This window comes from Sciurus carolinensis, chromosome 5 (assembly GCF_902686445.1).
Source record: "Sciurus carolinensis chromosome 5, mSciCar1.2, whole genome shotgun sequence".
Lineage (NCBI taxonomy): Eukaryota > Metazoa > Chordata > Mammalia > Rodentia > Sciuridae > Sciurus > Sciurus carolinensis.
The window spans coordinates 139,080,262-139,224,440 of NC_062217.1; the positions used below are offsets into that span (position 1 = coordinate 139,080,262).

The window sequence follows — 144,179 nt, forward strand, 5'->3', positions numbered from 1 at the left end:
ACTATTTTGCATTATTACATTCAGTACAAAATTCTGCCTTGAACCCTCCAACTGGAAGCAATAGCTAGTTTTATTCATTTTCATAACTGAAGACTGTTGTGCAGAAATATAAATACTTGTGAAAATGAATAGATTCTTTGCACAATTGATTTTTATATTCAAGAAAATAATTCTCGACTAATAAAACCCTAAACTGTTTAAATAAGATATTTTATAATACTCCCTTTACTAATTTGAATCAAAATTTGATATATTATATGACTTACAGATATAATTTTAGAAGTATCCAATTCTCTAACTGTAAAATGGAACACAATTAAGTGTTGTTGCAATGACATGATTTTGTGAACTTGACAATAGTTCTTTTTTTTTAATGTTGATGGACCTTTATTTTATTCATTTATTTATATGCGGTGCTGAGGTTTGAACCTAATGCTTCACACATGCTAGGCAAACACTCTACCACTGAGCCACAACCCCAGTCATTGGCAATAGTTCTTATATATCTCTTCACAAAATTCAAAATATAATAATAGTCAAATACAATTTTTGTAAAACAAGTATACTGATGAGAAGAATGGAATTCATTTTCAGGGGACAACAATTTGCTTAATTGGTGTTCAAAGTTAGTATTCTATCATCAAATCAATTGGAAATATTTGTTTCTTAATGATACTCTGTAATGAAATTTTACATAGTTCATCTTTGAGAGAGCCTTTTCACAAATATAGGTACTACCACATACTGATATCAGTCCAAAAGCAGATGACTTTTATTGACATAAAATTCATATAACTATTTGAAAATGTGCAATTCAGTGGTTTTAAATATATTCACCAAATTGTCAGCCATCACCACCAGGTAATTCCAGAACATTGAACATTTTTATTATGATAAAGATAAACTCTATACCCATTAGGCAGTCACTCTCCATTTCCTACACCTCAACTCCTGGCCCTGGCAACCCCTAATCTACTTCCTGTCTCTGTGGGTTTGCCTGTTCTGGACATTTCGTATAAATGGAATGATGTAATATGTGGTCTTAAGTATCTGGTTTCTTTCATGTGACAAGATGTGTTCAAGGTTCGTCTGTGTTGAAGTATGTAGTAGTACTTTATTATTTCTATGCTTGAATAATCTTCCAGTATAAAGATACACCATATTTCATTTACTCATTCATCAGTTGACATCAAGCATATGATTTTAACTGAAAGCATTCATAACTTGGAAGGCATTTATAGAATTCTATTAGATTCTTCTCTCAGTATTTGAAATTTAACATGTCATTATATTGTCAACTAGTCACTCCCAATGTAAGGCTAGGTAGAAACTCCTCCATTACACAATTAAGTGAATTTTGAATTCTGGAAATTTTCTTTGCCCTTAGGTCAAGGTCCAAAAAACATTGCTGGAACTGTTGTTTCAGCTGAGAAAAAAATATTCTTTGCAAATTTGTGTGAAAATGGAAATCTCATTTCTTTAATAGCACTTTAATAGCACAGGGAAAATATATTAGCATTATTTGTGGTTCAAACAACTTAGTTGCTACTGAAATGTTTGACAAATATGTATTGTTTTGTCATGGGAGAAGAGATATCTCTGAAGGGTCCAAGGAGTTCCCTCACAGAAGACAAGCGGAATTCAATTCAGGACCAGCAGCGTTCTTGACACACCCAAGAGAAAAGAATTTCAGATCTTACCAGACAAAGGCATAGGCAGAGGTTTATTTAGGAAGTAGATGAACAGTCAAGGGAGAATGGAGGCTACTTCAAGAGTGAGAAGTCCCTGCTTGGGTTGTGGCTCCAATATTTATAGAGGACCAGTAGTTAGAGACCCTAGTGGAGGTAGAGTCAGGTGGAAACGCACGATCTTACACCAGTTTTCCCTGTGTTTGGGCATTTCCCTCATTTTATAAAGATGTGAGCCAAGAGCATGTCACTAAGTTACAATTCTTCCTGAATGCTCTCTGCATCTCAAGGGCTCATGACCATTTCCTCCAAGACTCTGTATATCTCTCTCTGCATCCTAAATCCCTATCTCATTTTACCTTGTAATTTTACGTTGCATGCATCATGCAACATTATCAAATCTACAACAAAACTTATATCTGAAGTCATTGAGTGTTTGAGGATAGTGGTTGAGTAGGATTCTTCTCATTCTTAAAATAAAAAATCAATCTTCCAACTAAATTTGAAACATCATAATAAAACTTTACCCCTCCTAAACCACTGAATTAATATATGGTAGGGAAAACCAGGATAGTCAACTTCTGTTTCTGACAAAAAAATCCATGGAACTGATAATGAATGAATTCATGGTTAGCATTATTTGTTATATGACATTAAAACTATTTTTCAACCATTTAAAAATGTAAGAATGATTCTTAGCCTGCAAGCCATAGAAAAACATGTGGCAGACTGGAACCCTTGGACCCTTGGACCACAGTTTGCTAATCTCCAATTAGGGTAAAGATAATACAAGATATTGGTAAAATTCTTGTATTCCAATATTTTTATTTTTATGTACTGCAATTAAAAACCTCCCTTTGCAATTTTCATTCACACTAATTGTAGTAATTAAAATACAAAATTAAGTAATCTGATCATAAAATTCAAAGGGTCAAATCTGAGTACTTTTTTGGACCTTAAGTCTTTTTTGTGTGTGGTTTATTTTATTTGCTTTTTCTGTATATTCTTTTTGTTGTTGTTCTCTTTAATTATACACAGCAGTAGAATGGATTTTTGTAACAGTGGACCACTCACCTTTTTTTAATTAATTTTTTTATTTTTACAGACTGCATTCTGATTCATTGTACACAAATGGGGTACAACTTTCATTTTCTATAGTTGAACACAATGTAGATTCACACCATTCATGTAATCATATATATACATAGGCTAATACTGTCTGTTTCATTCTACTATCTTTCTGTCTCCCAACCCCTCCCACCCCATTTTCCTCTATACCATTCAAAGTTCCTTCATTCTTCTCTTCCCCCTGCCACTCCTCCTCATTATTTATCGTCATCCACTTATCAGAGAAACCATTCAGTCTTTGGTTTTTTGGGCTTGGCCTATTTCACTTAGCATATTTTCCAACTTCATCCATTTACCAACAAATGCCATAATTTTATTCTTCTTTATGGCTAAGTAATATTCCATTGTGTATATATACCACAGTTTCTTTATCCATTCATCTGTTGAAGGACATCTAGGTTGGTTCCACAATCTAGCTATTGTGAATTGAGCTGCTATGAACATTGATGTGGTTGCATCACTGTAGTGTGCTGAGTTTAAGTCTTTTGGGTTTAAACTGAGGAGTGAGATAACTGGGTCAAATGGTGGTTCCATTCCAAGTTTTCTGAGGTATCTCCACACTGCTTTCCAGAGTGGCTGCACCAATTTGCAACTCCACCAGCAATGTATGACTGTGCCTTTTTCCCCACATCATGCCAACACTTATTATTGCTTATGTTTTTTATAATAGCCATTCTAATTGGAGTTAGAGTGGGTTTAATTTGCATTTCTCTAATTACTAGGGATGATGAGCACTTTTTCATATATTTGTTGATCAGCTGTATATCTTCTTCTGTGAAGTGTCTGTCCAGTTCCTTAGCCCATTTATTGACTGGGTTCTATGTATTTTTGGTGTAAAGTTTTTTAAGTTTTTATAAGCTTTGGAGATTAGTGTTCTGTCTGAAGTGTGTGTGGAAAAGATTTTTTCCTCCTCTTTAGGCTCTCTTTTCACATTATTGACCATAGTCTTTAACTCCACAATTTAGTGCTACAACATGAAGTTAGTCCATAATTTTCATTATGAACTAACTAATTTGATAATTAGTACATAATTTTCAAATGGTTTCATCTAGAAACCATTTGCACTGCAGAAAATGGGTTAGATTATTCCTAATCAGATGAGTTTCCCAAAGATACAATTTTACTATATATAAACAAATCAGTTTATATATTTCTTTGAAAAGGAGACTATATGGAGTATTTAAAGGGTTATATACCATCAACCAAAAGAATCAAATCCTTCATTCATTCTTCAGTGGTTTGCTGAGCTAAAGATTTTATCTTTGATGACATTTATAAGTAAATTTCTTTCAACCATATAGACTTTGCTCAGCATCCACTATAGATATTTGGAACATGAATTATGTGTGAGCTTGTGGTTAATGCCTTAGCTCTAATTTGTATGTTTTTAAAATTTAGAGTAGTTTTTGGTCAGTGGTATAATAAATTAGCTAAAATTTGTGTCTTAACAAAATCTGGACACAAAAATAATCTGGACACATTGTGCTTATGTTTCATAAGTCTGATGTGAACCCTGACTCCTGTAAAAATCTGATCTGTAGTCATGGTTACCAATTCTGACAAGTGTACTTTAGAATTCTCAAAACTGTTCTCCCTACACAAAAATAAGCTGCTTCCTAATGTCATGCCTTTTTGGAGCACAATTCCCAAAAGATTTTTACTCGTGTTAAAATTCTCAACAACACAAATCACTTTTAGGTATCTATTCACTTACCAACTGCAATGAAAAATGCCAGAAATAAATGAGCTTTTTCATGTAATTTTTCCAGCAAGTAGTAAGCCATATTACAATACGCTAAGCAATAGAACTTAAGCGATCACGTTTGTAAACGCTAGTTTCCATTTGGGACCTATTCTTTCTTTTACCTTCAATAAGCATTCTTTGTAAGCTTGTCTGCAGTGAAAAGCTTTTGTTTTCTGAGCAATATTTTTTTTTCATTTAATACACAACAGTATCACTGAGATGGTTAATTTTATTTGTCAACTTAACTCATCCATGGAGGCCCAGATATGTAGCTATTATTATTATTCTGGATGCAACTGTAAATGCATTTTGGGATGAGATTAGCGTTTTGATAAGTAGACTGAGTAAAGCAGGTTGACCTCCTTAAGGTCTATGGCCTTCATCCAATCAGTTGAAGATGAATACAATGAAAAGAGAATTCCCTCAATAAGAGAAAATTCCTCCTGCTTGACTGCCCTGGAACTGGAATATTAGCTATTCCCTGCCCATTAGACTCCAACTGAAATGTCAGCTCTTCCTGGGTCTTCAGCCTCCCTGCCTTGCCTGCACTAGAACTGCACCATCAGCAATCCTGGTTCTCAGGTCTTTGGGCTCAGACTGGAGCTTGCACCATCAGCTCTTTAGGTTGCCAGATTGCTGACTACAAATCTTGGGATTCGTCAGCCTCCATAATAACTTGAGCTAATTCCTTATAACACATACACTTGCACACACACATGCACACACACCCCCACACACACACTACTGGTTCTGTTTCTCTTGAGAATCCTAATATCATTACTTATTTTACTTGCATCAAAAAAAAACCACTCTGTTAAAATTCCAGTCCTTTTCTCTTCACCCACTAAGATTATCATCATATATCTTTCCCACATACCGCCATAGTTCTTCCTTTGATTTTCTCTTTTTAAGTTGTATTTTTTTAATCATGGGTATACTATGCATCTTAAAGAAGTAGGAATAACCTCTCTTTTCATAATCATAGCATGTTCTCATGCCAATTTTTTATAACATACAAGTCTTCATCTGTCATTTTCCAAGTTTTAACATTAACATAGGTATAAAAATACTTTGCTTTCAAAAAATACTTCACTTTCATCTTAATCACACTTGGGGAAAAAAAGCCTCTAACACTATAAACAGGGATAGACTACTCCAGCACATAAAGTGAGAAAATTATCACTGACATTATTATTAATGACACCAGGTCAGTAACAGAAGTTTCTGAGGGAAGGCAAGAATGTGAAGGAAGAATTACTCCTCGAGTGATGTGAGAGTCCCAGCAGAGTTCTAGGTTTAGGTCTCAGGGCAAGTCCTCTGATAGCTTTTTCAGGGTCTCTGGGAAAGGTTGGGAACATAGTTGACTTCACAGACTTCCCAGCTATGTGGTAATTAGATCAAATGTAATATCTGCCGGGAAGAAAAGAATCTTTTCTTCAGCCTCCCCAAGAGCTCCTATAAATGCCCCATCATTTGGGATAGAAGAGGACGATTTTGAGTTGTTGCACATCATGCCAGTGCAGCATATGCATAGTTCAGTGACTTCCTGGTTAAATCATTACATAATTTAATAATCCAGTAGTGCTGCAATTGTGCTGACATGGGTATGAAACTGAACAAGAAGTCTTGCTTTGTTTATTCAGTTAATGATTTTTGACTAAGCACCTCCTGCTTTGATGCACCCAAGACCTCAGCATCATGTAACTTCTCAACTCCATGCAGTAAAATTCAAGCATTACCTTTTCCAGGAAATCATCCTTTTCTCCATCCAAGTCTTCCAAACTTCCTCCTCAATCTGGGACAGAAAACCCTGCCTAGTGCTCCCAAAATGTCTGGCAAATCATGTTAAAATAGTGCTTTCATGCCTGGCTCCTCCTCAGCCTTAAGCCACAGGAGGACACCGAGCTAGTGGCTTCTTGGCCCACCCAGGAAGAATGAACCATATGAAAGGGAAAGAAGACTAAAGACTAACCAACATCTGTGGGTCAGTCCAATAAAGCAAAGTCTTCAGGGAAGATGGGAGGGGCTCAAAGTTTACTTTGGATACAAAAAGAAGAAAGAAAAAGGAAGGAAGGAAGGAAGGAAGGAAGGAAGGAAGGAAGGAAGGAAAGAAAGAAAGAAAGAAAGAAAGAAAGAAAGAAAGAAAGAAAGAAAGAAAGAAAGAAAGAAAGAAAGAAAGCCCACCTTCTTTCTATGCTTCCATGGAAGAGGAAACCACCTGATAGTCATCTTTTCTGAACCTAGGAATTCTTGATACAACAGAAATAACAATATATTTCTCATGGCCTGTTGTGAGAATACTTACAGTAATTATATGGTGCTGTTGCCTTGCAGTCTGAGGTTTACCAGGTTGTCTTCAAACTCCAGATTCCGCTGTTTCAGTCACATCTCCAGGATGATTTCTGACCCCTCTTCCTTGCTCACTTCCTCCTTCTCATCCTGTCTTTTTCCTCTTCCTGCTCTTGCAAGGAGCTCTTCCACCTCCTTCCTTTCCTTCCCTCTCCCTCCCTGCTCACCCTTTCCTCTCCTCTTCTCTCCCCTTTAGCCCTCCCTTATCTTCTTCCTTTGCTTCTCATCATTCCTCCTCCACAACTCTTCCTCTCTGCTAACTTTGCTCAGAAGTATACCAGGCAAGAACTGAACCAAACTCCCTCCAACCACCTTATTACCTAAACTTTACATTTTTTAGATGTTACAAGTGGATGCTGATTTTTTTAAAAATGGTACTCAACACCTAGATGCTTTGAAATTAGTAAGATATATACACACATGGTACTTTGCAGATTGGTTGACCCTTAGTATAGTGTGTAATGATTTTACTATTCACTTTATTTCTTGCTCTTTCTCTTCTTCATCTAAGTTCAAAGGAAAAAGAAAGCTAAAGGGTACAGTCCACAGCAATAGCACCACAACTTTCAAAGAAAGAAGGCAGCTTTAAGTCTAATGCTGACATCGAATAATTAAATTGTCATCTTAAACACTTTCAGTACACATTGGTCCTACTTATGATTTGCTTAGATTTTGTGATCATATGGGCAAATGCCCGTACACACCCACAAAAATTTACACTATATTTTCTGATAAAAATCAATGGGTGATCTTTTCCTCATCCTTCTCTCTCCCTACTCACTTTCTTTATCCTTCTCGCTTTCACACTCTTTCTTGCGCGTCCCTTTGTCATTCCCTTTCTTTTTCTCTCATTTGCTCTCTCACCCTGCAGGAAGACACTCTGTTGCTTAATAAACTCCCTTATGTGATTTCCCGTGTCCGGCGTGTTTTCCGTGGGATCCCTTACATTGGTGCCGCGACTCGGGATGGGATCTTCCACTGTCTCTTAAGCGAGTGGAACCCCATCTGAGCCCCAGTGCCCCCGGGACACAGCCCCACCTTCCATTCACCTGGATGCTCAGCTTTTTGCATGCAGCACCGGACTTCAGATTGGTAAGTTCCTTAAGACAGGTCCCCACTCTAGACCACTTAAACACACCTCTGTTGACCTGAGAAGTGACCGTGGAGTGTCCGGGGCTCTCAAGGCGGCTGAGGTGTGGGGGTACCCCCAGCCACAACTTTTATAGTTACGGCTGGCCCCTATAGTCGGTCTTATCTGCCGGGTGGATTCCTGATTTTATGGTGGAGATTCTCTCTCAGGGTTGAGGCTCATCTCGTACTCGCATTTGCAATTGAAAAGCCTGATATCAGGTCCTCAACTCTTCTCAGCTTTTGCCTGGCCCCACATTGATGTTTGTGTGATGACACCATCTATGTGCCGCCTTCTCATCTCCAGTCCACTACTCTGTGGCCTCAGGACACTGGGGCACAGACTCGGCTGTATCAGTCCCCACCATGGAATCTGGGTCCTCCAATCTGGCAGATTCAACCCTGGGAACCCTTTGCCTGACCCCCGACTTAAAACCATCAAAATCGTTTGTGTAATGGCACACAGCTTCCGTGAACGAGCGGGCAGATGGAAAGGAATTCCTTATCTTCAAGTCTCTTCTTTCTTGCGTCTTGGCTCTTCCTGCAGGCTCAAGCGCCTCCAGACCCTGCTTCTCCATCTTCCCCTGCTCCCCCATGTAATATAAGCAGCCCCATTCCCCACAAGTAGTGGGAGATAATTGTTTGACAATATTCTGCATCCAAATCTGAATTAATTACTAACCAGGAAAAGGGTTAAAATGCCCTAAGCATCAAGTTTCTGCTAGAACATTTTAGCCCCTTTCAGATCCAAATCTCAGCCAAGGCTTACATTAAAATGTAAATGGAGGAAACCAGAATACTCAGTGGGAGACCAGTCTCAAATCCAAGGCAAAAAAAGTGTCCATTTTAAATTTCTCCTGGGCTGCAACTCAGAATACTTTTTCTCGCCCTTTCACCTTTTCTCTCTTTCTCATTTTCTCATGCTATAATTAATGACCATTATCATTTTTCTTCTAGAACTTTTGTTTTTCTTAAATGCAATATTTTTGAGCTCACACTTTTGATCCTACATACCTAGGTTAATGATTTTTGATCAGTTCTTTTTATCCAACTCTAGAGTTATTTTTGAACATCTGTTACATTGCAATGGAGATAAATATTACAAGGCCTTTGCTTTGTGTTAAATATAAGCACGCATAAAATTAAAATTTTAAAAATGGATCCAAATATTTTTAATTCACGTGATTTAAAGAGGTTCAATTTAAATTGGGTAAACTAATAGAAGTAAAATGTCTTTAAAATTAACTCACAAGTCTCTAGGTAGTCACACTAATAAATTTGATGTTTATAAAATGTCTAACATCAATTTTTCTAGGACTTTTCTTCAACAGGAAAGAGACGGCAAATACTGTTGGTACACTTGTCTGATATCTTGTTTTTTTTACAGTAAGATGAGTGAATTAGAGTTGACATGTATGGGATTACTCAAATGTGTTTGTTAGAGACATCTAATTAATTTACAAAGTTATTCCATGGAGTAACATACTTAAAAACATTATTCTTTGCATATTAAATGTGTTCATATTTTCCAGGTATACAAGCCTTTAAAGCCGAAAATTTATCAAGCTGCTATTCTCCAAATTAAACTTGTCTGTAATGGTAATTTTAAACTCATCATTTAATGTTCTATATAGGACCTGTCATCAATAGGGTATATATAAAATTTGTTAAATGTATTTCTAAAAGTTATTGAGAGATTGATTTGTTTACAGGTTAAGCATGAAAGCATTTTACCACTTTGCCACACAAAAGGAAACTTAAAAGCTCTCTCAGCCTTTCTTTAATTCATGTTTTAGATATAATGTTAAATTGTGTTAATGTTCATATAGACTCAGGAGTCAATATATGTAAACTTCTTAAAATGACATTTAAGAAAGAGTGTAATGCGCAGTAGCAAAAATGGGACAACAGTGACTGAGATTGGGGTCTCTGATGACCTCATGGCTGTGGCATGCCTGGTGCCTGGGAGTGTTCCTGTGCAGGAGCACAAGATGCCTAACTGCTGTGGCAGTACCCTCCCGGGGAGGCTCTATACAGGAGTCCTATCAGCTCTGACATTGATCTCAGGCACACAGCTCTTGGGCAGAAAGGAATTCTTTTGCTAGATAACCAGTGTTTCATCAGCTTCCTTCTCTGGTTCCTGCCCACCTTACAGTAACTTTGAACAGTGGACTTCTTTGAGAGCTACACAGAGCTCCTAACATTGCACTTTGCAGCTCTGAAAAAAAGTTATGTTAATGTCCTAGTCTCTGTAACTTTCCTGAAAACAAAGAATAATGCTTACATACATATATAAAGATTGCTGACATAACTCTTTAGATCTGCATTTCCATCAGAGAACAGAGCTCCATCTGATCTCAACTTAATCTTCAAAATCTGTGTTTATAAACGTTTATTTTCTAATACTCCTTTGTCCCTCACTGAACTTGAGAATTTGGTCATGCTGGTCATGGCAAAAGAGGAAAAATTAGCTTCAGGATTAGAACATTTTACCTAAGATTTGTGAAAAGCCCCTCCTTACCTGAGATAAGGCTCTGCCTCACAACCCTGCTGCACGTTAGAATAGCTCCAAAGTAAACCAGACTTTAACTCATTTAAAGTTGTGTTCAAAAGTTTGATGTTTGTTGTAAAGATTACTGTGATCTCAAACAGGATATAACTCAGCCAAAATTCAAGATAGCTATTGCACAAACTGAATGTTTTACTGTTGGTGATTCCATTTTGTATCTTCCTTGTAAACTCTAACTGTTGCCTGATTAATATTTTGCAGAAGTACACCGTAAATTAACTTGAAATAGTAAGCCATCACCTATAGGACAGATAATGTAGACCCCAATTAGATAAAAGTGGGTAAATAACTAAAGTTATAGATATTGAAGTTAAAGCCCAGTACTCTTGCTTTATGACTGGCGAGACTGACTTGCTTGATGGTTAAGATCAAACTTAGAGATTGAGATTAAATACAGAGGTCAAGAAAAGTCCATATTTGGGTCTTTCCCTCAAAGTCAGCCTGAACCCAGGGAATAAGAGGACTTCTCTAAGGAGCTTTGCAATCCTAGGTGGGTCACACAAACTCCTGATCAAAGAGATTGATGAGGCCACTAGAGAATGAAAAGCCACTCAGTGCACCTGCTGCAGAGGAGAGTCATGGAAAAAGGGAGACACCCCTAATGCTTCCAAGGGAAGCCACCTCACTGAGGAGACCCTGCCTAACCAATGGCACTAATGGAGCTAAGAAGCTGCTCTTAAGTTCTCTATGAGTGACCCCTGTGGGAACTCAGCTGACTCTTTAACAGGAACAGGTCACTTTGACCAGCTTGATCTTGAACACCTAGCAAAACAGTTAAAACCAAAATATAGCCATTTTTGAGCATTTAAAAGAAATGATAGTTAAATGTAACTTAAGATGTACACTTGTGTTAGCCCACTAGAATAAAGACTAAAAGCTACAAAAGAGAGATTCTTAGGCAAATGTGCCTGATAACTATCAAGAGAAACTGCCAGAGTCAGAAGTTTTAGTCAGTTTAAGGCCTACAGACACAGGTAGGCTTAATCTATGTTTGCTAGTAACAGAAGTATAGAGATCTCTACTAAATGTTGTGTTTACATTCCAGATAACCTGGACAATGTTAAAGTTCCCAAATAAAAGCCTCATCCTCTCCAGCCTTTGCTAGGCCTTGTTATGGGAACAACTTCTCAGTTCTTCCACCCCCTGGTGAGGAATTATTGACTTCTGTCATCTTTATGATATTCATTGGCATGTCCCAGATTCTGCAACATTTATATTGTATCAATCTCATTTCAGTACTCATGTCTTTTTGTTCTTCTCTCATAGAAGCACCCATCCCCAGATGCCTTTACAATCTGCTCTTCCCCAACCAGACTTCTACCATGGACCCCTCAATTGACCCAATTTCTAAAAGGGAACTCCAAACTGCTTGCCCCATGCTGCCCGTTTCCAGCTTGAAGAAGCCAGATCAGTCATCACCCCCTTTCCCTATAGCAGTGAAGGAGTTCCTAAAATTAGAGGGGTGAATGAAGCCAGAATTGGGGACAGGCAGTTAATGTAGAAATAGGGGATCAGTCAAATTGAGGAAATGAAGTCCATGAAAACCATCTGCCTTTGGAAGTCTGGAAGGAAAATAGACTTTTTACATCTCACCTGCAAAACCAGCCCCAGTCACTTAGGCAGGAAGGGGAGGGAAGGCTTCAGAAAGAACTGGAGAACAAAAGATTTTCTTATATAAACAGAAACAGAGGAATGTAAAGTACAAAGCTGCTCCCCCCACCACCTTTCCAGTACAGTCATTTTCCCTGCCTCGCGACTACTGTCAGTCTGTGAACATCCTAGCTAGCTATTGGTTCATCAGTCAGCTTGCAAGTACCCTTCTCCGTTATTGGTCGTTATTGCTCTGTTAGCCCAACGCAATTCAACTGCTTCACAGTAGCTACCCCGCCATCTTTTCCTCATACTTCTCTCTCCCTACTCACTTTCTTTATCCTCCTTGCTTTCACACTCTTTCTTGCACACGCCCTTTCTCGTTCCCTTTCTTTTCCTCTCATTTTCTCTCTTACCCTGGAGGGGACACTCTGTTTGCTTAATAAACTCCCTTATGTGGAAAAAAAAAGGGGGGGGTTTGTTTTTTGACCTTGTTCTATTTGTGGAAGTAGTATTTTCCTCCGTTCTTACTTAGGAAATATCAAGTATTGGAAAAGAAAAAATACTACTTCTTTACTAAAGTCATTCAAGAGGAAAAAATGTTTCCACAGGAAACAGATTCCTCTTCAAACTCTCTTCTGAAATCAATAAGGAAATCAACTGAAACCAATAAGTAAAGGAGTACTACTTCAATGTGTGTTCCACAGGCGGAAGACTACTTGTGTACTGTTTGTGATCAGTAAACACAGAATGTGAAAATGTTTAGAAACGTTTACAGCTCTGATGCATCATCCCAATATACAAGTTGGCTGCTCTTATTTCAGCCGGGTAGGGGGCAGTTCAGATGATGTCACATTGAAGAGTCGCAAAAGGTTGGAACTGCTTACTGGTAATGAATAAAAGACCACAGGCTTGCAGGGTAGAGAGGAGACTGGCCCTCTGTTGCAGAGTCTGTGAAGCACTGACAGTAAACTACCGTAGTCGGCTAATTGATCTACCAATCTTCAAGAATTCATTTACACGAAATTCAGATAAGTGGAAGCATCAATTGTGTGGGATATACCTAGTACGTTTCTCAGATGGAAAACTGTAAAAACATTTGAGTTTTGTGACTGTCAATCTTGTCTGGCTAGGCCAATGTTGGCGCTAACCGCCCATCCCAGGGAGAGCCCTGCCATCTCGTGGTGGAAATTGGTAGCTGTAACAGAGAAGCGCGTGCCATTTCTGCCTGCAAAAATACCCTCTGCGCAATCCTCTTTTGAGGTCTTATGATTTGTCACACACACATACAGACCTTCCCATGAAGTCCATTTTAAACTTAAAATTCCGTTTTATAACTGTGGACTTTGGAGAAAGGAAAGAAAAACGGATTCTTTACTACTCTTTAAAAGGCGCTTCCGGTCCGTAATGTAACGGGTGCATTTCGAATGAGCCACTTTCTACATGGTAAGAGGGATGTTGTGAGATTTGAACCCCTCCAGAGAGAACCAAATATTCTCATTCACAAGACAAAGAAGGACTGAAGTGAGGCTCTTGATTTGAACACGCTAATTTTTGCTGGGGCTTGAAAGCAAAGCAAGTCCCTGCGCATCACTGAAGTAGTCAACCGAGAGTGGGGCGGGCGGCACCTGTGAACCACAACTCCCAGCATGCCCCGGGGAGGGCTGGCGGCTGCGCAGACGCGCGCGTGGGGGCTCGTGGGACTTCAGCATGGCGGTCTTTGCAGATTTGGACCTAAGAGCGGGTTCCGACCTGAAGGCTCTGCGCGGACTAGTGGAGACAGCCGCTCACCGTGAGTCTCCCTGGCCGCGCAAGCCACAGCGCCTACCCCTCGCTGCCCCCAAACCATCGGGCCTTGCTCGATAGTTCTGCCAGTCCTCGTTCAGGTCTCCTAGGGTCTCTGGGATGTCACCATCCTGATGCCAGCCCCATGTTGCCCTGATCCCAGGCACGGGAAACTCAGACTCTAGAGAACTTTTAAGTGGTCCTGCTCCTTTTTTCTGAATATTGAGGGAACAAGCCCAACAAGGACGAGGGATTTGCGTAGGGCCCCACAACTGATGTATGCAAATACCAGGGCTTGAGTCCGAGTGTACCTAAGTTACCTGAACCAGTACTTTTAGTTAGTCCTTTCTGACTTTCAGTACAAGGTCTAAGCAAGTGCTGGAAACTGGGGCACAGTGAGTGTGGAGATTCAGGGAATGGGAAGGACATAGGAGTGTAAGTTTGGAACAATTATACATAAGAGGGAAGGTAGGTTGGGCGCAGGACATACCTGACAGGAAGGAGTGGGCAACATGGCTTGAATGTCAGAATGTTATTCATGTTTGAATCAAAGGGCAGCTAAAGCCCAAGAGATGAGACTGTTTTAATTATTAGAGTTTGTCACGGATTTGGGCTCCCTTGGACTGTAAAGTATGGGCCTAGAGGAGACAAAGAATAAAGAGGTTGATGCAGTAACATCCGTTCCTAAGAGAACAGTCTCATCTTCTTGTGAGAGCTGATTATTGATATTTCTCAGAGGTAATGCTAGAAACAATCACACATCCTCCTGCGTACTGTAACTTTTCTTTAGATTGCTTATAATAATATAATGTAAATGCTATGTAAATAGTTGGTATATGTATTGGCTAGGACATTATTATAAGGGGGAAAAGTCTGTATGTAATACAGTCACAGTCCACCCCCCACCCCATTTTCTGACCATGGTTGAATCACAGATGAAGGACCACTGTATCCACAGAAAAAAGACCATCTCTTTCCATTGCAGCTACTAATTAACATTTCTTCTCTGTACTTTGCTCATCAGTAGAATGAAGAAGGTATACATGGTGACTGGGACCATTGAGCACTAATATTCTTTGGCAGTTTCTATAAAATGAATTTTCGTGGATGTAACTCCAAGTATTACCTTCTTAGTGAAGCTTTTCCTGATGCTGTCCACTTATTGAATATATGAGCTTCTTTAGAAATGGACCATGTGTTCTTCTATTACCTTATTATGCCCAATACTGTCAATCAGCAGGCAGTGAGACATGATGGCTACTCAGTAGTACTAGTGGAATAAGTAAACTGAATATCTTTTTAAAAATAGACACATAAAAGTTATGATTTCTTTAGAAAATTGCCGGTTTAAAATATGCTTGAAAGACATGTCAAGTGTATGCATTGTTAGTCTCTATGTCTTTTTTAATGTTTTATTGGTGCCTTGTAAGTTATAGTGGGGTTCATTTTGACATCATCATAAATGCATAAAACAATTTGCTCCATTTAAGTCCTCAGTAATTCCTCTTTTCCTTCCTTCTTCCCTCTTCCTGATATACTTCCTCTATTCTGTTGATTTTCCTTCTATTTATTTATTAGTGTTTTTTTTAGTTGGTGCATTATAGTTTTACATAAAGTGGAGTTTATTATGATATATTCATACATTCACATATAGTTTAGTCAACTGCAGTTCCTCCCTTTTCTAGTCCCTCTTCTCTCCCTTTGATCTCCTTCCTTCCTTGACTCTGATGTTCTCCCTTCTATCTTCTTGAGATCCCTTTTTTTAAATTCCTTATTTCTTTCTAGCTTCCTCTTTAAGTTTTTTTTTTTTTAAATGAAATGAAAGACTGGATGCAGTGGTGCACATCTGTAATCCCAGTGACTTTGGAGGCTAAGGCAGGAGGATCACTAGTTCAAAGCTAACGTCAGCAACTTAGACCTTGTCTCAAAATAAAAAGGACTGGGGGATGTGGCTCAGTGGTTAAGCACCCTAGGTTCATTTCCCAGTACTGCAAAAGAAAAAATAAAGAAATACAAAGTCATCTCAGCTTATGAGTCAAAGGCAAAAAAATGCTTTTTAACCAGTGGAAAGCCCCCAATTTTAGTTTATGCTGTGATATAAGAAACTAATGATAAGCTTCAGATATATGCTATATGAATTTTTAAAAATATACCAAAGACTGATTGGAGGTTTACTCCTAAGAGGCTCGATGAAGAGTACTTCTAGGAGAAAGTTTTGTGGGAAAACAGTCTTCTTGACATTTCTGAAAGACAAGGATATTGTTTAGTAGCCAAATGATATCCTAAATATCAAAACAAAAGAAGTTTAGCATAGACCTGGGAGTGGTAAAGAAAAATGGGAAGGAAGAATGTGGTTGATTTGAGTGGGTGAAAGGCAAAGACCAAAATACAGGCATATTTCTCTTTTCTGTTTTGTTTTCAAACGTCACCTTCTCCAGGGACTCTTTTCTGCTCCAATCCTGCAACCACATTTCATTCTACTGGGTCTTCCACAGAATCTTTCCTTAATGACAACAAAAAAAAGTTTATGTATGATAACTTGTTTAATTGCCTTAATTCTCTAATGAAACAAGCTCCTTGAGGATGAGGACTGTTTTATTTACCTTATGTGTTCAGTGCTCGGCTTAGGGCTTGTCAAGTAATGAAAGTTCGATAAATACTTGAAGGAGGAAGGAAAGAAGGACATTAGATAAACTGATATTAGGGAGGACCACAGTTCTATCATTGCCGTACCTTATCTTTGAATATTAATAACTTGTTATCCCATTGGTGTTTAGATGACTTAAAGATTAGAGGTATGATTTAGATGCATCTTTAGTGGACCAAATGTCTAGAGCAGTGCTAACTCTGGGAAAGAAGACAAATCAAGCTGCTGGCCTCAAAGAGTTCCCAATTTGCTGATGGTGGGCAGCTGCTCAAAAGGAGAAGTGGGTGGTGGTGAAAGGGAGTTATTACTCCATCTCTCCTAAGGAAAGGGAGGAAATAGGGTAAAAAGCAAAAAGAAATTAATGATAAGTAAAGGTAACAGTGAAAGGTGTTAACTTGGTGTGATGAAAATAGGGACATCAAAGAGAGTGTTGATTAGAAAGAGCACAGAGTTAAGAGGCTTTAGTGTCATGCCACCAAGAAATCAGAGTAAAGCCCTGACTATGTGACTGGCAGTGTTATTAAACTCTTTGCATGTATTTTCTCATTTAATTCTCATGATAGGCTTATTAAGCGAGTGCTGCTATTATCACTATTTGACAGATGAAGAACCTGAAATTTACCATTAAGTAACTTGTAAGAGGTAGTGCTTAGATTTGAAAGGAGACAAAGTTCCCATAATAGCTCTGCTAAACTGCCTTCTAGTCTTTTCTTTTCCTTCTCCCACACCCAACCCCGGGAATGAGATTCAAACCCGTGTGTATGACCAAGTCTTTACTTTGCATAAATGAAGAGCTGATAGATGTTTCAAGGCAATTTTTCATAAAAACGTATACAAGTTGAATATCCCTTATTGGAAATGCTTGGAACCAGAGTGTTTTCAATTTAGAAGAATTTTGGATTTTGAAATATTTGCATAAACTTTACCAATTGATATTCAAAAAGTTTCACATTTTGGATTAGGGAATGTTCGACCTATAGTCTCTTCTTTTTTGTCCTCAGCTCTCAACCCCCATACCCTCACTAAAGAGCATTGTGCTTTTAAATTGTGACCTTCTCTCCTAGTTCTGCCTCCAGTAATGGTTCAGCATGTATAAACCCATCACCTACAATACAGACCTGCTCAAGGCAGCAACCAACTCATTTGTGAACAAGTTGGATCCCAGCAATGTGTTTAAAAGCACTCCTAGTGTTGACATAGAACCAGAATGGGCCTGTATGTATAAGAAAGAAAATACTTAACAAGAATATTCTGTTTTTCTTTTCAGTTGGCTATTCAGTTGTTGCCATCAATCATGTTGTTGACTTTAAGGAAAAAAAACAGGTAAAATAAGATTTCTGAAGTTAGTAAGTTAATAAATTATTTGTGTTCACACTGGAAACATGGAAGCTACAAATTGCATTTTTCTTAAATGCACTGTCTTCATGCACTATTATTTTATGTTAACAATTGAGCTGATGTTTATTTGTACAAATGGTTGAGATTTCTGTGACGTATTTTAGCATGGTGTAAGGATTCATAAACTTGATTTGATGTTATTTAAGTAACTATCTGTTTAAAAGTACATTGCTATCAACTGAACTGTAATCATAATGTTTTATCTTTTATTGTCTTAAATTATTAAGCACACTAGTAAACATGTATATTTCTCTTTAAGCCAAAAACTGTATCTTATAGATTGATTACTTCTATCTAAAAATTAGTTTTTATCCCTTTTATTCACTGATATTCTTAATTGCTTCTCTGCTCTTTTGTTTCCATTTAAAAAAAACAGACTAGGTAGTCTTCCTGAATACAAGAAATCAGATTTCTTTCTTTAAAACAATATATGTGTGTGTTGAGAACCTCATGGCAGGTTTTCCATTTTGCCCTGTACTTTTTAACATGTGTAATCTAAGATGACTATTTGTCATTTGTTGTAGGAAATTGAAAAACCAGTAGTTATTTCTGAGCTCTTCCCAACTTTGCCAATTGTACAGGTAGGTTTTTTGTTGTTTAAGAAGTATAACATCACCAGGCATGCCTGTAATCCTAGTGACTCAGGATCCTGAGACAGGAGAATTGCAAGGTGAAGGTCAGCCTCAGCAACTTTGAGGCCCTCAGCATCTTAGTGAGACCCTGTCTCAAAATAAGAAATAAAAATGGACTGGGGATGTGACTTAGTGGTAAAATGCCCCTGGGTTCAACCCCTAGTAACAAAAAAAAAAAGAAAAGAAAAGAAAATTGAATATGACAAAGAAGTGTATCTATTCAAACATACCCAGTTAGGGATGCCATTCCCTAACCTGAACTGTGCCTTCCTTTACCTTTGCATCGAGGCTCAGCTCTTCATGAAACATTCTCTAACTATTGATTTGGTTCTTCTTTCTTTGTTGATATTCCTTCCTGAAGTTATAGAGTTTTAAAATTATCTCATTAAGTAGTTGGATATGCATACATCATATTTTTCTTTCTGAATTAAACTCAGAGAAAGAGAACTAGACTCTATTAATCTTGGCAATTCCTTACAGCTAGTCCCTTCTAATCAGTTCTTTCCACTGGTAAAGAGGAAAATCAGTTTTACTTTATGCTTTTTGATATTTTTATTTATAGGGAAAATCAAGACCAATTAAAATTTTGACTAGATTGACAATTATAGTTACAGATCCATCTCACTGTAATGTTTTGGTAAGTTAATTATTTTTCCTTTTCTTTTGGCCTTGTAAGCTGTATTGATTAACATTCAACATTGTTGCATTTCATCTCATCCCATTCTTAGATCTCCCCACCACATCCATGACACCTACCTGCTTTCCTTATTCTTAGAATTCACACATTATAACATGTTATATGTTACTCGTGGTAAATGTATAAAGATAACACAATTAAGAATTCCTTGTCAGCTGGTAGTCATTGAACTCATCATATGAACCAGACATAAAGTGGGTGCTAGGGATATTATTAGAGCAATATAGACATAGTCCTTGAATTTATAAAGCTTATAATTTAATTGGCAGACAAACACTGAACAAGTAATTATTACAGATGTGAGGAATGCTGTTTAAAGGGAAGTGGCAAATAAAGATTCTCTTGGAGTGTATAACCTGAGTAAGTTGATGTTAAAACTGGAGCCAGAAGAATCAGTGTTACGCAGGTGCCAAACAGGAAAGAGAGTTTCTGCAGACAGCATACAATGGCCATAAAGCAAAGAAAAACTGTGTTCTAGGAAGTGGAAAAAGATCAGTAGGACTGAGCCTTGTGAGCTGACTACCTGTTAGGGAGTTAGGCAGGTAGGCTTAGGTGAGGATTCCACAAGCAGCGGAAAGTCCTTGAAGCTTTTAACCAAGGCGAACAAGATTATGAGTTTTGCTTTACAGAAAATATATTACAGGAGGTGAAGAGGGGGATTTGGGAGGCACCAAGAAAGGAGGATTGAGACTCCCTGCTTTAAGTGTGATATGGTAAAAGGAACTACCCTAGAAGTAGGAAGAAATGAGGAAAGAAAATGGAAAGTGGGAACAAAAGGTGAGTAGCATCAATATACCAGAATAGTCAAGCAGGAGAAGGGCTTTTTAAAAAAAGTCAGTTGGATTTATTGATGAGAAAGTCATTGACTGCCTGAGCAAAATTATTTCCATGGATATGATGGAGATAGAAGAAAATGCAAATAGTATGTGCTATTGACTTTACTTAGGAATTTGACCCCATCAGAGAACAGAAAGCCTAGGGTAATTGGTGGAAGAAAACTTGCTTTATAAGGAGATTTTGTTAAATGGTAGAGATTTGAGTGATAAGAAATATCAAGTAGCAGGGAGAGAAAGTGAATCCCTGAGAAGGTAAGCTATTTTATCTTTAGCAAGAACTGACACTTCCATTGTAGAACAGGAATAATGAAGGACAGACTGACTCACTTTATAACACTTGACAAAAGAAGTTGTAAAAAGCCAAATTTTGGTATTGTATACAGCTATAAGGTAATATTCTGGTTCTCTAGGTCCAGATAGACAAAAATAGTGCTGACTTTTGATAGGTTGTGAAGGCTTTCATTTACTCTTGTTATCATGAACATAACCCTAGTGGCTCCTTTCTCTCTTCTATCCCAGGTAGGAGTGGGCAGGTGGAGGAAAGAATCCTGGATCCTAGCTCTTTCCAGAACCTGTAACCTGCCCTGTCTTAGCCCAGGTTTTCACATATAGACACATACATTATAGGTTTGAGACTTCTTTTTTAAAACAATAATGCTATCTTTTACTGATATATCCTCCTGTCCTAGGACTCTCAGGTATTTTCTTGTACATGTAGCATTTTAATTTGTATTTGTTTGACAGTATTCTCTTTGTATTATATACATTGCATAGTACACATGACACTTAGTCTTGTATTTTTTTTGTCTTGAAAAAAAAGGTGAATTCCATTGAAGATGGACTTATGTTATAGTGATTTTGTTTCCCCAGTGCCCAGCACATAGCAGGTGCTCAGTGAATGTCTGACAAGCTCTTCCACTAGTTTGTAAGATCAAATTAGTGGATACAATGTTGTATGTCAGACACAATATTTGGTATACATTTAAAGCAAAACAAGTGTGGGAAGGAGGAGGATAATTTAGTGGGTTGGGTGTTGGCATCTAAATTCTCATGTGCTTTTCTGCCAATACACAAAGCAAAACAGAAAAATCAATAGCACATTAGAAGTGTTACATGATTGAAATGTATGTGTCGCTAGATCACTGGGCAGAATTCCATGTGTGTATATTTTTTGGTACTGTATGATGACATTGTTCTTCTGTTACTAGAGGGCTACTTCTTCAAGAGTTCGGCTATATGATATTGTTGCAGTTTTTCCAAAGACAGAAAAACTATTCCATGTAAGTAACAGATATGTACTTATTCTATTTAACAAATTTGATATTATGCCTTTGCAGGTGACATGTTTTATCCCATCTGGAAACTGTTAGGATTTTTCATTTACACTTGAGCTCTAGAATTTCACAGGTATATATTTAAGGGCATGTGGGGTTTTTTTTTTGTTTGTTCTCTTGTTTTTATTCATCTAGACATTTGATGGACTCAGTTTGAAAAAGCCCGTCAAGCTTTTCCCTGTTTCTTTCTTTCTTTCTTTTTTTTTTTTTTTTTTTGTACCAGAGATTGAACCCAGGGGCACTCAACTCCTGAGCCATATCCCCAGCCCTTTGTATTTTTTTATTTTGAGACAGGATCTCACTAAGTTGCTTAGGGACTCTCTAAGTTGCTGAGGTTGACCTCAAACTTTAGATCCTCTTGCCTCAGCCTCCTGAGGCACTGGGATTACAGGCATGGGGCACCATGCCTGGCTCTCCTGTTTCTTTATTTCAGCTGCATTCATTCAAACCTTCTCGTAGATAAATGTTGGTCCATCACCCTATAGCTCAAAAATCACTTCAGCTTCTGCCCATCTTATTCAGCTGTTGCCTACAATGGAAGAAAAAGAGCATGAAAGTTACACCACCTCCCAACCCTGTTTTAGCTTCTACCTTTGCATGCTCTGAGGTACAGCCCATATACCAGTATGATTGTCAGCCTTTAATCTTCCAGAAATTCTTCAAAATCTACCATCTGCTATGATTTCCTTTACTCTTCTGAGAGCCTTTATGAATTGAATTCCTTTCGTACTTTAAAAATTGCCATTTTGGTGCCTTTGCAGGAGAGAAAAGAGCTTAATATGTATACTCATTTTGTCAACTTGAGATAGAATACCCTGGGCATTTTAAATGATTATAATAAAGAAAAAAAAATCAACTGTAATGCAGTTTTTCAGGAATATGCTTTAATGTATAAAATTAGGTATAACTATTTTTAGAAAGTTTTGAAAATTATCTTTATCTACGCTCAAAAAAGGATCCATCTGCCAGAAGTTTATCTGCCAAAGGATATTGTGAAAAAAAAAATACTGGTCTTAGATATTTTAATTTTACATCTGTTCTTTTTTAAGCAAAATCTGTTCTAAAATTGTAGACGGTTTGTGTATGTGTATGTGTGTCTAAGTTTATCTGGTAGATGGAGCTATTGACTACAGAGTCTGATGTGCAATAGATTTAGTTTTCAAGGATCACTGTAAATTCTTAATTATATAAATGGGAGAAACACCAAAACTTATCCATAGGTGCCTGTTCTCATTTTGGTAGCTTCTTTATAAAATGCAAACTTATAGCAATTCCCAATAATTTTGTATCAGTTAAAAGAATGAGTAGTTTTTAGTCATCAAAGACCCCCTGTGGAAATTTTAAACCAATCATGTTTCATTCTTACCAGTAGGTTTCCAGTTGAGTCTGGATATCTGATTTTTCAAGCTCCTTGGTAAAGTCTGATTCAGTGCAAAAATCACTGTATAAAGAGGACTGTGGGCTTTGCAAATTTGTTAAGCAGCTACAACTTAGTTTTGTTATTAAGTAGTAACTCAGCCATGGCATAGACTAAAAGTTGATGATATACCGTGTTTTTTGTTTTGTATATGATTTCTGACTTAATTTTGAAGTTCATATAACATATGTTTTCATAACCCTTTACTGGTGATTAGGGAAACAAAACAAGTAACATTTGGCTAGAATATATGTACTTATATAACCTTCCAAAGACTTTTATATATTTATTTCTTTAACAGCAATCTCAGGATAATTAGCCTGGGTATTTACTATTATCCCCATTTTATAGAGATGAAAACTGAGGTGTAGGCTAAATGATTTGCTGTAAAAACCCCAGCAAGTATGTCATAGAGGTAGGACTTGGATTTTAGAATATAATTACATATGGCAGTTTTAACTTATTCATTTATCTTATTACTTGTTTTTCTCAGACTCTTCAAATTTGAATTTGCTAAAAATATGCTTGATGGTGGTGGGTGGAACAGTCAGAAATATTTTGGAAATGGACAAAAACTACACATAATTCACGCAGTAATTGAAACTGACTGATATTCCAAAAGTTACATGAGAACAGTTTTTAAAATTAGAATAGTTTCATATAAATCTTACCCATTGTTCAGTTGAAGTTAGAATTCTTCCTATTTCCTATAGAAAATAATTTAAAAAGACATCTTTCTTCTCATCATAAAGTTTTTTTTTAAGTATTTCATGGTTTGGAATCAGGTCAAGTACAAGCAGTGTGTTGTTTAATAAGATTGCTTTCCATAAGTGATTTGTTTTGTTTGCAAGCTTATTATCCAGAATTCTAACATAACTTGTATAAAGTTCTAATTGATATTCTAAAAGTTAGGTCTCTAAGATGAGTCATAAAAATGTACAAACATACACACCAATTAGAACAAATAAAAAAATTAATTAAAAATGTACATACACAAGTGCTCATGTACATTAATAGTTTCTAGTATAAAAATCTATCCACTTTAAATAGCATAATTTCCATAGGAAATAGCATACTGTTTTCCACAGTATGGAAGATGTCTCATAAATAAGAAACATTGTGTCCCCTTAGCTTCTCCAGGGGATAAGGCAAAGATTAGAGATCACCATAGGGAATGAGTCCACTGACCAGGCCTCTTTGGGAGTCAGGGACAACTGCAGAATATTACAGGGAGGGAGAGTTGCATAGTAGCTTCAGAAGCTTCCAAGTCATTTATTCCCATTTAGAATTTAAAGTAACTGAGCAAGATGGAGGAGAATTCAGATGAGTCCAGTGGTCTCCAAACTGCTTTGATTAGGTACCCTATCAGTTTAAAAAATATTGAGCCTACTCTTCCAATATGTATTTGTTTCTTGTAAATTATTTTCATGTTTCATTATGCCAGTGTGCTTTGTAAAATAATATATACATATAAAACAAATTTTAGGAAAACGAATTAAAAAATAAATGGAAATAGAAGTACTGTTTTTCCCTGCTCCTGAAATCTATGCCTTCCCTTTGCAGAGCACTGTCATAGAGTAGCTTTCAAGGCAATTTTCTCAGGATGTGGTATTCTACCTTCAGATTTACCTGTGATGTTTGTTAAAATGCATATCGTTAGGCCCAATTTGTTGAAGGAATCATTGGAGATAGGGCCTGGTAATCTCCACTATCAGTAAAATTTCTCAGGGAGTTCTGTGACATCTAACGTTGAGAGCCATTGTTTATAATCATCTCTTTCCTTTGGTAAGCCTGACCTACCTTGTATACTATTAATCATAAAATTCCAAAGTGTATTAACTTGATATCCATGAAAGAAGTTTAGGGGCTAGAAGAGACTGAACCCCTATCCTCCTATTCCCTTTGTTTCATAAAGGCAAAGATGTATACATTTTTATGGAAACCTGCTTTCCTCTTCATAGAAGTCCTGGTGTGCATGCGTGCACATGCACACACACACACACACACACACACACACACACACATGTATTTCACAAATATAGACATACACATATATACGTATGTGTATGTATATATGGCTAACTAATATGAATTTGTATGTAACCTGCCATTTTTTAAGGAAAACTATTAGAGTATTCTTAATCCCAAAACTATATTGGATTTCATCTTTTTAAGGATTTAGAAAGCATTTCATTTTAGTTCGAATAGTAACACTTACTTTATGACTCTAAACATTTGGGTTAATAATAAACTAAATAACAGAGAGCTCAGTTTGGGGCATTTTAAATTCTTGGTGTCAAATATTATCTTTTCAGAAATATTTTTTACCTAATCCTTCTTCCCTTCATTCCCCCTTCTCTGTCTCCTCCTTTCCTTCCCATCTAATACCATGTTTTTTTCACCTTACAGTGTATATCTTGGAGATTGTTCCATAATATCAATTAGAGATGGACTTTGTTCCCTATAAGGAGTTGGTGTATTCCAGCATATAAAGAGATCATAAATTATTTAAGTAAAATTGAAGGATGTTTAATTGTGCCTAGTCTTGTGTGATTGATGTTGCAATGACTATCCTTGCATTGTTGTCCTTAGTCTTTGTGTAGAGCAACAAATATGTTTCTAGAGTCTCTGTGGAGTACATTCCTATAAGTGGAATTGCTAGTGTATGCATTTAAAATTTTGATAGATATCACTATAAAGTGCTTTTCAAGAACCTTGACTGATTTAAAACCCTGTGTCTGTTCATTCATTCTCACATCAGCAACATATTACTGAACTTTTTGATCTTTACCAGTCTGATAGTTAGAAAATGACAGAACTTGAATTTGTTTTAGTTATTATTCAGAGCTTTTCTTCATCTATTCCTAAATTTTCAATGACTCTTTTATGAGTTGGACAGCTGGAGCAGTAGGGATGGGGCAGATTCTTTATGAGCCAAGTGTTTCTGCCAAAACAACATTGCTTCCCAGGCTTACTAAGTTACCATCACTCTTAAAGCCTGGCAGTCTCTGATCATTACTTGCATCCTAAAGCCCTTGGGTGGGGTAGGAGTGACCACAGTGGGAAGTCTAATGAAGGACAAGATGTGCTGTCCCTGTCAAAGCTGAAGGTTAGTACCGATCCTACAGGGCATGACTACCCTCTTTGGACCCCTCTTCCATACTCCACCATTTCCCCTGGTGCTTGTGCCTGATGATCATTTGCCAGCATAACTACCTGGGCTGTTTAAATTGTTCATTAAGCCTGTACACACCAGCGCCATCAACAAGGATTATTTTTAATACGGTACAAGACAACAGTTCTTTCTATAAATCAAATAATGGCAAAAATCAAAGCCAGATAGGTGTCTTTGAGCAGTATATTCTGGCGTGCATTCTATCATAGTAATCTTTCCCTAGCTTTATTTTCCTTCCCTAGTTTTCTACTTAACCTGATTGCTTTATCTGTTTGCTTTTTTATTTGGTATTTGGTTTTTTGTAAGCACTTTGAAATCTCTTTTAGAAGTAAACGCAGACTTGTTCAACAATAACAAAAATTAGAACAAATGAAAGGGAAATTAAAAGTTAAAAAATACATTCATTGTTATTTGGTAACAGCTTTGCTTTTACCATTTATATAAACTGTTTCTATTATTATTTGAACAAAATGCCATCAGTAGTGCCATGTTAATGTTTCATTAGCCACTAAATAGACTGATCAGAGCCACAGGCCTGGGACAGTTCCTCATTAAATTAGTTTGTGGAACAAATGTGCCATTCATACATTCCTTTTGACTTACTGCTTCCTTGGATTTCAAAACAGTTTCTTCTGGAAGAACAATCTGAAGTAGTCTTCAGACAGTGAGCCTCAGTAAGCCATTCCTTTGTAGAAAACCATCTTGAGTTAGAGGGTCCCCAAGGCCCTGTCTTTTGAGGAAGGTTCTGTAGACATGTCCCTCTGCTCCAGCTGGGTCACAATTAAATCATTCAAACCAAGCCTGAGGCTTTGTAATGGGTCACATGTATTCCAACACAAACCACAATGACACACAGGAGGGAACTATACCTACCCCTGTTTCTTTTATAAGGTCTGACTATCTTATTCTTACTTATACAAATTTTCCATTTTGCCTTACCTGTTTTTTCTTCTTAATAGGTTGCTTGCACACATTTAGATGTGGATCTAGTCTGCATAACTGTAACAGAGAAACTACCATTTTACTTCAAAAGACCTCCTATTAATGTGGTAAGTGTTACCCTTTCCATTGTATGTTTGAGTCTGTAGAAACTTGCATTAGCATTTTGGAAAGAAGCAGAAGAAATCAGCATTCTTAGAAAAACAAAAGCTAGGTGAGAGGAGGCAGTTGTAGAGAAGATGATTTTATTTTTGTAAGCTGACTAGAGGGAGAAAGAAAGCTTAGAATAAAAAGTAGTTAATTATCAAGATGTTTTTGAAAAGCCTGAGAAATTAAAATTTATGAAAGATATTTTTAATAGGGTAAGTAATAATAATGGGTGCTTATTGCCTGAACATGGAATATTAAGAGGACAGAGTAATCAAGAAAGACAAGAAAATAAAATAATAATGATGATAATACACAGAGAGTCCTTGAGGTACTAGCAAACTCAGAAGGAGTGGTAAGGAGCAAGTCTTAGAATCACCTGGGCATGGACTATGCAAATTATAATTTGCATTGAAGCATACTAGCTCTCACAAGAGCCCAGAGTTGCTTTAATAATAACAGTGTGGCCACATGTTCAAGGAACTCTTTTAATCCTCCCTGTTGCTACAGAATTTTCTTTTTCACCCTTTTCTTGTTTTCCTATACCTTTCATCTTGCATCTGTCACACTGCTAGGTCTCAGTCCCCTCCCATTTCCATTCTAAAGGTGACATACTAGTAATTATTTTGACAGTTATGAGGTCAACAAAGATGTTAACTATTTGCTTTGGGAGCCAGAACCTAGGAATACTATTTTAGAACAATGGCTTCCAAAACTCAGTCTTGTTCTCAAAAACTACTATCCAAGAAAAAGGTTTGGCAAATATAATCCAAATTACATACCTAATCCTTTCAGAATTGGAATATTAATTTTTTTCAAAGTGAATAATTCCTTATTCTTTGGTCTCTGTAGAATCATAACTCCTTGGATTGGTTTTTATTTTTTAAAATTTTGTTAGCAGTACTAGGGATTGAAACCAGGGGTGTTTCACCCCTGAGCTACATCCCCAGACCTTTTTATTTATTTTGAACAGGTTCAAGTTGCCTAGGCGGGTCTCAGCCTCCCAAGTCACTTGGATAATAAGTGTGCCTCACTGCACCCTGTTTACTGCCTAGATTTTTTTTCCCTTTTCAACTAAGGAACTGACTTGATGCTGAGAATTAGGAAGAAATATGAGGAGAAAAAAATGAATCTGTTTGGCATGGAAATTTTTAACTCGACTTATCTTCTACCCCAAAATTTGTGCTGCTAAAATCGTACTTGAAATGTACCAAAACTACAGCTCTTTTTTGGTAAATAATGAAAGTACTGCTGAACACATAACAGTATTGGCTAAATGTGAATCATTGGTCTCCCCATGCCCGTACTAATACTTCTAAATAAATGAAGAAACTCCTGAGTTATCACATTTTGGAGTTGAAGGTCTGTGTACTCTTGGAGCTCACTTAGCTAATGTAAGGAAAGGAAAACTAACTAGTAAGAAGTCATTTAACTCTTCAGTCACAGGGTTAGGGCTGTTTTGATTGGTTGTCTGTGAAATAAGACCTCTGATGTGTGCCCCAAGTAACTATGATAAAAGCCACAAATTTATACAGTACCCAAGTTTAGGACAGTCTTGTTGGCCTTATGTATGTTTCCTCTCCAGAAGTAGCAATCTGTCTTTAGAAGTTTGCCTTAGCTTTTTACCAGGTAAATAATATCCCCAGTTAGGCATTGCGGCCACCTGCAAATTGTTATTAAACTACAACTTTTTCACCTTTTTCTTCACCTTAATGAACTAGGAAGGCCATCTTCTAGATGGCTCTGCCTGAATAAGCTCACACATGATACTGTTTGCTTGGTTGGGAGGAGATAGTGGCATGTGATGCTGAGGCCAAGTCCATGGAAAGGACAGCAATGCACAGCTCATAATTCCTCATGTCCTCTGACAATGGTAAGATTCCCAGTGACTATTTTGGTGAGGGCTTTTAGTTGGATTTCTTATGAACTTGCCTTAAATTTAAACCAGATTGCAAGCTTCTAGAGTATACCAGCTGTGCATAGGCCTTTTTTTAACTACTCCCAATATCTTGCCTTAAAGTCTTTCCTGAAATTTGTTCCTTGAATTGGTGCTTGTCTAACTTAATGTATCTGGGTACAGCTTGGGAATCTGGCCTGGTCATCAGTGTTGAGCAGGAAGTATGTGCAACGAGGGAAGTGGGGCACTGAGGTAGCACAAGGAGCAGTGTGGCACTTGATGCTAAGGCACCAAGATATCCCAGCCCCTCACCATTCCATCTGGAGGAAAGCTGCTGTTATGTGATGGGTATTTTTGGCATAATTCCCACATTTTTCAACTTAAGAATTCTGCAAGTAAAAAATTTGACAACTGGAAGGGATATGCAATATTTAACACAGTGTCTGCTTTAAAAAATCTTGTGTGAACATATTACATATGTTGTTTAATAAAAACTAGAGGATGGAGTGGAAAGAAAGGCTTGCACAAGATTATTTTTAGTTTCATCTAGTATAGAAGTAGACTGTGGTATGAAATGGTCAAGGAGCAGAAAAGTCTCTATTTATTCACTTATTTTTCATTTAAGAGAGAAAACTAAACACACAGATGTCCATTTTATTGTCCAGGGCAAACCATAGTTGTTGCGTAGGTGTGTGTTTATCATTTGCAACAATATGTCTAATATTGATATGGAACTGTTGAAGATATACTCATTGTGAAACCATAAAACATGTAGTGAGTATGGGTAACAGTTCAGTGTTAATTCTTGGTCCTTTCGTGTTCCCATGGCTTTGAGGATAAGTTTGTCTTTAGCCATGAGAAGTTGGTAGGTTAGCTTTATAAGGATCACTTTATTCAACACATAAGAAAACAACACAGATCTAAATTTGTGCCCTTTTCTTTAGTGGTAGTGAAAAGCAGGAGGGAGTATTAAGATAGGTAATTCATTAGTCTTACCTTCAGTCCAAAAACCATGTGAGATTTATCAGCTCAGAAAGTTGGGATTAGGGGCACCTAGGAGCTGGAGCACCCAGTGTTTATACCAAAATACTCCATTTTTACACTTGACAGCACTCACAGCACTAGACCCTTTTATCATCTTCACCATATGCATAGGCACCATAATATCAGTTATTCAAATTTCTCCCAAATCTACAAACCTCTTCTGGAATTTTGATTAACTTGTATAGGAGTCTCAGCTCTACTGTGTGATAGATGTATTTCTAAAAAATTGGATTCAGCTCCTTTTCACGGATTATCAATCGACTTCTTCAGCATTTTATAGCATAAGCACTTTCACACCTGCTGTGGCCCAGTAACTTTGGAGTGGGGTGGATGTTCATTATCTCCATATGCAGGTAATGGAACTGAGCCTCAGGTAGTTTGTGGCTCACAGTTAAATGTTTCTCTCAAAGGGTTGGCTAGGGATTTTTACAGTTTTGATTCCAAATCTGTCATTCCCTACTGGGAAATGCTATTTAAAGTTACTTTACAGCTTGAACTCTTTGTTAAACACAGAATAATTTCATATTTTAAAACATGATCTGTATGCATTTGTGTTTTGAGATTTTTGTAAGCACCACATATCTTTACTTTTGCTTTGTCTTTTTGTTTTTGTTTTTCATTGTTATTGCCATTCAACAATGACTTCAAATTATTTTTAGTTAATTGATGATTTTTTTTTTTTTCTCTTTTTTTGGTACCAGGGGTTGAACTCAGGCACTCGACCACTGAGCCACATCCCCAGCCCTGTTTTGTATTTTATTTAGAGACAGGGTCTCACTGAGTTGCTTCACACCTTGCTTTTGCTGAGGGTGGGTTTGAACTCATGATCCTCCTGCCTCAACCTCCTGAGCTGCTGGGATTACAGGTGTGTACCACCATGCCTGGCTTGATAAATTTTTTTGAAAAAGGAAAAAGAGTAACAATACAAAAAAATGGATTAAGAATATTAAAAAGACATTTCATAGGGAAGGAAATACAAATTGTCTTTTAAACATAAGAAAAGATGCCTAAGGGCTGGAGATGGGGCTCAGTGGCAAATGCTTGCTTGGCATGTAGGGTCCCTGGGTTTGATCCCCAGCACCACCAAAATAAAAAAGAAGAAAGGATACTTAAATTCACCATAATAAGACAAATTCATATTAAAATCACTTGTCTGGTTTGCCTGTACACTGTGTTGTAATGCTTTGAGAAAACAGGCATTCTCATACTTTGCTTGTAATCGTGTAAATTAGAACAGTTCCTGAGAGGGCTGGGTAATTTGGCAACAACTACACTTACCCTCTAACCTAGTATATTAGTTTCTTATATCTTCCATGACTGAGCACCACAAACTAAGTGGTTTAAAGGAACAGAAATTTAAGGGCTGGGATACAGCTTAATGATAGAGTACTTGCCTAGCATGCTCAAGTCCCTGGGTTTGATCCCCAGCAACACACACACACACACACACACACACACACACACACACAATGTCTAAAACATCAGAAATTTATTGTCTCACACTTCTGAAGAATAGAAGTCTAAAATCAAGGTATCACTGGGATTGGTTCCCCTTAAAACCTGTAGCCCACCTTTGCTTTTCTCTTCCTAGCTTCTGATGATTTTGCTAACAATCTGTGGAAGTCCTTGGCTGTTGACCACATTAAGCCTAATCTCTGCCTTTGGATTTATGGTGTGTTCTCCCTGTGTGTCTTCACATGGTCACCACCTTTTTTATATATATGAAAATCTTTATTTAGTCATTAGCACGTATTGATTATACAAATTAATGATTTTCATGTGACATTTCCATACATGCGTATGACATGGTTTGATTGAATTCAATTAAAAGACTTTTTTATTCAACTCCCTGTTTTCTTCTCTTCTTCCTCTACAGCTTTGCTAAGTTTTTATACTTGGAATTTTATTGCCATTTTCTCTTAATTCAAGTACTATACATCTGCCCTTTGTAGTATCTTTATGACTGCTATTTCTCATTAGTAAAGAAATTTGATCATCACCTATTCCAGAATCTTTGGTCAGACATGGGAACAAAAGCCAATCAGGAAGGCACTGTCATTCTTTATGAAGAGGCTATTATGAACAATCATTTGATGAGCTTACAGTGATTTACATTAAAATGGTCTTAGAAATAGGAACGCAGGTAATTAGTCTGAATTTTATCCATCTAAAGATTTTAAATAAGGTATTATGAAAAAAATGTGCACAACCTTCAATAGCACATTATCTTTTATTTTTCTTACTCGAGTATTCTTAGCATTTTTAAAGTGAACTTGATTAATGTACCAAGATCAATATCGTAAGTTTTTTTAAAAGGAATTAAGCTGATAATTATATCTTCTTTTTTTTCTCCTCTACATCAGAAGGAGTTTTTATTTGCTCTGATCACCACAAGGGTGAATGAGGAAAAGAAGCAGATTCCTTAGACAAATTAGAAGTTTTGGTAAAAGAAGTAGCAAAAGGAATGTTTTTATTTATCTGTGGATTTGAGTTAACTAAATTCACCCTTGTTCTGGTCATTATCATAACCTCTTTTCCATAAGCTACCATTTATTCACTCAAAATATATTACTTTTTGTGTAAAAAGCAATTGTGTATTACAAAGAGGTGTTGTATAAGTGTATAAACTAAGCAGGGAGAAGGAGGTTACATTTATCTATACCACCAGGAGTGTCATAACAAATGTTTTTAGAAATAATCAACACAAGCCAAAGATTTAGAGGTGGGGGAGATTTTTCAAATATAGGGGAGAGGGGAAAGTTGCAGTTTAGAAAATAGTATTTAAATTCCAACTAAATTAATACCAGATATGTAGGAAAATATAAAATTTGAGAGTCATAGGCCCAAGGAAAAGGGAAGTTTGAAGGATGGAAAGAAGGAAATCTGTGTTAAGGAATGGAAGGTAAAAGTGGCCCTCAGTGTACACCAGAGTTAAATCAAGGGGGACTGCCAGCTCTGAGGACAAGTTTCTTCATTCCCTGTAAACACTCAGGGGTAGACTTCAGCAGTCACACCTGGACCAGTTCCAGCTCGTCCTCTGGATAATAGAAACTCATTTGCCAGCCACAGACTTGGAGCATCTGGCCCAGATCATTCCTACCATCCTTCCTTGTTCATTCCAAAGAACACCACAACTGTGTGACTTTTGCAACTGGAAGTCTGATTATTACCTCCATACTAGAAATCCTTCAGACATTTCCTCTTGCTTTTGGGATTAATCTTTGTCACTCGCAATTAAGGCCTATGCAGTTGGTCCTTCCCATCCTCTTTAGCCTCAACTCTCACCACAGGATTCCCCCTCCTCTTTTCTTCTCCACTCTCAGGCCTTCTGTTTTGTTGTTTTTGTTTTACAGTGCTGGTGATTGAACACAAGTAACTGCTTTACCACCAAGCTACATCCTCAATCCCCTCCTTCCCTACAAGTCACCATACTCCAACCCTACTTTTCTTCTCTCAAAAAACATCGCTTCTGCTCTGATTTGCTTAATTTCTCCACACCCACTTTCAGATTTTTCCTTATGTATCACAGATGAAGTTTTATATATCTTTATGTATTCTATGGTCTCCCCCTCCAAACTATAAGCTCCTAGAAGGGAGCTATTGTACATAGTGGACTTAAAACATCTGTTGTGAATGGATGAGTCACTCATCTGGGAAGCTCAGTAGCATTGAGATATATTTTAATCTCATTTCCATCCCTTCCAGGCTTTCTTACCTGTGAATCCCTATGTATTAAGAATATACTAAATGAGAAAGAACTTTTTTTCTTTCTATGAAAAAAGGCACACTTGTATGGTAAGCTGGGTAAAATCCTCAAGGGCCTAGGCTTCTTCCATCTTTTTTGCTGGGATATGCCAGCAGTCTGAGAAATGAGCAGTCTCTGCCACAGTGTTTTATAAAGGTACCATAGGGTTAAATATATCCATAACATTCCCTTAGTACAGTGCCAGGCACAGACAGCACTCAATGAAGCATGACTATTATTCTCTCATTCCACTTAGTGTAATAAATGACTTATCTGAGAAGCTTTCCCATTCTGTGGGTGTCTTTGAAATCTTCATTTGTCTCTTTCTTCACTCTTGAGCCAAATTACTTGGTTTTTACTATGTTTGCACTTAATTTACCCTGAGCGTAGAGAAATACATCTTTGTTTTCCTTTCCATAGTCCACGCTCTTCTGCCACGCTACTGGGACAGCTTTCCTTAGTCACTTCATAATTCCTGTTTATATATAAAGTCAGCTTCCTCACAGCTTTAGTAAACTCTGTGAATCAAATTCAACTCAGATCTGTTTTCTTCTTGCAGGTGGTACCAATTTGGTGTGAATCTGCCTTTGTTTAAGGCTGTACCTTGATGTATAGGAGATGGGTGGTAGAGGTGGTGCAGGGACTTCAGTGAAAATTAAGACAGTGTGTGTTCATCCTAGACAGTTTCTTTTCTTTATTTCCTGTGAAGGCAATTGACCGAGGCCTGGGTTTTGAACTTGTCTATAGCCCAGCCATCAAAGACTCCACAATGAGAAGATACACAATTTCCAATGCCCTCAATTTGATGCAGATCTGCAAAGGAAAGGTATGGTTCCATAAATTTTTAGGATGTTTTTCACATCTGGCAGGTTATTATTAATACACTGAAATTATCAAATTGATTCCCTTTCCCTAAAGCAGAAAATTCTCAAGGCACAGGCATAAATTCTCCCATTTCAATGAGCTCTGCAAGTTTTAAGGGAAAGAAAAATATCAATGAGAACAATAACAAAAGGTCTTTATCAATTTGCACTTTACCATTATGAAAAGAGTAGTCTATATAACAGTTGTTTGTTATCAGCAAGTTGAATTAAGGTTATATAACCTTTTCAACTAGCTTTTTAAACTTAATTCATCTCTACTAAGATTTGTTTGGAAAGGCTTGTTCTGTATCTTTTTATAGGCTGCCTTTAGTTTGACATGAGGTCTTTCATTTTTCACTCTTAATTATTTACCTTATCATTAGAAGAAGTTGGTATTTGAGCCTTAAATATTAAAATGTGGTTATTGGTTGTTTATAAGACATTTTGATTATTTTTTTACACTTATCTAAGATTAATAGTGAACACTCTTTGTTTTGTAGAACATAATTATATCCAGTGCTGCAGAAAGGGTAAGTCTAGCATGAAGTACTTTGTTTTTGCTCTGAGAGTTATCAAACTTTGCTGAATTTCTATGGGAGAAATTAAAATAGTAATGTAATGAATTTCATGTTTTCAGTTTTAACTGTGCATTTGCTTATAGTAATTGCTGAAAGGTAAAATTTATCCCCATTTCCTGGGCTTCAAGTTTTGTTTATGTAGTTTTTCCTTTATACTGTTACAAATGCTTTCAAAGGTTCATTTATATTTTCATAAACCTAGGAAATCCATCAAAATTATAAGGATCTAAATTTAGGTAATTGACTTGTTTTGGGATAATTAGGCATACTGCTAATTCACTGCAAATAAAGTCATTGAAATGTTATTGAAAAACTTCTCATATCAATTTTTTGTTCATTTTATTTTAGCCTTTGGAAATAAGAGGGCCATATGATGTGGCAAACTTGTATCCTTTAGTTTTACATGAGAGCTTTCATTTTTAACTTTAATTATTTACTTTATTATGAAAATAAGTTAGTATTTTAGCTAGAAGTATTAAAATGTGATTGTTATTTGGATTATAGGACTCTTCAATTTTTTTTACATTAATCTAATATTAATATTGATCTCTTTCTGTTGAAATATTCTTTTATGAAATTTGAAGTGTTACTAGAGTTTAACATATTTTTCTCAACCTTTTACTGTAAGCTTACTAATTAATATCTTCAAAAATTTCCTCAGGTTGTAGAGAGCTTCATCCTTCTATATCATTTTTTATTTAGATTAATCATCAGATAGAAAATGGGAAAAGAGTTAAATCAGTCTCTTCTCAAATGCAGGTTCCAGTTGGGGTAAGAACTACTGTAGAATTCATTAGTCTCTCTCTCAATGTGACCAGGTGAGCTGGCATTTGGTATCATGTTTGTGGTAGTGTCCTGGTTGACTCTGAGTTTAGATCCTTAATGGCCCCACCAGAGGGTTGCTGTTTGGACTATCTGAAAGTGATGCCAAAGCTGCAGTGTCGACCAATTGCCGAGCAGTACTTCTCCATGGAGGTAAGTTTTTCCAATAAAAACTGAATGGTCCTATTAGAGGCAAGTCATTTTTATCAAACAGTTGAGCCATTATCTACTTTTACTATCCTATCTGCAGAGTTCCTTTGAAATTATCTTGTGTCAACCTAGTTTTTTTTTTTTAATTCCTTTTAATTAGTTATACTTGACAGTAGAATGCACTTTGATACATTATCTATTATGGAGTATAATTTCTCATTCTTCTGGTTATACATGATGTAGAATCCCACTGGTCATATAGTTATATATGTACACAGGGTAATAGTGTCTGATGCATTCTTCTATCCTTCCTATCCCCATACCCCCACCCCTCTCTTCAATTCCCTCTACCTCATCTAAAGTAACTCTATTCCTCCCTAGCCCCCTGCCCATTATGAATTCGCATCCACATATCAGAGAAAACATTCGGCTTTTGGTTTTTGGGAATTGGCTTGTTTCATTTGGTATGATACTCTCCAGCTCCATCCATTTACTGGCAAATGCCATAATTTCATTCTTCTTTAAGGCTGAATAATATTCTCAACCTGTTTTAACCATACCTATTACATCAGGCTGTCCTTTCTGTAATTTGTAGAATGAATATAGTGCACATTACAGAAATAAATATTGAATGCTCTTTCAAACTACACATGTGTACCGTAGCCCACATTGTGATAACTTCTAATCTTCTTTCCTCATCCCACCTCTCCAGAGAAATAGCTTTCCTTGATGAAAATTGCTGTTTTAGAGAACTGGTATGTTAGAAATATATGTTAAGCCATTTATTAGGAAAACAAATACAGTGAGTACATTTTTAAAAAACCACCTAACAAAACTTGGTTTGTAACTTTTATATTAACAACTTAGAATGTTTCTTTTTTTATTTTTGTTTTATACAGACTATTTTTTTAAATGTACATATTTATTTCTTCCCCTTAATTCCACTACGGAAACCCACTAAATTTCTTGTTCATCACACAATAAAAATTGAAATAGAAGTATGACAAAATTTTGGAAAATAAGTTTCATTAATATAATTTAAATTTTTGACCTGTGGTTTTGCTTCATTCTCTTTATAATTTTTAACACTAGTTGCTGTGGTTAAGAAGCAATTCAGGTAATGGCTTCCAAATGAACTTCAGAATAGGTTGTTGTTACATATAGACTTAAGTTATTGGTGATAGGAATAGCTAGGTTACTGAGGGCCTGTTTTGTTTGCTTGTGTGTATGTGTATCTTAATGATCTGATTTTCACTTGAGAGAACTGCTCATTTTATTGGCTTAGCTAGATTACAAGATTTTTCTTTTAGTTTTAACATTTTTATTTGGAGATTTTTGTGTCATATAGTCTATACCTGATTACATGAGCTGAAATTAATTGGAATCTTTATCAAAATATTATTGAAATTAGGGAAGAGTTGGTTCACATTTTGGTAGTACTTCCATCATTTTTGTATATTTTAAATGAGTGGATAATGGACTGGGAGTGGTAGTACAATAGTAAAATGCTTGCCTAGCATATACAAGGCCCTGGATTCGATCTCTAGTACTGGGCAGTGGGGTGGGGGTGGGGTGGGGAGAGGAAAAAAGACTTTGGATAACTGGTGTTCAAAATAGACTAAACAAGAAAGGGAACTGAAAGGGAAGGGAAACTAAGGGGAAATATGAAGTTACATTTCTGCACTTGACTTCAAAGGCTTAACTACTGAACATATGCTAAAGTCAGGCTTTTCTAGAATCTAAACTAAAAGACTCGCAGGCTTCAGGTGGCATTACCAGTGTGCATAGGACAGTCATAGTTTACATCTACTGTTTCTGTAAAATTATTAACATTTCTATTCATCATAAAATATTAAAAAATATAATTAGATGATAAATTAAAGTTACCTGGTTTTAGTTGACATCAGTATGAGATGGTAGTGTGACTAATTCAACTTGGATTACATTAGAAGAGAGAAATGATTGAGACAAAGGATTCAAAGTCTCATTATACTCTCACTGAAGAAATCTCAGGTGCCATCTGTATCATTCCGAGTGGAGGACGGCACTGCACTGGAGTACTCTCAGGAGATGGCTGATAGGCGCTTAAAGGGTCTAGAAACCTAATGATGAGGGAGTCGTTGAAAGCAATGCAGGAATGCTTACTTGGTGAACAATACTTTGGATATATTGTGGCTGGTTTTCAACATTGAAAGGCTTGCCGCTGGCAATCAGAACTAGACAGATTCTATGGGTTTCCAGAAAACACTGAATAGAAATTCTGAGGTGGTTGTGAGTAAAAAGGTTCAAGGGCACAGCCTTCCGCCTATGACATGTCCTCAGCCATTGGACTGAAATGGACAAGGTAGAAACAAGGCTTTAACTCCCTTGAACAAAATAGCATACTCTTCAATGATTTTTTTAGAGCTAGTTGTAGATTTTCCTTGGCAAGGGATTAAAGAAAATGTTCTATGTGAAAGCAAATTAAAACAAAAGCTCCACACAAATATAACTTCTTGTTACAAAGAAATTTTATTTTTAAAAGACACTAAAAGAGCTACTTTAACTGATAGCTATAAACTGAACTTATTGTTCTGTTGTTTGTTATGTCAGCTTAGTTAAGGAGAAAATATTAATGTAATAAAAATAAAAAACTTCTGAGACATAACTAAAATAATTTTAGTGAAACTAACATGTTACAAAGCGCTGGTTTTCACAATATATGTTTTTTTATTTATTCAACTATTTTTAGATTATTATCAATCATAATGATATAAAAATAAATGCAACATTTTTATTTCATTTGTCAATGAAATAGAAATCATTGACAGTTTTTTCTGAGGTTCTCTCATTATGTTAGCACTTTAGTGCCCTTGAATCAGTTTCATCTCTTTTATAAGTTAAAATGTTTTTCAAACAACTGGCAGTCCTGACAAATGTGAAGGCGATTCTTAACGCTTCTGAGCTGACTTTACTTTTATTACTTGAAATAAGAAATAATTCTTAACTAAATTTTTGTTCATCACTTCTTTTCATTTTACCTCCTTAATAGCCAATAGGTATCTTTCTTCTTCTCCATAATCCCTTTCCATTTCTTAAGAACAAAGTTTGAGTCTCTTTTCATGACCTTTTCTAAGCTACCCTTCCAGCTTCATTGAACCTTTTACATGCTTCTCCTTCACACCAGCCATCTTGTCTCCTATACATTCTTGCCCAGGTTCTTCTTACCTCTGTCTTCTTGCTTTCTTTTCCTCCCCTTGCCCCCACCTTTTTCCTTATTCCTAGTATTATCACTTTTTTAGAGAAGATAATTTATTGGTTCATCCACACAATTAATTCTTAATGTTTTTCCCCATTCCTATTGTATTTGCTCTTAATCTGTTCATTCCAGTGTATTGTAGGAAAAGCACTGTCCATTAGGCTTTTTTATGCCCTATGTATGACTTAGTACCTGACCCATTAGTAGGTTTTTAGCAGAAGTTGACTAAATTTAAGTTGAATTCTGCTGCTAACCTGATCTGAGCATCTAAAATAATCCCTGTTTTTCTTGCCCCTTGTCACCAACATATAAAGGATCAATAAATGTGTGTTTGGGTGGGTGTGGTGGTGCACACCTGTAATCCCAGTGGCTCAGGAGGCTGAGGCAGGAGAATCGAAAGTTCAAAGTCAACCTCAACAACTTAGCAAGGAGGGCCTAAGCAACTCAGCAAGACCCTGTCTCAAAATAAAATATTAAAAAGGGCCAGGGATGTGGGTCTGTGGTAAAGCACCCCTGGGTTCAATCCCTGGTACCAAAAACTAAGTAAATAAATAGATGCATGTTTGGTTTTGTTCATTTACTCAACAGGCATTTATTGGACACCTGTTATATAACGAGGGTATAGGTGGTACAATACAGAGATACATTCATCTTGTGAGAGAGAGAGATGGCATATGCTATTAAATGAGGTGAGCACACCCCCTGCTATGGGAGCAATATAGTTAACTGCTGTATTTGCTCTCATGATTTGTTCAGCTTTCTACCAGACACACAGCACTCACTATACCAGTGCCTGTAATTTGGGTTCTGGCTGCATGGGATGCTACAGACAGACCATGACCATTAAAGATAAAAATCCTGGACTGGGGTTGTGGCTCAGTGGTAGAGCACTTGCCTACAATGTCTGAGGCACTGGGTTTGATCCTCAGCACATTAAAAAAAAAAAAAAAAAAAGAAGAAGAAGAAGAAGAAGAGAGTAAATAAAGTTATAAAAAAAAAAAAAAGATAAAATCCTATTCTGAGGTTTTTACCCATGAGGTAATTCTTAGGAATGAATTAGATGTTGCTAATACATGATTTGTATATATTGGGGGAAAAGATAATGCCCATAAATGGCATCAGCAGTCATAGCAGTTGATTGCAGTTTTATCATTTGCTAGTACCATCAACCAAAGACACGTGGTGATACTTGTTAAACCACTTCCCTTTAAATTGCATCTTTCCTTCAAACACTGATTTCTCTGTTTTACAGAAACTAGAAAAACTGCTTTTGGAATTATTTCTACAGTGAAGAAACCTCGGCCATCAGAAGAGGGTGATGATTCTCTTCCAGCTTGCAAAAAAGCTAAATGTGAGGGCTGAAAAGAATGGACCAGTCTTTGTCAGCACTACTTTCTTCCTTTTTATAGGTCATCATCCACAACTAAAATAAAATTTTTGCATGATTTGCTGTTTTGATTTGAAGCTAGAAACAAATGGTCTATAATAATAATTTTATATTCAAGTCATTAAAATAACAAACAAAAGCTAGTGATGGCAAAAAAAAAAAAAAAAAAAAAAAAAACAGGCTACCAGCTTAATGAACTTAGGTATATTCTAAAAGAAAAACAGACTAGTTTGTTTATCCTCTGTGTAAGTGAAAAACAACAGAGACAAAAGTTTCAACTGGACATAGTGGTGCACGCCTGTAATCCCAGCAGTTTGAGAAGCTGAGGAGGAGGATCCCAAGTTCAAAGACAGTCTCAGCAACCTGTGAGGCCCTAAGCAACTTAGTGAGACCCTGTCTCAAAATGAAAAATAGGGTTTAATCTCTCCTACCACAACAAATGTTTCAAGAGATTCTAATATTTTTTTAAATTTTTATTATGAACAAATGGGATACATGTTGTTTCTGTTTGTACATGAAGTAAAGGCATACCATTTGTGTAATCATACATTTACAAAGGGAAATGGTGTTTGATTCATTCTGTTATTTTCTCCTCCCCCCACCCCTCCCACCCCTTTTTTCCCTCTATACAGTCCCTCCTTCCTCCATTCTTGCCCCCCTCCCACCCCCCATTATGTGTCATCATCTGCTTATCAGCGAGATCATTCGTCCTTTGGTTTTTTGAGATTGGCTTATCTCACTTAGCATGATATTCTCCAATTTCATCCATTTGCCTGCAAATGCCATAATTTTATTATTCTTTATGGCTGAGTAATATTCCATTGTATATATATATATATACCACAGTTTCTTTATCCATTCATCAATTGAAGGACATCTAGGTTGGTTCCACAATCTGACTATTGTGAATTGAGCAGCTATAAACATTGATGTGGCTGTATCTCTGTAGTATGCTGATTTTAAGTCCTTTGGGTATAGGCCAAGGAGTGGGATAACTGAGTCAAATGGTGGTTCCATTCCAAGCTTTCTGAGGAATCTCCACACTGCTTTCCAAAGTGGCTGCACTAATTTGCAACCCCACCAGCAATGTATGAGTGTACCTTTTTCCCCACATCCTCTCCAACACCTATTGTTGCTTGTATTCTTGACAATTGCCATTCTAATTGGGGTGAGATGGAATCTTAGGGTAGTTTTGATTTGCATTTCTCTTATTACTAGAGATGTTGAACATTTTTTCATATATCTATTGATTGCTTATAGACCTTCTGAGATGTGTCTGTTCATTTCCATAGCCCATTTGTTGATTGGATTATTTGTATTCTTGGTGTAGAGTTTTTTGAGTTCTTTATATATTCTGGAGATTATTGCTCTATCTGAAGTATGAGTGGCAAAGATTTTCTTCGACTCTATAGGTTCTCTCTTCACATTGCTGACAGTTTCCTTTGCTGAGAGAAAGCTTTTTAGTTTGAATCTATCACAGTTATTGATTCTTGCTTTTATTTCTTGTGCTATGGGAGTCCTGTTAGGGAAGTCTGATCCTAAGCCAACATGTTGAAGATTTGGACCTACTTTTTCTTCTATAAGATGAAGGGGTCTGTGGTCTGATTCCAAGGTCCTTGATCCATTTTGAGTTGAGTTTTGTGCCGGGTGAGAGATAAGGGTTTAGTTTCATTCTGCTGAGTATGAATTTCCAGTTTTTCCAGCACCATTTGCATATTTTGGCACCTTTGTCTAGTATGAGAAAATTGTATTTATTTGGGTTTGTGTCATGTCCTCTATTCTGTACCATTGATCTACCTGTCTATTTTGGTACCAATACCATGCCATTTTTGTTACTATTGCTTTGTAGTGTAGTTGAAGTACTAGTATTGCGATACTCCCTGCTTCACTCTTCCTGCTAAGGATTGCTTTAGCTATTCTGGGTTTCTTATTCTTCCAGATGAATTTCATGATTGCTTGCTCTATTTCTGTAAGGTACATCATTGGGATTTTAATTGGAATTGCATTGAATCTGTATAGCACTTTTGGTAGTATGGCCATTTTGACAATATTAATTCTGCCTATCCAAGAACATGGGAGATCTTTCCATCTTCTAAGGTCTTCCTCAATTTCTTTCTTCAGTGCTTTGTAGTTTTTATTGTAGAGCTCTTTTACCTCTTTGACTAGATTGATTCCTAAGTATTTTATTTTCTTTGAGGTTATTGCAAATGGAGTTGTTTTCTTCATTTCCCTTTCAGATGTTTCATCGCTTGTGTATAAAAATGCTTTAGATTTATGCGTGTTGATTTTATAGCCTGCTATTTTGCTGAATTCATTGATGAGGTCTAGAAGTTTTTTGGATCCTCTAAATATAGAATCATGTCATCAGCAAATAGTGACAACTTAAGTTCCTCTTTTCCTATTCGTATCCCTTTAATTTCTTTCGTCTGTCTAATTGCTCTGGCTAGTATTTCAAGAACGATGTTGAATAGAAGTGGTGAAAGAGGACATCCCTGTCTTGTTCCCGTTTTTAAAGGGATCTAATATTAATGTTTCTTGTTCATTTAGAAACTAATGCTAGCTGGATGCAGTGGTGCACACCTATAATCCCAGCAGCTGGGGAAGCTAAAACAGGATTTCAAGTTCAAACCCAACCTCAGCAATAACAAGGTGCTAAGCAACTCAGCGAGACCCTGTCTCAAAATAAAATACAAAATAGGTCTGGGGACGCAGCTCAGTGGTCAAGTGCCCCTGAGTTCAATTCCAGATACCCGCCCCCTCAAAAACAAAAAACAACAACAACAACAAAAAACTAATGCTTTTCTACTTGATATACATGGCTTATTATTTTAAAATCTTACAACTCAAAAAGTGATTATTTTGAAGACCATTACAACTTATATTCAGGGGGTGACTTTTAGTTGATCTATTCATGTATTCATTATCAAAGTTCTTTCTAAAAGGAATTGAAGGAGAGCAAGTGTGCCCATAAAATTACACTTGACCTCTTCTTTTACTGCTTCTTCTCTTTATGATATACATGAAATAGATTCCTTCCCTTTAATTGGAAACACCTGAAAACCTAATAAGTGATTTTCCTAACAGTTATATTTAAGACATCAAAGCATCTGACTCAAAACACTTTGGAAACAATTTTTTTTAACTAATAGGATCATAATGTTAAATAGAAATAAACTTTCTTTTAAATATCTGCATTTATGCTATATTGATATTGGAATAGAGCAGGAGGTCCAATTGAATTTAAAAAAAAAAAAACTTAGAAGAAAACACCATTTCAAGAGTCAAAGGTAATATTTAAAAGAGAAAGCTTTATACTAATCTCACAAATATAAATGCCTAAATAAAATATTAGTAGAAACCATTGAAACAACAATGTGACCCAGTCAGAGTTATTCCAGGAATGTAAGGACAGTTTAGTTCTGAATGTTAGGATATTTCAGTTCTTCCTAGTGCAGTATACTATATCACATTAATCAATCAAATGAGAGAACTATATCACATTAATGAATCAAATGAGAAAACTTAGAATCTTTAATAGATACCAAAAAGGCATTTGATAAAATGTAAAATCTGCTTATTTTATGAATAGCAATGAAACCTTTGGCAAAATGGAAGTAGGAGAATATTGCCCGAGTACACGTGTGTTTATACTACACACTCACATATTAAGCATGATGATTCTAAAATTAAGGCATCATCGACTGACACCCCTTGGTCAATTTGATGGACTAGTATACCCATTGCCTGTAACTGATGGTGCTGCTGCTGCTGCTGCATCCACATACTAGCTCTGCCCCTTCTCTGCCAGTGTGCTTCTACCTTTACGTGAATTCACCAAAAGTCAGCTGTTTATTTACAAGTCTGTTTATATCAATTGTGTTTTAATATTGTAAATTTATTTAAAAACTGTGAAAGTTGATTAACTATAAAGGTCAAAGAAAGAATCGTCATCTAAACTGATGCTTTGGAAAGGCTTGGGAAAGATGAATCATTTAAAAAGAACTGTCAGTTCTCTGCTCCTCCCCATTCAACAGGACAACTGCATCTTACACAGTGGCAGCCGCCACCTTGACATAATGATGAAGGTCATGGTAACTGAATACAACTATATTGGGTGCTGGGCACAAGGGCTAATTTTAACTCTAGCAAAGTGGATATTATTGCCATCAGTGACCCCTTCACTGACCTCTACTACATGGTCTACATGTTCCATGATTCCATCCATGGAAATTCAGTTGCTCTGTCAAGGCTGACAAGAAGTATGTCATCAATAGGAAACCCATCTCCACCTTCCAGAGGAGCTAACCTGCTAACATTAAATGGATTGATGCTGGTGTTAAATATGTAGTGGAATTTTCTGGTGTCTTTACCTCATAGAAGGCTGAAGCTCAATTGAAGAGTGGAGCCAAAAGGGCCATCATCTCTGCCCCTTCTAATATCCCTGTGATGAGCATAAAACCCAAGATGTAGGATCCCTCCTCAATATTTTTAGCAATGCCTCCTGCACTACCATCTGCTTAGCCTCCCTGGCCAAGGCTATCTATAACAATGTTAGCATCAGAGAGAGACTCATGACCATAGTTCATGCCATTGCTGTCACTCAGATCGTGAATGACCCCTCTGGGAAACTGGCATGATAGGCGTGGTCCTGCCAAGATTATAGACAAGGTCATCCCTGAGCTGAATGGGAAGCTCATTAGCATAACCTTCCATGTACCCACCTCCCAGCGTATCAGTTATGGATCTGACCTGCTGCCTGGAGAAACTTGCCAAATAAGACATCAATAAAGAAGTAAAGCAAACATCAGAGGGCCCCCTAAAGGCCATCTTAGGCTACACAAGATCACATTTTCTCCTGCAAATAACAGTGGCACCTGCTCTTTGAATGCTGGGGTTGGCCTTGCCCTCGATGACCACTTTTTCAAGCTCATTTCCTGTTATGACAATGAATTTGGCTACAGGAACAGAATGGTGGACCTCATGGTCCACATGACCTCCAAGGAATAAGAGCCCCGTGAACCAGTAGACTTTGCAAGAACACGTGGAAGAAAGAGGCCCTCAGTTGCTCCAAAGTCCCTGTCCCCGCAGTCTCTTGATAGAATCTCCCCTTCTTGACAGTATCCATTCCATACCTCCTGAAGAAGGGTAGGGGCTTAGGGAACCTTACCTTGTCAAGTTCTATAAATAAAGTATGGTGTACCCAGACACTCACCCCAAAATACAAAACCAAAAACTGCTATTATGTTAGATGTCTGCAGTACACCTAAAGATCTGAAGGTTATCTAGGAAGGATAGACTCGAATTACTAAAGTCTTAAGTTCTCTAAAGGAACTGAAACTGAAGGGCAACTTTGGATTTTTATCAGTGCATCTGTAGACTTTGACCTTTCTTTTAAAAATTGGTATGTGAGTGTACATTTATGTATTTTAAGTTCAGAATATTTAAAGGGGCATATGTTCAATTTTTTTGATGTCCCACTTTAATCTACTTTATGAATTAACTATACTAGTTCTAGTTGCACCAAATATACTACTGAGGATTTTCCTGTTAAAAAGGCAAAATCATTTGCAGATGTGACTCCTTGGAAAACTCAAGAGAAGCAAATGGAAAATGAATAGAAAAACAAGTGCTTCTTGGTGTATGGGCATTTGTATAATATGTTTCTGCAGTGGTGCCTACTTTCTATTTATAAATACATATTTGTCTCATTTTTCAAAATAAGAGGGCATGATCGATGGTCACCAGTGAGTAGCAGCAAGATTTCCTTCTAATAATTACTATTGTCAGAACATGAACCACTAATTTAGTTACTACAAAAATATCTTTACTGAAAGTTCAGCAAGGTGGTCAGTTATAAACTAAATACACAAAAGTCAACAGTTATAATTAATAACCTGTTATATTACAGGTTATATATACAATTGTAAAAGCTGATCATATTCACAAAGACAAATTATCAAGAAATGTGTTAGACCTCCCTAAAGAAAACTCTTAATATAAACAATTAGAGAATATAGATGTTTTAGTCAACTTTTTTGCGTGACCAAAAGCACATGATCAGTATAATTATAGAGGAGGAAAAGTTTATTTGAGGGCTCACAGTTTCAGAGGTCTCAGTCCATAGACAGCAGGCTTCATTCCTGGGGGCTTGGGGGAAGGCAGAACATCAAGGTGGAAGAGTATGGTGGAGGGAAGCAGCTCACATGATGATCAGGAAGCAGAAAGAGACTCTTCTGTCCAGATACAAAATATATACCCCCTAGGCTCGCCCCCAATGAACCACTTCCTCCAGCCACACCCCACCTGACTCCAGTTACCAGTTAATCCCATCAGGGATTAATTCACTGATTATGTTAAGGCTATAACCTAGGACTGGGGATATAGCTTAGTTAGTAGAGTGCTTACCTTGCAAGCACAAGGCCCTGGGTTCTAATCCCTCAGCCACACCCCCCAAAATAAATAACTAAATAAAAGGTTATAACCCAATCATTTTTTCTTCAAGCCTTGCACTGTCTCACACATGAGCCTTTGGGGCACCCTCACATTCAAATCATAACAATAGATCACAAAAAGAAGTTAGTGAAAACTGGAATAACATGGAGAGAGATTCTGTTTTTTAATGAGAAAAATTATAAATCATATTCTCAAGTCTATGAATTTAACAAAATCAAAATGCCACAGATGTTTTTATTTGTTTTTATGTTTCAGTTTGGGTCTTGGCATTCTGAAAGAATATGAACATAGCAAATTTTTTGGAGAAAAACCTAATGAGACTTATACTGATGAATAGTGTAGTCTACAATAAAACTCTAGTAATTGGTTTGTAAATTCAGAGAGGTCAGTGAAAGAGTAGGGAATCTAGGATCACACTCCAGTTACAAGAAGAAATGATGAATTGTTCAGTATGTGATATTGAAACAGTTGGGTATCTTTTTGTCCGAGCCAGCACAGCATAGTTAAATGCATAGAAAGACAAACTACATGCATTAAAATCTCAACTTGCTGGTATTTACTAGCTGTGACCTTGGGCGAAATTATGTAATATTTCTGTGCCTCACTTCATATCACTGCAAGGGTTAAGTAGATTAATATTTGCAGAAGGCTTGCTTAGACCAGGGCCTGTTATTTAGAATGTACCAACCACACATCAGCTGTAATTGCATTATTTAGGAAAAAAACTCAGTCATGTCCTTATCTTACACCCAGTACACATGCATAGAAAATCAAGTCAATTAAAGATTCAAATTTAAGCCGAATTTGTAAGATATTAGAGAAAAATAGAGGTAATTTTTTTTTCTAAAACCAATAACCATGTTGGAGCCAGGCGTGGCCGGCACATGCCTGTAATTCCAGTGGCTCTGGAGGCTGAGGCAGAAGGATCACGAGTTCAAAGCCAGCCTCAGCAACTTAGAAAGACCCTAATCAACTTAGCAAAACCAACCCTATCTTAAAATAAAAAATAAAAAAGGGTGGGGGATGTCACTCAGTGGTTAAGTACCCCTGAGTTCAGTCACTGGTACCAATCATATCATCAGCAGCAGCAGCAGTAGCATCATCAACTTGGGTTGGAATAAACTGAAATTTGATCATCAGAGTCAGAAAACAAAACATTTGATGGATTTGTCTCTATAAAAATACTCCATTAGAAAAATATAAACTAGGAAATTACATCTTGAGAGGTTTAGCATCTTTGGTTTTTAAGAAATTATTTTTTAAACCACCTATCTTGAAAATACTGTTAGAGTCTATCCAGATTCCCAGGGTGGCATACCTATCCTGTGGTTACTAATGACTTATCGTCATTCTTCACCAGACTGTTGTCCTGGGCTAACAGAAGTCACATTGCCCAGAGATGCCTGGGAAGTATTACCCACCTCTGAGGTTGGCACATGGCCAATGACCAGTGCAGGGCATTACAGCTCAGCCTCTGACCTCTGGGATGACATTTATACTTCTGAATACCCCAATGGATTAGGCTAAGGGTAGTTTTCTTTTAAAACCACATCTTTGCCCCTTCTGACCTATTTCCCTCATTCCTTTACAGAGCACTCAATAAATAAATCACTTGCACAAGATTCCTTATTTCAAGAGGATCCAACTTCATAGAAAACGGGCAAATAAAGTTGATTTAAAAAGTGTCCAATAAACATAAAGATGCTGAACTTTACTAGACATGAGGGTAGACCAACCCATCAAAAATATATCTTTGGGGCTGTAGTTGTGGCTCAATGGCAGAGCCCTTGCCTAGCACATGTGAGGCACGGGGTTTGATACTCAGCACCACATAAAAATAAATAAATAAAATAAAGATATAAAAATTTAAAATATATATATTTGTTTTGCTGGTCAATTTGAAAAGATATTAAAATAGATGTACAAAACAAATACTTTCAAAATTGGGGCAGAAAATAATATTGTAGAAGGGGGTATAATTTGATAGCAATCTTATAGATACTTCTGTATATTTGTTCCTTAGAAATAACTGGTTTGGTCTAAAGGGTACATAGATAAATAAAAATATTCATTGCAACAATGACTAAAATAATGGGAAAATGGAAACAACCCAAATGCCCAGTGACAGGGTTAAATGATCCATTATACATTGAAACAAAAGAATACCATCTATAAAGATGTCTAGAATAAACTGTCCACTTGAAAAAATTAGAAAACTAAGTGTGTTCTACCTATGAATAATGTGGACAAATAATCAAAGAATGTCATGAGATTAGGATTATGGGTGATATTATCTTTTTTCACAATTCATTTCTATACTGGTTTAATACTTAATAAATACTATTGCTTGTTCAAGAGGGGAGAGTTTTCCATTGGGGAAGGCGAGGAGGGTGAAAAGCGATATGATTGACATCACAACATGGAGGGGAAAAGTACAACTGGATCACCCCTGAGGGAACCAACAAAACCTTAGGGTTGGAGGACGGCTTCCTGGAGGAAATAGAACTAAACCAAAGGAGAAGGATGAGGAGAAGTTTTGCAATGTGGGCTGAGGTGGGGAGGATAGTATACCAGAGTTGCCCATAAAAATAGTTAAGTGCCTGGATTCTTTAAGGAATGAAAAATTCGAAAGAGCTGAAATTTAGAGTTTAGGAAACTAATGAGAGAGAAGAATAGAGTTAGCAGCAGTCAGATTCTAAGGATTTTATTATTCATGTTAAGGAGTTTTTATTTGATCCTGGGGAAAATGGAAAGCCACTGAAGGGTTTGAAAGGAGAATGACTTGATGAGATTTGCCTTTTAGAAAAATTCTTCTGGCTGCAACTTGAAAAACAGAGTAGTAAGTAAGCCTAAAGGTAAATACATAAGCCTGAAGTCCAGCAGTCCTGGGGGGTGTTTGAGTACTGCAGAGGAGAAGTAGTGGTGGTCTCAACTAGGAGAGAGGCACCCAGGACCGGAGGGTAGGAACAGATTGCAGAACTCCGAAGGCAGTGTACTTGGTAAGACTTGGTTGATTGAAAGGGAGCAGTGAAGAGAAAGGTTAAGAATAACTTAAGAGTATTCTCCATTGGCCCATGGGATGTGCCCTTTACAGAGAGGGAACATAAGGTAAAAGATTGTGAGATATAGCTCAGTTGGTAGAGTGCTTTGCCTTAGAAGCAAAGGCACTGGGTTCTAATCCCCAGCACTGCAAAAAAAAAAAAAAAAAAATCAAAAGATTGTGAGCAAAGAGCTAGCTCAGTAGCAAGACAAGGAGCTTATAAAAACTGACCTTGTGATAGAAACTTGAAATTTTCCCTCTACGTATTTACCACTTTCATTAACAGATAAACAAGAGTTGGTCTCAGTCTAATGGGATTATTCCATGTTGTCTCTCATGCCCTCTACCTCTTTATTAGTGCAAATATTTCTATGTGGCAACGGAGCTCGTTAACTTTCATTGAATTTTCACCTTTGACCCTCCCTGCTCTTCAGGGAGAGGGACTTGAAGAAGACACCATAAAAATTGGGTCTCATAGTAACACATCTAAGTTATGCTATGAGAGTTATCAGTAGTAGCAAGAGAAATGCCATCTGTGTTGTAAATGCTTTACTTGGAAGAAATTGAAGAACAAATTAAGTCTCTGACAAGCTGGCCAAGACCCTGTGGGGAAGGCACAGGGATGGCAAAAGGGAATTCAGAGGGAGAGGACAGAGAGCATGAAACTGCCATGAAATACTCAGTGCTTGTGGGAGGTGAATTCCACGGATTGGTAAGAGAGTAGATAGAAAAGTCACAAAAAATTATTTCAAACCATCCTGACAACTCTGTGTGTCCATGACTGAGTAACTGGAAGACTTTCTGGTTATGCTGTGCCTGCACACTCTTCCAAAATGTTAGAGGCTTATCTAAGAAGTTAATATACATGACCCTCCCTGGAATGGGCTTTGGTGGGTACAGTGCTCATGTTTCACATTAGCCTTCATTTATTTCCTCAAGTGCCAAACATTCCCATACCCTTGCCCTTTCCTATGCTCTTTTGCTGCCTGGAACTCTATGCTTGAATAACTCAGAGTCGCCCTAAAGGCCACCATCTCAAGGATTCTCTACAGCATCTTCCTCCCATCCCCACCAAATTGTATACTTGCACATCTTAGATACTTTATAACACTTCATTTTTCCCTTCATTGTACTTGCCATACATTGATACTATAAGTTATTTCTGCTTATTATTATTATTATTACTTGGGGTGGTGCTGAAGATTGAACCCAGGGGCAATTTACTACTGAGCTACATTCCCAGCCTCCTTTTTTATTATTGTTATTTTTTTAATTTTGAGACAGGGTCTTGCTAAGTTGCTAGGGCCTTGCTATGTGGCTGAGGCTAGACTTGAACTTGCAATCCTCCTGTCTCAGACTCCTGAGTGGCTGGGATTACAGACATGGGTCACTGCCGCTGGCTAATTATTTTTTTAATATTCATTTGTTCCAGAAGGATAGGGCAGAGACATTTTTTCTCATGGGAGTTCTCAGCACCGAGCCTAGCACTTAGCAACAATATAGCTCCCATTGGAGGTCAAAAAGTCATTGACCTGGTGTGCAGGGCCTTTGACCTTGCCAGCCCTGTCCACAGAAGTAATAGTTAAAGCCTTGATGAGGGGTTATGGGATTTAGAAATACTGTTGAACTTGCAGTACTCTTTCATCTCACCAGAGGTCTCTTTCTCCACACGGAGCAGAAAGAACTGCTTCCTTATGTTTACAGTTCTCAGCCTTGATGCTCAGTGTGATTGTGGCATTCCAAGGCCTCTGCATCATTTGGGAGTCTGTCAGAAATACAGAATCCCAAGCCCCACCTGAGACCAGCTGACTCCAAATCTGCATTTTAACAAGATCCCCGGGGTGAGCTGCACACACACTAAATACTGACAGTGCTGTCATATAGGATACATCTAATCTGAAAAACTTGGAAAACAGTGAAAAAAAAATCCAGCCTCCTAAGTGGCCTATGTCACATGGGACATTCCTATCATATTTATAGAAGAACTTAGAAGGAGGTTTAGAGTGAGTTTGCTTTTATTATGAATATAAAATATACCTACAACATAATATATATTTACACATTTACAGTTTTGCATTTCCTTTCATGCATCAGTTCTGAATGGCCCCATTGGCCGATCCTCCTACTGCCCTTCGCTTACACTCACGACGTTCTTTCACTTTGGTACACTGTGTGACTTGGTTTAAACAGCAATAACAACCACCAGGCCCAGGGGTGGAATGGCTGGCTTTACCATCTTTTGTACTGAATTGCTTTCATTCTTGTTTCCTTTCCTGTTACAGCATGCCTTCCATTGCTTCATCCAAACATCAGCATTAAAAATCCAGAAGAAAAGAGGGCTGCAATAATCACCCTTGTCCTCTAAAAATACCTTAAAACTTTCAATGTGAGTGAGGACACATCAGTAGGCACTTAGAGCATTGTACATTTACATGGTTTAAGAACCATCTATGGAAAGACTGATAGTGTTATGCACAAATTAAGTTTTGCCCAACAAATGATGCTCATGAAAGTCAGGATAACCATGTCATTGAAGTAAATAAATAAATTAGCAGGAATAAATAAAAACAGTGAGTTTCACTAAAATAAATTTAAATAGGCGTGATAACCCTGTGCTTCCTTGAAACTTCTTTAGATATGTCTTCATAACAAGTTGACAAACAGAAGCTGGATCTTATGGCTAGTTACTCTTCTTTTGGACTATGCCTTCAAAAAACCAGTGAACAGCTACTGAAGAAGAGTCTTGGTTCTCTTAGAATGTAGCTATGCGAGAGCTTTTGTAGGAGTTCTCCTTGAGGCTGTCAAAAATTGCTTTGGTTCCATTCTGCCAGTGTAGCACCAGATCCATCGGGGTCTTTCCAGCCTAGTCAAATGAGAGAAGGAAAGTTGACTTGCAGGTGGGAGGTGTCAAATCAGTTCACACTCTCTGTGTGTATGCTAATGAGGTACATGTTATCAAGGTGTTTTATGGTTTCCACTATGAGTGATTTGCATTTTATATTCAAACAGCCTTCACTGTTTCTAACAGGAATGCATTTGGTATTTTATATTAGCTTTTTTATTTTATTTTGTTCCTGTGGGATTATCCCAGGCATTAATATCCCAGGACCCTAGACACTGAGTGTCAAGAGCAACTCAAGTTATTTTAGAATTCAAAAAAAATGCCTGTGTATGTCTCCAGTATCCTGTGGAACGAATAGCTCCAGGAACTGGTACTATCCTTCTTGGTCCTATTGATTTGGAAAATAGTTTGGCTTTTTGTTTTTTGATTGTCTATTTTGTTTTGTTTTGTTTGATCCTGGGGATTGTAGAGTACTCCTGGCTTCCTTCCCAGGGTTTTTTACTTTTATTTTGAGACAGAGTCCTGCTACAATGCCAGATCCTCCTCAGCTTCCCCAGTCACTGGGATTACAGGTGTGCCTCACTACACCCAGCAAAAAGTAATTCTTAAATTGATATGAATTGGTGATAAATAAGCCACTGCAGCACCTTGGTTTAGCACTCAGGTGACTACTGCTGAAAGCAGATTTTACACAGCTTCTCAGGATTCCCACTAGGTCTTCCCAGGGAACTTACTCTTCTTGGAGTTGATGTCGATGACATGTGTGAGTAAATAATTTTTGATCAAAATTTGATCTCCCTTATACACGTCTCAAGATATTTACAAATATTAAAACCAAGTCACCTCTCAATGCTTGTCTTTAGCTATGAGAAGTCCTAAAACTTCATTCAGAGGTACTCTTAACTCAGAGATTGCAAACTGGCAGCTTTGAGATGCAAATCATTCTACAAACCTGTTCTGTTTTGCCCAAATGAGATTTGACTTTTTTTTTTTTTTAACTAAATTGGCAACAGTTGGACATCAAGAGATTTCTCAACTGGATTTTTTTTTTTGCAAAAATCAGAAGAGGTGGCAACATGGCACCTGTGATCCAGAGAGTAACAGTGGAACAGGTTGGGGAAAAGTCATACCAGGCCATGCGCACTGACCCCAGTAGCCACTCATCTAAGTCATTTATGTGATCTACCTGACCCTTTGGGTATTTGAGGTAGTGACTCTAACCTTCATTTTGTAATTTCCCCACCTCTGTTGTGTCTTTCTTAAGGAATACTCATCAATAAACATGACAACAGAGTTTTGGACAGTGATAGAGTATTATATATTGTTTCTAATCTCCTTAATAATAGTATCTAATGGCTTACTGGCCAATGATATTAATAGTTCCAGGATCCTTAAACTGAGGGCTAATTGATAAGTCAGAAACATGAACTCTATTTGTATATTTCAGATTATTCTTCCACAAATTCCTTATTCTCCTCTCTGTTAAAATTTATCTTCTGGTTTTCTCGCTACTGAGTCTCTCCATATCTGCATGCTATTTTATGTCTGCCAGTTGTATCTCACTGCCAAAAAAAAAAAAAACTTCGTATTTTCTGTAACTTTTTGGAGATTTCCTTGAATCTACTTTCTCTCTAGTCTTTTAAAAATTATTAAGATAAAACCAACCCTACTATCTAGCATGAGGGGAACCCCTACTGGCAACACTTTTCCATCCCAAATAGGCTCCATTTATCACCAAGCTTTGTTCCTGTCATCAAGTCAGACATCTTCTTCTTCTTCTTTTAAATGATAAAATATTTCTTTCAACCTCACAGTAACACAAATAAGGGGAGGAAATTATTTGCAAGTAGAAGATGACTCTTTTCCTTTATTGTAAAATAATTCTCCAAAATTTTCAAAATAATTTCTTAAATAATTTATACTCATTCCTACTGCTGATATTTTTAATGCTTATAGTAGACGCTGTTTGCCTGGGAATTTGGACCATAGGAAAAGTTGCTTACATTCCCTGCTTACAGATGAAGTTAATATGTACTTATAACAAGAATTTTCAAGGCCGGCCTTAATATAGGAAATTATTTTGAGATACGTGCAGATAAGCCAAAATAAAGAATGAATGGGAAGTTATCTGAAAAATATAGGCAAAAACATGGCTACCCCTGGAAGAAAGCAATAACATTTTGTGGTTATTTATAAGGAGGAGAGAAAGACTATTCTGAATCACCCTGATTGGATATTGATTACTTTTAGTTCATTGACTTTATTGACCCCTGTGGAATTTTAGGCCATTTTCAGGAACTAATGCAAGCTCTGCTTAGCCAGGTATGACCAAGGCAGATTGAATTTCTTTAACATAGGTGTTTGTGGAGGTGATTTATTTTGACCATTTCTTACTTTCAAGACCAAATTTCTAAAGAATTATTAGATACTGAAGTCATAGCAGTAGCTATGGCTCTTCCCATCTCTGACCACGTGACCTGAGTCTTTACCAAAATTGATAGCATCCTTATGGAAATGTGCAGGGACGTTTAAATAATCAGTGGATCCCCAAAATATAACTGTTGTGGAAGTATCTTCAAGTGTTCAGGAAATTCTGGGAATTAGAAAGCCTGCCAGCTCTACCCTTTGTTTCCAGTACTTACACAGTTCTTGATGTTGAGGTCTGCGCCATACATAATGAGGAGTCTGATCATCTTGTAACGATTCAGTCTCACGGCGTCATGCAGTGGGGTATCTCCCTCCTAGAAAAGCAGAGTAAATAGGTTAGGGATAGGTTTTAAGCCAGAAGTGCATCAGGCAAGGGCACGCGGGCCTGCCGGAGTGATTCTGATAATGAAACAAACTCAGCAGCCCTGCTTTGTCGGGCTACTCACCCTGTCTTTGGCATTGAGGTCCGCCTCACAGGCGATGAGATGCTCTGCACACTCATAGTGACCGGTCCTCACAGCCACGTGCAGTGCTGTGCTGAGCAGCTGGAAAATGGTAAAACATTGCTGATTCGTTCAAAGTGAAGACAGAGCCTACCCTAGACCCAAGGCAGGTGCAAGGGGAGACATGGCTAGCGTGTCCACACAGCCCACGTTTCCAGATGACCTCAATGGACAGGTGGGGTTGGGAAGAGGCAGGGAAGGAGGCAGACAGAAAGGAGGGAGACCAGGAGGGGAAATACCTTATCTCGAGCACTGATTTTTGCGCCTTTGTTCAACAGCAATTTTAAGACATCCAAGTTCCCCCCACGGCACGCCCAGTGGATGGCTGTGGATTCAAGCTGTAACAGAAGGTAAAAGGTCACAACATTGTAAAGGAGAATCTGGTCAGGGGGATTTGTACTAGGTTTCCAAGGTTCAGGGGAATGCAGGTTTGCTAGGGCATCCATGATAGTACTAGGTGGTCCTCAGGTCAATTCTAAATATTGTAGATGAAACTCTTGCCAAGTATTTTAATTTAACTGCCTGAGTATGTTCTCTGTTGTCATTTTCTACCAGGAGAGTCTCAGTACCTCAACTGCCTTCTCTTGTGATCACTGCACATTATACTTTTAGTAGATTTCCTGCTTGCTACTCTATTTCTCTCTGACCTTCCAAATCCTACACTCCTGAATTTTGGTATCTCCACATGCAAACCTTTTTTTTTCCGTTGTTATTGTTTCTTTCATTCTTTTTCAACTTGTTTAGTTTCTAGATTCAGTTTGGGCCAAGTCCTTTGGATATTTTGATATCCCTTTTCCACTTTTCTATAACATTAAATTGAGCTGCATTTAAATAAATGAAGCCTTTTCCTAGCCCAATCTTCAGTTCATAAAATATACTGTATACTGGTCTTTGTAGAAATCGCAGTGGTTGAATTATTGAGCTCTGAATAGCAGCTACTTTCCTTGGATGCAATTCATTTAGAATGCAGTCTAGTTCCAAATCTCATCGATAGCAATTGGCATCTATCACATAAAGTGTGCAGCTAGAAAATTCTTACACGTTGCTAGCAGCCCAGGGGCCAAGAACAGGCTGCTGTGCATAATGGAAGGACAGAGGTGTTGAAAGGCAAGTGTCAACTGTATTACTTCTCAGTAATGCTACTGACTTGATAATGACCCAGCTCTCTGATGAGGTTATTGAATTCTGTTCAACAGCTTTCACTTCCTTCTCTTCCCTGGAACACTCCCCCTCCTCAGCATGTATGGCAAATACTTTCCACATGACCTAGTCCTGTCTCCCAACTTTCTTTTGTATGGAGAAATGAGCTTTTGCCTGTTTTTCTCAGATCAATTTTCAATCCAATCAGCCTAGTTTTTCAGGATAGGTTTCCTTGAGCTTCATATAGTCTACTTATTTTGGCTCATTTCCAAGCAAAGAAATATATTTACCATATCACGGAATTCAATCTGGGCTCCAGCTTCCATTAACTTCTTCACAATTGCCAAATGTCCTTCCAAGCATGCTCTGTGAAGAGCTGTCCGTTTATACTGTCAGAGATTTTAAAAAGAGATAGCAATGTATATATATAAATGTGCATAATCCTTTCAAGACGTATGAAGCTGGGGACTCTGGTGACCTAATTGATAGAAACTTGAGTACTTTTTTATGAACAGAAAAGTCAAAGTTAACAATTACAGAATTAGAATAATTATCTCACAACTATGATTGGAGCTTCCTGCCACATACACTTCTAAGTGCTCAAAGGCTTACACTGAGGGATGTGGACTTAAAAACCTCAAAACTACCTACATTCCGACATTTCCCTTTCTTGTATTTTGCACTTTTCATGTTCATATAACATTTTGTTATGCAGATCAGACAGTTTTCTTCCATTCAAAATTGTTGTTAGCTTGAATGTCAAAAAGGATTTAGTTCTTTTTCTTGAAAGAATGGGAGACTCATTTTTAGCGTGATCCCCCATTTCAGTTCATGGGGGGAAGGATACAAAAGGATTAGTGATTTCTGGTAAATTGGTTTCATGTGAGTGAATTAATAGCCTATTAGAGCTGGAACAACTTTGGACATTATTTCACTGTAACAAACTAGGTTTACAGATTAAAGAAACTAAGCCTAAAGAATGTATTTGAGCTTGCTCAAAATAAATAACCAAGTAGGAATAGAGCTGGAACTTGAACTCCAGTTTCCAGATTACCTGTCTAGTATTGATGTGTTTGGGTCCAACCAAAGATGATGTTAATAATATACTTCTCCAAAAGTAACTTTTGGACCCTGCCTTGTTAAGTCTTTCCCAAGTATCTAAGAAATTAAAGACAAGCTGAAAAATCAGCCAGAATTATATGAATACAAAAAAAAAAAAAAAACAATCCACTGTATTAATCCAGAATTTTTGTGGGGGGAGGAACAACTGCACTCTCCTATTATGCTTCTGGCAGATGTCGCAACAGCTGGGGAAACTGTTTCAGGTGGAAAGACTTTGGCACCATAGTCTCAAGACTGCAGTAAAGCATAAGAAACACAAAATTAATGATCTGGATTTCACAGTGCTTTGTATAAACCTTACCTCATCACAGACATCTGGGTTGTTCTTGTCTGACAAGAATTTTTCTACTACTGGCAGTTTATTCTCCAGGGCAGCCTTCAGAAACCTAGGCACATCCACAGGTTCAGTCTAAAGCCAAAAAAATAAAAATAAAAATAAATAGCATGAGAATTACTGTGAGCTGTCCAACATTCAGTCAAACCCTCCACCAGTATTTGTTCCTCTCTATCACAACACTGGATGACTGGATGTTAATATTACAAAACCAAACAGTTCTTACAATGATTTCAGGTTCTGGTTCCTTCACAACTGGAACTTTAGTTTTCTTGTATTTTTTCCTTTTTTTCAGTTGAATGATTATTTCAAGGTCTTCTAAATTTTCCAGCTTTGATCTTTGTTCTAGTTTTTTCTTTTTGAGCTAAAAAAGAAATCCGGGTGTCAAAAACATGGTGAATTCTACTTGACATGCATTCTGGTGTAGTCTAAACAAAATCTGCAAGGTCTGACACAAGTATGTGAACAGTTTGAGCAAAAAAAAAAAATAATAAATAAATAAATCTTTGACTTTGATTTAGCAATTTCTTATTCAAGTATTTGGGGGTCTAATTTTCAGCTAATTGCCTTCATGTTTCTTCCTTTGCTTGTAGATCAGCCCTTGACTAATTGGAGACACCATCTAGTCTCTGATGATTTTGTAATTAGTGACATAAACAAGCTACGGATTGCTGTAGAATTTTATCATGCTCAAAAATTAAAGACTTTTTTTTTAGCCCAAAAGAATCTAATAATAAATATTAATTTCTGAAATAACAGTGCCATTCGCTTTCAGATGGCCTACTAGTCAGGGACTACAGAAAACTAGTACACATTTTATCTGTGTTAGTGAGTAGTAAAAATTTGCTTGGCAACACAGATTGTGTCAATACAGATAACAGATACATTCTAAAATGATCCATGGATCACAAACCATGTTATTGAGAAAAAGAGGTCTCCCTTTACATGAGATTAAGTAAATGGAATATTGCATTGGAAATTCAACAGACATGATTATCTCTCCAAGTCTATTTCTCAATCAAACATGGTCATAGCACATTAAGTCATTAATTCAGGATGCAGAGGTCATGGGCTTTTCTAAGAATTATTTTCCCAAGCCTATTCCATATATTTTGTCTCTTTAAGGACTAGAATTTGGTACAGAAAACTTCTTTGGAATGGTTTTCTTTTCTTTCTTCTCCCTTTCTTCCCTGGTACCTCCATCCCCCTCCCAGCCCCCAACCACCTTCCCCAGTAATAGATCCCATGGAAAGTTCTCACCTCTGCCTCTCGCTGTTTCTCGCTTATCCACTGTTGCTCCCCACGTTCACATGGTGAACTGGGAGTGTCTTTAGATCTTCTTGCTTTTCCAAAGTAACAGCAGCTTCATATTCTCCATCTCTGAAATCCTCAGGAAGGAATCCCCCTGCCTCCCCATTGCCATTCTTCTTTCCTGTGACCTGCAAAGGAAGATGGCATGGTCAGAAGCAGCAGTGCCCTTCATAGGGTCATTCTCCACAGAAGATGCTACAGGAGGCCCTTGGTCCTTCCTCCCTAGTAACAGTCAGCTCCATGTGGTGCATTCTCAGATAGCTACAGGTAACCCAGAATTACCTTCAGGTGCATGTCCTGCGCTTTCAGTTAAAGCAAGGCTCGGGGCAGGTTGAAATATTTAAATCTCCTTTGAGTCCACATAATCAGATTTCTTCTAAGTGATTCACAAACCCCTGTTTATTTAAAATTCCCTAGTTTTAGGTAATTTTGATAACTCTCAGCATTGACTTGGAAAATTTCCAGTCATACTTTCTTGCTGAAAAAAAAAAAAAAAATCAACTCCCCTAAGGGCATTTTGATAACTACCTATGATTCCACACTATAGTAATAAAACCAAAGGAGAAGATAATAAATAGGAAATATGTGGAGAATTCATTACTGGCAGCTCCATTATGTTCCAATTTCACTTGCTTCATCACATAAACCAACCCCTTTTTCCATACATGACATTTTCAGAGTTTCCCTTGCATTATGCCTGAAAGAAAAAGGCATTTCAACTTTCAAAGAAAAAACATGATGAGCCAGCATTCATTGTGTAAAAATAATGTGTTTTACATACCAGTTCCTCTACTTTCAGCATCATCATGTTGGTGGCAGTGATCTGTATGTCTCTCCTGTGGAATGAGCCCCTGGAGCTGGCCCTGCTGAGCCTCTCCACACCAGTCAGCTTAAATAGCTTGGGCAGGGTGAGATAATCTTCCAACCTGGGAACGCAAGTAACACCCCCGCCCCCACTAGTGGCCAACTCAGAGGCAGGTGAATTTTCATTCCAGACTCAATGTCTGGGAAGCCCGAGAGGGAGGGGATGACAAGCGCGCCCTGCTGAATATGTGAATCAGGAAGAAATGTGAGAGGGCCATTCCTTTGGCAATGACCACACTGCTCAGCAATGTGAGTCATCCTATTTATCGAGAAGCCAGGGGACAGCTGTCTGTTGGTATTGCACCACATCACTGCTCTTTTTCCTTCTTTGTCAGTTTTCATATGACTAACCTATCAAGAAAATGTGAATGCTCTGCGTATCACACTCCCAGTAATATCTTTCTGATAACCAGAATTATTGACACTTCACTTAGGGGAAGTGTTGCCTCAGGGCATCCTATTTCTGTGGGTAAACAGCCTGAGAGGAAAGGATCTGGGTCCTGATAGCACTTGTCTATATCTGTTTGGAATTCTCTGGAGTGATGTCTGGGGCTAAAATGGCCCCATGACATGCCACTTTACTTACCATTATTATAAGAAATTAAAAGCATTCAGTAATGCACTTTTATTTTATAGTGTCATTGCCATAATTAGCACATGACATGTACACTGTGTTCTAAAACAGCATACTAACTGGAGTAGTTTTCCTTCGAAATGGTTCAGAGTGGTCCAGAGATAGATTATATGAGACCAGTTATTAGCAATAGCATGACCTTGATTTGGTTATTGAGATAGAGTTCTCAAATGCTGTGGGAAAAAGAAACCTGTGGGAATTTGTTTTTAAAAAAAAGGAAAGAAAAAGAAAGAAAAGAAGAGAAGAGAAGAAGAAGAAAAAAGAAAATACAGATTTGGGCCAGGTGTGGTGGTGCACACTTGTAATCCCAGTGACTTCAAAGTTTGAGGCAGGAGGATTGCAAGTTTGAGGCTAGCCTCAGCAACTTAAGCAAGACAGTGAAATTCTGTCTCAAAATAAAAAAAAATAAATAAAAAGAACTAGGGATATAGTTCTGTGGTAAAGCAACCCTGGGTTCAATCCCCAATACAAAAAAAAAAAAAAAAGTATAAATACATTTGGGCAGGGTGAGATAATCTTCCAACACACAGATTTGGGGCTGGGTATGTGCCTCAGTGGTAGAGTACCTGCTTAACATTAGTTGAGAACCTAGGGTTTCATCCCCAGCACTGCCAAAAAAAAAAAAAAAAAAAAAAAAAATGCAGGCCCTTGACCCCACTCCAAGGAATCTGGGGTCAATTTACAGTGATTCCCAGGGATCTCTTTTACAAAGCACCAGATGATTCTGATATAAGATTTGAGACACATGGTCAGAAGGGTGATGAGCTTTGCTTTGAAGAGGGATAAAAACAAAACAAAACAAAACAAAAAAAAAAAAAACAACAACAACCCTCTGGTTCTGGTTTCTCATATCTGACATGTTAAATTATGAAAAAATTTTAGGTTATTATCTTCAAAGTCATTTAAATCTTACTTTTTTGAGTAAAAGAAGAGTGAGAGAAGGGAAGTATTGGTGGAGGAGGGAGTGTTGACTGGGATGTTAGGTTGACATCTCTCTCTCCTCAGACTCACCACTCAACAAATATGGCTGCCATTCTCATCTTCCCCCATTGAAATGATCTGCCAGGGGATGACATCTCTGGAACTTTCAGAATGAGACAATGACTTCCAAAACCAAAATGCTGACAAAGAGGAACCCTTCCAATAACTCCTGGATCATGTGTTCTGGTCTACTAATATTCTGTCCTGAAAGGGGTGGGGGTAACTAAAGGAACTCTCCCACCCCTTTTCTTTGAGGTGGACACAGCTAACACTATTTTCTTTGGTGTTTTGAAGTGAGAAATAGTAATGCAAGCTTTTCCTACATTTGGTCCTTATACCTTTTTGTCCCAGGCCTAACTCAAACTCAGGGAAATATGAAGAGATCTCTTTGAGGAAGGGCAGTGAGTTGTTTAGTGGTGTTGGATGTGGATTTCCAGAGCTGTTTGTGCCTCAGAGTTTGAGCAAGAGGAGTACTCACATTTTGCAGGGAAGACTGAGGCACAGCAATGTTAGATAACTTGCAGATTTCCTGGAGCTGGAGCCATTTCTACCCAGACCCACTCAGGACCCAAACAAAACTGGTTAACAGGCTCTTTAGTGCCCAAATCACCTCAAAGAACACAAAATGGGTAAGAAGGGCTGCCAAACCCTTTTCTCCATCTCGTCATTTAATTATCCCCTCAAACCTGGCAGAGTGTATACAAAAGGCTCCAGGAAGACTTGAAGAAAACTTTGCAGAGCAGAGCACTTGAAGAATGGGTAGCAGAATGGGCTGAACTTTAAGAAAGGAGCAAGCTTGGATATGTTCAGAGCCAGCAAAACCACAGCCAGGCAAACCTTTTACCATGGTGATCTAGTTTGTCATTATTAAGCATGAGGGAATCTGCTTTTTGAAAAGAGATTCTAGATACCTTTAGTTCCTTAACAACATGTAAGGCAAAATTGTATTTTAAATCATTCTTAGTCATCGAAATTGAGAACAAAACTTCTCAACTGGAGGAAAGCGTCCCCACCCCCGCATCTTTTGGCATCATGGGATTGAACCCATGTGGGCTCAACGATTGAGTTCCATCTCCAGCCCCTTTTTAATTTTTCTTATTTTGAGACAGGATCTCACTAAGTTGCCCAGGCTGGCTTCAAACTTGTGATCCTCCTGTCTTAACCTCTCAAGTTGCCAGAATTACTGGCATATGCCACCACCCCTGGCTCCTGCTTGCCTTTATCTAGCTTCAAACTGGGCAAACCCTTTCCTTACCAAGATGAATTAACACAACAAAGTTTCTGGCTGGAATTCCAATCCTTTAGCAGTGGCAATAGCAACCACCTATGACCAGCATGAGCAAAAGAATGATCCCTGAATCTTGCTGATATTGACTCAGGGGTCTTTTCCTCCTCTTCTCAGATTTTATGCATTTTTATAGGTAAAATGATAAATGACCAGAATTACAACCCTGATTATAGCTGTTTATAGAAGAATATTTTAAAGGCAGAAAAATAGGGCCTAAAGAACTTGCCACTGGCAACTAGGAACTGAAAGAAGTACCCAAACACCACCCAGGTTCCTGTGCCATAGCTCAACTCCACGGGACATTTCGTCTGTGTAAAATATGAAATATAAGGCATTGTATACTACCCAGACTTTTTGTTTTTCTTATTATATTTTGACTATACAAGTAAGATACTCATTGCTGTTAAAGATTAAAATAATGTTGTTCAGTCAAGATCTTATTGAGTGTTGATTTGATACTTGATTTTTTTTAACTCAATAATGAATCTTTGAGATGGTCTTCTATCAACCTAAACAAATCTATCTCATTATTTTAAAAGACCGGATGATATTTTTCATGTATGGACATAGCATTTTTTATTTGACCACTCTCCTATTTATGAACTTGTAGACTGTTTTTCACAATGGTCACTTTTATTTGCTACTATCAAAGGCATTTTACAGCACATAAAATTTTATTGGTATTAACACTCCTTGTCCTTAGAACACCCAACTCAACACTAAAAGGAAGAGTCCAAGGGCGGCAGCCAGATTTCGACTTGGAATACATCTTGTTCCACTGTTGTACTTATAATTGCTCATTTTGCCATCAGCAGTTCCAGCTGCTGCTCACCTTCCTTGGCACAGAGAAATGGCTGACTTAGCCTGCCCAGGAATCCAAGCGTCCTTACAGCCAAGAATGGCTCAGTTACACATCAGAAAATGCCAAAGGGAGGTCATAAAAGGAAAGCAAACTGGGTTTAAGGTTGTTTTCCTTCACCTGCCGACCAGGAATGGAATCACCTATTTTTGAAAAGTTGTAAAGTATTGGGGACATTTGAATGGAATGGTGGCCTCCACCTTCCTCTCACAGAAGAGTCAAGACTGAAATGTTTGTACCCAGGACTCTGGATAGAAGTGCATACAAATTGCCCTGAGTCAATTGGGCTGCTCACATTGGAGAGTTTCTTTCTGCAATATTAGAGGGCTTCTGACAGTAAAGGTGAGTAAAGGTCTTGCTCCTAGATCTTCCAGAAGGTGCCTATTAAAGTAAATGGAACTCAGTACAAATTCTCAGTATAAACATATACATAAACTCATATCAGCCAACAGGAACGAACAGCCACATGGACTCTTGTGAAAACTCAGTTAAGCCCTGTCCTCTGTCTGTTAAATAATGTCCAGAATAAAAGATTTATTTGAAGCAAATGAAAGTACATATTAGCAACTGATTTCAGCTAACTTTTATGTGTGGTCTAACACAAGATCTGACCAACTCCCAGCACTCACTCACTACAGGTCTAAGACTCTACAGGCATCAAAAAGTGTCTCGCCCAGACTAAAACTTAGTAAGTACTTAGCTGAAATCCAGCAGGATTCTATTATCTTTTCCTATCCAAACCACTATCTTGATTTCTCCCTTAAATAGGAACTAATATGCATCATTTCTAGTCATACTTAGCAAATAATCCTCTAGTACTAATCAGAGGTAAAGATAAAGTGCTTGTGGGTTGGTTACCTCCCCTAGAGTGGGATCAACTCATTAGCATCTTTCAAACAAAAAGTGAGCTTTCCGCTAGGGCTTGAGATGTAAACTGACATTTGGCAGGATAGTTGTTCAAAGGCTAAGTGGATCTCACCATTAGCTGTAAAGTGTTTAAAAATATGCTCATGCCCTGGTCTGGTCTCACTCCAGGCAAATTAAATCCCAATATCTGCACGAGAAACCCAAGTATGGGTATTAAGAAAAAAATTTCCAGCTGGTTCTAATTTCCACCCATCATTGAGAATACCATTGCAGGATATAAATTTAAGTGAATACACATGTAAATATAGTATACACATGTATATTTCTGAAGTGGTAGTAGACAGTCAAGCCATCCTTATTCTGGTCTCAGAATTTTGATTGGTAAAGACTTCACCTTTACTAAGACTATGGGAAACAAACACACACATAAAATGAATCCGTTTCAGGGCTGGGGATGTAGTCCAGTAAAAGTGCATTTGCTTAACATGCTCCAGGGAATAGGTTAGATCCTCAGCACCACAGAAAACAAACAAGCAAAACACACACACACACACACACACACACACACACACACAAATAAAACCTGCATTCAATATTTTATTTAGCCCTACTGTGTGTCAGACACTTTTCTAGAGCTAAGGCAACCACCCCATCCTGATGGGGCTTATACAGTGTTACTGAAGTGTTTAAGGGGAACTGCAGACCAGGTACCATGCTTCTGCCCCAAGCCAAGGAGGCAGAAGGAAGGCAGCAGCTGTGTGTCTCTCAAGGAGGTGGGGTGAGGAATAAGGGAAGCTGGCTTCTGATCTTGGCTTTGTCCTGTGTCATTTGAGCAAGCCCTCTCAGCTCTTATAATGTCAGATTCCAAAGTTTAACAAGAGAGCTTTGAACAGAATTTCTAGGACCTTAAAGTTTTATCAAGGCCTAAAAAATCAATGAATCAAAAGGTATAAATAAGCATTCATAACTACATCATCATGTGTAGACAAGAAAGCTGATTCTTCAAAGCCTCTAAAATAGGAAATGGTTCATAAAGCTTTCACTAAGCCCAGTGTATTTGTACTATCTTAAAGACATGCCCCAATATGATAAACATAAAAACACCACATCTTCTGTTAACATGCATAGGAATTTTAAGATCAACTTGGGGCCCAATCAAATCAAGGCAATGACAACGCTGAATATGATTTTTGGAATTTCCCAAGTTTGCTAACTAACCCCAAGATCAGAGATTTTGATAAGGCCTTCTCCCTTGTCCTCCCTACTCTGACAATCCCTACCAAAGCTTTTGCTTGCCTTTGTGATAAGTGGTCAGAAAGGGCTGTGTGACTTTCTATTAAAATTCTTATTTCCCCAAACAATAGGTTATTGTTTAGGACCCCTCTACTAATTCCCACACAGTCTTAGTGAGGCAGCGGCCTCTGCCAATCAACATTCTGAGGCTGTGATGAGGACAACTGAACTGTCTATTGCAGTCTCAGGAAGAATGGGTGTGGGGGAGAATCAGTTAAAATGTGAATGCATAATGATTCTCCCTCAACTTTCTGAAAAGCCAAATTTACTTCGTGAGATGAAATTTCACTGAATGGACAGTGGATGATGGAGAGTTGGCATTGAAGCGGTTTTGTAAAAAGAAGTCTGATCGTCATAGCAACGCTCTGAAAAGATTTTGATCCAACTTTGGAATTACTTCACACTCAATTACATAGGACATCCACTTGGGAAGAGAGATAAGTGCTTCTGTGACTGCAAACATAGAAAGAAAATCTATTTAGCATTTTTAGCCATTTATTAGAGCAGGGGAGAATTTTTTAAAATGTAATTTCTGACTTGAAGAAGGAGTATTGGAAAAAAATTTTCTTGATACAGTTTAGAGTTTCCTAATAAAAGAGAAAGTGCTTCAAGACATTTTAACTATGAATTCTTTGGCCATCAGAGAAATTTAGGGCCAATAAAAAACAATGAGCAGTCTTCGGAGTCTATTCTCTGGTCATCAGGAGAGCCAAACTCAGGCAGGTAGGACTACAACATTCCTTTGTATACATCCTGATACTTAGAATCTCACTGCAACACAAGTTTCTTTTGGCTTACCTTAATCTAGGCAGTTTAACTTGTTTGTCTCATTCTAAGAAGCATCATCAACAAAAACATTTATTGAGCACCTTTTATAATGACTTTGGCTAGTCAAAGGGGAGAAAGTTTAAATAGATGTTCCTGCCATTGACTTCATGAACTGCCTCCCTCCATTGATTCAAAACCCTTTTCATGGGGAAGGGGCATGGGATGGCAAAGATGGTGGAATGAGAGACATTACCCTATATGCATGTATGATTGCACAAATGGTGTGACTCTACATCATGTACAACCAGAGAAATGAAAAGTTGTACTCTATTTGTGTACAATGAATCGAAATGCATTCTGTTGTCATGTTTAACTAAATAGAACAAATAATAAAATTATTTTTAAAAAACCCTTTTCATAAGTAGGTATTTTTCTTTTTTTTATCTTGCTGTAGTGGGGTGCTCTACTACTGAGCTATATCCCCTGCCACTTTTTATTTTTTATTTTGAATCAGTGTCTCACTAAGCTGCCCGCACTGGACTCGAACTTGGGATCTTCCTGCCTCAGCTTTCCAAGTGTGTGGGATTACAGGCATGTGCCATCATGCCCAGCTCATAAGTAGGCACTGTTAAGTTTTACCTTGCAAAGGTAAAAAGGACTTAAACGTTGTCTAGTCCAGTCCCCTAATTATACACGTTGCAGCAGTGGCACCTGAAGAGGTTATGTATGTGTATATTATTTACTCATTCAACATGTGTTTAGCCCGTTCCTGTCAGACAACCTAACATTATGCATCTCCTGAAGTGCAGCAATAGAAAAACACACCATCACTTATGTAAAATCCTTGCCCAAAATGTTTAACCTGAATCTAATTATGATGCAACGTTCCAACAAATCCGGACTGTAGGCCATTTGACAAGACAACTAGCTTGGGTTCTTCCAAAAGGTCAGTGACTGGAAACACAACCAGAAAGCAGCAAAGGATTGTTCTAGATTAAAAGAAACTAGAGAGCATGAACCCTGGTTGTATCGTATAATATAAAACACAAAAGCCATAAAATACATTTTGGGGAAAATGGTCTCCAGTCACAGATGGTATTTTAGACAGTATTATTGACTTAATGATTGTTTTCTTCTGTCTGATGATGGTTTTGTGGTCATGTAGGAAAATATTCTTACTCTTAGGAAATGTATTCTGAAGTCTCAAGTATTTAGGAGTGAGGTGTTGTGTTTTCAAATGGTTCAGCAGAAAAATTATGTGTGTGGAAAGAGGGAGCGCAACTGTCAAATACTAACAATTGGCGAATCCAGATGAACAGCCAATGGGTACTCATCGTGCTATCTCTTCAACTTACTGTACATTTTATAACTTAAAAATAAATAAAACATTTTAGTAAAATAGGGACTCTAGATATAAGTTCCATGAAGCAAGATATGTTTCTCTCACTGATGCACACCAAGCCCTTAGAAGCATCCTGGCACACAGTAGGCTCTCAATAAATGTGTACAATAAAAAGCTTACAGAAAAGAAGGCAGTCCCAGCCTGGGGTCAAAGGAAGGGGACAGAAGCCAGGAGCAGGCCAGTCGGCCAGCACAGAGCCCTGACAGTCAGTGTTTCTGAGAGACTCCCTGGAGCCACAAGAAAGCCACAGAACACGGCTCCTGTGGGCATGGCTCTCTCAGCCACATCTACTTTTGGTGCTGACAGCTGGGCAGGAGGTTGGGGAAGGAAAACACTCCCAGCCAGAATGGCTTTATCTGCTTTCTTACCACTCACCATGATGGAACTGTAAATGGCATGTTTCAGATGATAGAATAAAAACATGGGCATCCGTCGCACACACTGCGTCAACTGCCCCACGAATTCAGGGGAAAGCTGGAACATCTGTTAGCCCTCAGGGACCCTGAGATCCAGCAGCCCCCACTGCGACAGGATACAAATGGTGACACTGACTCTAACAATCAGGCAAGGGCAGACTCTTCGTTTTCTCTCTTTTTGAGCCACCAAAATGACGTCTTAAAAAGATGAGTTGTCTGAGATCCTACCAGAAAATGACTTATTACCTCATTTCCAAATTCTGGGCTTAAGGAAACATATATATTTAGAAATAACTAAAATATGAATAATGCTAAAGTGCCCCAGGAGGTTGATGAAGGAGGGTACCACAGTGGTGCTGAGATTAGTTTCTTTTTTTCCTCCTTTTTCTTTTTCTCTTTAACTTCGTGTATCCTTTGGATATCTCTTTTCTTTCTTCTCTTCTCTTTCTTTATCTCTGGTAAAAAAACCACAGGGACCAAAACTAAAGGCGTGGAAAGCCTCTAATCCCTGGCTGAGGGGCGCTCGCCTGCCCCATCTCTGGGTGAGCCGAGCTGTGCCCCTTCTAACAGCAACTGGTTGAGAAAGAGGCTGGGAAAGACTCTAGCTAACAGCGCCCCCAGGCATGTCATCTCTTTCCTGTGTGGACCTGCAAGCAAGGGGATCTTAGCCCTCTAACTTAGCAGGAGCCTGGCAGTACTTTCTAAACCGAAGTCACATAAGAAATGGAAGAGTCTATTGGAAAAACACAGCCCTCTGCTGCCAACGGGAGCAATCTTTCAGGGCAGAGGGAAACTGCAACCCCTCCAAGATCTTTGCTCTCCTTTGGAGTCAGAGACAGGCTCTCAGGTTTCACAAAGGAATTTATAGAGCAGACTGACGCCTCTGGGGTTGGAATCAGCTCTGGACTAAGTGGAGCCCATGAAGAGGGACAGGCACTGTTCTCCGCAGTGTGCAAGATTGTTTACCAGGGGATGAAAATGTCCTCTCATGGAAAAGGAATGTTTGGCAAAGAAATGGCCTCTTGAGGCACAATCTGATGACTCCTTGGGGAGTCAGTTTGGGTTAGAACCACCAACCTGGACTGATCACGCTGGGCAGGGGAGAGGAGCTGGATGGGGTCACAGGAGCTTTGGGATGTTTATAGCAATTTCTGCCTTAAAAGGGCAGCTGTCACTTTTTCTAGGTAAATTATGTATGGCAAAGAAGGAAAAGTTTGAAATATGAGAGGTTAGAAATCATATCAAAAATTAAGGGTATATTTGAGTCACTTGTATAAGCATTTCCTGATTATACCACTCAGCTGGGCGCTGTGCCTAGATGCTTTCAAATCATAGTTAGGGGGTACTGAGATGAAGTGGGGTGAGTTGCTCTGCTTGCTGACATTCACACTTGGGTGAGGTGGAGAAAGATGATGTCCCTCCTTATTTGGTGGTTCTGGAAGTCACAATCCCTTCTCATCTCTCTTCCCAGCACCAGAAGCCCAAGCCATTCAGCAGCCCCCACCCTCGGCATCTCCTTATCTAGGAGTCTTCACTGTGGAATTCCAAGGCCCACCCCAAAGCCCGGATGTACTTCAATCCATGGCTTGCACTGGGCTCCTCTTGTGATGACAAGCAGATAACATAGCTCACATGCCTTCCTCTTTTCCTGCATACCAACCAGACCCCAGCTCTGAAAAGGAAACAACCACAAACCAAGAGAGATGTTTTATTTTTATATAGACATTGTTCAGACTCTACACTAAGTCTAGAATTGCGGTAAGTGCTTTCCCATGTTACTCCAGTTAATCCCTGCAATCACACTGGTATTTTTACAAATGAGGAAATTAGTGGGTGCAGAGGTTAATTAAATATCCAAAGTCATACAGCAAGTGTATGGGGACAGGGGAGGAGGCTACCGATGTCAAGACTGGCTCTAAGCATCTTTATGGTAGTTCAGTCCCATCACAACTAAGAAAGACACCACTGGCGGTCTCCATCAAGAAGCTTCACCAAGTTCTGATATCCCTAACTTCAGGACAAGGACACCACTTGTTATTAAGTCAGCATCCCATGGTTACAACCACAAGTTGCCTGTAATTTGCAAAGACCCCATAATTGGAGAAGCAACAAGAAAGGGAAGAGAATGTTTGCTGAATGTATCAGTAAATAAATGGGTATAACATAAGAAATGAATTGGAAGGAATATATCCAAATTAATAAATACGAATGCATTAAATGCTCTTTTAAAAAGACAGATACTTTTTATGATCCAGTCATTCCATTTCTGGGTACATACAAAGATAATTGAAAGCAGAGTCTTGAACAGTATCTATGCACCCATGTTTCATAATGGCTAAAATGTGGATGCAACCCAAGTGTCCAGCATCAATGTACAAATGCATAAGCAGTATGTAGCATTGATAAAGAATGGGATTTTATTCAGCCTCACAAAGGAAGGGAATTCTGATATAGGCTACAACGTGGATGACTCTCAAGGACATTATGCTAAGTGAAATAAGCCTAAGAGACAAGTACTGCATGATTCCACTCTAAGTTCTTCATACTTAGAGTGGCCAAAATCATCATAGAGACAAAAAGCAGAACATTGGTTGCCCAGGGCAGGGAGGAGGGAGAAATAGAGAGTTATTAATGGATAGGTAGTTTCAACATTACAAGGTAAATGGATGGTGGAGATGACTCCATATTACAAATGAGTTGATTATCTCTAAACTGTCCCCTGAAAAATGGGTAAGATGGCACATTTTATGCATATTTTACCACACAAAATATTGAGGGGATAGAAAAATAAACTCTCTTCAAGGCAACAAAAAAGGATACTTTTGATATAAAACAATAAAAACCTAGCTGTATGCCATTTATAAGACATAAACTGATACCAGAATGACACTGGAAGTTTGAAAATAAAGAAATAAACAAAGAGAACACATAAATGCTACCAAAAGTATGCAGAAAGGACAATATTAGTATCAGAAAAAAATAAAATTCAGAGCAAAAAGCACCAAATGGAGAAATGGGGAGAGAAAGACACGAACCCACAAGAAGTTAAACTGATACTTTTTGTGAAATAAGCAACAGCAACAAATATCTAACTACTAAATTTGAGCCCAGACATGCTAAGAATGAGTAAATGGAGTAAAATGTACCAACTTGACCCAGTAGGAACTTGCTGTCTCTTCCACTGGCTAATTTGTCTGCAGTTTATTTAAAGCAGAGAGCCTAAGCTTAGACTTCCAGATTGGAAAGATCCAAAGTATTTCAGGGAGGAGTTATTTATGCTGCATGAGTATTTTACGTCAGGGAAGCATTACGACAAATAGACCATGAAAATCACACCACATCCCAAGGAAAAACAAAAGCCACAGAAGGTTCTTGTAGTGTTTCTTCAGGAAATCCTGAAGCACTCAGGCTCTTGCCGGTTGGGATAATGTGTTCATAAATTTCCTCTAACAAACTCATTCCAGCGTCAGAAAATGACAAATCAATCAAACTAGAGCGGATTGATAGCTAAACCCTTCCAGGACTGTGGGCATGAATCCAGGAAAGGAATTTGGGCCAGAAAATTGAACCCTTTCCTGCCAAAAATGGAAATAAAGATGGAAAGAAAACCAGCTATATACTTCACTTCAACTCAAACCCACCACATTTAGGCAAAAGAGTGAGTATGCAGTCTAAGAGTTTCTCACAGGTGTGATGAAATTCCCAGCAAAAAATAAAGTACTAAAGCATCCAGTTCTTAAAGAAATCTGATTTTCTCCATCAGTACTGGTTAGTGGAGGGAAGGGTCCAGAAGGGCCAATGACAAGGAGTGGAAGACGCTGGGTTTCTAAAACACCTCTCTCTAAGGACACAATTTGAGTTGATGTAAAAGGAAAACCTAAAACTAGTAAGTGCTAATATAGAATTTACTTGTTCTATGAAGGGTCAATTATATACAATGAATTGACTAGAAGTTCTGGGTGATAGTTTTCCAGGCAAAGAGGGCTTTTCCTTCCCTGTCTTTTGTCAGTTACACTGAGGCAGGATCCCTGTCCTGGAAGGGGAGGTGATGTAGTCTGAGCTCATTAGTATCTTTTGTTCTGTATCCAAACTGAGTAAGTATCTCCAAATTCTGTGGCAACCAGCAGTGGACCTACTAGGTCATTGGTCAGTAAGGTTTTTTTGTTCTGTGAGTGGGTTGAAAGCACACACACCCACACCCACACACACACACACACACACACACTTAAAGACATCTCTATAAATAAATAGATGTTAACTCCAGGTCTCTTTCTCTCCCTGTCTACTCCTTGCTTTGTCCTTCCTTCCTCTCTCCTCTCTCGTCTCTCCAGTTGTCAGCTCATTACATTTTTTGTGTCTGTATGAGTAGGGAGGTTTTGTCTCTGCAGTTCTCTCCCTGGGACTCAGTGCATTGTTCTCAGTCTCACTGGCTGTCTGCCCTCTTTTCTTCCTCTCTCCATCTCCCTTCTTCCTTTCTCTTGCTTTCTTCTCTGGTCATAGGTTGCTGTCTGCTGCTGCTAGGATGCATTTTCTATTGATGGAGTGAGAATTAAGGAAACCCGAATATGGTAACAGGTTTCAATGGGGTTGAGATCATGCTTGCATACTGCACAGTCCCTGGGAAACTCAGGGTTATCAGAAACACTGCCCACCTTAAATCCAGATACCTATGGTCAGGAGAAGACAGTGATTTGGTCAAAACCTGATTATAAAAGGCAGCAAAGGACTCTGCTAACAGCTGTCACTTGTTACAGTACAGTCAATTTTACAACCCACAGCAATTCACATTCATGTTTCTGTTATGATCATTTTACTGTGAGGTGAAACCATCTTTCTTAGCATCATTTAGATAATTAGAGTAAATCCACTGAATAAGGAAATCTCAAGTACAACAATGAAACCATTGAAAAGTCTTTAAAATAAAAAAAACTTCCCTCCTATTAAAAAAATGTTTAAAGCAATTGCTACCTCAAAGTTCCAAAATGTCAAGAATTCCTATCATTTCCTACTGCGGTTATTGCCAGGAACCTTCTAGAATACTATAATTTCTTATTCTGTAAAGTGAAGGATAAAGGATGATTTTGTTTGCCTGAGAGTGAACCCTCCTGAGAAGTATCTTTCCAGGAAGATCCTTGAGCAAAAGGCTGACTGAAAAACTTTCAACCAACCTATGGGGAAATAAACTTTTTATTAAAGAACTTTGATTAATCAGGCATTCCTCCTTGGCATTTGGAGAATTCATTTTTACTGCATCCTTCTAGAACCTACAGAAAGTCTTCAGAATGGACAGCATTAACTAGCTGTAGCTGACAGCCAGAGCAGAGGGGTGCAGGAGAGAGGCTACAGGGTGGAATGCTGATATGGCGGCTCCATTTCTCAGCATTTTCTTTTGGTGATTCTCTCAGGGAAGTCCAAGTCAGAAGGGTAATGACTCTTTCCCCTTAAATTCGGGGCATGAAATTGTAGAGAAAGTTTTCAAATCTTGGGGAAAGGCTATGGAGGGCATGAAAATTCCTACTCAGGACAAATTCTAACACTGACTCTTCCCAGCACAACCTATTTATTATATCTGTTGAACACTAAGTGCCACACTCTGGATTAAATGTTTGATTGACTTATTTTAAATCTCACAGAAGTCGTTAAAGCAAATCTGTTACTACCCCCATTTTACAGATGAAGAAACTAAGCCCAATGGGTTAACACAGTTTTTTTCAAAACCACACAGTTGGGAAGGAAGAGATCCGAGATTTAAACACAGGTATGCCCACCTTACCGTCTTATAGCCAACTTTGCCATCCTGAATCCAGCCTGAGAGAGAAAACTGGCAACAAATATCCAAGATGGGTAGCCTACTCACCTTCCCCTGGGCCTGAACAATCCATCTGTACTGTAAATTCTGTGCAGAATTTTACAGAGATCACAGTAGCAAGGACTATTTAGCTCTCTCCAGTCCTACCCCACTTGCAAAGGCTGCTATCTGTGATCTCAGATGATTGCTTCCAGAGCTCTGTGACTTAGAGGTTATTGTTTCTATTTTAACAGAAAAAAAATGACTAAGACCAAAGGTGGATAAGTGACTTGCTCAAAGTCACATACACTGTAAGTGTCAGAGTCAAGACTTGGGCCCTTTGAGCTCCTTTCCTGGGCCAATTCTGGTCAATGGATCATGACTGGTATGAAGAGTGATTTTTTTTTTGGTGGGGGAATCCCAGAATGTATCAAGACTCAGCAAGAAAAGGTGTCATGGTTGATTAAGTATGTCTGTATGGACATCAGAATGAGAAGCAGCAGCACACTTGCCACAATTACATCATCTCTGATCTATGTAACCCCGTCATTCTATAGGCAAGGATGTGGAGACCGATCTCAGACACTCAGACTTCTCTGGGTTCTCTCAGCAAGTTATGGCAGAATCAGGTAAAAATGCCCTAACTTAATAGAAATACCATAAATAAAGGGAGGAGCAAGTTTTAATTAAAGTAATATGCACTTTTGTAGGTATTTCCTAAGACATAACAACACTAAAAGATATAATGAAGTTCATTATTTGGATCTTATAGTGAATGTTTGGATTTTTTTTTTAAAGGAAGTCAATATAAAGTTGAGTATTGAGTTGATATTTTGATACTTTTTTGTGTGTATATATGTCGGGGTTTCCAGGACCCCCAGCCTTGGGTGTCGGGGTTTCCAGGACCCCCAGCCTTGGGCATGGTCAAGATGGCGCCTGACGCTGAGCCAAAAGCGGCCAGCTATACAGTAAACAACCAGCGAATTCCAATGATTGGCTAGTTAACTATGTGACTAGAGCATGCCCCCCTCGTGTACCTATCCTATGCTTGCAGCTGTCCGCGTTTACCTCGTGTACTCTCCCCTGATTGGTTGAAGTGTATATAAGCCTGGTGGGTGGGAGAGTAAGAAGGCAGAAGCGGAAGAAGCGGCGGAGGCGGAGGCTGAAGCTGAGCTGGAAGCTGGGAGTGCGCGGAAGCTGGAAGAAGCTGAGAGAAGAGAAGCTGGGAGTGCGCGGAAGCTGGGAGAAGCTGAGAGAAGGGAAGCTGGGAGTGCGCGGAAGCTAGGAGTAAGAGAAGTGTAGGAGAGGGACTGTGCACAATAAACTTCCAAAGCTTCAGACGTTTGTTGTGTCTCTCTCTGCGGGCAGAGGGAGCGCGATAACTGGTGCCGAAACCCGGGACATGAAGGGAAGATGAAGGCCTTATAAAAGAAAACAAGGTAAGATATTTGAAAAATTTTTTTTTGTATACAAGTTAAACCGGTTATAAAAAAGTTAAAGGGTATCAGGATACGCTATCAGCGGTCCTGGGGACACGCGGAGTGCGGTCCGGTTGAAAGGTATCGGGACGCGCCATCAGCGGTCCTGATGCGTAGAACACAGGTTAAAAGGTATCGGGATCCTGACGCATAGAACGTGGGTCAAAAGGTATCGGGATACGCCATCAGCGGTCCTGACGCGTGGAACGCGGGTTAAAAGGTATCGGGATGCGCCATCAGCGGTCCTGACGCGTGGAACGCGGTCTAATTAAAGTGAAAGTAGAAACACGTTTGAAGCGGTCCAATTAGGGTGTAGGTAGTACGTGAAAAGCCGCTATAAAAATTCTAATGCACACTTGATAGTTTTCCTTTCAGTAATCTCGTTGCTCCTGGCAGCTAGGCCACTGTTTGTTATTGTAACTACCATAACTAAAGCTATTCAAATTAGTAACAATGGGGTCTGAAACGTCTAAATTCAGAATGCAGCAACCCCTCAGGGAGTTATTTAAAAACCATGGGACGCCATTGAAGGAAAAAACAGCTAAAGTATTTCTTGATACTGTGGAAAGGATTTCCCCTTGGTTTTTGGATGAGGGCCTTTTGAATACCCTACAGTGGGAACAGCTGGGGAAAGACCTTCGTATAGCGGATAGGCAGAATCCTTTGCCAGTAGGCACTATGGCTATTTGGTCTCTTATTAAATCCTGTCTGCAAGATAAAAACAAAAAACCTTCACTCACCGAGCCTTTAGCTGAGGGAAGACAGTTTTTGGAAGAAATAAAAGAGGAACGCTCATATCTTTCTCAAAATTCAGAAAAAGGAACTAACTCAGATGAGGAACTATCGGAAGGGGAATTATCAGGGGAGGAACTGGAAAAAAGAGTACAAAGATTAAGACTAGATAAAAAGCCCCCTCTAGTGCCTGTGTTGCCTAGTGCACCTCCCATAAATAGGGAACCCCCTTATGAAGCGTCCGGTTTCGGGTTACGCTCAGAATGGAGTCATCTTGGATCTGTAGCGTATCCTGTTTTTGAGGATGCTCAAAATCAAAGATTCCACCAACCCTTAGACTTTAAAATAGTGAAACAGTTAAAAGAAGCAGTTAGCACATATGGTCCTCAGTCAGCTTTTACTATAGCCTTAGTAGATACCTTGACATCATTAAACTTAGTGCCCCAGGACTGGACTAATCTTGCTAGGGCCGCTCTGTCTGGGGGACAGTACCTTATGTGGAAAACATCATGGCAAGAAATATCTACGGATACCGCCCGCCGAAATGCAGCAGCGGGGAATCCCCAAGTCGATAGGGACATGCTTATGGGCATAGGACCTTATGAAACCCTTCAGGCACAGCTTAATTATCATCCAGCAGTCTATGCGCAAATTGCCGTGGCTGCAACCAAGGCCTGGAAAACGTTACAAGGAGCAGGAGATTTGCAGGGCCAGTTGTCAAAGGTAACTCAAGGGAATAGTGAGCCCTATGCGGATTTTGTCGATAGGCTAATTCAAACAGCATCACGCATCTTCGGAGATGCAGAGCAAGCCATGCCCCTAGTAAAACAGTTGGCTTACGAACAAGCTAACAGGTGGTGTAGGGAGGCCATAAGACCATGGAGAAACAAAGACTTGTCCGCCTACTTAAAAGCGTGTAGAGATGTAAATGATACTTCGGCGCAGAGCAGTGCCTTTGTAGCAGCCATAGACAGACAAACCACCTTGTTGTCTGCTGCACTTGCACAAGCCCAGGGGAGGTTCCCTTCAAGAACTAATAAAGAGTCTTTAGGATCATGTTTTGTGTGCAGACAGAAGGGACATCTAAAAGCCACTTGTCCAAACAAAAGGCCACCCTTTGCCCGGGGTGGGAACATCTATACAAAGAATAACCTGGGAACCGGACCTGGGCTATGTCCAAGATGCAGAAGAGGAAGTCATTGGAATAGTGCCTGTCAGCCTATTAGAGATAGGGAGGATAATTTCCTAGGGTTGAATCCTAAACTTCAAAAAAACGGGAGACAGGACCCTCCCCGGGGCCCGCAACAAATATACGGGGTAATTCAACAAGTTCCCCGACGGTGGTATCCTCCCACAGAGGAGGGGAGCGCAGAGCCACCTCAGGAAGTGCCGGATTGGACATCTGTGCCACCTCCAGACTCATACTAACCCCAGATATGGGGGTGCAGATGATTGATACTGATTGGCATGAAAAAATCCCACAGAACAGTGTAGGACTATTACTAGGTAGAGGTTCCTCAACACTAAAAGGACTTATAGTATACCCAGGGGTTATTGATCCTGATTTCACTGGACAAATAAAAGCCTTTGTCTCTTCACCAAAAGGAATTACGGTCATCTCTCCAGGGGATCGCATTGCACAAATGCTTATATTGCCCAGTCGACATTCTTTGTGGCCCAGTAAAAATACAAATAAAAGACAAGGAGGTTTTGGATCAACAGGAACCACTTTAATAAACCTTACTATGGATATGGGACAGAGGCCCCTCCTAAAATTAAAAGTGGGAAATATGGAATTTACAGGTTTATTAGATACGGGAGCAGACAAAAGTATTATTAGCGCAATGGTCTGGCCAAAGCACTGGCCATTGATCACAGCAGCTCAGAGCTTGAGAGGCTTAGGAGTAGCAGAAAGCCCCAATCAAAGTGCTTCCTCATTATCGTGGAAAGATACAGAGGGACACACAGGAATATTTCAGCCATATGTCTGTAATGTTCCTATTAGCCTATGGGGACGAGACGTCCTGCAGCAAATGGATATGAAACTCACCACTGATCAGACTTACCAAGGGACTCCTGTAAGAAATATGTTACAAAATATGAACTATGATGATAAAAAAGGATTAGGAAAACATAGTCAAGGATCTACCCAACCACTGCCTTTACTTCCACCAAAAAATGATTCTCATGGATTGGGTTTTTCCTAGGGGCCACTGATAAACCATCAATCCCTATAATATGGAAAGATGATAAGCCTCGCTGGATTCCACAGTGGCCCCTAACAAAAGAGAAGCTAGAGGCAGCTCATAAGTTAGTACAAGAGCAGGTACAAGCAGGTCATTTACAACATTCTACCTCTCCTTGGAATACTCCAATATTCTTAACAAAGAAAAAATCAGGAAAATGGAGGTTATTACATGATTTAAGAGCCATAAACGAACAAATGTACCCTATGGGACCCATCCAATGTGGACTCCCTCTTGTCACTGCACTACCAAAAAATTGGCCTACTATTATTCTGGATTTAAAAGATTGCTTTTTCTCTATACCCTTACACAAAAATGATTGTTGGAGATTTGCTTTTACTTTGCCCTCTCTTAATCACACTCAGCCTGACCAGAGATTCGAATGGACCGTGTTGCCTCAAGGTATGGCTAACAGTCCTACTATATGTCAAATATACGTAGATAAAGCGTTAACAACTACTAGACAAAAGTTTAAGAGATTGTTGATTTATCATTATATGGATGACATACTTATTTGCCATCCAGAAAAAGAAGTTTTGTTAGAAGCATTACAATTTATAACTCAAGCATTAGAAAAGAGAGGACTAACGATAGCTCCTGAAAAATTACAATTAGAGGAGATCCAAGAATATCTGGGTACAAGGCTCACTGCTACTACAGTCAGACCAATAAGGTTGACCATCAGGACAGATCAATTGAATACCTTGAACGATTTTCAGAAACTCTTAGGTGACATTAACTGGATCAGATCCTATTTAAAATTATCCACAGGGGAATTAAAACCTTTATTCGATATATTAAAAGGTAATCCTGACTTGAATTCCCCTAGGAAACTTACTCCCGAAGCACGGATATCCTTACAGCTAGTAGAGAATAGACTTCAGCAGTGTTACTTTGATCATTGTGATCCTACTCAACCATTAAGTTTAATCATAATCTCAGAAAAGCATACCCCTTTTGGCATAGTTTGGCAAGGAGGACCTCTGCAAAGTATAAATCTCCCTAGCTCTCCGGCTAAAACATTGCAATCATATCCCCAAGCTATTGCTCAGGTAATATTCAAGGGAATAGAATCTTGCATTACTGTTTTTGGAATCCATCCGTCTATTATTATAACTCCTTATTCCACTCAGCAAATTAAATGGCTAATTAATAATGATGATGATTGGTCAGTATTATATTGTTCCACTTCAGCTCAGTTCGATAACCATTATCCCCAACATCCCTGGATTCAATTCTGTAAAAATACTCTCATAGTTTTTCCAAAAGTGACTAGTGTCCAGCCTCTTAAAGACTGTGTAACCATTTTTACTGATGGCTCCAAAAATGGAGTAGGTGCAGTACTTATCAGTAAACAACTTCACACCATAATAGTTCCACCCAACTCCGCACAGGTTACTGAACTTGCAGCTGTAATATTAGCCTTTAAATTAGCAGATAATCAGCCATTCAATCTTCTATCTGATAGCTTATATATTGTTAACGCTTTACAGGTTCTTGAAACGGTACCTCATATTTCTTCCATGTCCACGGTAGCTTCTTATTTTACTACGCTACAAAACCTCATCCTACAGCGTAAACATCTATTCTATGTAGGACATATTAGAGCTCATTCTAATTTACCAGGACCTTTGGCCAATGCTAATGACTTGGTAGATATGGCCACCAAATCGATCTTTGTTTTTTCCATAGAGGAACAAGCAAAACTCTTTCATGAAAAATTTCACGTAAATTCCACTACTTTGAGCAGAAAATTTCCTATATCTAAATGTATGGCTCAACAAATAGTAAAAAATTGTCAACATTGTGCTCCTTTAATCCCAGTACAATCCTTTGGAGTTAACCCCAGGGGACTGCTGCCTGGTCATATTTGGCAGATGGATGTAACCCATATTTCTGAATTTGGTACTGTTAAGTATGTACATGTGTCAGTAGACACTGCTTCAGGGGTCATTATGGCTTCCGCTCATTCTGGAGACAAGGTAAAAGATGTCATTCAACACTGCCTACAAGCATTTGCTGGCTGGGGCATACCTAAAGTTATTAAAACAGATAATGGTCCTGCTTATACTTCCAAAAGCTTCCGGTTGTTTTTACAAACATTTAACATCCAATCAGTTACTGGCATCCCCTATAATCCTCAGGGACAGGGCATTGTGGAAAGAGCACATCTTACTTTAAAAAATTGTCTAAATAAACAAAAAGGGGGAATAGGAGCCTCCTACAAGTCTCCTAAAGATAAACTTAATTTAGTTCTTTTCATTCTAAATTTCTTAACTCTGGATAGGGACGGCCATTCTGCAGCTGATCGACATTATAATCCCCATAATACTCCTCAAGTATGGGCAAAATGGAAAGATATCCTGACAGGTTGTTGGAAAGGACCGGATCCAGTCCTTCGTTGGGTCTGAGGGTCTGTTTGTATTTTCCCGCAGGATCAACAGACTCCAGTCTGGATTCCAGAAAGGCTAATCAGAGTTTTACAGCATGCAAGTGATGCTGCTCCTCCTCGCAATGGCGAGTCTGAGCCTTCCTCCAATAACAAAAACTCAGACGGAAAGGCAAACCCGGAACCTATGGGCCATTGTTAGCCTGGCCATATTTTTCACTTTTAACTAACACATTTTTTATCCTTCCTTTTCTTGTTTTTCACCAATTCCCCTATAAGCCTGTCAATTCTACTGATGATTTTTCAGGTCGTGCTGTTTTTGGTGACAAGGATATCTCTAGTCTTTCTTTGCTTTAACAGGAGGAATTTCTGCACTTTGCCGTTGGAATCATACTACAAATCAGACCCAGAGTAGAGCAACTCGTTCTGCTGACCCTAGCTGTGATATTGCTTTTCCTCCCACGTCAGCTTGTGTATTTCCTCCCTTTTATGTTTCTACCAACTAACATTTCTAATAACACCTCTTAACTGTTCACTAACCGTGTGCTATCTCTCACAATGCTGGAATGGTTCTTTTGCCACCCGTGCAATTTGCACATTTCTATCTTCCTACCAGTCCTAGTTTCTGTTGCAGATGTAGAATTGCCAGTGCTATTGTCGAGAAGGAGGAGAGGCTTTGACATTGCAACAGCCGTGATCATTGTCATCACAGTCCTTGCAGTAGCAGCATTGACACAACCATAACAACGATCATTTGGTCGAAGATACAGCTGCAGCCTTACAGACCATAGAGACTCTATCAGAGAGTGGACTCACTATAAGAACAAGTGGATACCTTGCAAGAACTTTTGGGACTGGGATGCGTTTATTCCCTGAGAGCTGTTTTGTGTTGCCCGTATTGTAACTCTACTGGGATGTATATTGTTTCTGTATTTAATATGGCTATATGGTTTTTCTTCTGTTTATTTGTCAAACAGCGGGCAGGCTTAGGAGCTATGGTGGTACTCCTCTGCCTTGGCCCTCCTTCTCTTCATTCGTTTTGGCATGCATCTACGAGCTAGCCAATAGAGAGATCAAATTATCTTTCATCAGGCCATGACCGCCCTAAAGGCCGACAGCCCCCCATTAGTATGGCTCTTGATGCTGGACCGGTAGTCAAAGACGGGTAATGAAGGAGGTGGCTGTGTACCAACCTAAGACAGGAGCTGCAGCATGCTCTGCAGGCTCTGATGACGGGTAAGGACATATGCTGACCACTCAGCCTAAGACAGACACGGTCCCGAGCCTTAGTTTAATAGTAAAGAAGGGGGATATGTCGGGGTTTCCAGGACCACCAGCCTTGGGTGTCGGGGTTTCCAGGACCCCCAGCCTTGGGCATGGTCAAGATGGCGCCTGACGCTGAGCCAAAAGCGGCCAGCTATACAGTAAACAACCAGCGAATTCCAATGATTGGCTAGTTAACGATGTGACTAGAGCATGCCCCCCTCATGTACCTATCCTATGCTTGCAGCTGTCCGCGTTTACCTCGTGTACTCTCCCCTGATTGGTTGAAGTGTATATAAGCCTGGTGGGTGGGAGAGTAAGAAGGCAGAAGCGGAAGAAGCGGCGGAGGCGGAGGCTGAAGCTGAGCTGGAAGCTGGGAGTGCGCGGAAGCTGGAAGAAGCTGAGAGAAGAGAAGCTGGGAGTGCGCGGAAGCTGGGAGAAGCTGAGAGAAGGGAAGCTGGGAGTGCGCGGAAGCTAGGAGTAAGAGAAGTGTAGGAGAGGGACTGTGCACAATAAACTTCCAAAGCTTCAGACGTTTGTCGTGTCTCTCTCTGCGGGCAGAGGGAACGCAATATATATATACATATATGTGTGTGTGTGTGTGTGTGTGTATTTTTTTTTTACTTGGGATTAAGCCTAGGGGCACTTTACTACTGACCTACATCTCCAGTCCTTTTAATTTTTCTTTTTGAGACAGGGTCTCACTAATTTGCTGAGGCTGGCCTCAAACTAGTGATCCTTCTTCCTCAGCCTCTTGAATCACTGGGAGTGCAGGTGTGTACCTAGCAGTCTTTAGAGTTAACATAGTAAAATAAGGAACAAATAAGCAAATTGGTAGTTATAGAGTTATTGCCAATGAAACAGATAAAATTCAGAGTGACATATTGACAGCTTAAAAAGCATAACCAGCTTATCATTAGTCATGCACTTGTTCAAAGGGATGAGCAACTCTTGGTACATTTTCAAAAGAAACACGTACTATATAATTTTTCCTTGATTTACATGGTATTAAAACTCTACAAAAGTACTTTGTGTTTTTTATGTAAAATGGAATTAGGTTCTAGGCTCAGATAATTATAAAATGTCTAGCAGAGAACCAGAAAGACCTATGAGATGGTTCTTCTTGGTGTGGAATTGCCCTATGCATTGCAGGATGTCTGGAATCTTCATCTCTGTCCATCACTGCCAGAAGCTTTCCCAATCACTGTGACCACCAATAACAGTGGTGCCTTTAGGGGATGGTGTTACCTCTGTTGAGGACCACTGCTAACTATTAAAAAGACTGGGAGAGAAATTAAAGTCTGAGAGTATCATAAGTCGTGGCTACTACCTCATTTCCCTGGCTAGGACTAAGGGTACAATTTCCTATTTAGACCAAGCATGTTAGTCAGTTTTCTGTTACTCTGACAAAATACCTCAGAAAAACAACTTAAAGAAGGAAAGATTTATTTTGGCTCAGAGTTCCAGTCAATAGTTTCTCGACCCCATTGCTGTGGTCTGTGGTAAAGCTAAACATCATGGCAGGCAGCACATGGTGAAGCAGAGCTGGTCACCTCATGGAGACCAGCAAGAAGGGAGAGAGGGAGTTGGGGGAAGGACACATGCCTGGGACAAGATATAGTAGGTTCTTGGGCAACCCCCTCCCTTCAACTAGGTCCCACCTCTTATAGTTTCCATCACTTCTCAATAGTCCATTTAGCTATGAATCCATCAATAGATTAACCCATTGATGCAGTTAGAGTCCTCCTGATCCAATCACTTCCCCATAACCCTGCCTCTGAATCTTGCTGTATTGAGAATCAAGCCTTCAAGACAGGAGTCTTTAGGGGACATTCTGTATCCCAATTATAATACCAATTAAGGAATAAGATACCAAGAGAACTGGATATAAAGAAGGAGGCTTCCAGCATGAAAAAGAGATTGGCATCTCCTTTCCCCAGTTGGCTCTCCACAGCAGAATTGTTCTCCAACCTCTGTGTCAAAGAAAATTGGATAGTCATGAAATGTGAGGAGAACTGGTCTCCAGTTGAAGCAACTGTGTGCCCACTACTTGTCCTGACAACTTGAGTTGTTCCTGAGACAACTGTTAACAGTGCTTTGTAGGAAGCTGGGTTTGAGCCACTTGTTATCTCACCCAAGAGGCTCATTTCTCTGTCCTGTTGGACCTGGTAAGGATACTCACCAACAAGAGGATGCTGCATACACTGCCCTTGGTGGGAGCTGAGGTGGAACCAGAGCAGATGGGAAGAAGAGGTAGAGCTGGAGTAGAATCTTCAGGTAAGGGAACTGAATAGCAGGGGAAGGGGAGAGGACCTTTAGAGGTCTCCAAAGGACTTCTGCACAAACTTCTGTCACACTTCAGGCATGGACACAGGCTACCATGAACTAGCCAGTTAAAAACATAAGAGATGGCTTTAACCAGTTAAACAAAGACAATTTTCCTTTTCCTCTCCCTTTACCACCCCAACACAGTGAAGGAGCAAACAAGAGCCCTGAAGACTGGAGAGAAAAGTCATAGAACTTGGAATCACATAGGAAATTGACGTTTTATACTGTACCATGCTAAATTTTAACAGTTGAAAATGAAGGGAAGATTATGTAATTTACCTAAGATGTTAAAGAATAAAGAATGATTGGATGGAGTGAAATTGGGACTTGGGAGCAGCTATCGAGAGCAATCAAAATGTTTCATGTCTATCCTCCAAGTTGAAACTCCTGAATAACCTACTTACATGTCTAACTTTGTCTCACAGAATGGAAAATGAAAACTAGGACCAGGAAAAAAAAATAAACTGAACAAAGTGACAATCAAGAAAAAGGGAAAGTTAGGTCAGGGATCCACAGAACTTTCAGTCCTGCCATATTGTTGGAGTTAAGCCTCCTTTGGTGCTGTTCTTCTTAGAAGCCAAAGCAGGAAGGAAAACAGGATTCTTCAAGTGATAACAGGAGTAAATGAAGTATGACAACAATTTCCAAAGTACATACAGTCTGGGAGGTTCACAACGTGGTCAAAGAATGAACACCAGCAATGTCCATCCAATGTCCTGCCCTCCATTGCTTTAATGGTTTGACTATGTTCTCCGATTAATAATATGCATTAGATTAGTGATACTGATGACTAAAACATGTTGAGTATCACTCTGTGCTGAACACATTGCTGGTACTCCTATTATTATTTCCATCATGTAGATAGTGACCCTGAGGCTCACAGAGATTAAACAACTAGACAATGTTGACCAAGCTAACAAGTGACCGAGCCAGAGTTTGAAGTGAGATTTCCTAAGCCCACATTCTTCACCAAACCCTACTCCATAACTCTGCTATGAGAAATGCCAACATGGCAAGTGCTGACTCAGCCTAAGCCCTGGGGATTGGAGCACTCTGGTTATCCAGGGTGCCACCTCATAGTTTTGAAAGGCAGCAGTATGACAATAGTGGGTAATCCTGGTCAGTCACACAACCACAAAATGTCTGAGAACCCCACCCAGTGGGAAGCATTCCTCCTGACAGCTGGCCTTTCATGCCATGAAATGAGAGTCCATACCCTCTTACCACATCTACTGCAGGAATTTGAAGATTATATTCTGTTTATTTACAGAAGGCACAAGATCTTCTGTGTGTTTGTTTTTAAAAAGTTGATTCATTGAGATTTTATGGTGAAGCTTTAGTTTTACAACTGTATTAGCCCATTTCTCATTAATATAATGAAATACACGAGGTTGGTAACTTTATGAAGTAAAGAAGATTCTTTGACTCAGAGTCTGAAGATTCGAGGACCCACATCTGGTGATGGCCTTCTCGCTGGCAGAGTCCCAAGTCAGTGCAAGGTAAGAAACTGGAAGCATGTACATACATGTCTTTGTCCTTTGGTCTTTCTCTTCTTATAAATCACCAGTAGCCAATCATGGGAGAGACACCCTGATGACCTTGTCTAATCCTAATAATCTTTCAAAGGCTCCACCCCTAAGCACCAGAGTTGGATTAAGTTCCATCCTCTTACTGCCTAACAATAGGGATTAAATATCCACACATGAAGCCTTGAGGAACACACTCAAACCATACCCAGACTATAGCAACAACTTTAAGGTGAGATCAGACTCCTCTGATTCTGTGGTTCAACTGGCTTTAAATACTGAGCTGCTTTTATTTAGTATTGGGACAGTCAAAGTGTAGCAGAAAGTGGGTTGAGTTTGGAATCTGAAGACCTGAGTTCAAATTTTGGTCCCCTAAATTGATTATCATGAGTTGCCTTGAGCAACAGTTTTCTCATCTGTAAAATTGAGATCATAAATTCTACCACTCAGAACAGAGAATAGATATGCAAAAATTATTAATCCTCAATTAAATTAAAATATATAGTGTTAGTTTTCTGGGTTGAAATTAAATAGCAAAGATCTAGTTGAAAGAGCACTAGAAAAATGGTAAAGAAACCACAGTATGTGTATAGTCTGGGTCTCAGTAAAAAACCTATAAATCTGACTAACTTCCTGGTTTTAGATAAGTAATATATTTTTAAGCATCATTTTTCTCAGTATTGAATGAGATTACACCACATTATCAAATGTTCCTTTTTGATCCCTAAATATTTTGGTTTCTGAGTGTTGGTTTACTTTAGTTTATGTTTTCATGTTTGCATAAGAATGTAAATTAAAATGAAGAATATTATTGCCTGGATTTCTATTGTGGAAAAGTGTAAAATGTGACGAATCCTAACCCTTAGTACTTGTGACTAACACATGTAAAATCTCTCAGTGACTTTTGGAAAATTTTTATCTGTCAACAGACTTGAATAGAGACATCTGAGTGCTGAACTTCAAACCCTTGATGTAGTAAAAATTTTGACGAATTTGCAATTTCAGCTCCTGAAAATTTTCCTTTAGTATTAGTTTCCTAGAGTTGCCATAATCAAGTACCACAAACAGAATATTTAAACAATAGAAATTTTATTTTCTTAGTCTGGAAACTTGAAGTCTGAAATCATAGAGTGGGCCGGGTTGGTTCCTTCTGAGGGCAGTGAAGAAGAAACTATTCCACACCTTTCTCTTAGTTTCTGTTGGTTTTCTAGCTCTTTTAGGGTGAACTGTGTCTCTACCAAATTCATATTTTAAAATTCTAGCCCCTAGCACTTCAGAATGTGAACTTATTTGATGATAAGGTGATTGCAGAGTTAATCAAGTTACAATGAAGTCTTAAGGGTAGACTCTAGTGCAATGTGACTGATATCCTTATGGAAAAGGGGTATATGGATAGACATACAGAAGAAAGATGATGTAGAGATACAGGGGGAAGATAGCCCCATACAAGGCAAGGAGAGACAGCTGGCACAGATCTCTCTCCAACAGCCCTCAGAAGGAACCAACATTCCCAAAACCCTGAACAGACTTCTAGCCTTCAGAACTGTGAGAAAATAAATGCCTGTTGGTAAAATATCCTTGCTTTTGGTGCTTTGTCACAGAAGCCCTAGAAAACTAGCATACTGGCAAACTTTGGTATTCCTTGGCTTGTAAATGGATCACCTGATCTTTGCCTTGTCAGGTTCATATGATATGGACTCCCTGTGTGCATGTGTATCTCCAAGTTTGCCCTTTTGATAAGGACATCAGGAGGTCCTCTCCAGTTGACCTGAGCTGATCACATCTGCTAATGACTGTCTTCAAACCCTAACCACCCCACCGAGGTCAGGCTGGGGGGTTAGGGTTTCAATGTATAAATTGGGGGAAGGGCACACAACTCACATGATAAACAATTATTCATCACGGTAGGATGAAGGACTCAGCACAATAAGAAATGGAGTTAATTCCCTTGCCCCTTGAGTCTGGGTAGTATTCGTGCCTTTCTTTGACTCAGAAAGCAGGGTGATGCTGAGGGAGGGCTGGAGCCTAGGCCTCCAGGGCTTTGCAGCTTCTGCCTCACCACTCTTGTATTTCTGCCCTGAGACAGCCATGAACAGGAGCCTCCTAGCCTCCCAGAGGAGAAGAGGCCTGGGGAGGGGACTCAACCTACCGAGAAAACAGGGAGCAGCCGCCACCAGACATGTGAATGAGACCACCTTGGGCCTTCTCAACTGGCAGCAGCTGTGGCCCACTGCCTATATTTGTCTGACCTGCAAGCTGAGAATAGATTTTTTACAACTTTAATCATTAGAAAAATCAAAAGAAGAATAATATTATGTGCCACGTGAAAATCATGTGACATTCAAAACTTGAAATGCAGTTAGTTCTCTATATCCCCAGGTTCTGGATCTGCTGATAACCAACCGAGATTGAGATTATTTGAAAAAATAATTGTGTCAGTGCTGAACATGTGCAGAATTTTTTCTTTCTGTTGTCCCCTAAGCAATACAGTGAAACACCTTTACATAGCATTGACTTTATATTACATGTTATATGTAGAGAATATTTAAAGTATATGGGAGGCTGGGTGCAGTGGCGCATGCCTGTAATCCCAGCAGCTCGGGAGGCTGAGGATCATGAGTTCAAAGCCAGCCTTAGCAAAAGCAAGGCACTAAGCAACTCGATGAGACCCTGTCTCTAAATAAAATACAAAAATAGGGCTGGGGATGTGGCTCCATGACTCAGTGGTTGAGTGCCTCTGAGTTCAATCCCTGGTACCAAAAAAAAAAAGAAGTATGTGGGAGGATGTACACAGTTTATGTGCAAATACTATGCCATTTTAGGTACAAGACTTGAGTGTTCACAGCTTTACATAGGTCTACGCAGGGTCCTGGAACAAAACCTCCTTTGATACTGAGGAAAGACTGTATTTAATATCTAGTCCTTCACAAAAAAGTTTTCCAAGCTAATTCAGCTAATGCACTTGCATGAGTGAGCCCAAGAGAAACAAGCAGAGGAACTGTCCAGCCAACCCATGGAGCATGAGCAGAATAAATCCTTGTTTTAAATGACTAAATGTAAGTGTGTCGGGGTCTTAAGCCCCCTTGCTCTTCTCGACCAGCGACAAGGGAAGGGGACACTCCCCAACAAGGTCAGACCGCGATAGGTAAGGCCGACTGACCGCCCACTCCCAGCCCTCCAGGCAGAGGACAACCAGAGCGTCAGGGAGACCGTCACAGCAGGAACTCGTTTATTGAGGAAGTCACACAGCTTTTATGTAGGGTGGGGACTAGGCGGGAACCAATCAGTTTAAAGGTCAGCAAGGCAGGGGGGTTCACGCAGGCGAGAGTCCCATTGGACTATATGGCAAGCACGAGCTGATCACGTTTTCGGAACTGTTGTTAACCAATCCCTGACGGTGGTCCAGTTTATCGTCATTAACTATTGAAACCGCCTTTGAGGCCTTGATCCTGCTCACTCACCAGGAAGTAAGGAGTCAGCCTGAGTTAGTTAAAGTGTCATTAGTCCCAACGTAAGTGTGGTTTGTTATGCAGCAGTGGGTAACCATTTTTCTTCTTCTTTCATTTTTTTCTTATGTGTGGTACTGGGGATTGAACATAGGAGCACTTTACCAGTGAACTATATTCCAAGCCTCTTTTTATTTTTTTACTTTGAGACAGGGTCTCACTAAATTGCTGAGGCTGGCCTGAAACTTGTGATCCTCCTGCCTCAGCCTCCCAAATTGCTGGGATTATAGGCGTGTGCCACCATGCCCAACTTACATAATCATTTTCAGTTAACTTATTTACTTAACTTCCAGTTAAGTGAAAAATAAATGTTGTTATGAAGTCATAATAAAACATGTCTGGTTTTGAAAAAGGAGGAGGAGGAGGAAGAAGAAGAGAAGGAAGAGGAAGAAAAGGAGAAGGAGGAGAGAAGAAAAAATACAAATTCTAAAAACATTCAGAAGTTGAGAGCCAAACATACATTTTTTTCAGGTGCATAGCTACAATTTTTTCAGGTAACTATTTTTAATAGAGAAAATGATTAGTAGAACTAAAACTCAACTATGTTAAATGCCCTGGATTTACATTGAAATTTACCCTAAACCCTGATTTTCTGAATTTCAGGCTATCTGATTAGGAACCTAAGATTTTGACGGGATCTGAAAACAACTTACAAAAGCTTATCCCTTTCTCGTGTGCTGGTCACAGAATTGAGCTACTCTGAGATGAACCTGGGAAGAGATGTGTCACATCTGTTCATTTTCTGAGTACCACTATGGTTAGCTGACTTCCTGTGTGGGAGACACCACCACAGAAACATGTGGTTTCCAGCCTCTGACCATGGGACCTGGGACCCCATAAGGCTGGGAAATCTTGGGCCTGAATCTTCCCACTCCACTTGGAGTTCCTGCCTTAACCACAGCAGCTTAGTTCCCACAAGGCAGCAGGAGAATCACTGAATTTCGAGGTAAAAGACTCAAGTTTTCATCTTGTGCCACTTTTGGCACCTTCTCTATAAACGAGGAGTATGGTGTTCGACGTATCCTTCATTCACATATTGAGTGTTAGCAATATACCAAATATTGTTCAGGAGACAGAGCAATAAACAAAATCAATAAACAACAGGAAGAGATAATAAACATTAAAGGAGTGAATACCGTAGACTACATAGTGCCAAGGCCCATGAAGGAAAATCAAACATGGTAAGCAGTTTCTATACGATGCAGAGGGATGAGGAGAATCCCTCTGATAAGAGTGTTGCTGAACAGAGGCCTGAAAGGAGGATCCATGTGGATATCTGCAGGGAGAACCTTCCAGGCAGAAGGGACAGTGTAAGTCCCTGAGGCAGAAGCACGTGTAGCGGTGTTGAGGAGCAGCAAAGAGGCAGTTGGCAGCAGCCAAGTGAGCAGGGTAGAGAGGCCATGAGGGGCCAGGTCATGTAGAACTTTCTAGTTCATTGGCTGTACTTTGGATTACTCTGAATGAACTGACAGACCTCTGGAGAGCTTAAATTGAGGAAGGGCCATTTTTTATACAAGTGACACTTGCATTTAAGTGTTAAAAGGATCTTCTGACTTCAGTGTTGAAAATGGATTATAAGAAGTCCAGGGTGGAATTGAGAAGACTAGATAGAAGGTTACTGCAATAGCAGTAGTGGCTTGGGAAAGCAGAAGTGTAAAAGATATACAGAGAATGGGTCTGTTCAAAGGTAGAACCAGCTGAGATTTTTCTGGTGAAAAGTGATGGTGTATAAGAAAAAGAGAAGAGTTGAGGATGACACCACAGTTTTTTGTGAGCCATGAGAGGTTGGAGCTGCCATGTGCCACAATGGGGAAGACCTTGGGAAAACCGAGTTTGGGGGTGGAAGGAATTAGAGTTTGCTCTTGGACATATTGAGCTTGAGATAACTAGTAGACAGTCAAAAAGACATGTGGAGGAGGTATTTAAATATATGAGTTGGGAATTCAAGGGAGTACTTTTCACTGTATTGAGCCTATATCTACTATAGACTCTTGCTCTGGTTCCACTCAAGCCTGGCAGACTTCTGAGTCACTCAGTGAAGAAGTAGTTCCAAATATGGATACATGCTGCCTCCAGAATCCAAAGAAGCCCCATAGCAGTATGCCTGTTCTCAGTGATAGGCAAGTTCTTCGTGGAATGCAAAGCACGACTTGTTCTTTAGCATAGATGGGATGTCCTGGCATGGTCTGGACTGTTGGACCCCAAAATGTTGAGCAACGTGGAGAGTACCTGACTCTTCATGGCCACCGCTCCCTCCTTCTGCAAGCGTATAACCTTATTACACAATTCAAGCATGACCCTTCCGACTTACTAAGTTCAATCCAGATAGGACCTGAGTGGTAATCTGTGGAATGTCAAGGAGATCCAGGCCCTTTGCACTATCTCACAACAGACAACAGGAGAGATTCGTGGGACCTAGTCCTGGAAAACTGTGGATGTGTGTGCTGCTTTCCAGTCCAAATAAAAGCAAACTCTTTTTGCTCTTCCTTATGTTAGCTGAAGAAAAAGTTTTTACCAGAAGAATAGCAGGACCTAGTAGAAGCCCTTTCTTTATTTGATAGATGAAGACACTGAAGCTCTGGAAGGTTAGAAAACTTGATGTGTTTGACCTAACTAGGGATTGTGCCTCAGGATCAGAGACACCCAGCCACGCGTAAGGTAACCTCATATCATCTATACCCTGGAGAGAGAGAAAAATGAGGAAGGGAAATGGCTGAAGGTTTTGCTGGTTGCACAGGTAATCACAGAACTTAGCACTAAAGGTTTCATCTAGTTCAACCTCTTACATGACAAAGAAGTCTCTCTGCAGTAGTGTTGAATGTAAGGTTATGAGTTCAATGAGGAGACAAAAACATAGGTTTGTGGGTTTGGAGACATACTGTATCAACTAGCTATTGCTGTGTGATAACCCATCCTAAACCTTACCAGCTTAAATAAAGTTTTTATATTATTTTTCTTGAATCTATTGGATTGACTGGGGCTTCCACCAGTTGAGCTGGGATTTGCTGGACTTTCTTATGCATGTATCTATAGTCCGCAGCTGGTCTGTTGCAGATTGGCTAGATTATATGATCTACAAACAACTTGACTGGTCTGGCAATTCTCCATGTAGTAGACTATTACTAGTAGTCTATCTCAAATATATTCTCATGGTAAAGTCAGAGAAACAAGAGAAGTATAAGGACAACAAGTATCATCTGCTTGTATCTCATGTGTTAACAGATGGGGTAACAAATGGACCACTGACCAAATCAAGCACATGGAGGAGTCCTAAGTCAGAGGGAAGAGCAAAAATACCTCTGCCACCCAGGAGAGATACAGAATCAGTAGTCAACCACATACAACTAGATCCAAATCCCAACCATCTATTCCGCATGATGAATCACTCCTCTGAACCTTAGTTCCCCTACCATAAAACAGACAATAGTAACATCTATGTCAAAGGTTATTATAAAAATCAAATAAGATTTCCATTAAGGTACCTAGTACAATGCTTGGAACACACAGGACTTTCAAACACTGATGGGTCTGGTTATGAACAGAATTGTCTAATAGGCCCTTTGATAGCTAATGCTCAGGGAAGGCCTGCAAAGGGTCCTGAAGCTAAAGTCTCTCCCTGGACACCTGGAGGCTGGCCTTCTGAGGATTCATATCAGCTACAACTAGGGAGTTCACTGGACTTTGAGGACTCTGGCTTATCATATCCTTAGGATCTAATATCATCCAATGCACTGGCTCCATCCTAACCTGGCCACCAGCTGGAGAAGATGGGGGAAAACTCTGTCCCTTCTTCTGAAATAGGCAGCCTGAGTATTGGCTGAGTCAGACAGACCAGTATTGGAAATTTTGGCTTGGCTACTTACTAAGCTGACTTTGTGAAACCTAAGTGATGTCTCAAATCTCGGTTTTGTCTTTTTAGCAGGCACTATTGAGCTGGGATCTGTTTGGGATATGGGCTTGCATGGGTGATGCACATATGGCAGAGTGGAGGACTGAGGCAGAGATACTGATCAAGGAGACCTGGGCATTGATTCTGTGTTTTCGTGGAGGAGAATGTGGCCTGGCTGCCAGCAAGCTTAGTTTGAAAATCAGGAGAACCCAATGTTTGTAATGTAAGCATATAGACAGTGCAAATTTCTCCAGAGTAGTAACATTCTGGAAAATAATTTCCAGGTACAGAAAGATGATGGCAGAGCAAGTGGTGAGCTTCTCAGCTTTGTGAAGACATGGCTTCATACAGATACTGCCACCAGAAGTTCAAGCCCTTTTTTAGGGACTCTGAAGGTCACAAGCACATCTATTAGCATAAACTTCACTTCCTCCTACTCTGTGGAGCTACCTGCTTCTCAAAGTTTCTGAACAAGGCATATAATATAAGCACAGGTTGGATGGAACCTAGTTTTTCTTTGTCTACCCATCCACAACACATCTTAACTGGTACAGCATATAAAACACTTACCATAGTCCAAAGACCAAGAAAAGCACTCAGCAATGGCAGAGTTCTTCAAATTCTCCTTTCCTGGCAAATAAGAACCTCATAGTTTGATTCTATGTTTTCCCATCACTTTCATCTCTTGAAACAGCCTCGTCAGGTTCTTGAAACATAAATCCATTCATTTTAAAACATCTGTCCCATGTTTGGTTCAAAGCTGTCTACTTCCCAACCTTGTTGCCCAGCAACGGCTGCAGTGGGGGCTTTGGTGACCTAGAATGAGGTGGAAGCCCTGGTAGAATGTCTGCCATTCACTTCCTCGTTGCACTCGATTCTGTGATGTTGGGTATGGAGCAAGGAGATGAAAGTCCTTGCAGAATAACCCTCTGAACATGGCTACTCTGACAAGACCTTCTGAATCCGCCCACCCTTTGCATGAGATGGACAAGTGGGAGGCACAAGGGGCCTCCCTGGCCAGTTACTTATCCCCCAGCAACTCTCATGGGCATTAGTGACCCTTTTCAAAAAATTCTTCTCCTCCAACAGATGGGAGCCACATGCCCAGTTCTGAGGCAAGCCACCCAGTGCCCTTCACAGAGGTGGCCTAGCACAAAGGGCTTCCCCTTCCCAATCCCAGCTGTCCTTTGGAGACTACCACAGGAAGGACTGATTTTCTGTGCTTTTAGAGAAATGAAAATTGAGAGTGGGGTTCTCCTTATCTCCCCATCCTGCCTCTGACCTCTCCCCAGAGCTCGTACTAGGTGGATCAGCAAGTCAAGTCAAGAGGCTGAGCAAACATTCAACCAGGGCTGGAAGTGACAGTCTGCCACCTAAGTTTACAAGGAGTTTCTCGGGATCCTTCATTTCCATGACTCTGGGGAGATAGTGGTTGATGGTCTTCTCCTTGAGAGAAAGACAGCCTCTCTTTAAAAAGAAGGATTTCTCCAAAGGCAGCTGCTATCCTTTGGATGTGGTTTGTCCCTTAAGGGTTCATTGTTCCAACGTGTGGTCCACAGTGTGGGAATATTTGGAGATGGGGGGGACCTTTAAGAACTGGGACTAGTGGGAGGTCATTAAGGGCACATCCCTCATAAAGTATTAAGGTAGTTCTCAGGGAATTCCCAGTTAGTTCTCGGGACCAAGTGGGTTGTTATAAAAGAAGTGAGACCAGTCCCTTCATTTGCTCTGGCTCTTTGTCTTGAGGTGTGATCGCTCCCTCTTGTGTGTGATCCTGTTATTAAGGTGCTGTCTGCCAGGAGGCCCTCCTAAAAACCCAGCCAATGCTGGTGTCATGCCATTGAACCTTCACTGTGAGCTAAATAAGCCTCTATTTCCTTTTAAGTATCCAGACTCATTACAGTAGTGAAAAACAGACTAATAAAGCAACTTCCTTCCAGATTTCAGTTCCTTCTTATATCTCTCCTCCCCACAGGCCCAGGGTAGCCTCTCTTGCACAGGTGGTAGGTGATGGCATATGAGAGACCCATCTTATTTGAATTCTGCTGGGCTCAGAGAACTCATTAATGTCTCAAAAGCATGTTATCTCTGCATTACTAAGCAACATCAGGAGCAGAAAAGCCTCAATCGATACTTCACAACTTCCTATTATTGGCAATGAAGAGATCCCCATTTGTCCCTTAGGATTTGCTTTGGACATGGGAGTCCCTGCCCAAAGCAATTAGGGAAATTCCTACTGACAGAAGACATATAGAAATATCTGTTTCCCATTGATATAAAAGCCAGAGTTCTTCCTGGACCAAGAAACCTAATAGCACATTTAACTTCTCCGAGATGTGGTTCCCAGTTCTATAAAATGAGAACTGAATTAGTCTGCATGGTTTTCCAAATTCCAATATTTAAAGAGTTAAGATATTGGATGTGCTGATATTATATGGTGTTATATAAATAAAAGAAGCAAGTAATTTTTTAAAGCTATTTGGAAATCCCCTTCACAACTTGTGACTACAGATAGAATTCAGATTTATATCTCAAGATAATCTTTCCTATCTCCCCAAATGTTTACAATTTACTTTTTGGCTTATGGTTATATTCCATTGTGGATTAAGTCAAATGTATTCTGTCCTGATTAAATAAAAGCAAAATCGAGTATCTTAAATAGGTAAGTAAACTCATAAAACTAAAGAAGCTAGCCAAGATGTGGACTAAAACTCACAAAATACAGTAAAAGTCTCCAGTGGCAGATGGGTAAAGAGCAAGGGTAACTTTGTCCAGGACCATTAAAATGATCTTAAGACTAGCAGTGGGTTTGCTGGAGCGACAAGTAGGATCTCCCAGAGCCCAAGGGCAGGCAGGGCAGCAGGCCCCACAGGGACTGGCACCGGGGTCTGAGCCACCAGGGACCAGCACAGTCCCTCCTGCCAGCTACCCAGGCACATGCTCTGCTATCTCTGCCTCTCTCTGCATATCTGCTTCCCTCATGCTGGCGGGGGTGGGGCAGGGTATGCAGGGTTGACAAACTGATGAAAAGTCTTACAAAGCCAGGAAGGCTTTCTCCTAATAACACTGCATCTTGGGTTTTAGTGTCTGTGGTTCTGGTTTCAATGGCCTTTGCTGCTATGGGGTACCTATGAAGCTCCCATTCTGGGTGCCTTAGGATCGACAGCAAGAAGAAAAACAAAAACCAAGCAAATCCAACCACATCCAATAAAGCACTGGGTAATAAAAAAGTTTATTTATTTTTTTTAAAAAAACTAAGTTCACTGAAAGACTGAAACAAGGCTTGACGTCTCTATTGTCCCTGGTTCATCACGTTTCTGGGGGCATGTGACCTATTGACAATAAGGAATCATGAGAAAAGTTCAGCTCAAAGTAACTGCAGCATCAAACCCTGCTAGCCACATTGAGTTTTGAGCAAGAGTTTGCTTTCAATAAGAAAAAGTGATCTTTGCTTATTGTTCAGACACCTTTGGTTTTTTCGTTTTTGTTTTGTTTTGTTTTTTTAATGATAATTTTCAGACCTCAAAATAATTTGAGCTAAAAGTTAAAGGACCAGTTCCTAGTTCAGATCTCAGCCCTAATGTCTAGGGACTTTTTCCTAGAACCAAAGGTGCGGAATCCCCTCCCAGCTGCCTTCGGTGGCTAGAGGCTTCGCTGCTGGAGAAAGGGCTAGAATCCAGGCCACATTATTACCAGCTGTGTGCCCTTGGGTACATAGCTTAACCCAAGTTTTTCTCATTTGAAAGAATTGAATGGTTAGCTTTCTTTTTATGTCTATGTCAGTTATCATTTTTGCTATATTTTTTAGCTCTTTTAAAGCAGCATTTCTCATTTTTAATACATTGTCCTGTATCTTCCACCTCTTGTGAGTACATTGATAGACCTCTGAGAAAAAAATGTTTATCATTTCAAATTTGGTGACAACACTAATGATAATTTATTGAAGATAATTTATATTTATTGAAGATTCACTCTGGGCAAGATATGAAGTCTAGCAACTAAGTAGGGGAAGGATAAGCAGGGAACAAGCTTTTCCTTAAAGAAGGTTCAATTCATTGTGGGGGACAGACAGGTGGGCACACTACTAACTCACCTATTGTCTTTTCTCTCCTCTCCCATAAACTGTGACTCTAGGGAACAATTTTGGGAGTCAAAACTACAGGGAGCAGAGCTGTTTTCTGGATAGACAATCCTGGCTTCTTGGTGGTTCCCAGGAACCCAGAAAGGGAGTTGCTGATGCTCATTTCAGGCCCCTCCTTCTTAAAACAAATGCATACCGGACCTCAAAAAGTTATGAGTTCTTTCCTAAAAGTCTCAGTAAACTGTCTCAAAGATTCTGAGCAGAGTAGGAGCAAGCAGGAAGTAGGCAGGGAAGAGGCGAAGAAGAGAGTTACTCATGGGGTGTCCTCCTGCCTGTCCCCCATTTCCACATAAAGGATCCAGTCCTCACCTCCTGCAGGCACTCACCGCCACCCACCCCATGAAGTGCATTGTCCTCCTGTCCCTACGGCTCCTCTGGTCAGTTCCTGCTGATCTTCCAGAGTGGAAGGTGAGCTTGGAAGGAGTGTGAGTTCTGTGGATGAAGGAAGGGGATGCAGCCCAGGGAAAAGGACAGACAGAAGGACAGGTAACCTTCAGTTTCAGGTCGTTCTTAGTTTCCTCCTTAATACTCCAAAACCGAAAAATCACACATTTTTTGCCAGTAAGAGAACTAGCTTTCTACTGACAATCCCCACCCCAAGTTAGCCTGGGTAAGGAGTTCCTATTCACTCTTAACAGAACTTTGTAAAATAATAATTTGGGCCTTACCAAGTTAAGCGGATGCCTGCCCGCTTCATGTTCCTTGTTATTGTGAAGCTTCTTGTATCAACTGACAAAAATGGATGCCTCTTATCTCTGATTTTTCCCCCTTCCCAGGTGGGAGATAGGAGGTCGAGAAGAGCGTAGATTAGGTCCATTGCAAAGGAATTCAATGCTAATGTTAAGTCAAGCAGTCCAACAAAGTGCTGGCCCCCTAAGAAATTGCAGAAGACATTAGCATTCTGTTGAATCTGAATGTTGATGACAATACCTTCCCTATGATTATTAAACTATTGGAGCTACACCTTCCTATATGCTGGGAGTACAGTGCATGCCCAGTGTGATTGCTGGGTGCATTTCTACCACTACACACCTTAGACTGAGCCACTTGTTGGCAAAGGCACAGTTCCATCACCAACAACTACGGAAGCCATGCTACTTACCCCCACCCCACCCAACCCTGGCATACAGCATTTTGGGGGAGGAGGATATTTTGCCTCCATTGTAAAATTTAGTAGGTTCAACTTCCTCCCTTCACTAAACTCTCAGTTACACTGTGAAATCAGTCCATGATAGAAGCAGCAGGACATATATAAACGCAAAAGACAGATTGTCTTCCAGACTTAAAGCAGGAGGGTGGGGAATTCTAGCTTCCTTCTAGGTCCATAGGTGAATGGAGTGAATGGTATTACCATAACCAGGAGTGGGGGGACAGTTGAGAATGGTAGCTAAGGAAAAGGAAAGTCCAGGGAAGGAGCACCTGCAGCGTGTCTCTGATACCGCCGTTTACCGGTGACGAGTCCTGCTCCCTCTAATGCTGAAGTTTGAGCACTAGAGAAGCACGCCAAGGCAAGCATATTAAGCAGGTTTTATTTAAAAGTAGTAATAATACAGACACCCCTTGGGAGACCATGGGGAAGAAGGGGGTCATGGCTGATGTTCTAGAATCCCAAGAAGTGAGCATGCCTTACATCTTTTATAGGTTAAGTTCTTCCCCCTCTTAAAAGAAGGAGTTCTTGCCTATGTGACTAGGCCTGGTTTTGCAGGTGAGATGCATAAAGTGAGTAGTGGATAGGCAGAGGGAGGGCCAAAGTGGTTTAGCCAGGCAAGGGTCCAGGGGGCATTAATTAGCAGTCTGATAAGGGCAGGTAAATTTGGAAATCAATGGACTCCGGAGATCCTTGACATTCCATTCTCCCAGGGGCAGTCTCCAACTTCCAGAGACAGATGGCTTTCATGGCCTCCATTTCCTTAATTTGACCCAATCCCCTATTTATACACTAACTGCCTGCCCCCAATTCTGGCTTCATCTCCAGCACCGTCCCTATGACTTGTTTGTTTCCAGGTGTGCGGAGAGATGATTTTGCCCTTAGAGCCTCCATAGAATATTTCAGTCACATACACAGCTCCCCTTGTTCTGATTTCATGCTCACTAAGCAACTGACAAATTGTAATTTGATTTCCCATGTATTTATTAATGACCCACATTGTTCTTAAAAGGTTATAAGGGGGCTTAGAAAAGTGTACATGTTTCTGTCTAAAAAATAAAGTTGAATGTAAATGGATACTTCAAGTTTGGTTTTGCCTGGCTTTGTATCCATTTCCCCATTCTTCCCCCATTACTTCTGGAGAAACTTCCTGCCTCTCAGGTGGAGCCGATGTGGTTCCAAGAAGATGTGGGTTCCAACCATCTGTTCTCAGTGGCTTGGCCAAGTCACTCATGGAAGCTCAATTTGAGAACTGTGTCAGGATTATGGGGAAAAAGCAAAGCTCTCTTTCCACTGGACTGATGTCTGTGGGATGCTACAAACCTGCGCTGCCAGTGCCACTAGGTGGGGGGCAGGGACCTCAGAGTCAACCCAGAAGAGAGCATGGCTGCAAGATAGAGGGGAAAATGCTTTGTGCCAGAGGGGGTTTTAGGAAAAATGCCCACATCCAGCCATAGCAGAAGTCAGCCCAGATCCTGGACTATACTCAGTAAACATAATAAAGGAATATATTCACTTCTTCAATTAAGTTGAGTTACTGGCCTCACTAAGGTTCCTGATTAATTCAGTATATGAAGAAAGTGGATGGGGGTGGTGGTGGAAATGAGGATAGAGAAGAAAAATATGAAACTAGTAGTAAGGTGAGCACATACTCCCCAAAATGCTTGCCACGAATTTCAGTGAACTCGCTTGTGCCAGTTCACAGAATTGACTCAAATCTCAGCTGCTGACATAGAGAGATGCACGCTTAGTCATGCTAATTAGAGCCCCCAGAAGATTAAAACTAATGAAGATACTCAGAAGAAATATAACTATCTTTGATAATAACACTAGGAAGGGATTTCTACCTTCTTCCTGATAATGAAGATGCTGTGTAAAATGGCGAGCCACAGCCTCAACAATAGTCCCAGGATAAATACAATAATAAAACAATGAAAGTCATGGGACTGTTTCTTGAGACTGGTGACATACACAAAAGCACAATTCCATGAGAGCAGTTTTTAAAATAATTTTAGTCATGAATTCAGCTCTCTGTTAGAATGGCTTTGTCAAAAGTGACCCCTCCAGGGTAAACAAGTTGCAGACTGTACTTCCAGGTGACAATGGTTTGGGGCTCTCAGTCACTTAACATTTCTTTGCCTGGGGAAGTTGATCTAAGTCTTATATTCAATGGTAATTAGATAAGAGGACTCATTGTCTATTAAAGCCATTTTTATTTTGATTCCAGAAAACCCTGACATATGAAAGAAGAGAATATCTGTCTCTCTCTCTCTCTCTTCATTGTGAGAGAGAAGGCCATGTGAATGGGCTTCCTGTCTGGTTTTCCTAAAAGGAATCCTTTCCTGACTTAAAAGAAACCTTCCTGCCTGCAAAGTGGCTAAGACTTAGGGTTTTTTATTTGGATTTTGGTGGTGGGGTGTGGTTTTTGTTTTTTAATCTCATTAATTTTAGCTCTAACTGTGTGACTAACACTGAAGTAGACCCCATGAGTTAAAAGTTCGCACAGCCCTGCTTTTTTATGTAAGTCATAGCTAAACCCCTGTGAGTGGGATGTGCGATAGTTGCATGCTAGCAGTAGATATAATAAAGCTTTTCTGTTACTATTGAGAGGGAAAAATATATAAAGTCCTTAATAACATTTTACCCTGTGGATATAATATTGGAAATTAGATTTCTGCCATTTTCTATGTCCAGCCAACTCTTTTTATTTATATGGCCATTATCTATTTTGAAAACATATGAAAAGTTCATCTCTAATAGTCACAAATTTTAATTCCTTCCTTTTCCCCATTGCATTTCCAGTTCATTTCTTCCACAGAATTTCACTCTATATTTTGTATTTGAAAGTCTCTTATTGATATTTATCTTGAACAAACTTTTAAAATTGAAATCAGTTCTTTTTTATTCTTGTGACTATAAGGATCTTACTGCTAAAAACTTCATCGGTATTTAGTTAACATTATAATAGATATTAAGACATGATTGATCAAAGCATAACTATATTGCAAATTTTATTAGTAAGTACTTAAGCATAAGACATAAAATTTTATTAAATGTTCTCTTAATGAGACTTACTAGGGCTATTTTTCCAGTTTATGTATTCATGGATGAATGTTACTGCTAGAATCAGATGGGATTCAACATCAATTCTAATTCTTGTTTTCATTTTTACAAATGTAAGCATGAAGAAACCTGATTCACCTAAATAATTCAATGGAAATGGATAGAATTTTATTCTTTCAATGCAATTCAATTATTTAAACTGATCCTGAGTTATATTCAGAAAATCACATAGTGATCCATGTTAAAGTAATATTTAATGATCTTTGAAAAAAAATTATTTGGCCCTCTTTTAATTTTGTTGAAGCAAAATATTAGTGACCATAGTCTGGTGAGGTAGCTTACTGGTGGAGTCCAGGTTTAGCATAAGCAAGGTCCTGGCTTCAATTCCCAGCACTAAAAAAAAATTTAGATCTCATATTATATTGCTTGGGAATTTTTTTTAAAAAAAATCTCTCATTAAAAGTCATTTACTTTATCAAACTCTTATTTTTAATTACCCCTTTTTCCAAGCCTCATACTTTTTTTTTTTTAAATATCCATCAAGATGAATGAGTAGAGGGTAAATCAGATAAGTATAATTGTGACAGGGAATTGGAAAAGGAAAACTGATATAATGTCTCTACTGTGGTTAATTTCATGTGAATCTGAAAAAGATTCCCTTAAAACTAACTCTTTATATTCTCATATCCTTAGAAGACCTCATGGATCTCCAGAAGTATTTGCATCTCAGTTTTAGGACCAATGTTCTAGTAGATACAGAAAAATTTATAGCCTACATAAATATATCTATCTCATACTAGACAACAGCGCCAAAAACATTCACTGGAGAAAAGATAGCCTATTCAATTAATGGTGCTGGGAAAAATGGAAGACCACATGTAACAAAATGAAATTAAAACCCTATCTCTCACCCTGCACAAAATTCAACTCAAAGGGTGTCAAAGACTTAGGAACTAGAACAGAGACCCTGCACCTAATAGAAGAAAAAGTAGGCCCAAATCTTCACCTTGTTGGCCTAGGATCTGACTTCCTTAACAAGAGTCTTAAAGCGCAAGAAGTAAATTCAAGAATCAATAAATGGGATGGACTCAAACTAAAAAGCTTCTTCTCAGCAAAGCAAACATTCAATAATGTGAAAACAGACTACAGAATGGGAGAAAATCGTTACCACATGCTCCTCAGATAGAGCACTAATCTCCAGGATTTATAAAGAACTAAAAACCTTAACACCAAAAAAGCCCCAATGACCCAATCAATAAATGGGCTAAGGAACAGAACATATACTTCACAGAAGAAATACAATTGACCAACAAATATATGAAAAAATTTTCAGCATCTCTAGCAATTCCAGAAATGCAAATCAAAACTACTCTAAGATTGCATCTCATCCAGTCAGAATAGCAATTATCAAAAATACAAGCAACAACAAATGTTTGTGACATTGTGGGGCAAAAGGTACACTCATACATAGCTGGTGGGACTGCAAATTGATGCAACCACTATGGAACGCAGTATGGAGATTCCTCAGAAAACTTGGAATGGAACCACCATTTGATTCAGCTGTCCCACTCCTCAGTCTGTATCCAAAGGACTTAAAATCAGCATACTACAGTGATGCAGTCACATCAATGTTTATAGCACCTCAACTCACAATAGCTAAACTATGGAACCAACCTAGGTGCCCTTCAACAGATGAACGGATAAAGAAAATGTAGTATATATACACAATGGAATATTAGCCTTAAAGAATGAAATTATGGTATTGCCATAAATGGATGGAACTGGATAATATGCTAAGCAAAACAAGTCAATCCCTCAAGACCAAAAGCCAATTTTTTTCTCTGATATGTGGATGCTAATTCACAATATGTGTGTGGGGTCGGAGGCTAGGGAAGAACAGAGTTACTTTGGATTAAGTAGAGGGGAATGAAGGGAGGGGAGGGGTATGGAAGTAGGAAGGATAGTAGAATGAATCAGACATTATTACCCTATTTACATATATGACTACATGACCCATGTGATTCTACATCATGTACAACCAGAAGAATGAGACGTTATACTCCATTGGTGTCTGATGTGTCAAATGCATTCTACTGTAATAATAACTAATTAGAACAAATTTCAAAAAAAAAAAAAAAATATATATATATATACAATGAGATATCTCCTGGCACTGAAAAAAAAAAAGTGCTATATAGAAGAAGCATAAGGCAAAAACCAGGAGGGAGGCTGCTATGTGAGATAAGGACCTTGTGAGAGGGGCCACCTCACCCAGACCTGGAAGATGAGCACTGGAGGATTAGCACAGGCAGCTTACAGGGTTGGGGAAGTGTGCTCTAAGCAGGAGGAACAGCAAGTGCAAAGGTCCTGTGGGAAAGATCTTGGCATGTCTGAGTGACAAAATGATCAGTATGGCTGGGGCATGATAAGCAAGAGGAAGTGTGGAGGAAAGTGAGGTCAGACAGATGGACAGAGCCAGATTGGTGGAGCTCCAAGAGCTGCATATTATTTTCAGTGAGATTCAAACCACCTGGGTTTTGGAGCAGAAGAGTGGCAGGAGCTGAGCTGTGCTTTGGAAAGATTGTTCTAGGTACTCTGAGACGAGGGCAATGGATGACAAGGAGTTGAATCAAGTCAACCAGTAGCAAGGCCGTCATAGCTCATTGCCACAGTCCAGGAGAGATGGGACAGCAGCATGGAACGGGGTGGGGGTGGGGCGTGGGGGAGCTGATAAGAGGGGTTGGATTTAGGGAATAAATTTGGGGAAAACACCAACAAGAATTACTGACAGATATGGAGTGTAAAGAAAGGAAAATGATCTACCTGTAAGACAAATGCTGAAAGTGGAATTACTTAACCTAAGCCCATGACATTTTTCAACACTGGGAAACATGAACCTGGAAGGGCTGGGCAGATATTTTGGACACGTCGTAAGTAACCAAGACCATCAATCTGAAAATGAACCTGGATAAGCAATGATAAGGACCCTACTCCTGGGCTTGCTCTGTATCAGTACATACCCCAGGCTGTGAAAACTGCCAAATAAGATCCCTCAAAAAAGGAGTTCATTTTCAAAGGGGAACTCTTTCGGGCACAGGTCTGCTCAGTCCACAGTGCATAACCATCAAGTCTTATGTGGATTTTCTTTAACTCTTACCAATTAGGAGTTGTGAAGCTAAAATAAATGTCTCAAAACGATCTCTATTTTTTAAATGAATATTTACTAACTTATCAAAGAGAAATTATCTCAATTATTCTCCTGTTCTCACTATGGAAATTATTACAAAATGTTATCTTAAAAGGCAATCAAAGAACATGCAGGAAAAAAGCATCACTGAAGTATGTGAGGCAGGTCATTTAAAATGTTATCTTTCTTGATTTTGTGATTGCTGTGGTATTTGTCAGTATAGCAATATTTGTAATTCATTGTGATATCCTTTCTTGGTCTAAATGAATATTTATTTACATGCTGAATTTATATTTTAATTTTATAACATTTATGTTACCGAGGGGTCCCTAAATTGTTTAAGCCTCAGGACCACCAAACCTGAACTTGCCCCTGACAAGTGGCATCAAGGAGTAAGTCCGTGGGGGGTGGGGCTTGCTAGGGAGCAGAAGGTTGTTATTGGGGGGATATGATGGAGGAATAATTATCAGAATTTTTTGGCTAAGTCAAGTCAGAAATGTCCATTAGACATCTGAATGGATGGATATAGGCAGTTGGATCAATGAAGTTGGAGTTTAAGGGGTCTGCAATTTGAGCACAGTCATTGCACATGTGGCATTTGAATCCCCAAGAGAACATGAAGTTTTCTCGGGAAAGAGTCTACAGCGAAGGAGAAGAAGAGAACAAGGTTCCTGACAGAGCTCAGAGGCCAGCAACAACACTGCATTTAGAAATGCAGTAGGAAAGGAGCCAGCAAGAGGCCAAACCGCAGCAGCAAGGTCATGCAGGGAAGCACTGAGGCCAAGCAGAGAAGCCCAGAGAAGATCTTGTGGAAGTGGGGAAGGCAGTCAGGCCCAGCCCTGCTGGGAGACTAAGAGAAACAAAGGCGGAACTGACCAAGAGCCTTGGCTACTGCAAATTCTACAAGAGCTAATTCCTTAGAGTGGTGGGTGCAGAGCTCTGGAGAGAATTCTGGAGAGTCTGGAGGGTGAGGAAGCAATGGCAGGGCATAAGGACACCTCTCCTGAAGGTGTACGAAGGGGGCGGGGAAAGGCAGTAGTGGTTGGAGGAGGTACACATTTAGTTTTGTATTTTTAATGCGTAACATTAAGCATATTTATTTGTAATTGGAAATGAGATAGTAGGGAGGGAAAAATGAAAGATGCAGGAAAGAATAGGGATAAATGCAGAGCAATCCAGGGTCCAAATGGAAGCATCTGCTTTAAGCAAGAGCAAGAGCAAGAACGTGGTTACAGGTGCAGGTAAGCAGATGGATTTGGTGCTGGGAACACGAGGTGGTCCTCATTTTATCACATCTGTTTTATTAATATAACATGGGATGATTTGGAATCAGAGAATGGCTATTCTTCAGACTATCAGGGATGGGGAAAAGGAGTATTAGAAACTTGAGGTGAAAAAAAAAAAAACGTAACATAGCTTGTGAGTAGAAAAGTAAAATGCAACTTTGCTGTTTGTGTGCTTTGCTACAAAATTGCAAACTGTTTGGGAAAAGACCTGATTGCTACCCATTTCTGGAAACCCCATATAGTCAACACGGTGTCTTGTACAAAGGAAGCCCTAAACGCACTTCTGTTGGGTAAGTGGGTAGGTGTACGAGTGAGGAGAGCCTTGTCAGAGACCAAAGGGAGAAAGGAACACGTAAAAGACTTCATCAAATAGGAGGACCCCGGGAGGAGCCTAGATACGAGGGTGGCGTGAGTAAAGGCAGCAGAGTAGCTTCTTCTGGAGGACTTTGCCCTCACTGGGCAGACGTGTGTGTCTGAGATGGGGGCAGTTACATTCGGGTGTGTTGGCAAGATAGGCCCAGATGCGTCATGCCTTGAAAGTCACGTTTAGGAGATTGGATTCCAACTGAAGCATGTAATGTGGTTCTCGGGCTGAGGCTTATTTTGAAAACTTTAATAAATACAGCCTGGCCAAACAGAAATTTTAAAGCTACAAGTAGTTGTCAGTCACTCAAAATGTTGAAATTTAAATCCAAAAGGTACAGATGTTGATTTGGGGGGACAACCATCTGAATGAGTCTACATTATAAAAATGTGAAATAAATGTTGTTTTCTAAAATAGGAATATTAACTCCAAGAAGCTAACTTATTCATAAGATAAGGGAACATGTTGTCAATGGTGCAGAGAGAACTGCATCTCTGCAGCTGTACTCCCCTTAAAAAGCTGTTTTCTCACACCTGCTAGCAGGTGCATCTGTTCTATGTGATAGATTTTGTTCTCCTTTGGGTGGATGCTCTATGTGATAGATTGTGTTCTCGTTTGGGTGGATGCTCGTAAAGGGTGGGAAACAGTAAGTGGATAATGACCTCATCTTACCAAGAGGCTGCTTTGGGTTTGGCAGGATTCATCTTGGGCTAAACTGCTGGTATCTTACAGTATTTTTGAAGACTGCTTACTCTTGGAAGTACCATTTTTAGACTATTGTGTTATGATGTTGTTACCTGATAGGCAAAGGAATAGGTAAAACCCCTGTAGATGGAGGATGGTGTTCCTCTTGAAAGGACTGAACATTGCCCTTGTCAATCACCCTGGCAAGATCTGAGGACAGGAGAAGTATTGAGGATGTAGATCCTGATCAGACTAGCAAAGAGGAGAAGCTCCTTTCTTTCTGCAGGCCTGGTCATACTTTGGGTGCTGCCCCATCAGTGGACATGGGTGACTTCTTTGTAGGCAGGTCAATATTTAGGCAACTGCAAGGCAAAGGGTTGGTCTTTCCATTCAGTAAAAACTATATCTTATATTAGAGCTGATTTATTTTCTTGTGCTTCCCCAAAACTTGAATCAGTTTCAATTCAAACTTTCAGCCTGGTTTTAGCAAGGCTAAAGAAGAACAGGCCTAGGACATGTTTGGATTCCAGAAAGTGAAGGGCAAGAGCCCCTTTTGGAGGCTGGAGGAATGAATGCACTGGATAACAATGCCATGCACTATGGAACAGCAGTCCCTCAGGATGGTGGGCAGTGGTTCAGGGGCATGTTGGCTTTACTATGAAGTACCATTATTAGACATAAGATAATGGGGAGAAACTCTACAGGTGCAGTTGGTAGCAAAAGTCATAATATAGTAATTTATTAATATTCACTGGAGTTTTAGCAGGTATGTCATTCCTCTCTCCCTCCTCTGAATTTGGAAACATTAGAGTTTTAGAGGATTTTTAAAGATCAAAGCATTAATTTTATTATTAGTAGAACTCACTTGGACACTGTCGTATAAACATAGCAAATGACCAGACAGTGGATACATTAGCCCTATTGGGGCAATGCTCCTTGGGAAGATACAAAGATGGGAACAGCAGTTGTGGGGGTTCCCGGTGCCCACTGCCTTTTAGGGCAGAACACAAGGATCAGTGGGACCAGATATCAAATTTTAGGAAAGGTACTCAAACCATTGAACTATGAATTTGTCAAGCTACATTGGTAAAGAAAAAGCAAGCCCTTGTCTGGAGAAATTCATGACCAGAGTCCTGCCAGCTCCAGGTCTGTGTCTGAGGATTATGAGTCCTCCCCAGTTTATAACCAGCATGCAGTGTCCATGCCTTGCCACGGCAGTGATGCCCTGCTGCTTCTTAGCAGCCCCTCTTATCCCGCAGCATTTCATCCTGCTGAGGAGGCTGGTCCAAGCCTCAGGATTGACTGGCATTGGCTGCCTTCAACTGTGATGTACCTTGTTGGCATGGAGCACTGTATCCAACTCCTTTTCTGATGAATGGGAATCCATCTCGGACAAATGATTCTAAGACACACCCAAATGAGCTTCCTACTGCTTCTTCCCCATTGTCCTCGTTTTCCCACAACTGCAGGCCTTCCCATGCAGGGGTAGGGACTGCCCGAGCATGTACACTAACTGGGGTAGCAGCACATGTATGTGTTCCTAGTTAGGACATATGCAAAAGGAAAACCCAGAAAAAGCTGGACTATAGTCCTACATCCAAATCACTGATTAGCTTAGCCATCCACCTGCCCTTGGGGAAGGGAGCAAAAGTTCCAGGACTCTTCAGAAACATTCCACGGATACTGTTCCCTCCCAGTGTTCTTGTCTCCTGTGGAAATCTGCACAGATCAGAAATGAACGGGATCTAACAGTTCTGGAGGCAGATGGATAGTAGTGAGGGCTTCACAAAAAGGTTCCTGTTTTAATGCCACCAAACTGTACACTTCAAAATGGTTACGATAGTCAATTTTATATACATTTTAGTAAAATAAATAAATACATGTAAAAAACAAACTGGATCTATTCTTGTTTTGGGTTTTGTTTTTGCTTTGTTTTGAATAGTTAAAATATTCGTGTGGTTTTAAATTTAAAGAAAACAAAAAACAGCCCCTCCACAATCTCTTCCCTAGCTAATCCATTTTCTTCCCCAGAGGCAGACAATAATACCAGATTTTTGGTATTCTTCCAAATAGATTTTATGCATTCACAAATAAATACATTTTTAAGAATGTCTTTACACAAGCAGTATCATATTTTACACACTCTTCTGCAATTTGCTTTTTTAACTTAATGAAATTTCTTAGAGAATGTTCCATATCTGTATATCAGAGTTTCAGCATTCATAGATACATATTTTGCCAGTGCATGGATTTCCACAGTTGATTTACCCAGTTTCCCCTGTGGTGCAAATCCAGATGTTTTGAATCTTTTGCTATTCCAAACAGTATGTAGTCTCTATGTCCTTTTTCACTTTTGCCTACTCATAAGAAGAGACATGGAATTGTCTATGGTTTTAATAGTTTTTTATATGGGCAGACCTGACCTTAACACTGTTAAGTAGACATTGGGAACATGCTACCAACTGACCAAGACCTCTAATCTGAGAAGTTGTCCAGAAAAGCAATGATAAGAAGAAGAGACCATTCTCCACATGTTTGTATGTATATAAAGGTAGGAAAGCTACAAAGTAAACCAAGAAAATAATGTTTATTTTTTAAAAAGCAACTCTTTCTAGCAGAGGTCTGGCTAGCCAAAACATTTAACAACCTGATTACAAGTGATTTTTTTTAAAATAATTCCATATAATTTCCCCACCATAATTTCACATGTTTCTATCTAGACTACCCATTTCGTCCCATAAAAACAAAAGAACTCCATTGAGTTAGCCAGAAAGCATATTACCTGCATATCACAGGTGATGAAACAGAAGAACAGAGGCCAAGGCAAGTTGCAACTTGTCCAAAGTCACCCAGCAAGTTCATAGAAGTACCTGAATTAATGTCCAGATCAAATCCTGTGCTCTTTCCACTGATCTATATTGTCCTCTACCTCCAGTGCTCACAAACAAATGAACTGACCCCACTGGTCAGGAAAGCTCTCAGTTTGTGGGTTGTTATTTGATGCTACTACTCAAGGAAGAACCAGAGGTGAATTTTGAGCAAAATGAATTTTTTTCACATTGTATGTACCAAAATGTTATAAAGTATTCAAAATCTCCCCTATGCACTGCATCTCAGGATGATTTAGAATAGAACAGAGGAGTCTAGTGCTGCATACAGAGACAAGGGACACCAGATAATAGGGATTGTACTAGATGAAAGTGCTTTGGGCCAGGCTATATGGGCAAAGACGAAACAGACTCCATTTTACCCTGAGACTCCATGTCATGTAGGAAATGCTTCTCCTGTGGGAACACCCTGCCTCTGTACCCATCAATAATTTTTGGCATAGCACGTTTGGCAACACAAAATGGCAATTCTTATATAATGTAAAATTGTTCTCTTTTTGGTTCCTATTTTTCTTGGACAATGTACCCTGTCAGAGAACGATTGTCTAGATGTTAGTAACCATTCTTCAACTTGTACTAGACTAAGGTCATTTTGACCCACTTCCTCTTCTGCTTATGATTTTAGATGTCATGATGTTAGTTTGTAGTTTTGAATCATAGCAACAGCCACTTCTGATTAATGTACCAACCTGTTTTACTTATGTTATAAAACCCCCTGCAACCCTAAGCTTGGGGCTCTCCTCCCAAAAGCCAGTTTGAATGTTGTGTGAGACAGTCAGCTGGCCAGCTAATAAAGACTCTCAAATTTGGATTTCTCAGTGGTGATCAGTCTATTCTTAAGATGCACCCCACAACAAAAGCAATTCTGGGTTTATATATAGTCATGGGGAAATAGACTCAAACTCTGAACTTAGAGTCCTAGCTGACAGAAACAAAGAATTCTTGGAAGTTGATATTTCAACCTCGATCTAAGAGAAAGTCTATTCTGAGCATTCTGACAAATTATCTCCAGATCTCATTGGAGTAAAACAATAAAAGTTCACTTCTCACTTCTGTTGCAATTGGGTGTGATTGTATGGGGCAAGGGTTAGGGAGGCTCTTGCAGTCATGGATGTGACACAGATCACATCTGCCCTCATCCCACTGGCCAGGACCCAGCACTGCCTCCCACTGCCTGAGAAGCTGGGCGATGAGTTTTCCTCTGTGCTCCACCAAAGTGTGATTTGGGTGAACACAGAGCAGTATCTCGGCTCCATCAACATAAACTGGCCCAGAACTTAAATGATAAGAGACAGAAGGATCCAGCAAACATGTGAGAACTGGAGCCAGGAAAGGAACAGCCATCTGAATAGGATCAGAAAGAGAGAGAGAGACATTTGCCTATAGACAAGTCTTGGGTTAAAAGGGCGTGGAAATTGATTCCAGAACTCCACCATGTTTTATTTATGGCTTGTGGGACATAGAAATGTGTTAGGGTTAACTGTGTAACAGACTATACCTAATTCTCATTTCATAGTTGGAGTCAGTCATTCCCCATTAGCCTTTTTGTTGTCTTTATAAAGTCATGGGTTAAAACGCTCCACTAGGTACTTCTGACATGCTGTCTGGGCTGGCAGAGTCTTACTGGCAACTGAGGCCAAGATTCCTAGACCAGGGGTGCTGAGCAGGGCGAGGTTCGCTGAAAGGGAGCCACCCTGGCCAGGCTGCTTCCCGTCCACTGTGCTGCACGTTTCACTTGCTTTCTGGAAAAACCAGTGAATGAGCAAGTGTCGACCTCAGGGTCCCTGGCACAGCTTTTTTAAAATCACAAACTGTGACAAACCTCAGGGAAGCTAAAAAACAAACAATCAGAACAGGCAGCCCAGCCACTATAAAAAGAGCTGCAGCTTCATTACTTCAAACCCAGATTCCTGTGAGTCTGGCAACCACCCCACATCAAGATAAATATCTGTCTGTCTGCCAACCCTAACGTTTAAAAACATAGGTAAGCTCTATTCTCTGAAAGATAAGCCTCTAATCTCAGAAATGTGAATGTCCATAAGGGAAGGTATGTGCAAGGGAGAGAAAAAGGAAGAGATTCAGAGCAGGAAGAGGAAGGCAGCTCAAGTGGATCCATGTTATACATAACGTTATATGAAACTCTAGTTAACTGGGCTGTAAAGAAAAGGGAACCCACAAGTAACTGACATCAGGGCGGTTGAAAGGCTCCCGGAAGATCTAACCCTTGCTGGCTCTGTAATCACAAGCACCTGCAAAGTTCTGTCTTGCTGAGGAGAGAGCAGAACACACCTGCCAGCTGACATCTGCCTGGAGGAAGGAAAGACAGGGCTTCCACTCAGCATGAGAGCGCTGGCACCTCCCGGGCGCTCGGCTGTCAGACTCAGTTGCACTGTACATGGGTCTACTTGTCAGCCTGCGCCGAATCCCCCTGCGTGGTTCCGGCGCTTACTATCTGCACTCTATTCTCAAAGACATGATGCCCCTACTTTTGCACTCCCAGTGGATTCTGGTTTCTATAACAACAGACCCCATGCCCCTGGCCCACCCAGTGTGGTGTGGTGTGGTGTGGTGTGGTGTGTGTGGCCCACCTGCCAATCCATGCTAACTTAGCCCAGCCCTCAGCCTGGTCCCTCCAGACATGCAGCACCTGTTCCCATTCAGGCAACATGCTGATCATCAGTATATCCCAAGAGTGGAAAGAAGAAAATGGAAACTCAGAAAATACATAAATAAAGGCAGAGCTTTTGTAAGCCATTCTAATCTTGGAGCAGTTTGTGTTTCCTTCACGGCTGCTTTATTTGGTACTTATAAGCTTGCAGCAAGAGTAAGAAGGCAGCTGTCATTTGGCTTGCTTTGATGTGTCCCCAATCATCTTTCAGAAGAGAAGTTGAATTCAAGATTTTTGTGAAATCTAGGTGAAGATTTTAATGCATTTATGGAGATAGACCTTTTTGTGAGTTTTCTTCTCTTTCATGTGTAGGTTTTTCTGAAAGACTAAATTGGGAGAAAAGAATAGTTAGGAAGTTGTTCTTTGGGCTTGCTACAATCTGGAAGGAATAAGAGTGCACAATAGAAATAGGAAAATCTTAAAGATTGTGCTTTTTTAAAAAAAATTTCAACTGGATTCACATTTGCAGCTATCCTTGGGAACAGAAGAACCATGTGACTAGAGTGTGCTCTGAAGGAGCTAACAGACCTGCCTCATTGCAATGCAGAAGCAAGGGTTTCTTGCTGTGGGTTGTAAGAGCAACTTCCCCTTGCAGCTGTAAGGCCTGTTAAAAGCATTAGTCCTCTGGGGCTAGTTCCTTCTCTACCATTCGTAGTTGCTAAGAGCAGGTGACCTTACAAACTGTTTTAGCAACTTTTACTGCTGGGAAACATTCTCCTGGGAGCTTTAGAAGCTGGCACAATAAATCTTTGTACCCACTCTGTTTATATTCTGAATAAAAACCTCTGTAATGAAAATGGGAGATTTTCCTCAAGCAAATACAACTGATGGAATAGATTCCCTGCATGTAGCATTGAAGGTGTTAAAGTAATAATAATAGTCACTTTTGTTTTGATAAGCCTTAGTGGTCCTGAAGTTCTCTCACAAGTTCCTTCTCATTTCCTACTCACAGTTACCATGTGAGGTAGGCAGGACTGACCTTGATTGGCCTCCTATCAGAAGCTCAATGGGTTAAATGGTTTGCCAATGTCATAAGAAAAGTAGTTGGCATGAATTGCAACCCAAATATTCTGACAAATAAGTTAGCAGGCTTTCTATCCTACCATTCTGCTACACTTCAAAGATAATCCTATGGATTTAAAAAAGGCAATGGCCACTCATGCACAAGCCCCTGGAAAATCCACAGACTGATGAGAGGAATCTATTTTGGTGATTCAAGGAAATATCGAGCTGCTGATTTTAGAAAAAAGCAGCCAACGCAAATAAGCATGATATATTCATATATTCATCCATTTGAAAGAAACCTGATGGCAGGAATTTTCTCCCAACAAGGCAGATTCTAGAACATATCATCAGCCTCTGTACAAATTCATGTTATTCTCTGCAAACTTCATGTCTACCGGGAGACCACAGATTCCTTGAGCATGAAGACTGGCCAGAATCTGAAATAATTTAATTCGACCCCAGGTTACAGGGCCGGGAAGCAGGTTCAGAGAACAGTGTCTCATTCTAAGTTACATTTGTCATAGGCGTCAGTAGTAGGATGAAACCCCAGGTGTTCAGACACCACACAGTTCAGAGCGATGCCTTGAGGTTTCAAGTCACTAAAGCGCCACTCTATTACTCAGTTGGGTATTTAAGCAGGTGAGTGAAGTAAGGCTCTTTAGCAGGACCTGGCGCAACGAAGACTGAAATCAAAGGCCTTTGACTCGCTCAAGGTTGTTCTGACAGTGGGTCTCCCCAGAGTGAAGACTCTCTGGAAATTAACAACTCCGCTTTGCCCCGGGGACCTTGGCACTGGAGTGTGGAGCCAGGGCTGGCTCGTGGTTGGTGTGGTGTGATGACTGGGACAGGATTTGGCTGGGTGCTCCTGTGCTTTCTGCATTGCTTAGTTTATCAGCCAGAGCACAGTATGAGCCCCAGAAAATCCAGGCCAAAGCTATTCTAACCCATGTAGCACGGGGTTGTGGAACCTATTCAGGGACTTTCTCAGAAGGTTTTCCAATTCGTCCACCAGTGGGTTTGTTTTCAAATCTGGGTCCAACACAAAACCACTTATAGTTATGTCAGCAACTTTGCCCAAGGTGTCCCTGATCTGTTGTCAGCAGGTTCCTAAAAGAAACACAAGGCTTGGGACTGGCAGGCCCAGGAATGGCCTGAGAACAGGGTCAAGGAGAAACTTCCTCTCACCTCTCTGCTTCAGGAACTTCATCAAACTGTGTTGGGGGTTGGGGGGTGCATTCATAGAGAAGAATGCTGTGGTGTGCTGCTCTGACCCCCCTACCCCAGGACCTGGAAAATGCCAGGAATGTGGCCCATGGGTGTCCCACAGCTGAGTCCCTTCCCAGGGATTGCCTTTGGTCGAAGGTCACTGCCTACTTCAAGGTTACCAACCCTTTCCTAGTAACAGCCTGCATCTCACAACTGGTCAATGTGGAGGTACAAAAAGTCAGTTCTTAGCTTAATTTGGGATATTTCCAAATATCAAAAATTCAAGGCATATTTCCCTGCTCCTTGGGGGAATGGCTGAGACCTGAGCTACTGCACTGGGGTACAACTTTGGCCTCTACTGAGGTCTGCTTCCCCAACTTCTTTATAGGTACAACTGTTTCCCAAGTGCTCCCCAATAAACCACTTGCATGCAAATATTTGTCCCAGAATCTTTTCCCCAGAGAACTTGACCTACTACAGACACACCCACTCTCTTTATCAAAATTTTGCCTTCTTTGAGACCAGAATCTTGATTCTTGTCATCGGATGGAGACACCTCCAACAACTTCAGAGCAAATGCATAGAAGGCTGCTTTAAGACGTCTGAAGAAAATCGTATTTGTTCCTTATGGCTGCTATAACAAAACACAATATACTTGGTGGCTCAAAACAAAACACATTTATTCCCTTATAGTTTTGGATGTCAGAGTCCGAAATCAGTTTCAGGGGGCCCAAGGTGTCAGCAGGGCTGGGCTCATTCCAGAGATTGGAGAGAGAATGCAATCTCTCGCCTTTTCCAACTTCTAGAGCTAAATGTTTTGCATTCCTTGGTTTATGGCTCCTTTCTCCATTTTTAAAGCCAGCAGCATAACATTTTGCAAAAATGGCCACACTGCCATTCTCTGTTCTCTGTCAAATATCCCTCTTGCCTCCCCTTTGGAAGGATGCTTGTGACAGCATTTAGAGCCCACCTGGATAACCCAGGGTAATCTCATCTCAGAGCCTTAATCACAACCGCAACAGCTCTTTTCCCATGAGTTACCACTCACACGTTCTGGGGATTAGGACCTGGATATCCTTGCAGGCCATTGTTTAGTCTCCCACAGAATCAACTGGCAAATTCTGAGGTCTGCACACGTACAGATTCCAATCTGTAGTTTATCTTCCCCACAAAGTGGAGTAACTTCTGCATCTTTTTTGCCTTCCACTTGCTATTGTCCTAAGCAGCTTGCTCTCAGCTGGGATATCTACCTTCTTGGTTCAGGTCCTTATTGGGAAATGCTAATAAGTGTTATATTTTTACTTGTTGCTGCTAGAACTTGCTAGAACTTCTCCCCCCACCTCTGTTTTTATTTTCCCTTCTCTTCCTTTACTCCCTACATTCAATATCTGTACTCCCCCTAGAGACTCTATTGTGGATATAGAACCACGTTATCAGCACACTATGCCACTGGGAAGGAGGGAGAGGAATGGAATTGTGTTTTAAGCCCAAGTGGCAGAAGCCTATGTCACCTTCCATGAAGCATCCTCTGTCAACCTAGAACAATACTGTATGACCCTCCAGATAGGGATCTGAAAGGCTAATCTTCACATGCTTATTGGCTGGAGATAAGACTGATCTCAAATCATATTGATTCCAAGAAACCCTCAGCAGTCTCATTTCTTCTCTTGTCACCCATTCTTTTAGTAGGTTGTTTCTACTCCTTTTATGGACCTATGTTAGTTTTCTGTCACTGCAACAAACACTTGAAACATATCAACTTAATAAGAGAAAAGGTTTATTTTGACTTACAATTTTAAAGTTTTAGTCCCTGGTTGATTAAGACCTGTTAATCTGGACCTGTGGCGCAGCAGCATATGACAAATGTGTGTGGTATGTCAAAACTGTCCATCTCATAGCAAAGAGATGAAGAGGAAGACTGGGTTCCCACAATCCCCTTTGGTGTACACCCCCAGTGACCTCATGGCCTCTCACTAGGCCCCACCTCTAAAAATTTCCACCACCCCCCAAAAGCATCCAACTGGGGAAGAAGTCTGTAACACAGGGGACTTTGGGGGACATGAAAGATCAAAATTATAGCAAGACCATATAACTTCATCTACATATTTTTCCCTATACCCCAAGAATGTATCCAGGATCTGCCTGAGTGAACATGGCCTCTGCAGAATTCTGCTACCTGCAGTCTGTGAAATGACCTATCATCCCAGCCATCCTGGCTGTGCCATACACAAAGAACAGTCCCTCAACACCCAGTGACATTTGGCAGTCAAAGGGAACTTGTGACTGTAATCTGTAAACATGACAGCCAAGGATGTGACCCTGGGGAAAGCCCTTCACATGGGTCTTTCCTTGTTGCTTTTATATTTAGCACAAATAAAAAAACCTATGGCTATTTTTCCCAGTGGTGGGTATCAAACAGTAATCAAAAAGAATAAGAAATAATTGTTACCTTTCTCCCCATTGGGGCATATACTCCTTAAATTTAGGTCCACTTCTACCTGACAATTAGCTCTTCCAAGCCTGGCTCGGGGGATATGCACCAATATTTATGGAACTGACAAAGATTCAGAGGGGAAAGACTTACATATTTGTTCTCAGCTCTTAATTTTCTTTTTGTATTTAAAAGTTTTTAATTAAGAAGTATTTCAAACATATAGAAAGGTGGACAAAATGAAACAGATAACCATATGCCTACCATCTAGATTAAACATTTCAAATCAATATTTACTTCAAATTGTTTGTAATAAAAGCAAAACAAAAAAATAGCTAACACCACTGCTTCCTTTCCTTTCATCCCTTCTCCATCTTTCTCCCCCAGAGGAACCTCTGCCTGAAGTTTGTGTGGGTTATTCCCATGCGTGAGTCTTTTACTTTCAGGAGATATTTACAAATCCCAAACCACACTATTGTTTTATACACATTCAGAATTTACAAAACTGGCATCATATTCTTTTGCAACTTGCTTTTCTTACTCAACAGAATATTTTAGAGACTTACTCATGCTGTATGGTTACAATGTAGACCTAGCTTGTTCATTTTGACTGCTTATCCATAGGCTTTTGAGGGAAGATTAGTTATTGCTTTATTGTCGTTTGTTTCAAGGAACATGCTTGGGCATGCACCTTTGAGCATGTGCATATAATTTCTTAGGGTAAACACCTAGAAGTGGAATTGCTAATTAGTAGGGAACTATGTTCTTTACCTTCTTCAGTATTGACAAATTGCTCTCATGAGTAGTTGTGCCTATTCGAACCCCCACTAGCTGAGAATTTTCTGTTTTCTTGCATCTTTACCATCCCTTGTGGGGCTTTTTAATTTTCCCAATCTGATAGGTGCAAATGGTATTTAATCATTCTAATTAACATTTCCCTAATTGCTAAGGAGGTAAGAATTTAAACGTGCTTACTAGCCAGTTTTGTCTGTGCAAAGTATGTGTGTGCATATGTGAGAATCATTCTAATCCTGTGCCTTTTCTTATAAATTTAGAACTATTTATTATGAAGTTATTCTTTGAATTGCAAACATCTTCCTCAAACTGTACCTTACCTTTCAACTTTGTTTATGTTATTTTCTATTATAAATAACTTTTAAATTGTTATGTATTCAAATTCATTTGTCTACTCAAGACTTTTATCTGCTCTTATTTAACAAATCTGTTCCTAACTATATTTGAGATATTCTCCCACATTGTTTTTTAAAAACTCTAAAATTGTTGCTCTCATCTTTAAATCTTTATCCATCTGGAATTTACTTTGGCTGATTTGGTGAAATAGGGAATTAATTTTTATCTTTTTCTAAACAAAAAACTAATTGTTAAAAATAATCCAAAGTTTCTCAGTGTTTGAAATGCCATTTCTGTTAAACAGAAATTCCCACGTTGAAGTGGGTCAATTCCTAGAATCTCTATACCAGTTTGTCTATCCCTATAACTCTACTGGAATTCTAATATTAGTATAGCTAAGTGGCAAATTTTAGTAGCTGGCTATGTGATTCTACTTTTTTGTTTTTTACCTTAAATTTGTTTTGACATTCATTAGTTCTTCCTCTTCTAGTATTTTAAGACCAGTTATTGGATTCTTATGAAAAACACTATTGTCAGTTCTGTGTATCTATAATCTTTATCTGAGGGATGGGTTTAGCTACATCTCACAATTTCTATCTGCAGTTTCTCCATCATTATTCTGGTATTTAAAATTTTCCCCTATGGTTTCTACTTTGACTTTCTAATTATTTAGAAGTGTTTTTAAATTTCTAAACATGTGGTTCCTTTTTTTTAGTTCCATTTTTGTAAGGTATTTCCAATTTAGCTGGATTTGAAAGGAAATGTGGTCTGTATGATTCATTCGTTCGTTATTTTTAGATACTTACTGTGTGACCAGTTATGTGGTCATTCAAAAAATAAGTTCAATGTGTATTCTCTAATTTTTAGGCTCAGGAAATGTTATGTTCGAGTTATTAAATATGTGACTTAAATCTTTTACATGTTTACTAGTAAGTTTGCTTGCTTGAGGTATTTAATATTGAGCATTGTGTTAAGACAGCTCACTGAGATTGTGGTTTGCTTTATATATTTTTAATTCTGATCATTTGTGGTTTATGCATTTTCAGACTGTAGTATTAAAAGTCTATGCTCAGAATTGTTTGGTTTTCTTAAAGGGGGTCCCTGGTTTCTTTGTGTGATATTTCTCCTCTGTTTTCACCTCTTCCTCCTCTTGGAAGCAACAGGCCAGGACCCTCACACCTTTGCCCACCCCCATCCACACTGTTCCTGAATTAAGGTTTATAGTGCACCTTTGAGGAACATCTGTTGCCAACTCTGCCTCAGGACGCTCCTGATGCTTCCCCTGTGCACCTCCTTACTTGATGCCCTTTGCTCTGGGGAATATTTCCATTCATTTTGTGATTCAAACATTTATCCTTCTTAAGCATTTGCTAAAACTGGAGGATAAATTTAATTTTAATTCTTCTTATTGCTTTTGGACACTCTGTAAGAAATACTGATTTTTGCTGCCATCTTCACACTGGTATTTTGACTTAATAAAGCTTAATGAATAGCTCTGCTCTCCTCCTGGGCACTACCTTAGGACATATTAATTCTGATCATGCCTTCTTGTGTTACCTGCTCTTGTTGTCTAGCATTTTAGTTATACCTTGCTTTTATAACTTCAAAGCTAATCATCATCAGATCGATCCACCCTTGTTTAGATTTACCTATAGATTTACCAGTCTCTTTGCTCAGCTTTGCTTCTTGCTTCTCATGCTTTTTCCCAGAGTAGAGTTTTAGCATTCCTTCAGCGGGGGGCTGTGAGTAGTAATTTATTTAAATCTTTGCTTGTCTGATGATGTCTTTATTCTTCTGTCATTCTTGGATCTTACTTTACCTGAGAATAGAATTGTGAGGTATCAATTATTTTCCCTTGGCACTTTGAAGTTGCCCCAAAGTAGTCAACTGGACGTTTAATTCATAGTATTCCAGATTTTGATTTCACCTGCTCATAAGTAAAACCAATTTTGAGACCAGACTTCTAGAACAAGAATATATGTACATATAAATCTATATGTTTGATCGTAGTAATAGGTACATAATGTAACATATAAAATAGAAATATAAAGGACTATAAATATATGAAACAGCTTAAAATCAAATTTACTTTGTTAATATAAAAATGATTTGCTTTTGCTAAATTGTTAAAAGTTATAATTAATAATATTTTAAAAAGCTAAATGCAGATATCAATGTTTTGAAATATTTGGTTTAATATCACTTTAACATAAAGCAATAGAAACCTCTGGTTTTATGTTTGACTTACTTCGATACTTGATTTCAGTGACTATAATCACCAATAACTACAAAAAATTGTTGCCATACAAAAACACATAGATGTGAGAATACATGAGGGAAATGGTAACTTCACTTACTAAATCATGATACTTATTTTTTATGACACTCATTTTTAAGCCCCATTACCAATTTCACTAAAGTTTTTCTTAAATTCAACTTACAGTTCTCATTCTCCCCTGATGTCAATCAATTGTTCTTACAAACTATTTGGAATTTGTTGCATCTTTACACATGTAAAACAATATGTTCAACCTCCTACACTCTTCATTTGGAAGAGCTGCAGACAGGTTAGAAATTCTGTTTCCAAATATTGCTTGTGTTCATTTTGGAAAATATGCAGATATGAGTTTTTTTTTTCTCCTTCACAGCAACACCTTTACATTGTTTTGGTGACAAAAACTAATCAGAGAGTTGTGGAAAATGTTTGACATCCTCAACAGCTGGAATCACTTTTGTTAGCTCTCTGTGCCACTTGAGACAAAATGCTTCCGTTTTCTGTTTCCCTCATTTGAAAAATGAGGGCTGGCAGATGCACTCTGAATATTCTTCCAGTCCTAAGGTGCTCAGATGCATTTCTCACCCACCCTCACAGAGCCCAGCAGAAAACTTGGGCCCTTGGGTAGATCCAGTTACGTGAGTCATTGCATATCATGTGGGAGGATGCTGTGAAGAAATGAAGATATTCATGTGCAAATCTGGATGGATTTCCAACAAGTAATCTAAAGAAAAGAGCAAGGCAAAAAAAAAAATATGTAAAATCTCACCACTTTGGAATATTTTTTAAAAAAATATAGATGGATGGATGTAAAGTTGCTGGTATAAATAAGTTTGGGGTACAGAGTGTTTGATGGTTATGGGAGGAGGGACTAGGTACTGGATGCACACCACCTCCCCCTCATCCCTCTTTGCACCTTTTGGAAGTATTTGAGTTGTATAATTCAGTGCATGTTATATTATGCACATATAGGAGTACAATTGGTCCTCTGCATTGATGGGCTCTGCATCTGTGAGTTCAACCTGCTTGGGATCAAAAATATTCAGGGAAAAAATTGCATCTGTACTGAACATGTACAGACTTTTTTCCCTTATCATTATTCCCTAAGTAATATTGTAAAACAGCTATTTACATAGCATTTACATTCTATTAGATATTACAAGCAATCAAGAGATGATTTAAGGTATATGAGAGGATGGGTGTAGATCATATGCAAATTCTATGCCATTTGATACAAGGGACTTGAGCATCTGCATAGTTTGGTACCAACCTCCTATAGATACTGAGGGGAGGACAGTGTATATATGTACATTGTATGTGTTTGTGAGTGTGTGTGTGTGTGTATGTATATGAGTGTGTTTATTGTATATAATCTATATAATAGGTGTCATATATATTTATGTACATAATATGACATGTACACTGAAAACAGGGTTTTCTCAACAGACTACATGCCTTTTTTTCTGCCTTATTTTCCTTAATACTTTTCTGTTTAAAAAACTTTTAAAGAAAGAAAATGTAGACAAATGACGGACCTGATAGTATACCTCTATCAGTTTCCTAGGACTGCCGTAACAAAATACCCGAAAGTGGGTAACTGAGACACCAGGAAAGACACCAGGAAAGTGTTGTCTCTCAGTGCTGGAGGCTGGAGTGGCAGTGTTGGTTTCTTCTGAGGGCGAGGAGGGAGAATGGGCGCCAGGTCTCTCTCCTTTGCTTGTGGACGGCATCTTCTCCCTGCGTGTCTTCACATCATCTTCCCTTCAGGTTCATTTATGTTTCCAAATTTCTCCTTTTTATAAGAATGCCAATCACATTGGATTAGGACCCACCCTAATGACCTAATTTAGCTGTGTTACCTCCGAGAAGACCCTATCTCCAAATAAGGTTGCATTCTTAGGTACTGGAAGTTGGACCTCAACATGTTTCAAGGGAATACAATTTAACCCATAATAGTACCTAATATGATAAGAATCCATAGAAGTAGAGGATTCTTTTTTTTTTTTTTTTTTCTGGAGAAGGTAGCATTGGGTCACATTCTTGAAGGATGATTTGGTCTTCATCTTTTAATAGGGAAGAGAGGAGTTCATTTCATAGCCCCCATCTTCTCTTTCCCTGGAACAACATTAGAAAATGGGTCTTTGAGAATGACCAGGACGCTCGGAAACCTATCTGCCTGAAGACAAATGTTTCATTCAGTGCAGTGAGCATAGCATTAGACAGAATTGTTGAGGACAGATAAAGAGAGGGGATCCAAGTAGAATGCAAGAAAGAACTTCTGAATACCTGGAGTAGCCCTCTGCGGGAAACTAGTCATCCCACAGGTAAGTGCACGGTTGTGGGACATTGTCAGAAGCTACAAATGGGATCTTCACTGGGTGGACAGGTGGATTAGACCAATTCTTACGCTTCTGTGGAGTCCTGCCCAGTGCAGACACACAGGGAGAAGGCTTTGGCCTGAAGAGGCATACGAGAGTCATAAACCAACAACACTCCTACCAGGAAGGAACAAAACCCCAAATACAGGAAAGGAAGTTCCTATCTAAATCCTGAACCAGTGACAATGAAGGGACAAAGAGAGAAGGGAGAGAAGATACTCTTAGGAGGAGGGTTTGATTCCCCAGAGCAGAGCTTTGTAGCCATATTTTCTCAGATCCACACAGTCCAATCCCAATATATGAGATCAAGAGTATGAGAATTTTGGCCCAAGATGAATAAACCTGGCCTCAAAAGCTGCCACCCACTCTGGAAATTTGTATGTTCAAAGAATGTGAACACTTGAGACTATTTCTAGTTCCAGCTGCTCCATGGTATTAATAAAGGTCTAATTGCTCAAACCACGTGGAGTGGACCTGGTGTTCATTTTCCCAACACATGGAAAATGTGGCTTGTAGGCTGAGCTGTCAGGCCCAAATCACCTCCAGACCTGCCTATTGCAAGCACATTTCATCACCAGGGAGGGCTTGCTAAGCTTGGTCAGTGGCCTCATTATGGCTATTTGCACCCCTAACACTTGGAGTTGACACAACAGGTTAGATTCCCATAAAAGAATTATGGCACCCAGCTTCTTCCAGACCCATTTCCTAAGTGATGTGATGTGGAGACAGTCCATCAAATCATCACACCTGAAGATGAAGGAGCCATTTGCCCAGCAATTTAGGTCATATTTATAAAGCATTCCCCACTTTCACCAGATAATTGAATATAGAGGATGCTACTATATAACTCAGAGATACTCTCTGAAGACAATTAGGCTTCCTTTTCAAATGGAGTTCAGTTGGGGCTTTGGGATTGTAGTTACATGCCTGCAGGGAGGGACTTAAGTAGGCTCAGTTCCTAAGAAACAATGACCCTCTTCCTGCCCTACCCCACCCAAAAACTGCTTGCTTGCTGTCTGTCCTCCAAATTTAAATGTATTCTACTACCCAATTGCTTCATGGACTCTGTTATAAATTCCTAAAAGCTACTCATCTGCTGTCCCATGCTAAAAATACCAAAGTCCACAAATATGTATTTTAGTATATATCTCCATATTTTGATGGGGAATCTTCCTTCCTAAATTTATTCACTTTTAATATATCTTTCCAGTTTGTGAAGGGAGTCCTTGGATAGAGCCTCTTCCTTATTGGATCTTCCTTGCAGGCTTTGAACTTTAATGAATTAAATGACTCTTATGAAGGACTCCATGGAAATATGCCTTGCTGTTCTGTGGGCCTGATCCTAAGGACCCATAGATCCCTGAGTTTTAAGAAAATCTAGGCATTGATGAACTGTGGGACATAGTGATTAAGAACTCAAACTCTGTAGTTGGACACTGGGTTTATTTATACATCATGTGACCTTGGGCAAGTGTCTTAAATTGTCTGTGTCTTGGTTTGCTTACATGTAAATCAGGAATGTTAGTAGTCCTTTTGCATAGGGTAGTTGTGAAAACTAGGTTTTCACATTCTCATGAGTAAAATGCTTTGCAATAAAGACCAGTCATTACTATTGTCTCCACTGAAAGTGGTTAGCTCAAATAAAAATAGGGCCCTATTAGCTTCTTCTTAAAACATGAGGTTCCAGCTCAACATCTGCTCCCAGTGGAGGTCAAAGAAATGCTGAATTTGCAGGTGTTCTTCAACAGAGTTATTCTGTTTCCAGTGTGACCAGTATACAGTGGGCACAACATGGTCACAGAAAGATTGAGTATGATTTCCATTACTGGAGGGGTGATGTTCCATGACTCTGAACAGGAAGTCCAGCTCTCTCTTTGAGGAGTCCTAGTCCACTGTAGCCAAAGGAGCTCAAAGAGATAGATACCCCTGATCCCTAGAGAGAGTAACAAAAACCCGGTACAGATGAGGAGATACCATTCTTTGGTTAAGTAGGCAGCAGGAATTTTGTAAAATATTCTTTTGGAGTTGTGGTGCCCCAATCTGTGCAGTAACCAGTAGGGACAGCTAAAGCAGTTAGAGATGAAGACTGTGCTTTAAACCCAAGCTTGGTGGGACTGCTAGCAGAGACAGATGTTGTAGCTTCTAGGTCAAGTTCAGAAATTGATGTCAAGCCAGGATGATGAAAGAGAATTCAGACATGGCCACATTCAGATGTGATCTACACAGGGATATCTGCTTGGAAAAGACCACTGTGCTCACTGCGGGGTGCTGTGATGAGCCCTCGAGATCCCCCCTCAGGGATGAAAGCAGCTCTTGCTCCCCACCTGGCACACAGTCCTCAGAGCTAGCACGGTCTGGAACTCCCCCCCGCCCCGGGCTGATTTCCTCATTCAGGGTCATGCTCCTTCCTGGGACATCTTGATCCAGTGACTGACCAACCCAGGATGGCCCTGAAGTCAGCTTGTGCTCAGGACTCCCACAAAAGCAGTGAAGGTTCCTGAAGGAATCCCTTGAGGTCTGGTCTCTCCCTCCGCCCAGCCCTACTTCCTTCCTCCCCTTTATACAGCAGGGGACCCCAAGAGCATTCCCTCCTGAGGAGCTGCTTGCTAAGCTCCTTCCTTAGGGGACTGTGACTCGCAGCTAATTGGCATCTCACCTTTCCTATTGGTGGGCTGGGCCATGTGGCAGGGCTCTGGCCAAAAGGAGAAGGGCCAGGAAGTTGTCCAGGGCTCTCTTTCCCTATCACGGTGCCCCTGGAATCAGTATGTGTAAAGTACATATCACATGGAAGACTTGCATGAGTGGAAATTAAACCTTCACTGTGCTAAATCTCTGAGATTTGGCTTGTTTTTTGTTTTTGTGCATATTTGTTGTTGTTTTCTTAATAAAGCCTAACTTGCCCTGTCTTATCTAGTGCATTCATATGCAAAGATTTTTCTAATCCCAGCATGAGAAATAGCCAATCATTATTTGTCACCTATATCTGCTGAAATTAATCATTAGGGAAGCAACAGTCCATCCTGCATCAGAGATTCAGTTATTCTCAATAATCTCTCTAACAAATACTTTCATTGAATTTATAAATTTTAGTTATTCTCTATGGTACTATTTTCCTATGAATCTTTTGTGTATCTTTATAAAGTCTTGAGTTAAATAAACCGTTCATCAAATAAACCTGTACAGAATGGAAATCACTGAGAATTGTAGTCAATATTCTGAAGTCCAGAACAGAAAAGATCCAAATAAATATAAATACATAGATATGCACATGCTGATTGACTCTTTAAACCAGACTCTAATTAAACATCCATTATGTGTATCCTGTGACCTGCCTCTGAGCCTGTCACTGGGAGTCGGTGTGGTGGGGAGTGCCAGGTGCACAGGTGACTGGAGGGAGAGAATACTCAGCATTGCCTCAGTTTTGGGGAGGGCCAGGGGAGGTTCTGCAGAGAGGACCCCGAGGCTGCAACGTGAGAGAAGAGTTGGGGTTCGCCAGACACATGAAGAAGGAGAAAGCATTTCAGGTGCTATGAAATGGCCTGATGCATTCAGGACAGAGGATGACAAGGTGACTTTGAGGGCAGGACGGGAGCTGTGGCTGAGTTGGAGAGGAAGCCTGGGCCAGATCCTAGGAGGTCTGTATGTGACGGCACAGGATGTAGACATTTCCATTTATTTCTTCATTTATTCACCGCGATGTTTGTTCTGACCCATTTAGTTGTTCTCTTCTGTGACAATTTATTTCTGAGAGGTAGATTTTGTGGACTCATGAACTTCAGGAGTCATAGAAACTAATTTCCCATAGTTCATACCAGTAAAAAAAAAAAAAGGGCCCAGAGACTCTGAGTCCTCAGTATTACATCAAGGCACTTAGCCCTGGTCCCTAAGGATGCCCCTAGCAATTCTAAGCATTCCTAAAAGAAGCTTTCTTAGGTGTGTTATTAAAATGACAGACTCTTCTAGTGTATTTAGGACTTTCCTGGTTTTAGTATTGGAAGTATCAGAGCCCAGGGAACCCCTCAGTTCAAGGCAAGCCAGGATGGTCATCCCAGAGTTTCCGGAAATATGTCTTCAAGCCCCTTTTCAAGCTGCAAACCCACCAGGCCACTGCCTCAGCCAAACACCCCAGAGCCTCTGATAGCCTCTGACAGCTCTCAGTGACCAAAGTTTGTCAGGTGACAGCCACCACCCTTACATCTTGGGGGAAGAAGACACAGTCCTTCTACTACTACTCAGTTCCAGGAATGACTCCCCACCCAAACCCCCACCTTAACTTCACACAGCCCAACGGAGGATGAACCAAACCTTTCGGAAGGTTTAGGGATAATGGATGGAAAACTTGACCTCAAGAGTACTTCTGACTTTGGACAAAGGCAGCCAGTTCCAGCATACCTGCCAAAGTCATTCTGTGTTTCTGGTGCCAGGTCTCCCATGTGAAAGAGTCCTGCCCACACCTTCACCAGAAAGTTCGGGCCCAACTGTCAAATGACTTTGGGAGAAAAAGATTTCTCTGTCTCTTGATTTTCAGGCCTGCTTCCCAGAGAGGCAGAAACTACAACTGCCACTCAACATTCATTCTCCTGCTTTCTTAGTAACAGTATCCTGATTTTTTTAGAATGGAAAAGTGCCCAGGTGAAAGACTTTATTTCTCAACACCTCAACCAGCTGTAGAAGTGTTTGGGGACTTCAGAAAGGGAGAATGAGCTAGAAGGCCACACACACACAATTTCTTTCCTCTTCTATTTTTCCTCCTTTGAGGCTATAATGTTGATAAGATGACTGGAGTTCCAGTAGCCATCTAGTGACCCTTGAGAACAAGCCATTCGTTACGGTTAATTAAGAAGGAAGATAGAAGGAAGCATGAGTCCTTGGAGACCAAGGAGCTACCCAATAGCTCTGATTGCTCACTTCTAGACTTTCTTTTAGGAAGAGAAGTATGTAAGACACTGTGATGTGGAGTTTAACTAATTCCTCATATAATTGGCTGTTCTTGGGATGATTGACAATGGCGATTTCTTTCTTAAGGAGCAATTCCAACCCCTACCACAAGGGGGTAGCCTTGCCCTCAGTATGACAAGAGCACTACAAGAATCCACCATCAGGACATTCTAATTCCAATTTCATCTTAAATAACTGTGCTAGTGACAGCTGTGGCCCCCCGAATCTGGCTGAGCTCTGCCAATCTCCATCCTATTCCTATGCCCAGATCTTTAGCTCCTGTAAGCAATCCCCAGAACCAAAGAATGCAGAGAAGTAGTTCTGACCCCAGTAAACACACGATTAATATTTCCAAATACAAAAATGAACTTCTAGTCTAAACTGTATTTGGTTTAATGGCAACTTGACACTTTTCTCGCTATTGAATGAGAAGGTACTTGCTTTATATTAGTGTAAATAAAGATACCTGCACGGGCTTGCCAGTAAAGGGAGTCTTCCCCAAAGAGATTATTGAAATCTCTACTTCCTACAAGGTAGAAAATCGCCTGCAGCATTTAAGTGATTACTTTTCAGTTTGCACTCTCCAAAGTTTCCAACATCTCCAGGCAGTCAGTTTCAGACCCTATTAGTCTGAGGTGAAGGGAGTTGTTTATCTAATTCTCACTCAGCCGAAGAGCAAGCTGTCCTCTCAAAATGAAAGTACAGTACTAGTTCTATAAAAACCCACCCACAACTAACCAGCCAAGGTGTTTGTGGTGTGAGAGGTGGTTGGAAAACAGCCCTCTTTAGACAGTTTCCGATCACGACACTTTGGTACTGTCTGAGCTGTCCTTATCTCTCTGCGGTTCACATCCCAACACGATGGAGAGTTAAGCCGTGGATGTGAAGGAGAGCTAATCACTCTGCTGTCTCTTCCCAGTCTCCTTCCTGGACCAACACATTAGTTAAGAACATCAACAGCAACAAATGTGGCTAGAGAATAGTCTAACTAAAGTACTTGAGAGTCATTCATTTCTTTCTCCCCCATCTCCTTAAAAAAAATCTATTGTATAGGTAATAAAATCAGTCATCACAGGGAATCCTCAAAGAAGAAGAAAGACCCAAACCAATTACTCAAAAGAATGGAAAGAGGTATATGCTCCCTCTGGGAGGGTTTAGCACATAAAAATATAGAATGCCTGCTCAATTTACATTTTTTTTACAATACTTAGACTGACGAATACTTTGTCATACTTAGACTGACGAATTATTCAGTGTTTATCTGAAATTAAAATTTAATGGAGTGTCTTGGATTTTATCTGGCAACCCTACTTGTGGGTAATGAATCTGTTCTTTGTGGGGAGGGTGGGGGAGAAGTACAAATTGAGCAGATTCTGGAATCTATCAAGGGGACTGCCCCAGGGAAAGTCACTGATTAAAAACAAAACAGCCACAAACCACCAGGCCCGGTGTCTAGGTTTCCCAGAGTAGCTAATGTCCTTGTCATTTATCTTTACAGAATCTCAGAAGCCCTCCCACTCTGGATTTATTGAGACTCAGTTAGGGACACTGACCAACTGGCTGCCAGTGTCAACTGAGGAGGAGGTGTTTACTCACGCCCCACATCTGTGTGTTGCGTACAGTTAAGATGTACCTCTGCATCGGCCTGGAATGCCATGTGCCTTCTTGGTGGCAAAGCAACAACAACAAGGCCACCAGATGCTACCGCAATGTCCAGGCTCCTCATTGCCTTTCAAGGGACAACTTGTCCAAAACCATGGTAAGAAAATCTTCCACTCTAGAGGGCTCTTTCTCGAGTATTGGTAAATACTTCCAGGAAAAAAAAAAAAAAAAAATTCTACATGTTCCACTTTATCAAAACCCCCAGTCAGAACCCACTGAATACAGAGATGTAAAGATGTGCCCCATCTCCTCTGGCTCCAGTGAGGATATGGACGGGCAGCGCACCTTCATCTGCCTTTTCTATCCGAACACCACACTTTGCGAACATAAACATATGAGCACACAGAACAGTGAGTCAGAGTCAGAGGAAATTTCAGGATCTCCTTCTTTCCAAACCCTTCAGACATTGGACTCATCATTCAGTAAGGCTAGAGGTCTCACCAATCTTAACTTTCCTGAGTGTCCCAGGATGGCACCTGAGAAATGAGGCCCCCCTCTGGAAGGAATATGGTCCTGTTTCGGGTTCTCCCCACCTGTGAGTTGGCTCACTTTCTCTCAGGCTTGAGTCCTGTCCCCAAAGCCTTTCATCTTTTGGTCTTGGCTAAATCTTTTCCCACCTTTGTATACAGCCAAATCTTTCCATTCCTATTCACATCCTTCCTCATGTATGATCCTAAGCCTGTTTTATCAGCTGAAATAGCACCACTGGATGGTTAGAGATGTCCATTGCCACTCACATCTTAAAAATCACATCAAAGAGGTTTTCTAGATGGCAGAATAGAGGAAGTTATGTTCCTGGCTGCTCCATGGAGTGAAACTAAGAAAACAGGCAGCTTCTCAGCAAGGTGGGTGAACAAAAAAATGGAGGGAGACTTTACTGGAATTTAAAACTGGACATTCAAAGCAGATTAGGGACTCAGGAGACTGGATATAATAAAATAAGGAAGAAATCCCTAGTGGCTCAGCCACTGCTACGGCCAGACCAGAAGCACCAGCCAGAGTGGTACCTCCATAAGTATAGTGGTGGGACAAAGGAAATTAAAAGGAATCTGCATTTTGGGGAGGCCCCAGGTGTGTCTGGGTATGGAGCATTTAGAGATCAAGAGGACATTGACTGGCAAACCTGAAAGACCCGGTGCACAATATCCATGTGCGGGGAAAGAAGCCACCATCTCTGCAGGCAGCGTGTGGAGGAGAGAGGAAGGAACAGCTTCTGCTTTGGGGCCAGCAACTGAAGGACTGATTCCTGGCAAACCCGAGTTTGACCTGAAATACAGGTTCAGTAAACACAGACTGCATGACATTGAGTGTGCTTAAGTGATCAGGAGAAAATCAAATGTGGAGAGAGGTTTACACAGGGAACAAGTGGTCTTGGAAACCCACCGGCTCTACCCCTCCCCCTCCAATCCAACTGCTTGCAGGACCTGCTGGGAGATACCCAGCTGGCCGAGCACTCAGAAGGGCGGTGTGGGAGAAATTGTTTGGAGATTGAACCCAAGACCAGGAAAGGTGGAGTTCAAAGGTGACATAGGACTAAGAATGGGGTCCCCCACCACATGAGTGGAACCCAGGGGAGATTCCTGGGGTATAGTCTTCCGGTGGACCAGCAAGTACTAGGGGCTGGAGGTGCACTGATTTAAAATCTCCAGACCAACTGGCACTCAGCAAAGAGCCTGGAGCCCTCCTAAGCCCAAATCCTGCCTCCAGGATTCCACCTATGGGATTACCTGTCTCACTCCTGCAATCCAGAGGGTGGAGCATCACGTTCCAGATGACCCCCCCAAAACTGCTGAGAAGAGAAACAGAATCTTTTGAACTTCAAAGGAAAGAATTACTTAACTTTCCATCAAGGTCTTTTAAAATTCTTTTTCTCTGTTTAATTGTGACCTTAATGGTGCATGGACTTTTAAACATATTCATATTTTTTTCCCTCATTTCTAGCATTTTTGAAGTCAGTTATTTTTCATGGATTAGTTTTTTAAAAAACTAGGATGTTTGATTAATATAATTTAGTTTTGTTTTGTATTCTTTAATTTTTATTTTTAATTTTTACTTTATATATTTTTTCTATTTCCCTTAATTCTCTCTTTTCTTCTGCAACCAATCTCAATTGTTCTCTCTTCACTCCTCCTTTAATGTTTTACTTCTTTTTCTCTCCTCCTCCCTCATAATCCACACATCCTGTATCACTTCTGTTCTCTCCCTGTTCACCATTTGAAATTATAAACCCTTTTGCAGACTTGTTGTTATTATAGGCAATACTGATCATATCATGTCTGTTTATTGAAAAAACTAACATTGTAGATGTCATAATAGGAACTATTTAGTTTAATGCTATATAGTGTTTACATTGGTTGTTGTTATTATTTATCTCCCCTACACAGTGAGGTACTGGAAATAGTCCACAGGGTAGAAATTCTACTGCCTCAGATCCATATGCTTAGGTGGGTAGACACACAAACAACATGAAAAAGCAAGGGAACAAATTCCCCCAAGGAAACCAAAATACTCCAATAACAGAATCCACTGACACCACAGTAGAAGAAATGTCTGAGAAGGAGTTTAGAATGTACATAGATCAACTGATCTGCAAAGTGAAGGATGATGTAAGAGAGCAAATACAGGTAGCAAAAGATCACTTCAATAAAGAGAGATTATGAAAAACAAACAAACAAACAAACAGAAATCCTTGAAATGAAGGCAAAAATAAACCAAATTAAAAATTCAATAGAAAGACTCACCAACAGACTATTTGGAAGACAGAAACTCAGGCAATGAAGACAAAATACTTAATATTGAAAATAAAGTTGACCATGGAGAGAAGATGGTAAGAAACCATGAACAGAACTTCCAAGAATTATGGGATAACAAGAAAAGACCAAATTTAAGATTTATCAGGATAGATGAAGGTGCAGAGATACAAACCAAAGTAATGCACAATCTTTGTACATTAAATAATATCAGAAAATTTCCCAAACCTAAAGAATGAAATGGAAAATCAAATACAAGAGGTTTATAGGAGCCCAAATGTACAAAATTACAACAAACCCACATCAAGGCATATTATAATGATAATGCCTGGCATACAGAATTTTAAAGGCTACAAGGGAAAAATATCAAATTACATATAGGGGAAAACCAATTTGGATCTCAGCTGATTTCTCAACCCAGACCCTCAAAACTAGGAGATCCTGGAATAACATATACCAAGCTCTGAAAGAAAATGGATGCCAACCAAAAATCCTATATCCAGAAAAATTAAGCTTCAGACTTAAAGATGAAATAAAAACCTTCTATTGATAAACAAAAGGTAAAAGAATTTGCAACAACAAATCCTGCTCTATAGAACATTCTCAACGAAATATTCCATGAAGGTGAAATGAAAAAAAAAAGTGAAAATCAGCAAAGAGAAGAACTACACTAAAGTAATAGTCAATCAAAAGAGAAACTAATTCAAATTAAAAACTAGAAATAAACCCAAATGACTGAAAATACAAATCATATCTCAATAATAACCTTGAACATTAATGGCCTAAACTCATCAATCAAAAGATACCGACTGGCAGAATGGATTAAAAAACAAGACCCAACAATATGCTGTCTTCAAGAGACTCACCTCACAGGCAAAGACATCTACAGACTGAAGGTGAAAGGAGGGGAAGAAACATATCACTCACATGGATCACATAAAGAAGCAGGGGTTTCTATCCTCACATCTCATAAAGTGGATTTTAAGTCTAAGTGAATCAGAAGGGACAAAGAAAGCCATTTCACACCCCTTAAGGGAATTGTATATCAAGAAGACATAACAATCATAAATATTTATAACCCAAACAATGGAACATCAATATACATCAATAAACCCTTCTCAATTTTAAGAATCAAATAGAACACAACACAATAATACTGGGTAACTTCAACATCCTTGGATAGATCCTCTAAACCAAAACTAGATAAAAAAACTATCAAAGTAAAAAATACAATTGATAATTTAGACTTAACAAACATATAGACTATTTCATCCATCAGTGAGTGAATACATTTTCTTCTCAGCAAAGTGCAGATTCTTCTCTAATATAGACCATGTTATGTAAGTTATCACACTGGTTGGCATACAATTATAATATTACCTTAATATAGTTTTAGCATCAGTATGTTGTTTTGATAGCTCCCTTTATATTGCTATTAATTTTTGTGTTCTTGTTTTTTTCTTGAGTAGACATTTATTTTTTATCAAATTTTAGCTATATTATTTCTTCTCTATTTCATGAATTTCTGTTCCTACTCATTTTTTTCCTTCCTACTACATAATCTGAAATTAATTTGATTGTTATTCTAGCTTCTCTCTGATGCAAGTACTTTGTTATAAACATTTGTTTATCTGAATAGTTTCATCCCAAAGATGCTGATATTTTAAACTTTTATTATCACTTAGTTAAAAGCACTTTTTATTAACTTTTCTTGTGCTTTCTTCCTTGACCTCTGAAATATTTATAAGTGTGTCATTTAATTTTGAAATAGTTGAAATGTGAAGGTGGGGTCCTATCTATCTTAAGGGGATTGATTTCTAGTGTAATAAATAATACAGGAAACACAATCTGCATGATTTCAAATTTTAAAAAAGTAATGGAAAAACATCCCATCATGATGGGTAGGTGTGGTTCCTTCTGGTCAGACTTCCATTTTAATATTCCTTCTAAGTCTGATCTGCAGGCTCATCAGTTCTTTTAACTAGGGACCCATTCAATTGGCCACCTAAGTGTCTACATTGAGAGACACCTGTTTTCTCACTGGCAAGACAACAGTGCCCCATTATTTTAAGAAAAGACTTTCCATCCCAGGGCATCTGCAATGGAGAAAGGAGCTAGACTCATTAACTGATGCTCCCTTGGAAACTCAAGAAGAACTGAGAGGGGGTAAATTATTACAGTCAACATTTTTCTGGAGGAAAAGAAATGAGAGTGGGGATTGGTTGGTAATTCTTCCCACCACACAGGCCAGCTGCAAATGCTCACACTTAAGGTGGATCCTCATCCTCTTTAGAGCAGCCTCCCTGATCTCACCTCTCTAAATTATGACATTTATAGCTACTGGAAGGTTAAAGTGCAATTAGTCACTCCAGTTCACCTTATTAATAATTTCTTCCTCACTTTTTCTCCCCCTAGCACAAGGTCCAATGGTATTGCCTTCTGATGTCTCTTTATTCCCTCTGTGATTCTTCATCTGTAACCACCCATGCTCTGCTGGTTTCTCCCATGGACCTGGCTCTCATGGACTTCTAGATCTTGGCACATACTGTCCTTGCAGCCTGGAATAATCTTCTTCCACTCTTCCCTTAGCCAGTCCAGATTTCTTTCAGTCTATCAGTTAATACCATCTAATTTTTCCTGCACATTTCTACATTTATACCATTGAGACGTATCTTCCAGTTGTGTGTCTTTAATATAGTTAAATTATTTCCCTTTATCCTTCTGAATGACTAGTTCTGGCAATCTCTTCTTCCCTTTTTTCCTAACGTTCTCAGAGTGGTAGGAGGTTTACCTCAGTCCTGGAGACAATAACCTCTTTCTACAGTTACTAATAACTAGTTTCCCTCAACTTCTTGTTTCATTCTTCCCGCCTCCTGATATCTGTAAAACAATTCCCTGTAACAAATATTTTCTATTTGAAATATTGTGCAAGTTTTCTATTTTTCTGACTATGTTGACTAATTTGCATATATTATGTACACTACTTTTTAAAAGATTACAAAATGCAAAGGAGAATTCATGTTGCCTTGAGAATTGTATACATTGGATTTCTCTTCCTTTATCCTGATTTTTTAAAAAAAATTTATTGGTCCATTCCTTTATCCTGTTATTTTTACTAACAATCTAGTTAGTACCAAAATTCTATGCTCCCACCATTGGTAAAAACATGAAAAAGGCAGCTCTCGTCCTAGAGCTTAGAGTGAGGTTGGAGCTGAGACTACAGAAGGGCACAGGGTGAGAAGTGCCATGGGGAACACCCAGTTCAGCCCATGGTAGGTGAAGCCTTTTAAGCTGCCCTGTATGCACAACCAAAGGAGAAGGAAGCACAGGAAAAGATCCTCTAGGGAGAGTGAAAAGCAAATGGTTAAGCCCAGACCAAGAAAACAGGGATTTTTCAGGAGGTTCCAGTGGTTGGGAAAGACTTGGAGGATGACAACAGCTAAATCTGGAAAGGTAGACAAGAGGTCAGATCATGAAGGATGGTGTACACCACACTGAGCAACCACACCGTGTTCTTACAGTGAGGTCCATGGAAAACCGTGGAAAACAGTGACCAAGCTTATGTTTAGGATGATCTTGCAGCCTGAAAGGGAAGGGTGATATATTATCTAGAAGCTGCCACGTGACTGGCTAATAACATAAGTTAAAGTGTTAATGGTTCCTTTTCTCACTCATTAAATACTTAGTGAACACCTACTACCTATCAAACACTGAGATCGAGAGCTGAGGACCAGAGCGGAAGTGAGGCAGGGCTGCGAGGCTTCTGAGTGGTGGCGACAGGCGGTCATGGCATCCTCCAGAGGTCTCCTGGTTTCCCTGACGGTGTTGGTGCTGTTGGTTCTGGGAGTTCTGTGGCCCCACGGGCAGCGGAGCGACTTGTAAGGATGGTAAATTTAGATGCTATCCAGGTCCAAGGACTAAGAAGGACTTCATCAACTTTATAAGTGGAAAAGAGTGGAAGAATATTGAACCTGTTTTATCATGGTTTGGTCCAGTTTCTGTTCTGATGAGTAGTATGTGAGCACTCTTTCGGCTGTCTGTGTACATCAGACTTGCTGCAGCTATTATATTCAAAACCTTGGATTACTGCTTTGGGGATCATACATATTTTTGCTTTAGCAACTCTGCTTTCAGGATTGTCATTAGGACTTCAGAGTCACATTTGCACATGTCGCCAGTAGAAGAGGAGAGGATGATGGCACAGAAAATACCCAGCAGCAGAGTATCTGTGAGTAACAGCCAGAGGTGTGTGTTTCAAGTTTATCTGGTATGTCCTATCCAGGAGAAAAGAATAGACTAAATGGACATATAGAAGAGTCACATTTAGACATGTCATCAGAGGAAGAGCAGGGGAGGCTTGATGGCACTGGATTTAACCAGCAATGGAGTTATTCTCAGCAATATGCAGAGGGATGTGCTTCTTTTATATCCGGTGAATTCCATCCCAGCAAAAAGAAGAGAATAAAAGGACATGTACAAGATATTGTTCACAAATTTTTAAAAATGGGATCAGATGTTGAGAGCGACCAAGCTTCTGGGAAGTCATCTGATGAAGTCCAGTCACCTACAGGTGGTGTTTGTCTCAGTAATCATAAACATAGACAGAGCTCAATGGAGGTAACACTTTAAAAATATATAAATATACATTTATATGTGTGTTTTTGTATATAAATAAACATATACACACACACATATATATATATTCAAGCAAATAAAGCAATTTGAAAATTTTCAGAAAAAAAAACACTGAGATCAATTCTGGAGACAAAATTATATAAATGAATTTCATATTCTCAAAGGGCTCACAGTGTAATGGAGGGGAATCTAAGATAATATGATAAGTATTCTGGAAACACAGAAGAGGGAGGTATCAAGTAGAAGAAAATGGACAACCCCAAGAAGAAGTGAAATTGCCCAGGACCTTGAAGAGCACTCTAGGCAAAACAAGGATAATGCATTTCAATGAAAGAAAGCACCATTTGCAATAGCACTGGGACAAAGTGCTCTTGGTGAACTCAGGGAATGGCAGAGTCTGACACACCTAGATCACAAGGGATACGGATTGGTTGGAAATTAAGTCCTAAGGCCCCACTGTAAAAGATCTCATGAACTTTGTTGACAATGAGAATTTTGCCCCAGGCAACAGGGAGTGACTAAAAGCTCTTAAAAGGGATGATGTTTGATGAAATAGGGTTGCAATTTAGAAAATTATGACTGGAAAATCAAATTGAAAAAGACCTGCAGTGTGGACACTAATTTCCATGGCTGAGGCAGCAATAGCTCGCGAGGAAACAGACAAGAACTTGAACTAAAAGGAACAGTGGGATGGAGAGGGGCACACACTCTCCTGAATCCATATTCTCCATCCTAAGCTGGGGCTTTTATGTTAAAGGATCCACTAGTGTTCAAAGGACAACTCAAAATATGCTTTTATTCATCTTTCTCAAAACTTTAAGCCGGTTATATTATGTTTTAAAATTCATGCCCTAATAGAGCAGACTTTCATCATTCCAAAAATTTTTGGAAGGTCTTGTAAGGAGCAGACAGCATTTCTAAGGGAAACGCTGAAAGAGGAAGTATGAACACATGATGTGAAGTCCAGGTGATTACTAGGGGGTGCAGGGAAGAGTCTTTCAAAGAAAAGACAGGGTGGTGGATTGTAAGAGTGGAAATTATCTGAGTCTGTGTAAGATGAGACGCCTGGGGGAACTTTTTTCCCTTCTGATTCAGGGAGAGAGGATGAGAGAGGGAAACTGGGAACAAAGGATCAGAAGCTCCAAAGGCAAATATCTCCAGGAGCAAGGGAATTGAGAGAAGCAAGTGAGGCTGGCTTGGAGGAAGAATATGTCAGTACATGGCTTCTGAAAGGAGTAGATACCCACTACTAGCTCTAGCCAGCTGTCGTCATGTGGAAATGCAGTGTGGCTAGATCTTGTGAGTTTTCAAGAGAAGCCAGAAATCTAGCTCTTCCTGCATTATCCACTGTCTTTGATGTGGGCTACTAATTCCATTTTTTTCTAAATATCATGCTGGCCAAATAAAATACACTGTGGCTGCATTTGGAATTTGGGTAGTCAATTTGTAACCTCTCATCTGGATGGAATGGTAGGTTTCTTCTTTCAATAAATCCCACCAGGCTTGGCAGGTAGGCAGCTTGCTTCTGCTAAAACATAAATCATGGGATTAGACAATTTTTTAAAAATGTATTAAACCCACTGACAAAATTTGGAAGATGACACAGAATGTACTAATATGTAAGTTTGGTCTTGTTTTGTTGGGAAAAATTTTACAAAGCTGATCTAGAAAGAAGGAAACTGATCTTCTCTGAAGTAGTCCCTAATTTTTATCTTCAAAATGTTAGGGTTATGTAGAATAATGCATTGGAAAATATTAAAATCTAAAGTGTCTTTCAGGAACTAGCACTAGTAATTAAAGTCAATTATTTTAACATCTATCACAAACAGTATATAAAGCGTTCCCATGAATCAATAATATATCACAATGGAACTTGAATAAGGAAAAATGCACAATTTGGTGAATAAGGAATAATGCACAATTTGAAGAAAAAAGTTAGTTTTCTTTTTAACCTATAAAAATGTTTGGCTTCACTTAACATGCAAGAAATACATTTTGTGTCACTTTAAATATTGTAAAAAGTATAAGAGAAATTTGGATAATACATGTTGGGGAATTGCCATTATCATCAATTGGTGGAAGAATTTTTTTTTTAATGCTATGACTGCTAACAAGAGAACCCATTAAAATAAAATAATGTATACCCCTTGGCCCAGACATGTCTAAGTTAAAGAATTATTTCTTTAACTAGTCACACATTTGTAGAAGAAATATACATATGTACATGTATATACTTATATTTAATATAAATATATATTTATGTATAAATATATATACTTAAATATAAATATATTTATATAATATTCTTAAAATATAAAGATATATATATTAAGAATATTCATTATAGTATCTTTTATATTATAAAATTATTTGAAATAAATTACATATCATCAATATGAAAATAAAATAAATGGTGGCCCCCAAAATGGAATACACTGAAGGTATTAGAAAGAAGCAACTCTATATTACTAAAATGAACACATCTTTAATATATAGTAAGTTAAAGAGTAAGGTTAAAAAGTGTAAATTGTGTACCATTTGGCGTTGCAAAAATATATGGTTAAATGTGCATAGTTTATCTTTAGAAGCTTTGAAAAGTAACTTTACTGTCATGTATAACTAATTAGAACAAATTTTAGAATTTTTTTTAAAGTAATGCTTCTGGGGAGGGCTGGCTGGTAGGAGACAGAGATGGGAAGGAGATAGCTTTCTGCTCTATACCCTTTTGTATATGTCAAATTATATCTATGTGTGTGTTTATATATATTTAGAGAGAGATAGCACATTAAACATATAATATATAGATAGCACAATTGTATATAATAATATGTAAAATGTGCTAGTTAAAAGTAATAAAAGAGTAAGTCCTGTTAGCTTGAAAAAATATCACTAGCTTATTGTCAATCGTCTTTAAAATTTCCTTTTACTTCCCAATTTCAAAGTCAAACTTGTCTTCAAATTATGAGTAACTCTACTGCAACTTTGACTATTGAACTAATTGTAGCTATTTTTGCTTTCGCTATCTCAGATTCAGATTCAAACCCTTAGCTTTTCTATCCAACATGCTGGTAAAAGTACATCCAAAACCACAAATTAAAAAAAAAAAAAAAATGGACCTGGAAATACAATTCATCTGTGTGGAAGTTCTAAGTCAGTTTATCTTCAGAGAGTGCAGGCAACCCCTGAGCTTTTCTCTGAATAATGTCTCTAAGTAAAACACAATGATAAAGCATACATTTAAATGACAACAAGCCGACCGGGGTCTGCTGTACTAGAAGTGGAAAATTCTGTGGACTCTGTATGGTCCCACTGTGTGTGAGCACACACTATCTTTCTCAGGCAGACGTGGAGGCACACAGAGGACTTAGAAAATTCCATTAGTTTCAGAGTCGAATGCCAAAAAACTTAATAAGAAATGGAAGCAAGATTATTTATTTGTTTTCCAGCATTCTAAAGACTGCACAGAGAAAAATTCTTAGAAGAGTTTAAATCACTAACTGACAAAAATAGAATTATTCACCAAAAACCCAAGTATTTCCAGAGTACCTATTAAGTACTAGGGCATTGGGCAAGAGGCCATTGTAGGGATACAATGATGGGTTAAGAAGGTTATCATCTAATTACATGCTTCCCAAAGTCTCCTCTAAGGAGCAGTAAGTTCTGAGGAACATTACTATGGTAACAAGTGGGGGGGAAAAGCATTTTCTTGATTATTAAGAATCAGTAAAGAGTGAAGCAAAGTTTGCCTGGTATAGGACTTCTCAGGACTTTTAATATGCTAATATGCAATGAGACCTTCTAGAGAGGAGCATGATATGTAGCCTTTTCCCAAGTTATTTGAACACAATTAGTTATTTCATCTGAGTGGAGGGAGAAATGAATATCTATTCTGCAGATGTTAGAAAAGTAAGCCTTAATGGAGAGAGAAACATAAATATATACATGCAAAAAGTCAAATAGCAAAATAAAATGGTCATAAAGCCAGCTGGAGTTAACTGCCCGAATGGCTGGTGTGAGTGTAATAAACAGCTTGAGTTCTAAAAAGAAGAAGGTAGCAGTGGCCTGGAGTTGCAAAGGCTGGGAAGAGCAGTGAGGGTTGGAAAAAAGTATTTGTCAAGGATGAGAAACAGCTGAGCTATTTAGGATGGAGACCCACTGGCCAGTACAGAGGGCTTATCATCCAGGGAGCAAAGGAGTTAAGCCTAGGTAGGACTAAATTGTAAAGGGCTGTGACTGCCAGGGTAAGTAGTCCCATCCTTACTTTTAAAGTCTCTAAACAGAATACTGCAATGTCCAAAGTGGTCTAAGAAAATCTCCCCAGTGCTCATTTGCAGAAAAGATATTTTTTACTATCTCAGAGTGCAGACAGCTCACTGAGAGTAGAGCAGGAAAGGAAGGAGATGGGATTCAGGAGCTAACAGATAAGTTTTAGAATAGGGTAAGTGCATAGATTATGAAAGGCATTTTGATTGAAAGTGACACAAAGTGAGACTGGATGTGAGAACTACAGAAATGAGTGAATGACGTGGGGTTGGGCATCTGGATGATGATAAGAACAGTATCATTCACATGGGGAGGGTAGTTTTTTGAGACATTGATTTCCATTTTGCTCTCTGAGAGCTTCCTCACCATTCTCTCCACCTCCAATCCCCCCTAATTCCACAGAAGCAGATGGGCCTTTCTTATTTCTTTGCTTCAAGAATTTTTCCTGAAGAGCTGTCAGGTCTACCTGTCTTTTATAAAGTTGAAACCTACAAAGAAGTGATGCTGATATCCCAGAATGATGTACAAGAATAGCAGAGAGAGGAATTTTTTCAAGGTCAGGGAGGAGAGGGTGATGGATTCCAAGAAAGTTAAAAAAAAAAAAAAGTTCCCTTAAGAAGTGTGCACCCAGTTCGGCTCAGTGGCTATGCTCCAGGAAGATGGCTAGCTTCCAAGCAGATGCCCCCAGGTACACCTGGGGAAAGTAGAAGCTAGGTCCTGCCAAGAGAAGTTGAAGATTCTATGCCTCACATTTAAAAGTGTGACAGAAATAATATAGTCAAGGGTGATGGGCACTAGAATGCTAGTTGCCATGTATAACCCACTTTGGAGAGAAATTTGCCTATAGCTAGTAAAACAAGATGCCTGGAACCTCTCCCCTACACTACCTGGAGGATGCACCCTAGAAATTTCTCCCACAGTTAGGCCAAGGAGATAGAATGTTAAAGGACAACATTTGTAAGACAAATATTTGTAAGAGTGGAAAATGGGAGACAGCTTAAAATCCAAGAGAAGGTTTAACTATGTTGTGTATATTCATGGAGGCGATCGCTAAATGAACGATGAAGAGCAACATGGATAGATTTCAGAAAGCACAATGTTGAATACAAAAGCAAGTTTGGGGAGGAACTTGCCATTAACATAAAGATTTCCAGTGAGCACACCATGCAAAGGTATGCGTCTTGTTTATGAACACCACACCAAGCGAAAGCGTGAAACCAGCACGAGATCCACAATCAGCAAAATCAGGATTCTGATTACATCTGGGGGATGGAAGGGAAGTTGGATTAGAAAGAGCTCGTAGAAGCTTCAGCAGTATATATAATGATTTATTTATTTAAAAAAATTCAAAGAAATTTTAGCAAAATGTTAAGATCTGTCAAAACTTGGTGGTGGCTACACAGATGTTTGTTATATTATCATGTCTGGGTATGTGAAATATTTTGTGAGAGTATTTTAACA

At 39.4% G+C, this 144,179-nt stretch overlaps 2 protein-coding genes and 1 pseudogene across 2 annotated transcripts; 2 read left to right on the forward strand and 1 right to left on the reverse strand.

Moving 5' to 3' along the window:
- The first annotated feature begins 13,865 nt into the window (after positions 1-13,865).
- On the forward strand, positions 13,866-40,985 carry Rpp30 (ribonuclease P/MRP subunit p30). The gene is made up of 11 exons (XM_047554615.1): positions 13,866-13,988; positions 17,896-17,951; positions 18,551-18,607; positions 19,221-19,295; positions 21,400-21,471; positions 27,077-27,166; positions 34,599-34,715; positions 35,253-35,282; positions 35,679-35,716; positions 36,226-36,305; positions 40,793-40,985. The coding sequence occupies exons 1-11, from the start codon at positions 13,907-13,909 to the stop codon at positions 40,900-40,902; spliced, it is 807 nt and encodes a 268-aa protein (XP_047410571.1). The 5' UTR covers positions 13,866-13,906; the 3' UTR covers positions 40,903-40,985.
- Positions 40,986-44,518: 3,533 nt separating this feature from the next.
- Positions 44,519-45,934, forward strand: LOC124985766 (glyceraldehyde-3-phosphate dehydrogenase-like; annotated as a pseudogene).
- Positions 45,935-52,417: 6,483 nt separating this feature from the next.
- On the reverse strand, positions 52,418-61,164 carry Ankrd1 (ankyrin repeat domain 1). The gene is given in 10 exon segments (XM_047554177.1): positions 52,418-53,283; positions 55,905-56,003; positions 56,136-56,234; positions 56,432-56,530; positions 57,623-57,721; positions 58,756-58,863; positions 59,015-59,152; positions 60,049-60,092; positions 60,095-60,227; positions 60,881-61,164. Coding segments are annotated over 10 exon segments (957 nt in total). The 5' UTR covers positions 60,908-61,164; the 3' UTR covers positions 52,418-53,172.
- Positions 61,165-144,179: the final 83,015 nt, after the last annotated feature.

What these genes read in the sequence shown, in the direction of transcription:
- Rpp30 (XM_047554615.1), top strand. Translation starts at nt 13,907, where the DNA reads ATGGCGGTCTTTGCAGATTTGGACCTAAGAGCGGGTTCCGACCTGAAG. An exon ending in CAACTTTGCCAATTGTACAG is followed by an intron (nt 18,608 to 19,220) that starts GTAGGTTTTTTG and finishes TTTTATTTATAG; the next exon opens with GGAAAATCAAGACCAATTAA. An exon ending in AGACAGAAAAACTATTCCAT is followed by an intron (nt 21,472 to 27,076) that starts GTAAGTAACAGA and finishes TCTTCTTAATAG; the next exon opens with GTTGCTTGCACACATTTAGA.